Source organism: Dryobates pubescens, chromosome 10 (genome assembly GCF_014839835.1).
Source record: "Dryobates pubescens isolate bDryPub1 chromosome 10, bDryPub1.pri, whole genome shotgun sequence".
Classification (NCBI taxonomy): Eukaryota; Metazoa; Chordata; class Aves; order Piciformes; family Picidae; genus Dryobates; species Dryobates pubescens.
This window is the reverse complement of record NC_071621.1, coordinates 23353849-23498027: the sequence shown is the minus strand read 5'-3', so window position 1 is coordinate 23498027 and position 144179 is coordinate 23353849. Positions and strand designations below refer to the sequence as shown.

General features: G+C 42.9%; 1 protein-coding gene across 1 annotated transcript; it reads left to right on the top strand.

The window, feature by feature from the left end:
- The first annotated feature begins 39116 nt into the window (after window positions 1-39116).
- On the top strand, window positions 39117-120630 carry WASF3 (WASP family member 3). The gene is made up of 12 exons (XM_054164706.1): window positions 39117-39159; window positions 43292-43333; window positions 64935-65027; window positions 66081-66152; window positions 93328-93470; window positions 101824-101958; window positions 103594-103747; window positions 105976-106093; window positions 111966-112141; window positions 115714-115977; window positions 118449-118819; window positions 119911-120630. Exons 5-12 carry the CDS (start codon window positions 93338-93340, stop codon window positions 120066-120068), a joined length of 1509 nt encoding a protein of 502 aa, XP_054020681.1. The 5' UTR covers window positions 39117-39159; window positions 43292-43333; window positions 64935-65027; window positions 66081-66152; window positions 93328-93337; the 3' UTR covers window positions 120069-120630.
- Window positions 120631-144179: the final 23549 nt, after the last annotated feature.

The following is a 144179-nucleotide window of genomic DNA, read 5'->3' as shown; positions in this document are numbered from 1 at the left end:
GCCTTTTGATGTGAGATGCATTTGCCTGGTCATCGCCCTGACAGGCAAAGCCCCAAATCTTCAAAACCTGAGAAATCAGTACAAGAGCAAAGTGAGTGAGAAGAGACACCAAGCTAGCAGCATTAAAAGAGGGGAGAGGAGAGGCCAAGGTGTTAGAACCTCTGGGGTACCTCTTGCTGCTGCCATGGCTTCTACTGCCAGCACCAAGAGCTGGCAGTAGGCAGGAAGAGGCTCAGGAGCCGTAGCAAGAGTTGGCAAGAGCAGAAAGGAGAGCAGATGGAGGAAAGGACAAACATGAGCAGTGGGAGCATCCCAACTTGTGCAACCCACCATGCTACATGTGGTACCAGGTCCTGTTTCTTCCTTCTCTCCCCAGTATTTATTTCATGGGAATAAACAAATCAGCTCTTCTCAGCTCATGCAGAGGCCTTCTCAAAGACCCAGCAGCCAGTGCTGGGAGTCGTACTGGGGAAGCTATAGCTCTTGTGTCTATTCTGATGCATCAGTGCCACAGATGGGGCTGTCATCAAAAGCCTGGGCTGAGGCACAGACAAATGCTCATCTTGTCTGGGATGGAGCCTGTGAAGACTGGAGCACTGGAAAGGATTTTCCAAAGCATGTGGCACAAAGCTGACAGTTTTTGCATTTCCTGCTCCTGTCAGAAGGGACTTGGTGATAACCTCATTTGTTTGTCAGGTTTTGGAAGGGCAGCCAAATTGCTTGCCCTGCATGGGCGACATGCAGCCTCCCAGCACCTCACTCGGTCCTCTCCAGGGCCAATGGAGGAGGTGCCTGGTGTCGACATCCCACACCTCCTGCCTCCAGCCAGTCCAGACTGAGCATCTCATCAAGAAACCCAAATACATTCATCAGTGGGGTACAAGTGTACAGTACAGAGCACTGCAGCTAAATCCAGAGGAACAAACATGTCTGAGCCCTGAGCCCAGGACAACCTCCAAGGGCTTCTTTAGGTCATTTATGTGCCTTTCCAAATGTTTTGGAAAGTATATTTCCCCCAGCTGATTCAAACGAAGACTAGTGTCAATGTTTTTCCAAAAGCTTTCCAAGCAGGTTTTTGAGTGAGGCTGTATGGGCTGGGAGGGGGAATAACAAGTGTGCACAAAGGCCTTGGAGGGCAGAAAATTCTCTTCTGGGCCGCATTTGTTCCTCACCCTTTCCAGAAAGGGGGTGGGGGGTGGGAGTGGGGGTGTTGTTGTTTGGTTGGTTGTTTTGTTTTCCCCTGTGGTTGTCATTATTTTTGGTTGTTGAAATGTTTGTATCTGCCATTTATATAGAAGACCCCCCCCTAGTGTTTGTCCCAGCTGCCTTTCAACTCAAAATCAACAGAAATATTACGTACTGTATCAAGCACCCATCTACCACCTCGATGAACTCCCTCCTTTGAGTACTTTGCAATTGTCTCTGCTAGCATACTTGCACACACTGGGACTATTTGCAGCCTGTTTTCCCTCAGCAGCAGTGCCCTGATCGGCTGCACAAACACTGGTGCGGCACAAAGCAAGGCAAAAACCTAGAGTGCTATGAAAGACAAAGTGAAAACGGCAAATGGCTCTCCCTCGGTGGATCCAAATAAACCAAGCCTTATAAATATGCAGAGTAATAAAACGCTTAATGCAGTGTGATTAAAAAGTTATGGTTCCCCCAGCAACTCGAACTCGGCTGCATCATGCGTGCCAAGGGTCTGAGATGACTGCTTTGGCTGTGAAATTTATGCCTTCATCCGCCTCAGTTCGATGCAGCTGGGTTAGGGTTGCCATGGGAATGGGAGGTCAGGTTTTGCACTGGTGTGAACGAGGAGGAACAAGCCTGTGCCCTGCCTTCCTATGCTGTCTGGTGCCTTGCCAGCTGGTAGCTGTCTCCTTTGCCTGCCTGCTTTTGGCGTGGCAGCTGAAAGCATCTTTCTGGCTTTCAGTCCAGCCTGGCACCTGGAACAGGCATCCCTCCACCTGGCACCTCCATTTCAACTCCCCTTTCTTCGTCTTTCCCACAGCACTCACACTTCCTAAAATGTGCCTTTTGAGGGAGTGAGGGGAAGGTTTCTTCAGTCCTCAGTTCCTGCTGAAGCTTGGCATCTTGCCCCCAGTTTTCTCCTTAATCAGCCCAGGGTCAATCTTCTCACTCCTCTCACCTTCTTGCTTTTCTCTGTGTGCCCTTACTTGGTGTACAAGCATCTGCTGACAGTTTTTAGGTGAGGGCTCAGTGAATCATTTGTATAAAATACCTTTGATGAATGTCCTGCATACTTTGGTACTTCCAAAACCTGCAGGTGATCCCATGATCCCATTTGTTCTCTTGGGGTAATTCATGACTCTGGTCCCCAAACAGCAACAGGCCCTATGGCAGTCAAACACCAGTGAGTACAATGAAATACCCAGTTTGGGTTTTGCAGGTGAGCTTTGTGAGTAAAGCAGGTAAGGAACCCTGCGGACGGGGGCAAACTCAAAACGTGAATCAGGTAGGAATTCCGCAAGAGTAATTAGCCTTTAGGAGAGCTGAGCCAGGATATATGAGCTCTCTGTCACTCTGGGATTTTAATCAAGACAGAGTGTCTTTCTCACAGATTCATTTCTGCTCAGGCACAAATTGCCAGGCTGGATGCGGGAGTTCCTGTCTGGTTTTATGGCTGGTGTTACAGAGGAGGTCAGAGCAGCTGAAGGTAATGGCCCTCCTGGCCTTCCAATTTATGACTCTGTGAATCTCAAACTGTTCATTCACTTGTAACATGTGTAATTTATATGGAACAAAGTGTCACCCAGTCAGTGACCAGAAGCAATGCCACATGGCTGCTGCCACAGCCTGAAGCAGCCGGCCCTGGAAGAGACAGCTTGCTACAGACAGTGCCCGTCATGCCACGAGCAGCTCCCAGCACTTCAGCCCATTACAAGACCACTTTGGAGGAGTTGGTCACACAAAGAAATCTTAATTGTCCAGATGGTACTTCCAGGTGGGACATGGAGCTGGATGAAGAGATTGAGAGTACCCTCAGCAAGTTCACTGATGATACACAACTGGGGGGGTTGGCTAACACCCTGTCGGGCTGTGCAGCCACCCAGTGAAATCTGGACAGGCTGGAGAGCTGGGTGCAGGCAAACCTCATGAAATTCAATAAGGACAAGTGCAGGGTCCTGCATCTAGGGAGGAATAACAACAGGAACCAGCACAGGTTGGTGGCTGCCCTGCTGGAAAGCAGCTCCAGGGAGAAAGACCTTGGAATGCTGGTGGACAGCAAGTTCTCCATGGAACAACAATGTGCCCCTGTGGCCTAGAGAGCCAATGGTATCCTGGGGTGCATCAAGAAAGTGTGTCCAGCAGGTCTAGAGAAGTTCTTCTCCCCATCTATGCTGCCCTGGTGAGACCACACCTGGAATACTGCATCCAGTTTTGGGCTCCCCAGTTCAAGAGAGACAGAGATCTGCTGCAGAGAATCCAACAGAGAGCCACGAGGATGATTAGGGGACTTGAGCATCTCCCCTATGAAGAGGGACTGAGATCCCTGGGGCTGTTTAGTCCTGAGAAGAGAAAATTGAGAGGGGATCTCATCAATGTGATACTGTGATACTGTAATGTGTATAAATATCTGAGGGGTGGGTGTCAAGTGGAGGGGGCCAAGCTCTTTTTGGAGGTGCACAATAATAAGACAAGAAACAACAGGTTCAAACTTGAACATAGAAGATTTCACCTCAACATGAGGAGAAACGTCTTTACAGTGAGGGTGACAGAGCACTGGAACAGGCTGCCCAGAGAGGTTGTGGAATCTCCTCCTCTGGAGACTTTCAACACCTCCCCTCCCACTCCAGATGCATTCCTGTGTGGACTACCCTAAGTGATCCTCCTTTGGCAGCGGGGTTGGACTCGGTGATCTCTGGAGGTCCCTTCCAACCTCTAATGTGCTGTGATACTGTGACACTGTGACCTTCCATGAGGTACACTGAGAGTGTGACAGGACACTGTGAACAAAATGGTTGGTAATTTTGTTGCAGATATTTTTCCTCCCTCTCCATCACCACCACCTTCCCTAGCAGTAGATAGCTTTCTGTATCATCTGTTAAGCTTCCCCCCCCTGTACTTTCTGTGTTAAATTACAGCTTCAGCAGGACATGTTTACCTCTGCTTGCTGTACCACCCATTCAATTTCATAATCTCAGTTTTATTTTCAGCCATTTGATCTGTAGGTAACATCACTCAGAGGCTGTTACTCCAGAACAGCAAATACATCTCAGATTATTCCCACCCCCCACTTTGCCTTTTTACCTTTAATTTGAGTATGGTTAGAGATGTACCCTGTTAAACCAAATAGGTGAGAGGCTCTACTTAAATTCTGCCTGAAAAGCAGGCAGGGAATGGTTGGTGGCAAGGAGCCTTTCTCCTGCAGAACACACACAAAGGGAAACACTTAGAGGAATCTTGTAAATAACAAGAGGACACAGTCTCAGGCTGCGTCAGGGGAGGTTTAGGCTGGAGGTTAGGAGGAAGTTTTACACAGAGAGAGTGATTGCCCATTGGAATGGGCTGCCTGAGGAGGTGGTGGGGTCGCCGACGCTGGGGGTGTTCAGGGCGAGGCTTGACAGGATGCTTGGTTGTATGGTTTAGTTGATTAGGTGGTGTCGGATGATAGGTTGGACATGATGATCTCGAAGGTCTCTTCCAACCTGGTTAATTCTATTCTATTCTATTCTATTCTATTCTATTCTATTCTGTTCTGTTCTGTTCTGTTCTGTTCTGTTCTATTCTATTCTAAATAGACCTCACATGTATGGGAATCTATTTTGAAATTTGTTAGCTTTATTGCTGATTAGAGCAAGTTCATCAGTATTCTCACTGCCAAGATGACTCATGAGTTGGAACACATCTGCTATGAGGATAGGTTGAGGGAGCTGGAGTTGTTCAGCCTAGAGAGTAAGTTTAGACAGGATCTTAGGAAGAAGTTCTTCAGTACGAGGGTGGTGTGACTCTGGAATAGGCTGCCCAGGGAGGTTATGGATGTCTCCTCCCTTGGGGTGTTCAAGGCCAGGTTGGAGCAGCTGAGTCTAGCTGAGAGGTGTCCCTGCCCATGGTGGGGAGATTGGAGTAGATGACCTCTAAGGTCCCTTCCAACCTAAGACATTTTTGGTTCTGTGATGTAACTCAAGAAAATGAACAGCACTGGAGCACTCAGCCACTCTTCAGGTTGGGATTGGATGGCTGAAATATAAACCTGGCTTCGAGTGCATTCAGCATTTCCCCTTCACTGCTGCTGATCGTGGGTGGTCACACCAAGGTGATTTAGTCTGTGGGCAACATTTGCAGGAAAGAACTACTTAGAATCATAGGCATAGGAGCAGGCTGTGAAGTCTGGCACCAGCCAGCAGCACAGTTCAGAAGGAACAACTCCCAGGTCACATCTCAAAGGATGTGCCCAGTGCTGACAGGGTTTTCTGTGTGTTTCCTGCAGCTCTTAGAATCGGCTTGGCAAGTTTTGTTGCCAGATTCTTTCCTGAACAGACAGGTGGAAATCTACAAAGTCTGCTGTGATGGATCACAAGGGGGTAGAGCCAGGCTGCAAAATGGGGCTGCAGGTGGTGCAGCCTGCCTAACTCTTGCCCTCCTTGCTTCTGAGCTGCAGCCCTGCTTGTCATAAGAGCCAGCACCACCAGGCAGAGCAACTCTGCTGAGGAGAGATGTATGGAATTTGTAAGAGTTTAGGAAAAGTGGTGAAGCCAACACCTCCAGACATAGCACTCAGTCTGGATGGGCTAATGCTCACTTGTCCGATGGACAAATAGACCTGTGGCACCCACTCCCCTGACATCCCTCTCCCAAAAGAGGGCCTGCATGCCCCAGCATGGGCATGGCCAACATGGCTTCTGGGCAAAGGCATGTTTTTGGATTTGGTGTGTGAAGGACCATCTGGGAGCTCTGTCTCACTGATTCAAGTCCTTGGCAGCTGCAGGTAATCACTGCCTCCTAGTTCACTCATAAACTAACCAACCTTGTCATCACCTTCCTGCCCTCATCTTCTTCCATTAGTGGTTACAGCCTCTTCTGATTTTCAGTCCATCCTCATTTTTGACCCCCTCATTCTTGCGATAGTTTAGTTGTCATGTTTTCTGCCTGCTCCTCTGTCTACTCCCACAGGCAGGAGAGCAGCCAGCTCTTTGCTCGGCAGTTCCAAGCGCGGTGCGTTGGAGCAGCGAGAGCTGGGGAGCTCGGACTGGAGCGCCCAAGTGTAGTTCGGGATCGCACCATAAGAGGGAGATGACTCCCTGTGGATTTTCTGGGGGACCCGCAGCCCTGTCCTGGGCAGTGGGCGCCAGTGGAAAAGGTGGACCGTGATGGGCAGAGACGTCTGGCAGAGAAAACGAGAAAGGGACATCTCAGGATCCTACATCTCAGGAATGTGATGTCCTGCCTGTGGACGTATCCCAGGAGGTTGACAGTGGGTCTAGGTAAGGCTCCTACACCCAAAGGAGAATTTCAGGTATTCCAGGGTTTCATTCACCTCCAACCAAATTATTTTAAGCATTATTCTCTGTACAGCCACTTTCTAATGGCCCCACAGAAGGGGAAAAAATAATTGCCATAATACCAGCCTTTCTCCTCCAAGGAAGACCTTTCCCCAAGGTCTGAAGTGCATACTTGCACCTTTTGAACCATGTTTCTTGAACTTCAGCACAAGAAGAAGAATATCAGATCAACTGAAAAATATGTGCCAGGGCTGGTATTTTACATTGTCATCCTACTCTCTCAGGCAATGGCACCATGCTCCACAGTGTTCATTCCTGAAAGAGACTTAAATTCAGGGACAAGGTGTGAGACATTTTGAAAAGCCTTCATTAAAGTGCTGAGCTATTTCTCACCTCCTCCTCCTCCTCTCCCCATCACACTTTTTTAACCCCAAACATCTTTTTTCCTTCCAGTCTGCATTTATCTCCCAAGCTGCAGATGCTTTTGCCAAGATTCTGAAGCTGGAAAGGGTCTGAATTTTGCCAAGTTCAGGAGTTTCTGTGATGGGCTGAAAACAGACTGGACTGTCTGACACAGAGTGGGTACCTCTGCTTCCCCTGTGCCAGGGAGCTTGCAGAAAATGTTAACAGCCACAAAAAAACCCAACAACTTGCTTAAGCTTGCTGTTGTCTGCTTGACTCAGGGTGGTGTCCATGGCCTCCCAAGCCATGACAGAGATGGCAGAGGGAAGAAGGGCAGCCTGCTATGAGACTACAGTAGAAACCCTTCAGCATCTCTGCTGTGCAGGGGTTCAGGTCTGCCAGATCTTTGCAGGGAGAGAAAAGGGCAATGGGGACTTGAGATGCTAGAGAAACACAAGAGGCAGACTCCAAGCAAGAAAGTCTCTTGGCAGAGTAAAGCCAGCAGGCTAGTCTGTAGTGAGAGGGAAGCAGGGAAACACTCAAGGGTAGGACTGGGAGAAGAGGGTGAAGAAGGTCTCTGATAGGTTTGGTCTTCTCCATATTCCTGTTTCAAGGGAACTTATGTCAGTAAGTCTTGGACAGTGAGAAGCATAGCAGCAATAATGCTGCAGCCCTTCAGTTTAACACTGAGCACCAGGAGGAGAAGGAAGGATTCCTTCTTGCAGCTCTCAGAGTGCCACACTGAAGCACAAAGTGTACCACGGCTGGCAACAGTCTTGTTCAGGGTGACTGAGACAAACTCAGAGACTTCTTCCAGGGGCTTCATGTGACCCCTCAGTTCCTACATGACATAATGGAAGTGGCAGCAGGCAGAGACAAGAGGATGTCACACAAAGCACTTTACAACTCATCTGCTACACCTTAAAAAAGAACAGTAAAGAAAAACAGTAAATGAGGCTGCCCAGGGCAGCAGGACAGATGGAAATGACCAGCAGCAGCAGCAGCAGCAGCATGGCCTCATCTTTCTCTTTCCCTGAGGTGGGAATAAGATGAGTCTAATCTTTCCTGAAAGAGTCATCAGCTACAAGTATTCCTCAAGCTCTTTGGTTGTCAAAAGTGGTGATCTCTCAGGTAATATAAGTAGTTCAGCATTCATTGACTTGTCAGTCAAAGTAGACTTTTGCACCAGTTCTTCAGTGCTGCATCACCTCCCTTGCTTCTGTGAGAGCAGGACCCGAGCAGCTCCAGGGTGTGTGTAGGAACAACCACTCAACACACAGGACATCAGATAGGATGTCTGGAGCTGCAAAAGACTGACTAGCAGTTTCCTCTGTCTCTTTCTCAAGGCAGGAAACAGGAACTGTAACTGTATTTTGACAAAAAGAAAATAGAGATGTAAATGGAGATTCTAGGATTCAAGATTCAATTTAAGAATGATATTGAGACACTTGAACGTGTCCAGAGAAGGGCAACGAGGCTGCAGAGAGGCCTCGAGCACAAGCCCTTACGAGGAGAGGCTGAGGGAGCTGGGGTTGTTTAGCCTGGAGAAGAGGAGGCTCAGAGGAGACCTTATTGCTGTCTACAACTACCTGAAGGGTGGCAACCAGCACCGGAACAAGAGGACACAGTCTCAAGCTGTGCCAGGGGAGGTTTAGGCTCGAGGTGAGGAGAAAGTTCTTCACTGAGAGAGTTGTTAGCCATTGGAATGGGCTGCCCAGGGAAGTGGTGGAGTCACCGTCCCTGCAGGTGTTCAAGAGGGGATTGGACGTGGCACTTGGTGCCATGGTTTAGTAGTCATGAGGTCTTGGGTGACAGGTTGGACTTCATAATCTTTGAGGTCTTTTCCAACCTTATTGATTCTATGAAGACTGTCAAAGAGAAGAAACTTACCAGGACACTCCCATGTCCTTTGCAGAATGTACTGTTAATCTGTTGAGTTCATCAGATTGTTCTCCAGATGGTTGCTGTCCCTCTGCAGATCTCTTTCATCATGCTGGGAATAAATCAGGGAAGGAAAGACCGGAACTTGCTTTCCCTTTATGTCCAGAAAGTCTGATTTGTGAACACTTGTTGTATAGAGCTAAAAGCCTTCATCACCAAGGCAGCTCCATTTCTAGTATTTCACTAGACAAAGTGGCTGAGTGAGCAGCCTGCCAGAAGTTTCTGAAAAGGTAGTATCTGCCTAGGTCAGAATTCCTTTATGTTAGGCACTTTAGAAAAGCATAAAATTGTTTCTCTAAAGAGCATAAAATTGCTTTTCTCAAGAGCTGGTGGTTCTTCTAGGCAAGACAAAATGATGCAAGGAAAAATCCCCCTATCACAAACAGTGTTTCCAGACTTCCTTAGAGGTACTCCAGTACTGCTAGAGTCAGAGCACTGGATTCCCTTGGCTCCTCAGGGGAGCTCCTGGGGCAGATTGCAAGTTCTGCTCCTCCCAGGATATCTCAGAAATGAGTGGTGAAGTGGTCTCCAGTGGTTTGAGTGAATTTCCTTCTTTCCAGAAAGGAAAAACTAGCAACTGTACCCTCATTAGACAGTAGATACTTATGCAGAAGTAGGACACAGGACACAGGGATTTATTAGACCCATGGCTCACACCATTCCTCAATTTAGGGGACTGGAAAAATCTTGGCATGCTATGATCAGTTTACAAATCTTTAGCTCATAGTGACTTCACATTTTTATCCTGTTTCCACAGCCACCCAAGAAATTGAACACATTTTAATGCTGTGGAGTAAGAGCTTGTATCAGACGGGGTAGAATCTTCTCCTTTCTTCTTCTGTTTCTTTTTGTGTTCCTTTCTAAGATCCCTTCTCAAAAAAAGGGAATAAATGACATTAAAACACCCTAAACTTCCCCATATTAAGTGCTGTACTGATATTGAAGAAAAAGTTGCTCTTTAGGCTAAGGTATTTGTACTCAGCATACACATGAAGTGACAACACATGGATGTGTCCAAGGCGCTCAGTGGAGAAGCCAGGAGGATGTAGGCCACTGTCTGGGAGCTGGCAGCAGTGCTGTGTTTCTCTCTCAGAAACACCACTTCCAAGGCACAGGGCCAGGATAGAATTACTGACCCAAATCCTGGAGAGGACTGGCCCAGAGCAGCATGCTTAAGTGAGAGGTGGCAGAGTCTGCTTTGGTCAGGCAGTGCTCTGACTTTTGAAGAAAGTTGAATCATTTTGGTGGAGCAAACGAGGGTGACTGACTGACTCTTTGGTGCAGGCAGGCAGAGCATTCATGTAGAGCCCCAGCACTACCTTCTTCTGGCAAAAGAGGACCTCCCCCACACCCACAAGTATGAAAAAAATGCTGAAATTCAACATCCATTGCTTTTTGACATTGAACTTCTTATTAGATGTAGATTAACTTCCAGTGATATTTTGAGTGCAATGATATTAATTTTCTTTTAATGAAAGTATTTTCATTTTACCTTCTGGAGGAATATCCATTGGAATTATCTCTTCCCCTGGCAAAAAAATTAAGAAGAACATAAAAGAAAAGAGGAAAAGGTATAGTAACAAAGTTTTATCCAGAAATAAAAGGGAATGAGAAGTCACTACTTCTTGACCCAGCTGTAGTGTTCAAATCAAATTCTTCTTCCCAGCTGTGCCCTTGGCCAAATTAAGAAATGTTGGGAGTCTGTTAGCTGGACCAGAACTCCAGTGGAAACAATCATCTTTGCACTTGCATATGAACCATGGGGTGCACAGAGTCTTAAATCCACCCTCACCTCATCTGCCACTGCCATGCTGGTCCAAGTTCTTCTTTCATGTCATGGTCAAATGTCATTGGTCAGATTCAAAGGCTGTTGCTGAGAAAAACAAAGTACACCTCCTTCTGGGAGTGAAACATCTGCTTTGTCACACCCAGGAATTTGTCAGTTGTTTGATAGACCAAAGCTCCCCCTTAATATAAATGAGGATGCTGGGAGGAGTATTGAGCTGTTCTCAGTATCCGTGGAAAGCTCCATGCATCTGATCAGAAGCATCACTTCCAAACCTCACTTGTGATCCAAACCAAAACAATAGTGCAGACAAATCCCTTGCACCTGCCAAGCATTCAGCTTAGCTAACTTAATGTCTGCATTAAGAGGAGTAAAATTGTCCTCTCGAGTCAGAAACTTCCTCAACTGCCAACACAGAGCAGGCACCTTGATGAGGATCCAGGAGGATCCTTGTAGGGCAACAGCCAGGTGTGTCTCTGCATACCTCTGGGCCCAACGTGCTTTCAGCTCATCCTTTAGTGCACCCACAGTTTTCACCCAGAATACAACAAAGCTATATGTCTGCTGTGATGCAAGCTCAGAACTAAGCACACTTTTCAACCCTCCAGAGACACCATGCATGCCTTTGCAAGGCAACCATAGTCTTTCTGCATGAGCTGAGCTCCCCAGGATATTTCTCCTTGCTTTCATTCTCCTAATTTCCCATGGCAGAGGACATTACAGTATCACAGTATCACAGTATCACAGTAACTAAGGTTGGAAGAGACCCCAAGGATCATCAAGTCCAACCTGTTCCAACAGACCTCACAACTAGACCATGGCACCAAGTGCCACGTCCAATCTCCCCTTGAACACCTCCAGGGACGGCGACTCCACCACCTCCCTGGGCAGCACATTCCAATGACGAATGACTCGCTCGGTGAAGAACTTTTTCCTCACCTCGAGTCTAAACCTCCCCTGGCACAGCTTGAGACTGTGTCCCCTTGTTCTGGTGCTGGTTGCCTGGGAGAAGAGACCAACCCCCTCCTGTCTACAACCACCTTTCAGGTAGTTGTAGAGGGCAATGAGGTCACCTCTGATCCTTCTCTTCTCCAGGCTTCTTCCAAATGAAGCTGTCTGAGCCTTTCACAGCTCCAAATTGTGGCTGTGATCTAGACAATAGCTAGGTCCATATCTCCTGTGGATGCCATCAGCTTCTCTCAATGTTGTCTCTTTGGAGAGAGTCATAAAGATAAAACCTGCCCTCTGTGTCCCCAGAGAAACATCAAGAGATACTGTCCAGTCCCTGTGATGGCCATGTATCCCAGGCAGTCAGGTAGCCTCATGTTGAGGAGCAGGTCACAGGCTTTTGCAGTGACTCTACACAGCCATGCCTGGAGGAGCCATTGTCTGCCTGGAGCTTGTAGTTACTTGTTAGCTGTAACAGCAGCTGGCTACCAAAGTAACCACTACCATCACCGCCTGAGCTTTAACGTGCCTTTGTGAAATGCGTGCAGCACCTACTGTTGTGCAGCCTGCGCTACATTGCCGTGGCTGAGACAAAGGGACACCAAGTTGTTACTATCTGCGGAGTAAACTCTGCAGCACTGTTTTGCTGTGAAGCTATTGTATTCAACGTAATGCAAGGTGTTTGTCTCCACAGCAAGTGCACTGCAGAACTAGTCCCCAAAAGAGATTTCAGCTCAGTGACAGAGAAGTTGTTATTTAAATCTGAAGTTTTTATTTAAATCTTCTTGTAGACAAAGACAAAATAAGAAGACTCTCTGGAGTCCATTAACTGACAGCATTATGTGAGCTATAAGACTGCAGAAGATAAGTGCTGTCCAAGTTTTCTCAGCATTCCAGCCTCAGAGCACTGTCGTTCGGCTTTGGTTGAGAAAAAGCTGTCTTTCCAGGGTTGCTGTCTGTTAACAAAGCTTCTGCTACTGCACAAAATGGGGTGATCTAATTATGCATGCCTTTTGTTTGAAAGTTTGTATAACTAGCAAGTCAGAGCTTCTTTTCTGAGTGTTTGAATGGTATCTCTTTAGAGGTCAAAGGAGGAAATTCGAGATAATAGGGCAAAAAGCAAATCAGAATCAGCTGCTTTCAAGTGCATCCAGGGGTTACAGTAGCTCGAGCGTGATTTGGGAACTGAGGAACTTCTCAGCAGACTGAAAGTGATGTAGTAAAAGAGGCAAAGATATAGGAGGGAGCTTATGAATAGAAACAAAAGTGCTGCAGTGGCTGCTGATAATATCTTTGCAGAATTAGGACTTTATTCTTCCTGGTGCTCAAAAAGTTTGGTGGGTTTTTTGGTGTGTTTTTTCTTCTCTCTCCCCCCCCCCCCCCCCTTTTTTTTTTTCCCCTGGAGAAGCTGTTCTGTGTTCTGTGTATTTATCCACTTAAGGTTACAGCCCTACAGATCCCTCAAGCTGCATCAAGGACTGTAACATACCATACAGCCCATGTAGCCTCTTTCTTTATATAATATAGGAGTAAACATGGGAGTGCTTTTAAATTGCAGATGCAGTGTTCAAGCTAAGAGCTGGGAGGGAATTTCACAGCCATTAGCCAGCCTAGGGAAATCAAAGCAGTAAAACTTACCCAGGCACTCAGAGCCTGTAATTCTCCGAGCGGAGTGTCATCCAAGGGAATTTATACACATTTACCAGGGAGGGATCTATCAGTCAGGAAATTTATTGTGTCTTTTAAGCCCAGCCTTTTCAAAACATGATTACTTGTCTCTATCAACTGTGCAGAGAAATGGGGGACAGTTGCACAGCGCCACAGGAGCTCACCATTGTTGCAACAATGCTCTGCTCTCTGTCTGCCTGCTCGCCACTGTTCTGTCCTCCCTGAGGACAGTTATCTCCACCCTGCTTTTCCACATGCTCCAGCACTTCTCTGTGCTCTTGCATTAATCCCACTGGGTCAGGGGGAAATATTCCCTGCTTGCTTGGCCTATGAAGACTGACTTTAGAACATGGAAAACAGAGGGAGCTGAGGCCTGGATGCTTGACCCATTTCATACAGTCATTTTCAGCCAACATGACCTAGAGATTTCACCCTGAGGTGTCAGCCAAAGCCAACCCATGTTTATTCAACTGGGTTAATTCTGCTCCCTAGTGAAGCTTTCCAGCCACTGCCCATTGATAGTATTTGTTTTGCTTCATGATATCAGAGGAAAACAAGACCTGCAGAAGCTCTGTTGTGCTGATTGTGACATTTGCTGGAGGGAGAAGGACGGAAACATGGCAATATTTAAATGGGCATCTGAGCTGTAAGTATGCAGCAAACCACATGGGCTTCACACTTTTTTTTCCTGTGATCAGTTACAGGAAAAGTATATGACAACAACCCATCACCTTAACTTGTTGAGAGACCAGACTAAAGATGGTGTGGAGACACTTAAGATGGTTCTTAATTCCAGTCTGGCTCCTAACTATACTCCTGAGCATTTGCCTTTCTTACCACTGACTCCAGTCCTAAGGCCTATAAACTAGCTCCATGCTGGGGAAGAGGTCTCTGCTTCTGGACAGCAGAAGGTGACATCTTGATGATGGGAGGGTGTCTTCAGCCATTTCATCTGAGAGCAGAGATATGTCCTAGGTAAGAGAGTCTAAACAAACAGACACATTGTGTTGCAGGGCTGAGATTAAAACTGTATTCCTGCTTTGCAGCAATTTAGTTTGCAATCTTCTAACAGAAACCTGACCTTATCTCTTGGCTGGTAGATGAGGTTTTGTCTTACCAGCAGTGTCTCTGTTTACTCTTGAGGTGGGCTCAGATGATCCTGGCAAGGTGCTAATCTGCAGGTATAGAAAACAACAAAGAGAGGAGAGATGTGAGGGAGATTTCATCCTGGGATACAATCAGGCCCCTAAGGACTCACAAAATATCTGGAAAAGGCTATTCTTAGGGCTGGTATCTCCTAGTGCTGGTGGAAATCTGTCCTCAGTAAGTAGAACCAACATCTTTTCCAGACTCTCTTGTCCTCTATGGAGCTGAGATGTCTCTCACTGTTAATAGCAAACCTGAAGTACTGCCCCATGTAATCATGTCATGCCACTTGTTCAGTCATGCTCCCACAAGTCAGCAGCCCTGTGAAGCAAGGTCTTCCAAAAACTCTCCCACGTGCAACCCAATCCAAGCAACCTGAATGGTGCCATCTGGGAATCAGTCTGTTCCACCAAGAGTTCACATCTCATCTTAGATCTGCAGTCTGCATTTACATGGGAGATGGAAGTCGCATCTTGCTAGTCACTAGAAGGAGCCTGCATGTGACGAGTCACGCAAGGTCAAGTCAGCAATCATTCTGCAACCAGTGATTAACGTGTTGTTTGTACAGGTTCCATGATGGCTTCTGGGGTTCCATGCTGCCACTCACACCTTGCTAACTGAAGAAGGCTGGGCAATAGCTAGAATATAAGGGCTGCCAAAACAGATCCTGCTGCCCAGAGATGCCTCGTACCTACACAGCTGCAAGTGCCACAGACCCCTGAAAAATACAGGCACCGTTCCCTGAAGAAAACAATGTAGAAGTTCTATTTTGGGGTATGGCAGAAGCACAATAAAGCACACTGCATTTATTAAATGACTTTAAGATGCAAATATTTATAGTGAAAATAGAAAAATATCACACAGTCTCTTGTTACATTGCCATGAGATAAGGTCTGGATAAGACTTCTGCTAGATTTACTCCTGACCACACAAAACTTACTGACAGAGGCTACAGATTTCTTTAAGAAGAAATCAGAAAGCATTTTCTGTTAGCAGATTTTGTAAGCACTCCCACAAAGCACTCCCTCTTGCAGCAGTTGCTCTCTTTTGTGCAGTTGAACTGCTTGTCTTGGCAGACTGCGACTGCAGTGCATTTGGAAAAAGAAAGTTCAGCTCTGGTGATTTGGCTTTTTCCTCAAACAAACTTATTTCTATTTTTATTTAGGACTATATACAACGATGTGCCCACCAAGGCATTTGGAGAATTGTATAGTATTGATTAACACAACATCCCTCTCTCTGAACTGGAGTTATGGATTTGATGGGTGTGCTGTTCAGTGGATAAGGAACTGGCTGGATGATCTCATATGAAGGGTCAACGGCTTGCTGTCTAGATGGAGATGAGTGACAAGTGGCGTCCCCTCCAGGGTCTATACTGGGACCAGTGCTGTTTAGTATCTTCATCAACGATATAGACAGCAAGATTGAGTGTACCCTTGGCAACTTTACAGATGAGGACACAGTCTCAAGCTGCATCAGGGGAGGTTTAGGCTGGATGTTAGGATGAAGGTCTTCATAGAAAGAGTGATTGGCCTTTGGAATGGGCTGCCCAGGGAGGTGGTGGAGTCACCATCACTGGAGGTGTTTAGGAAGAGACTTGACGGGGTGCTTGATGCCATGGTTTAGTTGATTAGATGGTGTTGGATGGTAGGTTGGACTCAATGATCTCAAAGGTTTCTTCCAACCTGGTTAATTCTATTCTATTCTATTCTATTCTATTCTATTCTATTCTATTCTATTCTATTCTATTCTATTCTATTCTAAGATGCCAAGCTGAGTGGTGTGGATAACAAGACTGAAAGACAGGATGACATCCAGAGGGATCTGGACAGACTGGAGAGGTGGGATGAGGAGATCCTCATGAGGTTCAGTAAGGCAAAATGCAAGGTCCTGCACCTAGGTAGGGGCAACCACCAGTATCAATACAGGCTGAGAGATGATAAAATTTGGAGTAGCCCTGCAGAAAAGGACTTGGGAGTACCAGTGGGCGAGAAGACAGACATGAGCCAACAATATGAACTTGCAGACCAGAAGGCTAATTGCATCCTGGCCTGCACCAAAAGAAGCATGGCCAGCAGGTCAAGAGAGATGATTCTGACACTCTGTCCCAACTGAGATCTTATTTGAAGTACTGTGGCACTCTATGGGACCCCCAACACAATAAGAGACATAGACCTGCTGGAGCAGGTTCTGAGGAGGGCCACAAAGCTGATCTGCAAGATGGATTACCTCTCATATGAAGACAGACTGAAAGAATTGGGGCTGTTAAGCCTGAAGAGAAGGCTCCAGGGAGACCTCATAGCTACATTTCAATATCTGAAGTGGACCTACAGGAAGGCTGGGCAAGGACTGTTTAGAAGGGCTTGTAGTGATAGGATGGTGATAGTTTTAAACTGGAGTAGGGCAGAGTTAGGTTGGCCATAAAGAGGAAGTTCTTTACAAAGAGACTGGTAGAATACTGGAACAGGTTGCCCAGGGATGTGATTAAGGCCCTGTCCCTGGGGACATCCAAGATCAGACTTGATGTGGCCCTGGGCAGCCTGATTTAGTTGGAGGTGTCCCTGATCACTGCAGGGGGGTTGGGCAAGATGACCTTTGAGGATTCTTTCCAACCTGATGCAATTTGTGAATCTGTGAACTATGAACTACCTTCTAAGTATATCACCTCTGTGTTTAACAGCATTAGGGTCACATTAGCTTTACAAAACCTTACCAAAAGAGTTTTTGAAAAATAAATCCCAACTCACAGATGCTGTATCAACTTCACTGCCTAGTCTGAGTTCATTCCAGTTAAAGAAATAATCAGGACATAAGCCTTTATTTACCTGATGTTCAATTAAATATAGCTCCAGATTGGTATGAAAAAGGTGGATCATGTTTCTCTTTCATTAACTGAAGCAGAGACTACTAAGGTGGTCTCCCAGGAGCCCTGTTCTTTTTGATATGTATTACCAGAGTTAGAAAACCTTTCATCTGCTCAACAGAGGTCATGTTTAAGAGTACCAGCCATTAACTAACAGATTGGGTCAGTTCTCCATGAAGCAGAGGAGTGATCAAGTCTTCACAGCTTCCTCTTTGTCATCATCCTAAGAAGAAAGACATGGGATATAAAGCAGTGGAGTTCAGGCTATGGTATAAAGTGCATTTATAAATCCAGGGGATAAAATCATGTTTTAGGGTAAACCAGAGATTCTTCAAAAGAAGATGCAGCATATTGCCACAGCATGAGAGAATTTTGAGACACTGAATATTATTTCTCTAGGTGAAAGGTGTATCCCAGCTGGGGAAAAGAAGCAAACATACTGGAACACAGAAGAGACAAAGCTTAACCACTGGGGAACTGATACAACCCACAAATACAGGAATAATCTGGGATCCAAGGAGAGTGTCACAGATCCTGAGCAATTGCAAGTGGTCTGTGAATAACAGCTCTGCACCAGAGCTTTGTGTTCCCCCTTCCTCAGGAGTCCCTTGGTGACACTAACTGATATTTGTGGAAGCAGTCACTGACAGCAAAACTCAATCAGACCAATATTACAAATCAAAATAAATATATACAAAACCTGTGGATTTCACAGATCTGATTCTTACATGGATTTGATCAGTATCCTAATTAGAAGCAGACTTCAGCCTTTGGCATAAAGAAACAGCAAAGCTGTCTGCTTTGAATCCTGCATGCGTGATTCTATGCAGTGACTCTCTGTGCACACTCCCATCCCTCCTTAGAGGTAAGAGATGATGCATATCTTGTCTGGGAAAGCAGTAAAGTGCAAATTCTCCAGCAGAGAAATGGCCTATTGTTGAGCAAGGGTACGCTTTCCCTCTCCATTCAGGGCTGATAGAGATTACACACTCTTAGCCCAGCCTCAGATTGCTTTGGGTAAAGCCCACCCATTTAATCCAAATCATCTTCAGGCAGCCTTATCAGGAGAAAGATCAGAGGTCTGGAACGGAAAAGTGCATTTTGAAACACTAAATTGCAGGTCTCTGTTTTGCTCTCTTTCTTCTCTTTGTATCATTCCTTGAAAGATGGCATATGACAGGTCTGAGTCACTGCTGAACAGCTGAATTATAAAATTACTAATCTAAAGGCTAATTGCACTGAGAGCTTATTTTGTCAAATTGCATTAGACGCGCAGGCTTTATTTGTTGCCTGATACAAACAAGAATGATTTTTCCTGGCACTACCCACTCACACCTTGTACTTAACTGCCACTAGGGACTTTAAAAAAAAAAAAGAATAAAATAGCTGCAGTAATAAAATTTTAAATATTCCTCCTGTAATCTCTTGCTTGAGGGCCTAATGCCGCTAAACACAGAAGGCTTTGTAAAGCGCTGTGTGTAATGAAGGATGAGCTACAAGAGCAGCACTGAAGGAACAATGCCATTACCACACACTGCAAACTTCTGCAGAGTGATGTTTGGCAGTAAATTACAGCCTGTCTGCCTGCAACTTCCTTTCTGCAGCTGCGAGGTGTTTACTATCCGAGCATGCAACCTGAAATTAGAGGGCAGAGCGAAAGCTGGGAAATGTAAGGAAAATGCACGCACATCGTAAGGGCAGATACACTCTGTGCAGGGGATTGCTCTCATGTCCCCAGCAGCTCCCCTTTCTTCTTTCAAGAATTCCTCTCAAATGCACTTCTCCAAAGTGCTAGTTTGTCAGTGCCTCTTTTTTTTTCCTTCCCCAAAGGCAACCTAAACGTCTATACAGCAGCCAGATTAGGCTTCCTCTTCTCGAAGGGGTACTGTATCTCTCAGAGAGTTATTCTTCACCAATATCCTCTCCACTTAGTCTGTAGGCTGGTTTGCCTTTTCTCCTTGATGGACTTTCAAAGGCACTGAATTCCCATGGGAACTGCTGATATTGAGTGAGACTTGCAGGTAGCAGCTTTGGAAATTGAGTGGATTATCTTGATGATTATAGAAGGAAATTCTGGCACTTCCCTTTCTAAATTCATCCATTTCAGCAGAGATCTGGACATTCCTAAGGAAGTGCTCAAAGTGTTGAACTAATTGGCAAAAAAGCAACTCCAAGTAGAGGGGAGTAGAGGGAGGAGTATCCTCAGCAAGACTACTTCCATCTAGATGCTCAAATCCCTTTGAAACTCCAGGTGACTGGCCTCATTTTGTGGTGATGCTGCACCTGCTTTAAATTGCTCTCCTCAGGCAAAATGACCATAAAACCAGCAGAGTTAAGAGATGAGTCTGCCTCTGTGAGCAAGAAACCAGTATAACAGATCCTACACATCCAACAGCAGCTGGTGTTTTCTCCTGCTCTGTGATGTTTGGCTGAAGACTGTCTTAATGGAGTGCTACAGCCTCTTTGCCACAGTGCAGAAACAAAGATGCTGGGGATGACCTCGTGGTTCTGAGGATCTTATTCTGTCATACTCAGAAACATGGTGAGATGCACGTTAAAACACATAGTTTAGGGTTGCTAGGAGTTGGTGGGAAACATCTGCATACAGTGCAGAGCCTTGTGAAAGAGTAATGTTTCTTACAGGGATTAGAAATCCTTTATACCAGGGTGGTTATATAGAGCCTCAGTGAAGCTGCTGCTGCAGCTGAGTGGCTGTAATGGATGCTCTGTGACAGCTGAGCATCTCAGTCCCCCTCTTACTCACATTGCTTTGGGAGGATAGTGAGAAAGTTAGTACCTTCAGGTGTCTGGTGTGTATAGCTGTTAACAGAGAGAGAAATCAGAAACTGACTCAGTCCCCAAAGCATCAAGGATTTAATGAACCTGTTAAGCTCAAAATCTTGTTCTGGACAAAAAGGGAAGACACCTCATATGCAGAGCTAAGAACATGCTGTTAGTAAAATTAAAGTCTAAATTATCTAATTAAAGAATTCTTATTAATCCAGATTTAATTATTATAGGAAAAGAAAGGGGGAAAAAACAAAGACTACTACTATATATACAATTGTTACATCCAGCCCTAGTGTCTGCTTTTTTTTTCCAGCAACCCCTACCTCTGCCCTTCTGGATGCTCAGATTGATGGCTTCAGGCTGGGTGCATGGCAGGGGCACCAGCAACCCTGAGTCTCTCACCAGTTTGAAGGTTTCTTCCTCCTCCCTGCAGGATCTGGTTGGGACAATGTCTGTAAGCTTGCTAATGCAGTTCACACCTTAACTTGCCACTCTGCATTGCTAACAAATTTACATATCTATTTACTTAGATACTTGTCCCTTACTCTGCCTGCTGTCCCTGAAACATGCCTTGCCCAGCTCCCACATCTTAATTTCTTATTTGACCATTGGTGAATTGTTTACATCTCTGGGTTCTGTCTTGTCAGCTTCTGCTCTTTTTCTTATCACTGTACACCATGTGCTGTGCCCCAACATTCAAGGCTCCTGCCAGAATGCCCAGCCTGCCTTTCTACACCATCTAGCTGTTTCAGGCATGAAGGTTTCATTCTTCATGGAAGAGCTGTTTGTTGCTACCATCAGTGTAAACATTATGGTTATAGCACAAAAAGATAAGCAAAAGGAAAACAAATCAAGCATGGTCACCTGGTCATTTGAAAACCCACAGATAAAGCTAACCAGACCTAAAATAAAGCTCTAGGAAGGTTAAGACAAGTCCAAACAAAAGAAGCTTTATGAACCTCAGTCTTGAGACCTTGCAAACTCATCACTGCACATAAGGGTCTCTTGTGAGCTGCGGCATTGCTGTAGGTTACAGGGTTACTGCCCTGCTCCGGAAATGTTTACTTCTCTTAGGAAGGCTTAGTGCTTGTGCCTTGCTCTTCATCTTCAGTTTCATTGTGCTTTGTGACAAACAAGAAAGCTCTTAGCTCCTCAGCAAGTGGACACTCACTTCCTCCCACATCTGCTGCCTCCAACCTTACTGGAAAGGCATTTTTTTTCCCAGGCGCTCACTTCCTTGGCCATTCACCTTTTCACCCAGCTAGGCTCCATGCTGGCTCAGCTGTGCCTCCTTGCTGATGTCAGCCTCTGCTCCCTGTGGTGGCCCTGGATACATAAAATGTGTGCTGGAATGACTGCAGCTATTTCCATGTGAACTGCATCCACAGCCATCCCAAACCTGGGCTCCTTGGAGGGGTAGGCAGTAAAAAGAGCTCAGATTGCATGGGACATTGGAAGACTGTCTGTACTCCTTGCAGATGTATGGGATGGGGACTAGGTCGAAGGGGCTACAACATCAGGGTAGAAATGCCCTTACAGATTTTGGCTATGAGAAGTCAGAGAAGAAATTAGTTTCTTGAGCTATATCATCATGATCATGCTGTGTTGAGCTCTTCCCAGAAAAGAATAAAAGACCATTAGGACAAGCTAGGTGCACAGACATCTGTATCACACACACACATATCATAGAATCAACCAGGTTGGAAAAGACCTCAGAGATCATGAAGTCCAACCCATTACCTAATACCTAACACTTCATGACAACTAAACCATGGCACCAAGTGCTACATCCAATCCCCTCTTGAACACCTCCAGGGACAGAGACTCCACCACCTCCCTGGGCAGCCCATTCAAATGTTACTCTTTCTGTGAAGAACTTTCTCCTCACCTCAAGCCTAAACTTCCCCTGGCGCAGCTTGAGACTGTGTCCTCTTGTTCTGGTGCTGTTTGCCTGGGGGAAGACACCAACTCCCAGCTGTCTACAACCTCCTTTCAGGTAGTTGTAGAGAGCAATAATGTCTCCCCTGAGCCTTCTCTTCTCCAGGCTAAACAACCCCAGCTCCTTCAGCCTCTCCTCACAGTCGATGTCCTTCTTAAACTGAGGGGCCCAGAACTGGACACAATGCTCAAGGTGTGGCCTAACCAGTGCTGAGTACAGGGGCAGGTTCCCTGCTGCTGGCCACCCTATTCTTGATGCAGGCCAGGATGCCATTGGCCTTCTTGGCTACCTGGACACACTGCTGGCTCATGTTCAGCCAGCTGTCAACCAGTACAGAGGTCCCTCTCTGCCTGGCCACTCTCCAGCCACTCTGACCCCAATAACATATTAATAAGGAAGAAAGGAAGAATCTCATTATTAGACACTGAAGAACCTGGGAAACTGGTCTAAGACAAATATGTGCTAGTGATATACAGACTTGGATTAATAAAGTCCAAAGATGGAAAACTAAGAAGTGGACTAATTATTTAAGTGCTGAAGGACACTGTGGAAATGACAAGGGGAAAAAAAAGGCATATTTTTAATTAACAGGAAAAGCAGTTAAGGAACCCATATCAGAAAAGTTTATTATCTTCTTATCCATTGATTTGCATTTCTGAAGCAGCTGGTTCAAACATTTCTCAATGTTTGGATGTAGGAGTGGGGACAGCACCACTGGAGATCTCAAAGTGGAAATAAAAGTGTCTGGGAGGTCTAGACACAAGCAGAACTGTTAACAAAGAAGTAAAGGTGTATAAAAGAGGCTGAGAGAGCTCAGGTCAGAGTAGCTTTTCTACAACATCTACAGAAATGGCAGCAAAGGAGGTTAGAAAAATTCTGATCCAAATACAGCATTTAAAAATTCATGGGCTCTTTGGCACTGGATGAGAACAGACATTATGCAGGTGAAAAAAAAACCTTCAGGGAAACTCCAGGAATTTGTATTGGAGCTTAGAGTGTGATCTTTTATTCAAGTTACTTGTGGAACCCTGTCTCAGGAAAACCCAACACTCAGAGGGGCTGACTGAAACATAAGTATTTCCTCCTCTTAGCTGGTCATGTAATTCTTGGTGACAGAATAGGTTAAGCTTCACAAGAGTTGTGTTGGCAAAGCAGAAGCGGCGAAAAGCTGTGGGATCGCTCCAGGTTCTAGGAATTGGCAGGCAGCTGTCTTGTGCCTGAGAGCTGGACTTCCTCCTTAATACTTCATGCTGGGAATGTTGGAAATATGTTTTGGCAAAGATGGGTAGATGTACCTTGTGCTTCTGCTCACAGTGACCTGTGGCACAGCTGGGTCATATCTGCAGGGTAGGAAGGGAAGATCCATTCAGCCTTTCCTGAAGGATGCTGGCAGTGAGAGGGCACTTGGGCAGTAAGGAGGGAGGCATTCAGCTGAAGATAAAAATAGTTATTGAAGAGGAAGGCAATTATGAAGATAAAATGGTAGGACTGATCTGGGTCTGTGTTGTGCTGTCTTGGAAAACTTTCAAAGCCTTTTTAAGCAATTGTCATTTCTGCTGGCTATGAAAATGCCTTTTGAGAATCATCTCCCATTTGTACTTTTACAATTCATGCTTTTAATAGGAATAGTGTAGCTGCTGAAATTGCTGGCTTCCTTCACAGCCTGAGAGAATGGAGCTCGGATCAGGCAGCATGAATAGGCACCTTAGCATTATTCATGTCCTCTGTGTGTCAAACCCACCTTGAAGAGAAGCATTTTGGGGTGGAAAAGCAAGTTGGTTGCTGTTCCCATCCCTTGCCTTGCTTCTGACCAGGTATTACATGAATCTGAGTTGTTGTAGTAGCTCTGATCTTGATATTTGTTCAGAAGGAGTTTCCCATGGCAAATAAGTGAATTTCACAGTGATATGGTAAAGTTAGATGACTGTTATTCTTGACTGGGAGGAAGCCAGCAGCCATGACCACGAGGTGTGAGGCATTCTCGCTGGGAAAGCACCTATGTGTATGGTACACTTTACACAAGTTTCTGATCCTCTGAGGTGGGTGGAAATCCAGTTTGTGAGAGCTCCTCTGAATAAAGATAGATTTCAGCATGCAGTTTAGTACTTCTGTAAATGGAATTACAGCCATAACTACAGGTTTCATACTCTACTTTTTTTCTTGATGCTTTGCACTCCTTTGAATTTGGAAAGTTGTTTTCAGGAGTCACTACTACCTCTTGGAGCTGAGGAACTGAGTCATGCTCCAGCACCCTCCAGGCTGGGACCACAGCATGAGCACAGGGCTTCCCTGTGCTACAGCAGTCTCAGAGCATCGAGGTGACTCCTGAGACAGCTGAAAATACATCAGAGTGGGTCTGAGGCTGCTCTGCTCAACTTCATTTATCTTTTTAGGTATCTAGGCTCCTTCTACTCAGTGGAGAAAGAGTAGGATACTATGCTAGACCTCTGGTTTGGCTCAGTTACAGGAGATGCTGGTGTTTCTCCAGTCATAATAGCAGGATTCTAATCAGATATGCTAACCAACTGAGTTGCCTGCAATTGTGGTGTGAGCATCCTTCCTGTGCTCCCAGATGTGCTTTTGTGCCAAGCCCATCTTGAATAATGCAGACCTCTACACTCCATTAGCAGCCCTTTTAGCTCTTCAGTCTTCTCTTTTGAATGTGATAGATTTTTTATACTTCAATCATGGGTGTGTAATTCAGTGCATGTGTTTTGGGAGTGGGGAGTCTATGAGAATGCCAAGCAAATCAATAAAGGCTTAGCATATAATTATTCATTGTTGCAAAGCCATGAGGCATTTAGGTATGCCCTTTAGTAGGGAGGGGGGAAAAAAACCCACAACAAAAAAAAAAGCAGAAGGAAACTGTTATGTATGTGTGGCAGAACTTGATTTGAGAGGAAGAGTTTGCATCTGAATTTCATGAAGTCTATTAAAATTGTGGTCTTCTTTAGACTAATAGGATTATGCCATTCCCAAACTGATTGTTTCCAAGCAACAATGCAGATCCTAGTATGTGCTTGCTTATCTCTTTAGTTTGCTGCTAAGCCAGAGAAGCTTCCAAAGATAGCTGCAAAGCTGATGATATCAGGTGTTATACATAATTTCAAGACATTGTTTTGAAAAGATGGTCCTTTTTTTCCCTCTCTTTGGAAGCTGATTTAAAGAACCCATTAAGGCTCACGTGAGGCAAGTGGCATCTGCTTTTTAGTTTTTATTTTTAATAAAGGAAACGGCCTGCACTGACACATACACAGCAGGCTCCAAAATGTCATTTTCCTTTGGACACAAACACTTTACTGTGGTCAGGGGGAATTGCTCTCTCAAAGGAGCAGACCCTAAGTGGTGGCTATGAATAGAGGCACAGGTCTTCAGAAACTGTGGTTCAGCGAGGCTTTTCAAACATCCTCAGGCATGGGAGACTAAAAAGGCCAACTCTTCTCTGCTTTACTAATTGAAAGCTCCCTTCATGTATTATAAAGGAATGCACAGCTATATAGCCCTGTATACTAAATAATAAATGTCCAGTTGCAACTGACATTGCTGGTTTATATTCAGAACTGTCCACTCTGTGGGGAGGTTTTGAAAGGTGCAGTAAGAGGAGATTACACTATTTTCTCTCTTTCCTGGCTGCTTTTGGATTTGATGACATCACGGGATAAATATGATTTAGGAGTTAATGTTCACTGTTTCGGCATTCAAAACGGCTACCTGAAGATCTCTGTTGCTAAATGTCATTAATGCTTTTTCTTTAGAGGAAGAAAATTGTGCATTTATACCTAATTTAATATGAAGAAAGGGTTTTGCAGAGTTCTCTGATGGCTATATAAAGAATATAGTGCAGCTCTGTGTACATCTGTATTTCCACAGAAGGCAATTGATCACCTCAGAAGAGAAATACATCAGCTATTTAGTGGTGTAAAGTGGCAAAACACAAAGGGCTGGAAGTGAAAAATACTATTATTGGTGGGAATTTTAGAAGGAATTTATTGTGGCAGAATGTAATTACCCAACTGGATGGATTGCTGTGATTTATGTTTGTGTCCATGTAAACCGCTTTGAGATGATTAATAACCAGCTCAGTCCTTTATACTCATAACAACACTTCTGGCACAATAGCACTGTAATGATCTGTCACTCCAGCTATTGTTTTATTGGATATATAAGATCCCCTGCATTAGGCAAGTGTGGAGTCTTGGGGCTGGTGAGCAGGCAGATGAAGCTGCCTTACTATTTGCATTGTGGTATAACCAGAGATCTAATAAGGGCTCAGAGCCCTGGTGGGCTAGACGCTGATCAGTACTTGAAATGAAAGACGGCTTTCCATTTCAGAGTTCACAATTTAATTATGTGATGGGAATCAATAGATAGATAGAGGAGAGGGGGAGGGCTGCAACGTAGGAGTTCTTGCACTTCATCTAATAAACACCAGCCAGAGTCCATCATCTGTCTGCATCTCTTACAAGACCACTATTTGGTGGAATATTAAATTATCTTGTGTACAAGCTGAAGACAGATAATTTCTTCTCATTTGTGTTTTGGCAGCAGCCAAAGATCTACCAAGATTGTACTGTTCAGAGTTTGACCGCCCAGTGAGTTGCAGTCAAGGTTAGTAAAACATAAGAGTAATAGCCCCAAAAATATCATGTAGGATGTGATGGTATCCACCTTAGTTTGTCTCCCTGGATTTTTGAGGGAAGTAGGGCAGTGAGGAAAATGCAGTGAGGCTTAAATCCTTTTTATTCCCTGGTTGGCTTAATGGGGATTCACAATGACTAGTGAGAAAAATGTGGGAGAAATGATGCACCTGAGTGAGGACAGGGTGAAGAGGGAAGCAGAGACTGATGTAAGGAGAGGGCAGATGAGATGAATATGGAGAGGGAAGCTGAGATGAAGACTTTTGAGGAGTTTGTGAGAAGGCTATGAGCAGATACAGAGAGTGTTCTAAGAGAAATTAGCAGTGTAATGACACACAGTGTCTGATAGCCTTTGGAGGCTGTGTCTTGTACTTGTTTAAACCAGCCTGACTGCCCTGGCCCTGAGGCTGATGCTTCCCATGCTGAACAATAGGTCTCGACTATTATGAGGAAAAACCCTCGGTTTCCACCAGGACATTGAAATAAATTAGTGTTTGTCAGATAAAGAAACAAGATGGTAGAAGAATCGAGGGGGAGAAATGCTGTAAACTTTAGTTATTTTAAAAGATAAAATCAGCAAGGTCAAATGCAACTTTCCTAGCACTGGAAAGAAAAATCAGTGCTACTGAAAGGGACACCTGAATTTACACTAGTGTCACTTAGAAAAAATTGACTGATATTCTCCTCCTTGGGGAGATCATAGTTTTTAGTAACTAAGTGGTTGGAATGATCCAGAACTGTTTGCAATTTATACATGACTTTGGCTAATGTTTCCTCTCTTATCTGGGTACACATTGCTCTATTTGTCCTCCTTATTTTTTGTTCTTCACTTGTGCTGAGGTCTCCTCCTTCCTCTCCCACTGCAAAACTGCCGGGCTTCAAGAAACACAGCATTAAAGAAAACAAAAGGGAAGGGAAAACAAGAGCAAGAAAACTCACCACAATTCACACTGCCCATTTTAAAGGGCATGACAAGTGACGGAACACAAAGCAGAGTCCTGCCTACAAACCGCGTGTGCAGTGAATAACGATGCGTGTCGCCGAGCCTGCCGCCCCTTCCGGCGGGCAGTCCAGGGCTAGCGGCGAGCAGCTCAGGGCCGGGGCGGGCGGGCAGGCCCGGGCGGTCTCGCCGGGCCGGCAGGGAGTGGCAGCCACCCAGGGGCCGCCGTGCGGGGCCGCTTTGCTCTCTCCCGAGGCGGCAGCAGGGCCGGGCGTGCCCTGTCCATGGTGCTGAGCATCGGCGGCCCCGCTCCGCTCCGCGCCGGGCCCAGTCCCCAGCAGCGGCAGCGCTTTCCTTCAGGTGACGTAGGCTTGGTACTACCGTGTGCAACAGATGTTTGCCAGGCGGGATTTTCTTCTTTTAGCCCCCCTAAGAAGGCAGAGAGATTAATTAAAGCCAGAGTCTTCCTGTAGGTGAACAGCTCTTCACGTGTTCAGAGGGCTCTCCCACTCTTCCTCATCCTGCAGTCATCAGTTGCTTGCACAGGGCAGAGGATTAGGTCAACACTGGGAAGAGCTTCTGAATTGATTTGTTTATCTGTTTACTTTTCATTTTTAGGGTAACTGCAGAAATAATGAGAAACAGCAGGGCACAGGAAACTGATAGAGATTGATTGTTCCATATATTTGTCTGGTGATGACCTTTGGGGAAAGTGTGCATTTAATTTTTACTGATGTTGTAAAGGCACAGACAAAGTCCTGACCTTTCTGATCCGGGGTGACCACTATGAGCATCCCATGGAGAATTAATTACAATTGCCTGGAGCGGCTCCAAGAAGCATTCATTTCAGTGCTACAAATGTGGTAAAAGTGATCAGTATGCCTGGGAGAAGCCATTCCATGTGCCTGCTGTGATATCTAGGAGAAGCTCAGACTTGTCGGCTTGCTGTTTTGTTTTGCTGTTCATTAACAAGACTGAAGTAGGAGAGACAGCATTAGAACTGCAGGGCAAGCATTTCCCATCATTCTGCTCTCCACACAGATACTTTTCTATTAGATTAAGGCACAACAGATAGAACTAGATGGAACAAAAATCAGATGTCTCCCCAAGAGACAGGACATGGTGGAATTCTCTGACTGTACAAAGCACAGTGCAACAGATTCTTCTAGTTGTCTCACAGAAATGTAAAGTGGAAGTGAGCAGAAAGCTTCTTGCAAGAACCATGTACAAGGAAGTACTTAAAATTCAAGGTATGCTCTGATGCCATTGTACTTCAGCATCCAGCACAAAGCTGGAGCTGTCGGTCACATGGGAGTTGGCAGTCCTTTCCCTCAGAGATCAATCTAAAAATGGACAATCGCTTATTTGTACGAAGTTTAGGCAGAAGTATTTCATATAAGATATGATAATTGTGTCAGATACTCTGCCAAAAGGACTGGAACTGAATAAGGAAGTTCAAATAAAAGCTGTAAACCCGTCTAAATTTGTTTTGGAGAAGCATTTAATTGGGAATGATGATGAAAAAGCCAGAAATGTGGATTAACCTAAAATGGAAAGGGCAGCCAAGTTACAGCAGATGGCTTTTTCTTGTTCTTGTAGTGCCTTATAATGAGGAAAATATGCTATGTAATGACAGTTGTTTCTAAACTGACTTCTTTTTTTTCTGTCTTTTTTTTTTTTTCCCCCTTTATTTTTTTCTTTTTAGGGGGAGGTTTCCCATGAGGCACTGGTTGAAAAAGGACAATCAAAAGACATAGCTGCAGACAGCCTGTATTGAACTGTTTTTGTTCCGGAGTTCCGGTGCTCAGTTTGATGTGTGGCAGGAAAGACAACCATCTCCCACTCCAGCTAAAATCAAACAAGCAAATAGCCTCTGTTTCTCCCTTCTGCCTTGCCCCCCTGAGCATCTACACTGCATAAGGGCTTCTCTCCCACACAGCCTCAGCCCTTTCTGTGACTTCACTAAGATTTCTTTATTCTGACCGGTTTTTGTTCTGTCTTGCTGTGGTTTCTTGTATTTCCCTCCTGTATCAGTTGAGAATTCCTCCTCTAATGCTGTTATCCAAACCACAGATTTTCCTACAGCTGAAAAGATTCTGTTAAGATTTACTTAAAGTCTCCCCCTCATGCAAATGGGTTTTTTTTGTTCCGTTCTACCCAAAATGGGGCTCAGGGGAGGGAAGGGAGTGAAGGAAAACAGAAGACATGGCTCATTCTGTGTGACATGTGCTCGATTTCCCAGCAAGGCTTAATTACCGTTGGGAGTTTGCATTCCTGTTCCTTTTGACATTCCAAGCACTCGGAGTGCAGTGCCTATTCCGCTTGCAGCTTGCCTATTCCAATTTGCATGCACATGGATAAGATTTACTTGAGCATTGGGGCACTTGTACATGAATTGTATATGAGAACGGAAACTGTAGGCAACTTCCCTGAAGACTGGGGACATCTATGAAGCTTTCAGGCAGACCTAAGACCCACAGAAAATGATGCTTTTCATGCTTTTTTTCATCTAAGGTTTCACCCCACAAAGAAATGAGTGTACTGACTCAGAAAGTGTAGGTGGGACTTTCAAACCTCCACGTAGCTTAGCCAAAAAGTCCTAAGATAATGCAAGGGCAAGGGAGCTTTGCAGTCAGCGGGACTGAACTCATGACTGATATCTGAAGAGACTCATGCTTCATGCTTTGTGGGTACACAAGTGTAATTGAAGACAACAGGAGACTTAGGATATATAGTGTGCAAGATGGAAACCTAACACGGTGATTGCTCTTCAACTCTGCATAATGAAATGTGCATTGGGTTTTGAGGAAGAGCGTGATTTCCCTTGCTTTTGAACACAAAACACAGGTTCAGCCAAAAAGAAGAAAAGCTATATATATATATATATACAGCTTTATATATATATATCTATAGCTATAGATAAATATATGGCTTTTATATATATATATATATATATATATATATATATATATCTCTCACTATATCACTATATCACTATATCTATCTACCTACCTACCTATCTATCTATCTATCTAATTCTCATACTGAAGCTATACAGTTAAGGACAATTAAAGAACACGCTTCACAAAAGAAAAGCAATAAATGTAGCACTTCTGAACTTCATTACATAGGAAGATGGTTGTTTTCAAGATCAAAAGGCTGTCTGTTTATGAAAATGAAGGGGTTGTTTCCTGTTTTCAAGCTCTACACTCTGAACTGTCAGCTGGATCTCAGGTTTAGCTAATTTCAGTAACATTCCAGACTACGGGATAAGTCTGTCCTACTAGAAGAAGCAGTAAGAAGTTGCTGAAATTACTGTGATAATGAACCAGTTTAGCTTTATATTTATATGCTGGAAAAAAAAAAATCCCCCAGTGACATTAATTATGCATAAATCTTTGCCTTGTAAAATGGTCGGTTGATTTTTCAAATACCCATCTCATCTCTCTTTATTTTTAGAACGCTGGTCCTTCAAACAGGCAGCATTTCAGTTCTGTTAATAGTTTGATGAAGACCTAACTTTCATTCTGATTATTTTTCAAAATTAATTTCTAGCGGCCTTTTTTTGATCAAGCCACATTCATTCTTACTTCTGAAGCAGGAAACAACTTTGCTTTTAATCTTGGCCTCTTCTCCCAGGCAACCAGCACCAGAACAAGAGGACACAGTCTCAAACTGCACCAGGGGAGGTTTAGACTGGATGTTAGGAAGAAATTCTTCATAGAGAGAGTGGTTGCCCATTGAAATGGGCTGCCCAGGGAGGTGGTGGAGTGGCCATCATTGGAGGTGTTTAGGAGGAGACTTGATGGGATCCTTGGTTGCATGGTTTAGTTGATTAGGTGGTGTTGGATGATGGGTTGGATGCGATGATCTTGAAGGTCTCTTCCAACCTGGTCTGGTCTATTCTATTCTATTCTATTCTATTCTATTCTATTCTATTCTATTCTATTCTATTCTATTCTATCCTATCCTATCCTATCCTATCCTATCCTATCCTATCCTATCCTATCCTATCCTATCCTATCCTATTCCATTCTATCCTATTCCATTCTATTGTATTGGTCTTCATTCAGCTTTGCCCTATTCAGTGCATCTTTTTTCACCAGAGGGCTGCTCCAAGGAGGAGCTCACTCTATGGAGCTGGAGCTGCCAAAGCTGTTGGAAAAATACATTTAGAGCAATACAGCAGTTTGAGGGGGTAGGGGGGGGGGTTCAAAGCTGCCTGAAGACTACCAAAGTCCTTTTCTCTCATACCAGGTATCACTAGCCAGTCTTTACAGTGGTAGTATCATAATCCTGAGAAAGTCTAGGCAAGTTTTTGTGATATCATCTAACTCATTGTTCGGTTTCAGGCAAATATTTTCAGTGGATGCAATATTGCCAGATATATCACTGAGGGATACTGGGGAAGAATAGGGAAGTGGGAGGCTGGAGCATTAGAGGTGGAAGGAGGTCTTCCAGGCTGTGCATCACAGAAACACAGAATATATCTGGTTGGAAGAGACCTTCAAGATCATCCAATCCAACCTTTGACCCAGCACTGAAGCATCAACACTAAACCATGTCCTTAAGTGCCAGGTCCACATGCTGCTTGAACACTCCAAGATGGTGACTCCACCACTGCCCTGGCCAGACCATTCCCATGTTTGATAACCCTTTTAGTGATGAAGTATTTCCTAATATCCAGCCTAAAGATCCTGTGGTGCAGCTTGAAACCATTTCCTCTCTTGTCATCAAGGAGTAGAGGCTGGCCCCCTCCTCACTCCAGCCTCCCTTCAGGTAGTTGTAGAGAGCAATGAGGTCTCCTCTCAGCCTCCTCTTCACCAGACTAAACCACTCCAGCTCCCTCAGATGCTCCTCGTAGGTTATGTGCTCCAGGCCATTCAAGAGCCTTATTGCCCTTCTCTGGACACACTCCAGCACCTCAATATCCTTCCTACAGTGCAGGGCCCAGAAATGAACACAATACTCTAGGTGTGGCCTCAACAGTGCTGAGCACAGGGGGATAATCACCTACCTGTTCCTGGTGGCCCCAGTGTTTCTAATATGATGCTTTCCACTGGCTTTCTTGGCCACCTGGGCACACTGCTGATTCATATTTAGTCAACTGTCAAGCAACACCCCCAGGTCTGTCTCCAAGTCACAGCTTTCCAACCACACATCCCCAAGTCTGCAGCTTACCATGGAGTTGTTGTGACCCAAGTGGAGGACCTGACACTTGGCCTTGTTGAACTTCATACAATTAGCCTCGGTCCTTGGATCTAACCTGTCCAGATCCCATTGTAAAGCTTTCCTACTCTCTAGCACATTGGCACAGCCACCCAGGTTGGTGTCATCTGCATACTTGCTGCAAACTTACTGAAAAGCAATGTTGACCCTCAGTCACGTGAGCAAACACTCAAATACAAATTTCTGACTGAGGCTGAAAATCCACAGACCTTATATGAGTGAAAATCCAACTTTGGTATCCCTAGTGTCCAAAATGCCTGGCTTTCACTCACAAGTCTGAAACATCATTTTGTGTTGCTTGTGCAAATGAATTTTAAGGAAATGTTTAACTTTAGCTCCCTTGACAATCTTGGTGCAAACAGAAGTGTTTTACATTGCTATGTGGTATGTCTGAATGATATTCTTTTCAGAAGCTGGAGAAGATTGTTTGGAAATCAGTACTCAGAGAATAGTTAACAAAGGTTCACTATTGGCTGAGGCTCTCCAGGGATGTATCCTGAGTCTGGCAATGTTTTATATTTACTTCATTGGTTTTGATGATGAAGTGGAAAGTTTGTTTAGCACTTCTGCAGATGTCACAAACCTGTTGGAGAAGCAATCAACATGATCCTGACAAATGGGACAGCTGTCCAAAAAACCAGGATGAACTTCAAAGAGGAGAATGCAAGTTCTGCACTTAATCTGGAGAAATCAAGTGCAAAATCACAGAATGGGAAACAGCTGACTAAGAATGAGTTTTGCTGAAAGAGATGTTGAGGTTACAGTGACTCACAAGTGGAATATGTATCAACAATGTCACACTCTTGCAGTAAAAGCAAACATTTGGCTTCACTATTGAGTGCTGCACATCTAGTTCTGTGCAGTGAACTTCAGCAATTGTGGAGGTAATCCAAAACAAAGAAATGAAAATGACCAGGGAATTAGAAACCATGTCCTACCAGGCAAGAATGAAAGAGCCAGGGGTTTCATTGATTGAATGACTGCCTGGAGAGACGTGAGAATCTTTCAAATAATCACCCATTGTCATCTCTTCTCCATGTGAATTGTGATGAGAATGTGAGAAGAACGTGCTAGAATTACATTATGGAAGAGTTACACTAGGCATTAGTAAAAACTTTATGACAATAAACATCAGGCAAGAATATAGGAGGAAATGATGAATTCTCTGCTTTAGATTAAATACCTTATAATAATCAAACATACGTTAGTCCATGACTATCTCTCTCTCATTTATCTAGCCTTGGCACAGGAGGGTGGATCAAGAGACCTCTTGATGTCATTCTGGCCCCATTTTCTGTGTCTCTGTCACTACTTTCCCTATCTAACTTTAGTGTGAACTCTTCTATTTGCAGTTAATTTACAGATACCTTTGAAAGATGATCTCAAGAAAGATCTGTCTCACCTCATCATTTATTCTGGTGCACTTCTACTTTTGCCTCAATACCTTAATAAAAACTTCTTCCACTTTGGGACACCAGATGCCAAGTCCACCGGGTAAGCCTAACTTTTGTCTGTCAGCTAGGGTCAGAAAGTTAGAGAAGGCTTTTTCAATTGGAAAATATGTTCCTTGGCAAGGTGCTGGAAGGAATGGAGGTGGTCTCACTGGCCTTGTGTAATTCTCCTGTCATATAACAGGATATAATAGTGTACTTGTCACAGGACTCCTAAGAGAAGGCCTCATATATTGGGTTGGGGAAAATTCAGAAGCATTTCGTGCTGCTTGTGCAGTCTTATGGTCTTGAACAAGGTTGGGTTTTGCTCTGAAGGTCTGCACATCCATGTGTCATTCCAAGGATTTTTGTATCTAAGGCAAATCGCAGATCTTCAAATATAAGCCAAAGCCACATGACCGTCAGATAATATAATTTCATGTTCTGGTTGTGTCTAACTGTCCCTAAAGATATTAGTGGAATACAACACTGATGCATTCAATCTTTTATGTGCCTCTATGAACGAGAAGAGAGATTTCTAAAGGCACATACAGAAGCTAAATTATAACCTCTTGCTGAAACTCAGTGGGAAGGGGATGATTGCACTCAGTGTTGTTAAACTTGGCTCATGATATTGCAAGAGACAGACAAATCAGACAGATGGAACAAGGCTACCAATAACTGCTGGACATCAGGCAGGGAGCAAACACACAAGAATCTTTCAATATCCATGAGGAAGTAGCTAGGGACTTGCCAGATTTCAGCAGCATAAATCTTCTGACACTGAACAACATGTTGGTATTCCTTACTGTTTTATTCTTTTCCAGGAAAGATTATTTCTACCTGGTAAGAGGGTGTCCCCCCCGGCCCTGGATATTCCACCTCCATTATTACTGGTGGTCACACCACAAGGAGACACAGAAATTTAGGAAGGACCACTGGGTCTGTAAAAAGAATACTGCTATGGTGAATCCAGCCAGGAGAAATAAAATTTAGCTCATCCTTAGCTGATGGAAAAGTCTTCGGTATAGCACACTTTGAACTATTTCATACAGCCCTCTTTGCAAAAGCTCAGCTATCCTTGTGAGCTGACCTTCTCTTCATCTGGACTAGATACTCACCCTGTGGTTCTTGTTTCTAACCTTCATCCCCTTAGTCCTGGCTGTGCTCTGCATTGTACAGCTGTTAAAATAGGCAGTCTGTTACTAACTACAGCTTTCTGTATATGATTTTTTAATCTCTGCAGGAACTTGGAATCATGTCTTTTGCCTGTTTCTTTTCATAAAGGGAGCTTGTTCAACTAACAATGCTGAGAAATTATTAAGAGTCTCTGTCTACTCCTGCTGTCTCCAGTCTCCAGTCCCTGCTTCATAGGCTATCCTACCGCGCTGCCCTACCAAAACATCAGAGCCAGCATAGAAAAGCAGATGCTTTACATAGCAAACAGGTTTTATTACTTACAGTTAATAGACCTTACTATTAGCTGGCAGAATTACAACTCTTGTTTAGCTGATGAAAGTAGCTGTCTAGAAAACTTATTAGGCTTCCTTTTGTTCTTGTTTCACTTTTCTCATGATTGATTACACAATGCCTCTTTGAAATGATGCTGAATGTTTCTTCCAAGGATCTACTTGCATCTTGTTTTCATGTAGTTTGCTAGTCTTTTAGTATGCCAGCAAACCAGGGATATTAAAAGGAAAACAAAACACACACAAAAAAGGAAAATAGCTCACAGGATGTTAGGGGTTGGAAGGGACCTCCAAAGTGCACTGAGTCTAACCCTCCCTGCCAGAGCTGGACCATAGAATCTAGTGCAGGTCACACAGGAACGCATCCAGAATAGTCTCAAGAAAACAGTAATAGTATGGAAATATCAACACTATGGAAAACATGAACAGGATGAAAAATATGCAGCCTTATGAAGGCTAAACACTTTTTCACTAATGGAAAATAAACTCAATTAACAGATGTAATAATTCATAAAGCATCTTATGTTGTGCATTGCCTGTATTTTTCTAGCTGTCCTAAATCAATTACCTCAGCCAAGACATGGTTACCCTTTCACTGGGGTGCTGCTGTGGCTGGAGGGAAAGCAATTTATTTCAAATGCTGATTCAGCAAGAAGCTCTTCAGGGGACTACCAATGTCCCATTAATAATCAGAGATGCTGTAACGATTATCAGTGGCATTGTAAATCATTTGCACAACACTATTTATTTCAACATTATTCAGCAATTTACTGTTTCCTGAAAGACAGAAAGATTTCTGTATCATGAATTGTGCTCTTCAGCACTCAACAAGCACTATAACAGACTTTTACAATATTGCTGCTTCTTATGCTGTACCTCATTTCTGTGAAATGAACTATTAAAAAACCCAAACCAAAAGAGGTCTTTAGAAATTTGATTTAAGTCAGTGATATTATAAGCAGATATGAAGAAAATGTCATGCTCACTTCCAGTAACTCATCCAATAACCCTCCCTTTTGATTACCTCTCCAGCCTGATTCTGCCTTTGAGTTAAATTAACAGCAGGAAGATCAATCTTGGCCATCTCTTGGTGTGTCGGTTCAAAACTGTATCTACTTTCTTCAGACAACTTTTCTGAAGCATGTTTTCCCTTAAAAATAACAATGGTTTGGACAAAAGGTGATTCAATTATTCCTTGCAGATAATTTAACTGTCTTTTGGTTTATCTCCTAATGAAAACTCAGTACAGATTAAATGCAAATTGTTTGGAGATTTACCTTATTTGCCAATTCTAAGGGAAAGACGAAACAGCACAGCAGTACTAAAGCTCTGCTGAGTTCCTTTTATTATGAGATGTACATACTTTTAAAAATAGCATTAAAAATGTCATGAATACAGAGGAAGAAAAAGAAAGCTGAGAAGGTATCCATGAGCCTAGAAAATAACTGGAACAAAATAGATGTTCAGTAATACTTTGCATCACGGGGTACTTGCATTGATGTGGCAGAAAAAAATTACTTTTAGTGAAATGTCTGCTGGAAATTAATATTGTTTGAACCTAAAAATCCCATTTGCAGCATGAAAGAAAGCATCACTGAATGAGCATGAATGCATCTGTGTTTTAACAATGACAGGTCATTTTCCCTCCATTTCATTTTACAGTCTCTAAAAGGCTTCCTCTTTCTTGCTGCATATGTGTTGTAGGGAAAATACTTTCCTTTTGAATAGAGAACGACTTTTACCTCAAAACCTAGAGGTCATTTTCCTCTTTTGCCTTGGTGATCCCTTATGCTGAGCAACAGGACCACTGCTTCCTTCTCTTAGGGTCGTGTTACTTAATGTCTTCTTTTCTGTTTGCTTTGCTAGCGATCACGAAACTGTCATCATCTGCACTTGAAGCTGGCTTGCTGCCTTTTGCCACCTTGAGTGATTACGGCAGTGGCTCTCACCTGCCGCTTCTTACCATGACCAATGCTAGTATCTTAAATACAAGTATTTTTTCCTCAAATTAATAGCAATACTATTTTTTTTTCCCCCAAAAGGAGGCACTTTCGAGGCCATGCCCTTGCTATAAGGCAAAGTGCAGATAACTGCAGCCAGTGGTACAATTGGGTTTGAGCCGAGTAAATTTTCAGTTGCCAAAGATGATCGACTCGAGATGGCGTTCAATAGCCTCTACTTTCAGCTGTGATTATTTATTGAAGTGCCCTGGGCCATTAAAGTTCATTTGGCGATTGTCTTACTCCCCCTGCCCCCCTCCAAATCTCATTCACATGATAAAGTCCGACTTATTTTTCTCTAAAGGCTTTGCAGCCAGCAACAAAAGCCCCTGTTATAGGGATAACCACAAAGGGTGAAATCTCAAGCAAAGCTGGAAAGGGCACATTGTTCCGGCTGGGTCAGCAGCTGCAGCCCTCACAATGCACCCTGCCCAGCAGGGCAAAGGCCCCTGCGCCTGCCAGCCCCCTACCACTGCCCCAGAATCAAGCCCCAGCCACACTGCCAGCAACAGGGTGTGTGTCTGTACAAATACGAATCTCTCTAGGGCCCTGATGACCAGAAGCTGGGTTCAGTAGGAACTGGGTCGCGAGGGCAGGCAAAGGGCAGAGGTGATGGAGGACGTCTGTGGCAGTTAGGGCAGCCGCGCTGCGGGGGCCTCTTTGCAGGCTGAAGAGGGCCATGGGGGTGGGTAGGTGACAGCGCAGGCCCCACGAGCACCGCGGGTGAGCCGCAGGACACCTCTTGCTGGTGTGGGGGACTGGGCAGGAGCGTCCTGAGGGTGGGAAAGGGCCGGCAGGAGAGATGCCATAGGGCCATAGCCACTCACACTCTATCCCTCCACGTAAGGGGAAAGCGCAGACCCAAGGGAACGGGAATCCCTGCTCGGGAACCGGCACCCGGGGTCACGCTGCCGAGCTGTCTGTTGGGGAGCAGGGGTGAGGCCGGCCGGAGGGGCAGGGAGCAGATGTAGGAGAGGAAGGGACCAGTGTGGAACGGGGAGAAGAGGATGCGGCTTCCGAGGGGCACACAGATGTTGGGAGGATACAACCTCGGAACAGCTGGGCAGCAGCAGCCCCAGGGCAGCCTCCAAATCTCGGGTACCTCAGCGATCACAGCGAGAGAAGGGAGAGAGGCCTGGGCGGTCGGGGGAGGGGAAAGAAGAGACAGCCAAGCCGGTCATCAGGAAAAAACTCCCAACCCCCCCACGCCCGGCCTCTCGCAGACCCCAGGTAGTGGCCACTGATTGACATCTCCCCCGCCCTTCTGGCATTTTCATTGGATGCTTTTTACGCCCATCAGCAATGTGTGCCGCGACACCTTAGCTCCTATTGGTGATATTTTCCCCGCCTCTCTCGGCAAGGGCCAAAAGGGAAGCGAGGGGGCGTGGCTTCAGGCCAAAAGGGGCGGGGTGACGGTGGGGGGCGCGGAGGCTTAGCCCGCGAAGGCGGTCGGTGGCGGCTGAAGCGGTCAAGCGGCAGCGCGGGATGGGATGGAGCGCCGCGCTAGGTGGGTGCGGGGCCAGGGTTGGGGCCATGTCTCCCGCCTCCTTTAAAGGGTACAGTGGGGGTGCGAGAACGGGCGGCGGCGCTGCTCGGGGGTCCGCTTCTCCCCATCCCCCGCTGAGAGGGGCGCTGAGGGGGAAGCGGCCGCTTTTTAACGATGTCTTGCCGCCCGCGGGGATAATCCCGCTGTTGCTCGGAGGGAGCTCCCTTAGAGCTGTGGTTCCTCTCTCCTCACAGCCGTGGTGAGGGCAGTGATGGGTCTCTCGCTGTCCTCCGTCTCAGGCTGAGCTGCCAGTCCTGGGGCCCTCTCGCCTCAGCCGGGATGGGGAGGGGGGGGAAAGCTTTGTCTATAGTCCTCCTGCTGGTCTCGGCCCCTCACCAGTCCTCAGAGCCGCGTTCCCCTTCTTTTAGGTCTTGGTTCGAGGTTGTGGCACACTCCATGTGGGGTCAGGGAGGAGACCCCCGGACTTGAGGCTCTCGGGGCTGGACGTCGTGTTCCCGGCAGCCTGGTCGGAGCAGGGATGCGTGGGGACCGAGCCACGGGGAACACGGCGCCCAGCCCCGAGAGCCCTTTTCTCCAGCAGTGGCCCCCGCAGCAGCACCGCAGCGTGACACTGGCGAGTCGCTTCTGATGTCCAGTGATCTTTAAGTACTTAAGAATAATCGTCTTTAGCTTTGAAGGGTGCTGGGAGTCCTTGACAGCTCGGGAACTTTTAAACCCCTTTAATTTTATTTTATTTCTAGACGTGGATTTTTTTTTCCCTTCTCCCTCTCCCCTTACATCCCAAATTAATTGGTTTTTCCACTTATTTCTTAAGTGAATTTTGTCACTGCGAAGAAGCTGGGACTGACTGCAGCACATGAAGTCTGATTTGTTGCAACTGCTGAATGTCTAATTCTAGTTGAAAAACGGTTAAATGCTTTATTTATTCTTTCTCTTTTTGTGTCTGATACAGTTCAGCAATCGCTGCAGATAACTAACAAGAGGAACAGCTGAGTTTTAGGCTGAGCAACGATCTGTGAAGGGGGGCCAGTACTTGGGTGATAGATTATGGGATGCAGTTTTGAGATTCTTTGATAGAAAGTACTTCGAAGCGCAGATGATTTAGCTTGTGCATTGTTTGTGCAAGAATAGGAAAAAGCTGTCTAGCTGTGCTTCTTTATGCCTCATCTGTAAACTGCAGGGAATGCAGGGAAAGTATTCCTATTAGAAAAAGATGGGGGCAAATTGTGGAAGCGTTGATGAACTTCAAGGGACTTTAAATCTGGGAATAAGTAAAAGGGTGTTTTGTTTTGCCTTGCATATCATGCAAGACTGTTTTGGTTTGGTTCCCCCTCCCCTTTTTCTCTTAAAATCTTTACATAGAAAAGCCAAAGCCGATGAACTCTATAAAGGACATACTTTTTAAAAGTTTGCCTCATACAGCGTTTTCCATAGCAGCCAGCTGTGTGTGTGCTTGATGAAGCACATGAAGTAGTGGGGTAAGGCTGCAGTTCTTGCTCTCCAGGATGCTCTCCCAGACTCTGGTGATCTGTAGGTCAGATGCTAAGTTGTGTGGCAGCTAATACATGGAGGTTGACATGATACAGGATAATTATGTAGATCAATACCCAAGTTGGAAACTCGTTAAAGTTGTGAGTTACAATACTTATGGGGTTTAACCTGGAATCTTTACATTTGCATTTGATCTGCGGAACCAAGCTTTTTTAGGTGCTATCTTCAGTGACAGCTTACTTTTGCTTTTAAGTTCTCATCAGAAGAAAATATGCCAAGATGGAAGAACAGTGATCTGCCTACACCAAGATAAAGGCCCAGTAAGAATGTGACTTTCACTAAGTTCTGTTAGAAGAATGTTCTATCTGTAGCTCTTCAGTTGAGACCAGGACCAGACCATGTTGCCCTTGAGCAACGTAGAAGCTTGATTCATTTCCAGCTGAATTTGGGGGCAAACTTTTTGTATTGCTTGCTGGAGGATTAGTTTTGTGTTTGTATTTCTAGTGGCAGTGTGAATGTCGTTATTAGGCGGTGAACACAGAGGTTTTGTTGTGCATGAAATAATATACAATAGAGCCAGTTCCCTTTCTTCTCCCTTTCCATGGTTATTTTCTTCAAAAGATGAAAAAGAAAATTAGAAAACATTTTTTGATCAGATACCAAAACTATAGTTTTGATTATTGCATGGTCTCTGGTAATCTTCCTCTTTGTCTATAGAAGTAGTAAAAGGTGACTTTGTCAGAAATGGAATTGCTTGTGCTTTAGAAGGGGACTTCCATAGCAGGAATAAATTATTGAGGCTTCATGTTTGATTTATATGGTACAACACATGTGGCATTTAACAGTCAACAGCAGCATAAACCTGCTTTGCTTTTCAGTATGTGCCTCAAAGGATTATGGTTTTAGGAGTGGCAATATAAACTTCTCACAGACCAGCTGCTCTTTGGAGTGACTACTTTAGCTCAGGTTTATTTACTTCACTCTTCACTGAGAAGGTACATGCCATATATTTCTCTGAAACAAGAATGACAGTGTCTGCAGACAATATTACTGTATGGAGGAAAGGGGAGGGGAAAACCCCATCATGTGACAGATGATAGATATACTATTTTCAGGCTTCTTATATATAGTGATTAGCAGGACAGTATTTCTGAAAGCTAGGGACTTGGGTGCTGAATTCCAGAAGACCTCATGATAGCCGAATGTTTAAGTCACAATGTCAGTGTTACCTGGACAGCTCTCATGCCTTTGGAAGTCTTCCCTTTTTCATTAAACTTCCTGCATGGACAGTTAAATTTCTGGTATTATAATTGGAGAGGGGAAAGAGCCTTGAGAGAACTGCAGCAAGGACTTCTGATATTAAAAGATATACATGTGCAGTCAAGTCTTTGTTCTTTTAAGCCTTCCCATGGCACCATTTTCCATTGAGCTTCACTGACTGCTTTTAGTGAGGAATGAGCAAGAAATGTTGTGGTTAGTTGCAGTGTGCCCTTGCAGGCCTGTCTTTAAGTCGGTGCTTACTTGATAAGTTCTTGTATGTGAGCTGGAATCTGATACAGGTTATATAGTACATCGCTTCTTGGGCTTTTTAAGTCAATGATAATGTATTTCCCTCCCTCCCCCCGATTTGTATATGGCTCCAATTAAAATTTTTAGACTTCTTGTGGTGGTTGCTGTGTCTTCTTGTTGTTTAATTTTTTGCTTGCCTAAGGATGTTGAGCTACAGGCTGTGCCTCAGATGAACTGCGCTACTAGCCTCAGTTACTAACTAGGCTACGTGTGCCCAGTGGCTTATGATACTAAGTTTTACAAATGAGCTCAGCTCAGCAGCAGGAACATACTTTTTTTTCTTCTTTACTATAAAGACAGGGAGAAGTTTCTTTTATCAGGATCATTTCTTAGTTCTCTAATCTTAAAGCCATTGAGCGTATGAAGATCATTAATGGGATCAGGTTACAAAGACATGTCTTCCAGCATTACATGAAAGTGTACATTGCCTTCAGAAGCTTCTTTGTACAGGGAATGCTAGGAATCACAGACTGTAACTGCTTATTCTCTTACAAGAACAGCTAGAGGAGGAAGTAGAGGGTAAATATTAACTTCTTCATATGGAAGAGTTGCATAAAGAATACCTGTAATGCAAGAAAATCAGTTACTCAACTGAGAATTAAATTGAGGCATCTTGAGCCTTAGCTCTGTAGCACAACTGCTATAGTACTTACATTCTTTCCTGAGACCTTAGTCTGCTTTTAGAGGTAATAATGAAAATAACTTGAAGTTTCACCAGATTTGTTGCACTTGAACCTGTGGGTGCTTGCCTTCACCCTTGCTGTTGTTTAGATCCTACTGTTCACTGTTGTAAACACTGTTAAAATCTTGCACTGGGGTGTTGTTCAACTGGAAAAGCACAGTTGTTTTTCACTCCTCTTCTGGAAACATGGATAGCTGAAATATTTGTAGCTGCTAAATAGATGCCACTTCATTTTTATTTTTTGTTTTTAACTCTGCCAAAAGAGTAAACCAAATTTGGGAAGAAGTGAAGAAATTTGTGTTTAGAAACAAAGATCAAAATGGAAGTCTTTGTGCTCATTTTGGCTGTAAACTAGGAGCTTACCTTGTTCATTTTCTTTATTTTTGGCAGGTGAGATAGCTGGAGAAATTGTGTTGAAGGCTTGTTAATATGGTAAGCATTTGTTGGGGCTTGCTTGTTGTTTGTTTTTTTGTTTGTTTGTTTTAAAAAAACCCAATCCAAATTTATTTATGCTAGAAGTTTATAGGTGCTTGGAATGTCAATGCATGGTAAATTAGTTTTCCTCTTCACATACTGAACTATTCTGACACTATTAGTGTGTTTTGGGTCTGGAATTGATCACTGGATGTGTTTGGGTTGTTTTTTTGGAGGGGGAACTTCTCAATTTAGCTGAGTAAAAACAACATCCATTTTCCTAGACATTTGGTAGCCAAATGCAATGATGGGGACAATGTGTGTTTCTGTTAAGTGTGGAATATCTTTATACCCAATCTATTTAATAATTCATTTTTTGTACTCCTGCAACTCAATGGCATGCTTCAACACTGGGTTAATAACATTAATAACATGATTTAAAAGTACTAATGTAAATATATATGATATGTAAACATATTATGTATACTGTCTAAATTACTGCATATGAAATACTTAGGCAGGAGAAGTTTAGCAGTATTTGGGTTGAACCTGATTGATGTTTGTGTTAAACCCCGGCATCAATCTAAACCGAAAACAATGCAGCAAAATGTTTCCCCATCATTGGTACACTGTCAGACAGATTATACTTAATGTGTGGGTTTTCTTCTAAACATTAATAACTGCAAGCCTTGCAAGAGTGTTTTGGTAAAGTGTGCTGGAAAGAACTGACACAGGCTATTGAGTGCCGAGGTAGAGAATTGGCTAAGCATTAGTGAACACAATAACTAAAATAAGTGTTTTGGATGTGGCTGGCATACAGGTATTTTTGAATTAATCTTCCATTCAGTAGATACTCAGGTTTTCATGAAAGTCTTCAGAATATGATGCAACCTTTAAAATGCTGGTAAGTGACATAGATAAAGTATGTACAGATATCAGTGCTGAATTGAATCTGTTCAGCGTTCGCATTTTATAGACACTATAATTGATATAAATAGAAGTAGTCTAGGCTATGCTAAGGCAGTTGTAACTTCCATTAAGCTGTCAAAACCCGAATTTTTGCTTGACTTGCCTGTATTTTTCTCCAGGACAGGAAAAAATGAGATTATTATTTTTTTTTTTTTTTCAAATGTTGTGCCCAGAATTGCAGGCATATTTTTTTCTCTCTAGTTCCCTAACTGTTTCTTTGGTGTGAGCTTTTATTGCACATCTCTGTTGCTGCAATTTGCTCATTGTAGAAACCATGTAATAATTTTTTTGTGTGTGCTTTAAAAAAAAACCAAAAAACAGTCTTAAGCATTGTACATTTACAGAGCAGTATGTACAGATAAATTCACACTGCAAATTTTATTTCAGTATCACTTTTGAATGGCAGGCATTTTGGAGGTTTATGGATTAGTTATGTTTCTGTCTCTGCTGGTGGAAAAAGCATAGTTAGGTTTGTTTGACTGTTGAAATTATGCATTAATGTGGTTTTAGGGTTGTTTTTCAGGCCCTGGGTATACACTTACATTAGAGTTTTACTTATATATATACACACACACAATGGTGGTTCTTAGGCATTCTGTCAGCTTTGTGTTTGCTGATAGAGTTTCAAAACTGGAAAGGAAAGCTTAAATTATAAATAGTGAAAGTGCTGTTTAATTCATGATCTAAATGAAATGGATAGATTAAAAAGTTTTCAACTTTGAGGAAGGGCTTCTGGCAATTACAGTTTTTCAGATGTTTGAAGTTTTATGCAGAGGCCTATTGATACTTTTCAACAGATAAACAATGCTGAAATCCTTTGCTGTCCTTCACCCTCTCCTGACTTTTTTTGGTTTTGTTTAATATTTCCTTGAAAATGGCCCCTTGTAGCCTTTCTAAGGTAATGGTGCCTTGTTTTCAGGGGCCTAGCTTGTCTATGAGCACATGTTACTATTTTATGTAGATTTAAGCTGTTTGCTGAACAGTCAACAAAACAGAGTATTCTTTGTGCTGGAGTTGTGCTGGTAAGGTGTAGAGGATACTGCGTCTTGTTGAGCTCAAGTGCTCTGTTTGGATGGCCATGCTCAAAGGCTGCTATAGAGGTCTTCTTGTTGGGTTACCAGAGTGGAAGCCCTAATTTTTATGGGTATGCCTCTTAATACTGACCACTGTACTGTCTTACTGTTAATATATTATAGATTCTTCATTCAAGAAACACCTGTCTCCTTGTTAGGAATTGGGGTAATGCTATATTTCTATTGGAATGCTGTAACCTACTATTTCTGGTCGTATTTCTCTATGTTGTTCTTTGGTGTGTCAGCTTTTAGGTTGCTGGGTAATTGTTTGGATCCTAGCAGTAGCATTATGGATCAGTGTGCTTTCTTCATGACTTACTAAGTCTGTTCAATGTTCTTAATGTATTGGAAGATTATGAAGGCAGAAATTGTTGATGGAGTAAAATACAGCAACAATTTTGGGCTCCACGGTATAAGAAGGATACCAAAATATTGGAGTGTGTGTAAAGGAGGGCAGCAAAGATGGTGAAAGGACTGGAGGACATGACTTACAAGAGTGGCTGAGGACACTGCATTTGTTCAACCTGGAGAAGTGGGTACTTAGGGGTGACCTTATTGCTGTCTACAACTTCCTCATGGCAGGCAGCAGAAAGGGAGGTGCTGATCTCTTCTCTTTGATGTATGGTGATGGGGCATGAGGGATTGACTTTACTTGCATCAGGGGAAGTTCAGACTGCATATTGTGGAGATGTTCTTCATTAAGAGTTCTGATCAAACACTAGAATAAGATGGTTGGAGTTGAAGAAGCATTTGGACAATGCTCTTGATCATGTGATTTCACCTTTAGATGGCTGTGTGTAGAGTCAGGATTTGGACTTGATAATCTATCCAGGTCAGGATATTCTATGATAGCATGCAAGTTATAGTGCAATAGTATTTTAGAGGCCTTAGAAGCCTTGAGTTTCACCATCTGGTTAGAAGACAATGTGTGCAAAAGTATTTCCTTTTATTGATACATTCATAGAAACTCAAAGTATACAAAACACTTAATCAGTGAAGACTGAAAAACATGTGTAAGCTCCATGATGCCAAGGAAAAATGTTCATCAGCTGTAGACTTGATTTGTCCTAACAGAGCAGCAGGCAGCTGTGGGGACAAGACAGGGCTTGGGAAGCTTGTTTCAGTTTGAAACTTCAGACATCCTTTGGAAACATGTCTTTGAGGAGTTCTTCTGCTTCATTAAGTGTGAATGAAGAAATGAAGTTTGAACTTCTGAGTTGGAGGGGGAGCTTTAGTAGAAATGTGACTTTTTAGCTCTCTCTTCTACAGCAGTTAAAGTTGGTTGATGAGTTTTCTATAGAATGCTGAAATTGTCTGGAAATCCTATCAGCACAGGTTTATTGTGGAGTTATTTCCTGGCAAAGTCGTTTTTCTTCTTAAAGCTTTGCTGCTGCTTTGAGTGCTTAAACAGCTGCAGACATGGAGGAGATAACACATCATTTCAGATGAAGCCTGTGTTGTTTGCTTTATGCTGAATTTGAAGATGCTCTTATACACATTACTGGTTTTGTTTCTGGACAGTTTGAATATTGAAGTTCCTTTTTGACTGCCGGTTCAGGAGGGGCTGGAGTGGAACTGCAGTTAACCTTGAAGTCATATTTAAAGAGGATGTCTTGGTACAGTTATAGAAGTGGTTTGGTTACTGTTTCAGGCTGTCAGCCTGTGTAGGAGAGGGTATTTTGCCAGGGTTTGCTAAACAAGCAGATGTGCAAGCCATGTGCTTTCCATCCAACCTTCTTTTTGCAGAAAGAAACAGGAACTAGCATTTCAGCATCTTCCCCCCTCCCCTCCTCGCTTCCCCTGAGATGGAAGGGATTCTGTCTCCTTCAGCTCAGTCAGCTTGCTCAATTTTTCATATCTTTCAGGATTTGTACATCTTCACTGTAGGAATCACTTTTTATTTATAGCAAGTAAAGAGTTGTAGAGCTTGTGCCTGGCGAGTGTGAAATACCTGAATGTTGAAGTGATGAAGCACAAATGCCTTCAAGAGGAGTGTCTGAGAATGCACTGACGTCTTCCAGCCCTCAAATGAAATGTAGCTATTTGCCTCTGTCATCAAACACTGTTCATACTCTTGTAGACTATCTTGAATCTTCAAGCAGGGTGTGTAATTCTACCCAAGTACATAGATAAGATTAGGAGCAATACCTAGTTGTAGCTCAGGCTGGTAATGCTGTAAAGGCAGACCTTCCTGTCTAGCTGCTGAATTTGTGCTGGATTTGCACTGCTAATGACAGGAAAAGCTTCCATGTTGACAGACTAATAAGCGGTTGGGGTTTTTAACCTTAAGGGTTTTTATTAGCCTAAAATAGCTGCATCTGAAATACTAACTGTAAGATCACTGGGATTCTGAGCTTGCTTTTCTAAAATGTGCTGCAGAAGGTACATGCTGTGCAACAGTGTTGTTCTAATTGCCATGCTAACAATTCTGAGGTCCTCAAGGCTTGCATGGATCTGCAGCTTGCTCATGTGTTCGAGATTATATTCTTGGCTGAAGTGTTGTCTGACTATCTGGCTTGATGTTGGAGCAGGTTTATCAGCCTTCAGGGGTTTCTGTATCTTGCAGAGTGATGGCAAGGCTCTCTTCCATGGGATTAATAGCATTATTTGCACATAAACACTGCAAAGCAGCAAGTAGAACTCTGACTGGGAAAAATTCCAGAATTTCTGTTGTCTCTCATACTTCAAATCAACAAAATATTTTAAATTGATTAATGAATGGTCCAGGTACCATTTCTGTGAGTTATGAATGAAGGATGATGTAAAATATCATAGCAGGTTGAGCCCTTTTGTTAAAATTGTGGCTTTTTCAAATGTAAAGAAGTCAGTCTTGTGCAGTACATGGTCCAATTTGCATGTTCCTGTTGCCTGCTCCGTCTCTTGATCTGAAACTGTTGAGGCAGCAGTGAAATAAGCACATTTATTGGGCAGGTGATATTTATGCTGCTTGTGACAACAGCAGATGAAACCTCAAATGCATGTGCTTCTGTCCCTGTCCTATGTTTTAGTACATGTTAATGTATTTTGTGTGTTACTTCCTCAATTGAATTTTCTGTTCTGCTTCCTCCTGCTGCAAACTCTCTCCTATGGATTTCTTCTGAAGTTGTCTTTTACTTCCCTTTGAAAGTCTTTTATGTCTTAGTATTCCCTGGAAGAAAGAATTGCATTGTGATGATTAACTTCTGCTTCATGTAATTTCTGGGGAAACCCACAGATGCCTTTTTTTAGAGAGTGAAATGCTTGGAGATGTTAAAAAAAACCCAACAAACCCCAAAACCAAACCACAAGAAAAACCTTCATCACTGCCACATCTCCAAAGAAAGTTAAAACCAGAGGGAAGCAGATGCAAGATGGGAAATGTAAACCCTTGCCAAGTGTAAGCCCTTCTTCCCTCAACTGAGTGAACTGCCTACTATCAGATTTCTTCAAGCCACAGAACGTTATTTTTGGCAGGAACATCAAAAAGAGTATTCTGTCTTTTAAACAGTTGTTGTTTGGAAAACAAGCATATGGCTGGCATCATCATGGATTTCTCAAAGAGGGGAAAAAAGTGGTTTTATTTTTGAAACATGTAGCAAAACCGTGTTTTCAGCAGAACTGAATGCTAAATACTCTAGGAAGCTTAACTTTAATAGTGGGTCCTTACAGTTGGTTGTCAAGGTTAAAAGAACAAGTGCAGTTAGCCTTTAAGCTGCTAACTGCTAATCATAGTTTGACAAGAATTTTTCCTCAGCCAAGTTGCTGGGGTCCAGAGAAGAACACAAGCAGCCTGGAATAACTGGGGTTTTTCAATTTAAGTTTTTCAGAGCTAAACTTGAATGTTGAGATTCAGATACAAATAAAGCTTCATTGTATATTATGGTAACTGTGATGTTAACTGCAAGAGTTAAGGCTATAGAATCTCTCGTTTGAGTATCCTCACTCTTGTTCATCTTGGTAGAATTAGGGCTGTTAATGCCTTTTTGAAAATGAAGGATTAGAAAATAGCTTCAGGTAAGTTTTGTGCGTTGAAAGAATGACAATCTAAACAGTGAACATCTTTCATTTGTTGGTCAGAGATTACTTCCTTTATACCTCCTTACAGAACAATGAATAAAACATAGAACAGTTGCAGTTAGCCAAAGAAGTTCGTCTAGAATAGAATAGAATAAACCAGGTTGGAAGAGGCCTTCAAGATCATCACATCCAACCCATCATCCAACACCACCTAATCAACTCAACCATACAACCAAGCACCCTATCAAGTCTCCTCCTGAACACCTCCAGTGATGTTGACTCCACCACCTCCTCAGGCAGCCCGTTCGAATGGGCAATCACTCTCTCTGTGTAGAACTTCCTCCTAACCTCCAGCCTAAACCTCGGTTCATTCAGTTCCAGGGATAGGCTAAGAATGGAGAAAAATCATATGCTTTAGCACTGAGTGGGAAACACTGGAGTCATTTAACTGCAAGGGTAGAAAGTATGGATGCTGACTGGGCTTATTCCTCTAGATCTGTTTTAATTGAGGGTTATTGGAGGTTATATATGTTCAACCTGATGTTTTAGAGCTTAAAAGACATGGAGGAAAACTTGAAACAAAGTCTTGTTGGAAATGGAAAGCTTGAAGTACAAGTGTGCTGTTAGAAGTATATTTTTGAGTTCTCTAAATCCACTTTGAACAAAATACTATAATAAATGTAGGAAAGATAAGACTGTGGAAATAATGGGTTGGTTAATTGTGGATTAGTTAATTTGCATGATAGTAGTAGTGCTCTATAAAATACATTTTTCTTGCTCATTTCTGTAGGTCTATAATGAAGTACCGATCTTCTTTTCTGGTTCAAAGAATACAGAACTTGCTGATTTAAAACAAATTCTTGTTGAGTGTAACTTGGCCAAAGTGGGAAGTTTGAGTATTCAATTTTTCTTTAGACTTGAAGGAACTTTGGGTGATTCTTAATAGAAAAATATATGTCATAAGGAACAGCTGGCCCATGAGGATGCAGCAGCTACAGGTCCCACATCCTCCCCTTCCCTGTCAAACAAATAGTGTTAGTTGTGAACTACTGTATCTAAGGGTGAGGTTTACAGCAGTTTTATTCAGGAACAGATGATATTTTAAAAGCTTAGTAGAAAGTGAAGTTCTCTTACTTCAATAATGAGTATTCTCTGCTAGATAGAATCTTGGTAGTCAATAAGAGTCTTTGTAAGTCACTCAGCTGATTTAGTAGTAGTTTTCATCTACTCTAATACTGTTTGTTCCTAATGCACAGATACATAGAATTACATAGAATAAACTGCTTTATTATTTATAAACATAGATACACTGCTTTAGAGCTGGCTGTGCTTGGGGATGAAAATATTTGCTGTTGATAATACCACTTCCAACCATTAAATTGGTGTTTCTCTGTTATGCAGGAAAATGGCAAAGAATGTAAGTTGCAGATGAGCATGAAATCTGAAAACATGCCTTGTGTGTGTTCTTGTGCTAGTGTTTTAGTTCTGGCTAAGCCCTTTTGTTTTGCTTCTTTATTCTTCCAGAGTGCATCAGGTGCAGGATTTAATGGTAAACTTTTTTCTCATAAGACTGCTTATTATTTAATACAAACCTAGAACATAGTAGAGAAATGTTTCTCAGCTGTATTGTAACTCTGCAAGAACTAAGAAAGTCTGTCATAGTTTAGGCCTAGTTAATTGTATCTTAGTTTACTGGGCTTTGTTTAAAATGCTGCCATAATTCCCCCAGAGGGAAAGGAGGCTTGTGCTGGGGAGGGAAAGGTCTTATATCTGTGAGAACAGATATTATGTGAATTCCCTTTGCTGGTGCAGTATCACTTTGTGTAGTAATTGGAGTTTAAATTTCCCAAGAACAAAGTCCTAATTCTTGAGGCAAGCTCATTTTTTTCAAAGAGAATAGGGGAAGCAATAGTTCTGCTGGTAGCTGAAGGCTCACTGGCCTGTTGTCTAATATTTTATGTGATGTTCTGATACTTATTACATAAATGATCTTTCTTGTGTTCAGCCACAAACATTAGGAGACTGAAGCATCTCTCTTAGGAGGAGAGGCTGTAAGACCTGTGGCTTCTAGTCTTGGAAAGAGAAGACTGAGGGGGGAGCTATAAATGCATATAAATATAAGGGGTGGTGGTCATGAGAATGTGGCTGGGCTCTTCCCAGTGGTGGCCAGTGACAAGACAAAGGACAACAGCTACAAACTATAACACAGGCATTTCACTTGGACTTAAGCAAAAAGTTCTGTACTTTGAGGTTGCTACAGCACTGGAACAGGCTGCCTGTTTGTGGAGAGAGTGAGTTTGTGGAGTCTCCTTCTCTGGACACTTTCAAAGCCCACCTGGACACATCCTGTGAAACCTGATCTAGGTGTATCTGTGCTAGCAGGAGGTTTGGACTAGAAGATATCCAGAGGTCCTTTTCAGGCCCTACTATTCTGTGATTACTAGTTGCTAATTACTTGAGTAAAAGCAGGAGGAGTGACTGACCTGAAGTTATCACATGCTGGGAGGCTGATGGAAGAGAGGTTTTGAGGTAAAATTCCACTGAATTCAGTTATTGTTACTGTGACTTTCTTTTGGGGAAATGCCCTCTCCCTGTGACTGCCTACTTGGTCCTGATGGTTGATTTATTTATTCACTTTAATGTGGGATTGTCCTAGTAATATCTTAAGCTGTCCACTTTCAGGTTGCAAGATTCACTTCTGAAGTAGTAGTTTTGGTGCAGAACATTTAGTTATTTACATGTTACTGTTAAATAAAAACCTTTCTCAAGGGCAGGGCATCTCTGTACTATTGTCATGCTTGAAAACGAGATAACTGGAAGGCTTTGTTCCCTTTGGTTTCCTTCTGTATATGCCTGCAGCATGGTTAGCTCTCACTTCTTTGAAGTCAAGACTTCCAGAAAATAACAGAAAAACTCCCAAACCCCCAACCAAACAAGCCAGCACCCCCCACAAAACCCTCAAACATCAAGGACTGAATGAAACTTGCAGGTATTTAAATGCCAGTTTTACATTTCCATTGGTGTGAATGTCCCAGAAGTTTAAAGGTAACAAAGTTAAAACTTGCTCATTATCTGCAGTTCTGAGATGTGAGCTTGGATCTTTCAGGTGTGTCAAAAGAGGAGAAAATATCACTAGTGGAACCTGCTTTGAAAGATTGATTTTTCTGAAGTAGCCTTGCAAGGCAGGAGTAAACTGGTGAGACAGGAAGTGTGGTGCTAGTAGTTTATGGAAATGCCATTTTGTGCTGCTAGTTAATGGAAAATACTGCTATTTCTGCAGAGAGGAAGTGGTGAAGAATACAGGATCTTAAAAGTGTTGAGGGCAATGGCCTCTTTAAAAATAAATTATTCCCATCCTAATCTGCAACAGGAGTTTGCAGATTTAGTTGCAGCTAAAATAAGAAAGCCAGTATGCATTGGTACTGTGCTAGAAGAAAAATTACATTATGTGGGGTCAGGTGGTACCTTGAAGTGGTTCCTCATAACAGATGCTTTGGGGGGCAGAAAAGGACACAAAATAAATCACAATCACAGAATTGTCAGGGTTGAAAGGGACTTCAAAGATCACAGTACCAATCCGGTTGGAAGAGACCTCAAAGATCATCGAGTCCAACCTGTCACCACAGACCTCATGACTAGACCATGGCACCAAGTGCCACATCCAATCCCCTCTTGAACACCTCCAGGGACGGTGACTCCACCACCTCCCTGGGCAGCCTGTTCCAATGATGAATCATCCAGTTCCAACCCCTCTGCCATGGGCAGGGACACCTCACTCGCCACCCCCAAAAACCCTGAACGCCAAAGCAAACAAGATTCCATTCCTTCTTGGATTATCTGTTTTAGTTCATTGTACTGGATGTAGAATTTGCTGGAATGTTGTAACTTGTTACAACAGGAGTGGTCAGCTCATCACATGTTGGTCATGGAAGTCACCTACAGAGAGCTGCACAAGTGTTTCAAACTAAGGTCATTTAGAATAGAATAGAATAGACCAGGTTGGAAGAGACCTTCAAGACCATTGTGTCCAACCTATCATCCAACACCACCTAATCAACTAAACCATGCAACCAAGCACCCTATCAAGTCTCCTCCTGAACACCTCCAGTGATGGTGACTCCACCACCTCCCGGGCAGCCCATTCCAATGGGCAATCACTCTCTCTGTGTAAAACTTCTTCCTAACCTCCAGCCTAAACCTCCCCTGGCATAGCTTGAGACTGTGTCCTCTTGTTCTGGTGCTGGTTCCCTGGGAGAAGAGACCAACCTCTGCCTGTCTATAACCTCCCTTCAGGTAGTTGTAGAGAGCAATAAGGTCAGAAAAGGAAAGATAAGGCACTGAGTTCTCAATCTGTTGTGATTTTACTTGCTAGCTTCCATACATCTGTGGTGCATATGCTCATGTTCCTTGAGGAAAAGCTTACCAGGCTGCATATCAGTAGTTCTCAAACTTCTAGTCAAAACTTCTTTTTTTTTTTTTTGTAACAGTTTTTTACTCTACTTTTTTTTTTTTTTTTTCTTTTATTGCCAGCACCAAGCAGCTGTTAAATGAAGAGGGAAAGAGGAAGCAATGTGTCACAACTCTGAGGCTCTGGTCCTGTTCTCTGGGAAGTTGAGCCCCAAAGATAGTGCAGTTTCTGCTTACCTGTATGGAGGTGGGAAGAGGTGAATTTGAAGCTGTGCCAGATTCCCTGCTGTCCCTTCTTCTCCTCCCATCCAAGAGCAGGGTGGTCAGTAATAACCAGAATGTCTGGCTGCTTCCCATCCTGAGTGTAAGCCATGTATTGCTTTGGAGCTGTCAGCTGCTGCTGGGGCAGGCATGGTATTGCCTTGGGACATGCCATGCTTTTTTTTCTGTGATATGTGCCTCCACTCTATTGTCTTTTACACTATATAGACTAGTTTTTGCTTTCCAAATGAAAAAAAATCCCAAACCACTGCAGATCCCTTTGTGGCCCATGCCTTTCAGCAACCCACTGACACTGTTTCAAAACATTTAATTTCACCACCCCCAGGCAAGATATTTTGTATCATACATGATCTAAACCAGTATTTAATTTATAGATCCATAGAATGGCTTGGGTTGAAAAGGAACTTTAAAGATCATCTCTTTCTAACCCCTTTGCCCTGGGTATGACCACTTCCACTAGACCAGGTCACTCAAGACCTCATCCAACCTGGCCTTGAACACCTTGAGGGAGAGGGCATCCATGACCTCCCTGGGCAGCCTGTTTCAGTGTCTCACCACCTTTACTGTAGTCTTGAAAATCTCCATGGTTTCCTTTTTCAAAGTGGTCAGTAGAGGAATACAAAGGGAGCAGGACTTCCAAGTGTTGTTGAAATAGGTATTTTATGTCTATTGGAAGACTGAGGAAGGAACACAAGCAGAACACTGAGAGAATGGGATGGCATACTTGCAATCACATTCTTACAAACTGTTACGAAATCAGGAACGTGTGTATGTACACAGTACTGAATGTGGTAAGAAACCTGGGTTTTCTTGGATTTGGTTATCAGATCACTTCTCAGTGATGGCAAATGACAGCACAAGGGGCCATGGGTGGAAGTTGAGGCATAGGAAGTTCCATGTGAACATGACGTGACAGAAGACTGGAACAGGCTGCCCGGGGGGGTTGTGGAGTCTCCCGCTCTGGAGCTATTCAAGACCTGTCTGGATGCGTTCCTGTGTGATCTGCTGTAGGTAATCCTGCTCTGGCAGAGGGGTTGGACTAGATGATCTTTTGAGGTCCCATCCAACCCCTAACATTCTGTGATTATTTTTTTTTAATTATTATTTTTCATTGTTTCCAAATCTCTTCATGGAAATTGCTTTTGTAAGATGCTGTGTATGTGGCAGCTGTTTCCTCTCTCCCTGTAGAGAGCACTAAACGTGGCTGTGAAAATGCTACTGGAGTGATCTGAAGAGTAGGATTTATTGAATTTATGAGAATATTTAGTGGGAAAAGGCAAATCCTGTCTCTTCAGTTGGTATCAACTGATTGGTGTTGAGCCTAATGGCAGAGCAGTAGATAACCTATATGGGTTCTGTGATTAAGATAATTGAAGGTCATACTTTTCCTTACCCGTATTAAACAGCATGAAGTAGAAGAGGTTTTAAGTTTTCCTTTTATGAAAAGAGGTCTTAATTAAAATAATAAAAGTCTCATGGTACTAGCAGGCCTGGTGGCTTTAAGCCACTTCAACCTTCTTTTAAAGAACAAAAGTGGACTCTGTCACATACTTCTGGATTTCTGTGATTTGTTTGATCTCCCTAAACTGCTAAGCTGCTCTGCACTGAATGAGATTGGAGGTCACAGATCCATGCAAAACTGCTTTGGTTTAACTGGCTTGTAAGGAAAAATGTTAATAACAAAGACCCAAAAGAATCAAACAAACCTGCTTGTCTCATCTGGCCCTTTAAAAACAGGAGGAAGGGGGAATAAAAAAAGACCTTGAGAAACTGGGATAAACTTGAACAGTGTGGTTAATACTAGAGTATGCTAATATTTTTCAATAATAGATCTCCAGATGTGGTTTAAAATGGCATAATGAAGGAATATGGGAGTCTCACCTGTTAAATGCTTTCCTTTCTCTCTCTCTTTCTCCCTCTTCCTATGTCTTTATATAGTAGTGTCCTCAATTGAACCCCATAGATCTGTTTAATTCCATTGAGTTTTAATTTTGTAAGTGGTGGCACTTTAATGAGTAATCTGTAGGATACCTACATCGGTGTAAAAGGCATGTGAATGCTTTTTTGGGACTTTCAAATGGGGGAAAATTAGCACTTTTCACAAACCTCTTCCAATCTGTGTCCTCCTGAACCTTTATAGAGGTTTTGTTTCTAGAGAGAAATATGCATCTGTAGATAATGAAAGGCTTTATAGTGAGAACTGAACTGCATCTGTAAGTATGTACATATGGGAGAGAACTGTTTATAAGAATGGAATATTTCAGTTTGAAGGCACCTACAACAGCCCAACTAGTCCACCTGCCTGACCACTGCAGGACTGGCCAAAGGTTAAAGCATGTTGTTAAACATGTCCAAATCTCTTACGCTTGGAGTATCAACCTCCTCCAGGAAAACTGCTCCAGTTTGACCACCTTGCTAAACAAAAGCTTCATGATGTCCACTCTAAGTGTTCCCTGGTGCCACTGGATTCCAGGGAGATGAGATCAGCACATCCCTCCCTGTTTCCCATCCTCAGGAAGCTGTGGAGAGCAGTGGGGGCATCCCTCAGCCTCTTTTTTTTTCTTTTTCCCACCCCCCAGACTAGAAAAGCCTGAAGTCCTCAGCTGCTCCTGGAAAGACATTCCTTTCCAGCCCTTTCACCAGCTATGCTGCCCCTCTCGGATGTATTCAAGGACCTTTGCATCCTCCTTAAGTTGTCAGGCCCAGAACTGCACACAGTACTCAAGCTGAGGCTGCACCAATGATGAGCACAGTGGGACAGTCACCTCACTTGACTGACTGGTTATGCTCTCTCTGGTGCACCCCAGGATGTGGTTTGCCCTTTTGGATGCCAGGGCACACTGCTGACTCAGTGAGCCTGCTGTCAATCAGCACTCCAAGATCCCTTTCTACAGGGCTGCTCTTCAGCTGCTCCTCTCCCAGTTTATACTTGTGCCTGGCATTAGCCCACCCTAGATGCAGAATCCAGCATTTGGAATTGTTACATTTCATACCATTAATTATAGATTAGAAGTCTGGGTTCTCTAGATTCCCTCTTCAAGGCTTTCTGTCCCTCAAGAGTCAACAGCACCCTCCAGTTTATCATCAGCAAACTTGCTGATGGTGCATTCAATTCCTGCATCCAGATCATTGACAAGTACATTGAACAGAACCAGCCCTAGAACTAAGCCCTGAGGAACACCACCAGTGACCAGATGGTGCCAGCCAGATGCTGCTCCATTTGCTACAACCTTTAAAGCTCTGCCTTTTGTACAGTTCTTCACCCAATACTCCATGAACCTGCTTATCCTCTACTGGGTAACTTGTCTAGAAGGATGCCATAAGGGACAGTATCAAAAGCCTTACTGAAATGTAACGTAACTACATCCCTTGCCTTCTCTCACCAACCAGGCAAGTGACCTTATTACAGAAGGATGCCAAATCAGGTTCAATAGGACCTATCTTTCATGAACCCATGTTCACTCACTGTGCCTGATGATTGCATTATTCTTTAAATACCTTTCAGTAGTACCCAGTATAACCTTCATGATTTTTTCCAAGAACTGAGGTTCGACTAACAGGTCTGTAGCTCCCTGGGACTTTCCTCTTACACTACTTGTAAACTGGAATAACACTGGGCAGCTGCCACTTTCCAGGGACTTCCCCAAAATCCTCATAATTTTGGTAGATTATCAAAATGGATATGCCTTCACATCTACCAAGCTCCTTCGGAACTCAGGACTGAATCTTACCAGGTTCTTTGGGTTTATAAACATTCAGCTGGTCCTTTAAAATGTCTATGACCACAAATGGAAAGTCATTGTTCCCATGCTCATGGCCCTCCCACTTGAGACAGGGCAGCCTAAGGTCTGTCAGTGTTATTGAAGACTGAGTTAAAAACCCCTCATTGAATGCCTCCACTTTTTCTTCATCCCTATTAGTCAGATGATCATCTTCAACAAGTAGTGGTCCAACGTGTTTTTTAGACCTCCTCTTGCTGTTAATGTACTTTAAAAAGCCTTTTAATGGATTATAGAGCACTTTACAAAGGAAGCAATCTTCATATCTCAGGTTTCTAAGCAAAGGATGTGGCCTGTGGTGAGAACATGATTACTAGGTAGGTAAGATTGTTCCATGAGCCCAGGTCTATACCACAAAGCATCATTCTGTCTGCTGGAGTGAGCAATGTGCCTCCTATTCTCCAGACATTGAACATGAATGCTCTTCTGGTTTTCTTTTTCATTTTCAAACTATAGGGGAATTAGCTATAGAGTGATGAGAGTGGTTCCTTTTCATCTAGATCCATCATCTAGATCTTGCTTCTGGATGGGATGTGCTAGGGACAGCAGCTGCTTTCTTGATCCAGCCTGTGGCTATCTGCATCTGTGACCTCCCTGGGCAAGCTGTTCCAGTGTCTCTGTGCCCTCGCTGTAAAGAATTTTTTCCTAATATCTAGTCTAAATCTACCCTCCTCAAGCTTCAATCCATTCACTCTTGTCCTATCACTACAAGCCCTTGTAAAAAGTCTCTTCCTGGCTTTCTTGTAGGCTGTTTCCAGGTAGGCTGGAAGGCTATTCTAACGTCTCTCCAGAGATGACTTCAGGCTGAACAGCCCCAGCACTCATTCCCACAGGGAGATTCTCCTTCTCTCATCTTTGCTGGCCCCCTTCAGGACCTGCTCCAGCAGTTCTATGTCCCTCTTATGCTGGGAGTGCCAGAACTGGATGCAATACTCCAGGTGGGATCTCACAAGTGCAGAGTAAAGGGGGAGAATCACCTCCCTCATCTTGCTGATCATGCTTCTTTTGATGCATCCCAGAATATGTTTGGCCCTTTGGGCTGCAAGTGCATATTGCTGGCTCATGTTGAGGTTTTTTGTCAGCTGCCACCCCCAACTCTTCCTTTGTGAGACTGCATTTGAGCCAGATTATATTTGTGCTTGCAATTGCCCCCAACCCAGGTGCCTCCCTTCAGTCTCAGGGCTGACCCTTGAGGGATGTCATTTGTCTGTGGTCTCCTTTTGGACACTGAGCCATTGACAGCAGCTCTCTGTGTATGGCTGTCCATCCAATTCCTTATCCAGCAAGTGGACCACTCCTCAAGTTCATGCTTTTCCAATTGGGTGAGCAGGATGTAATGCAGGGCAGTGTCAAATGCTTTACACCAGTCTACGTAGATGACATCAGTTGCTCTTGCCTTGTCCAGTGATGCTGTAACTCCATCATAGAACGCCACTGAGTTTGTCAGGCATGATTTGCCCTTGACAAAGCCATGTTGGTTACCACCTCTTCTTAATTTTCCCAATGCCTTAGCAAAACCTTCAGGAAGATCTGCTTCATGATCTTGCCAGGCACAGGGCTGAGACTAACTGGCCTTTAGTTTCTGGGGTCTTCCTTGTTTCCATTTTGGAAGATGGGGGTTATGTTTCCTCTTTTCCAGACCACAGGGACATCACCATACTGCCATGATTACAGATTTAACCTCAGTGTTTAACCCTAAATTCCACCAGATTTTTAGGATTTTGCCATTCTCCAGTTTAGCTAGATCCCCTCTGTCCAGTACTGAGGGACTGCTATATTCAGTCAAGTAGTGAATAATTGTACTGCAATCCAGTGGGTGAAAGAGAGCAAGAGAGATACCAGGTATTCCACGACTGCTTGCATATTTTTCCTTCCTTATCTGCCTGTGCTTCTAAGAGAAACTCTCAAGAGCCTGAACTGTTCTGGAAGGAGGTGGTGGCAGATGATGCACTGGGTGCTGTGACCAAGTCAGACTGTCAGAGCAGTTTTCAGAAAGATTTGGAGTAGGTAACTGTCCCTGATAGGGTTGGCCAAAGGCAGATTGCACTCCATAATCCCAAGAACAGTTTGTATCCTATGTCTAAATTTCTGGATGTCTGTGGAGCCTCAACAGTTTGGGCTAGACAAGAGTGGTTGAATCTTCAATTAAAGATCGGTTGGAAAGCAGGAGCTGCTGTGTCTTCCTTTTTGCTGCTTCTGCTAGATGCCAAAGGTTAAGATTGACCTCTGGATCAGTCCTGGTTTAAAGATGAACGTCCCAGTTGCCATGATCAATCTCTTGAAAGCTGTTTAGGATGGGCTAGGGGGAGGCCCCAAAGTAAATGATACTATGGCTCTTTTACAGAAAGAGCTTCCTCTCCTGCTGTAGAAAGACCTAAACCCAGGTGGGATCTAACCACTGATCGATGTGTGGTTCTGTGCTGTGAAGACTCTAGAGACTGAGTTTTCCCTGATATGTGCTGTAGTTGTTTCCAAGATTCCAATTTCTTTCTTTTGAGATTTACAACAACATCTGGTTGGAAGAGACCTCAAAGGTCATCCGGTCCAACCCTTGACCGAGCACGGAAGGGTCAACATTCACCCAAGTCCCTGAGCACCACATCCACACACTACTTAAACACCTCCAGGGATGGTGACTCCACCACTGCCCTGGGCAGACCATTCACATGATTGATATCCCACTCTCTGAAGGAATATTTCCTACTATCCAGCCTAAACCATGGTGCAGCTTGAAACCATTTCCTCTAGTCCTGCCTCTTGTCATCAAGGAGAAGGGACTGGCCCCTTCCTCACTCCAGCCTTCCTTCAGGTAGTTGTGGAGAGTGTTGAGGTCTCCCCTTACTCTCCTCTTCTCCAGACTGAACAACCTCAGCTCCATCAGATGCTCATTGTAGGACATGGATTCCAGACCCTTCATGAGCCTCGTTTCCCTTCTCTGTACACGCTTCAGAACCTCAACATCCTTCCTATAGTGAGGGGCCCAGAACTGAACATAGTAGTTAAGATATGGCCTCACCAGTGCTGAGTACGGGGGCTTGATCACCTCCCTGTTCCTGCTGGCCCCAGTGTGTCTAATACAAGACAGGATGCCATTGGCTTTCTTTGGCACACTGCTGCCTCACATTTAATCAACCGTCAAGCAGAACCCCCAGGTCCCTCTCCAAGCTGCATCTTTCCAAACACATCATCAAGTCTATAGCTTATCATGGAGTTGTTGTGACTCAGGTGGAGGACCTAGGACTTGATCTTGTTGAACTTCATACAGTTAGCCTTGGCCCATGGGTCTAACCTGTCCAGATCCCACTGTAAAGCTTCTACCCTCTAGCAGATTGGCACAACTGCTCAGCTTGGTGTCATCTCCAGATTTACTGGGGGTGCACTCAATCTCCTCATCCAGATCACTGGTAAAGATATGAAAGAGGACAGGCCCTAGTATTGAACCCTGGGAGATGCTACTAGGGACTGGGCACCAGCCAGATTAAACTGCATTCGCCACCATTCTTTAGACCTGGCCATTCAGCCAGTTTTTAATGCAGTGCAGGCTGCATTTATCCAGGCCTTGTGCCATGAATTTCTGAAGGAGAATGCTGTGGCAGACAGTGCCAAAAGCTTTACTAAAGTCCAGGTAGACAATGTCTATAGCACTTCCCTCATCCAGTATGCACAAAGGGTGCACAAAGAAAGCTAACAAGGCGAATCAGCACTGAAGATTTAAACCACCTCCTATTTTTCTTAGTTATGCACTGATTATACAGTTCCCTTGCAATTCAAGCTGCAGTAGTAAGCTTTGTATCTCCATATATATAAAATCACATTTGAAACCCCTTCTCCATCCTCCTCCCTCCCTCCCCCCCAAAAGCAGACTTTAAAAAAAAATCCCCTTTTCCCCCTCACTATTCTGATGATGACCTACCATTTGGATACTTCTAATCCTCAATCTGTGTGAAAGTGATGTCTTGCAGTAAATCCTGCATGTTTATTTTTCCTGTGGATTTCTGAAGTAATCCTCTGGGTGCCGTATAGCTTGTTCTTCAAGTGGCACGCAGCCGATCTCCTCGTTCCTAGGAGTCCTGTCTAGAAGGTTTTAAAACATCCTTTTAAGCAAAATTCAGCTGGAGGTACTTTTCTGTCTAGAAGTCAGTGTTACACATTCTGCCTCTCAAGTCTTACCCTGTTAAAACTCTGCAGTGCTTTCTGTAATTTAGCCAGTGAAGGAGTCAAATGGGGCACTCGGCAGAGGCATCAGTGGTGTAGCTGGTAACGTGTAAGAATCTTTTTGTGATGGCTTTCACTGAGGTTTCATTCCTCTTGAGGAGAGGGAGAATCCATTCAAAAGCAAGTCTGTGTGTTCAGCTATGGCAGCAGAGAGATATTACTGGACAGTTAATGGTGTGCTGAAATATTTTCCTTTCTGTGTCTGATGTTGCGTTCATCTGTAAAATTTTGTCATCAGAACTGTGTGTCTTACACATACAAGAACATGTAGTGAGAGTCTCCAGCATTTCTCCCCAGGCCTAGCTAGGATCTTAGTATTTTACTTAAAAAAAAAAATAATCAGAAGAATGTGACTTGTAGATATAGAACTGCTTGCTGTTGGGCCACACCTTTGCATCTTTATTTAACCATGTAAGAATTTATGCTGACTGCATAGTCGATCTCCTTTCGCTGTGAAAGCTGTAAGAGAGTCCCCATCCTTGCTCTTCATGTGATAATTCTTGGCTTCCTTCCCATCTGTGTGTAGGTCACATAAACTGCTGACCTGAGTGGAGAGTTCTTTCATCATGGGATGAACTCGGTGATCTCATGCAGTGCAGCACTATAGATGTTGTGTTGATGTAACTGATGGAAGCAGTGAACTGCAGTGCATAGATGGGAACAATTAGCTAAAGTGGGGAAGTGAGAACCTCATAAAGTGTCTTTTGCTGCTGAGGCTAAGGTAATGTGTAAATACATCCTCAGCCCCTCTGAAAGTACTACAGGGTTTTGGTTCTATCTGAAGTTCCAGTCCCCTTGTACTAGGCTAGTGCTCTACGACATCTCTTCTGTCTTGTTTTTCAATCTACTACTAATGGCTCTGAAAGCACATTTACAGTTTCTTGAACTGCACATGTGCTTGAATAAATCACTGTTGGTTCAAATCACTTAGGTTAATAGGACCTTGTCTGACATAATTTTAGTCAAAATTATGAAGCTGTGTTTGGAAGGCACCTTGTTCCTCATGTAGTATGCTCATCCTGGTCATGAGGAGACCTCTGAATGTGAATGAACTTTATGTACCCAAGTACTTCATAATGTGCGACATCAGAACAGTTTCTTCTGTAAGCACAAAAGCATTCTAAGTGAGGATCAAGGCCTTGTCCAACTCGTAGATCTTGGTAGGAAGCTAACTAGAGGGCAATATTCTCATAGTATCACAGTATCAGTCAGGGTTGGAAGGGACCACAAGGATCATCTAGTTCCAACCCCCCTGCCATGGGCAGAGACACTCCACATTAGATCAGGCTGGCCAGAGTCTCATCCAGCCTGGTCTTAAACACCTGCAGGGATGGTGCCCCAACCACCTCCCTGGACAACCCATTCCAGGGCTTCACCACTCTAATGGTGAAGAACTTCCTCCTCACCTCCAGCCTGAATCTCCCCACCTCCAGCTTCATTCCATTCCCCCTAGTCCTATCACTACCTGAGATCCTGAGAAGTCCCTCCCCAGCCGTATATTTGGAATAGTTGGCCACTCCAGCAGTGCTTAACAGAATTCTTGTGATGGCACCATGATGTTAAAGCTCTGATATTTTGAGGAAGGGTGAAGGAAAATCAGAGTGATGACAGTGAACAGGACATGTTGTCTAGAGCACTGATGACTTGCCTTTGAGACAAATAAGTCGAGCAGTGACTTTAACAATGTCTTGATCTTATAGATGCCTTGGCTTTGTTATATATGCCCTTGAAATTTTTATTGTATGAAATGTCTAATCCAGTTCCATCAAGGGAATGCATAGTAGCAGCCTTTAAAAATATGGCTGTAATACTAGTCTCTTATGATCAAATGATCTAGTTTAGAGATCATCTCTGTATGGTACTTGCAGCATGGGCAGCCCTGTCTTAACCACAGAACCCTGGGGCAGTAATATTTCTGGGCCCCTCAGTTTAATAAAGATGTTGAGTTGCTGGAACATGTCCAGAGAAGGGCAACAAAGCTGGTGAGGGGTCTGGAGCACAAGCCCTGTCAGGAGCAGCTGAGGGAGCTGGGGTTGCTTAGCCTGGAGAGGAGGAGGCTCAGGGGAAACCTTATTGCCATCTACAACTACCTGAAGGGAGGTTGTAGCCAGGTGAGGGTTGGTCTCTTCTCCCGGGTGGGCAGCACCAGAACAAGAGGACACAGTCTCAAGCTGCACCAGAGGAGGTTTAGGCTGGATGTTAGGAAGAAATTCTTCACAGAAAGAGTGATTGGCCATTGGAATGTGCTGCCCAGGGAGGTGGTGGAATCACCATCACTGTAAGTGTTTAAAACAGAGACTGGATGAGGCACTTAGTGCCACGGTTTAGTTGATTAGATGGTTTTGGATAGGTTGGATTTGATGATCTCGGTGGTCTTTCCCAACCTGGTTAATTCTGGTTTTCATGGAAATAATACTTAAATTTTTTTATTCAAGAGTTTCTCATCACTTTTTTAGTGTTTGTTTTGTTTTTAGTGCATTTGTGTTTTGTAATATAGAATTTACTGTGAAGTGTCTTAGAGGGGCTCATACCTGGTGTTTTATCATGCTTTACTATAGGCCATTATGTTATCTTTCCCCATACCCGCAGTCTTTAAGTGATACCCACTTAAGTGGGTACCAACTTAAGTCTTTAAGTGATCTCCACTTCTTTGTGGAGATTTCCAATTAAAAATGGGCACTGATTGTAAAATAACATAAGCAGTTTTTTTAGCTTGAACGAAATTTAAGCTAAAGCCTGAAGTAACATTTCACTCCAAGCAATTAAAAGTAAGTCTAGATTCTACTTCTGTGTGCATGAATAAGATTCTTTTAACCAATCACTGAACCTGATTTTGAATGCACATCTTTAATTATTCTGTTTTTGAAAAGCCAAGTTGCAATTTCTGTTTGTTTGCAGGTAAAGCCACCTAAGTATGCAAGCAAGTTACAGAACAGCTTTCTTCTCGAAAGTGTAAACAGAAAGGACATTTTCTACTCTCTTTCTTAAATGGTAAGTTGTTCAAGGGAACTTTTACGTGAACATATCTGGTCACTTACTTTGCATTTGTGTGAATCTACTACAAATACCTCTGAAAACTCTGCTAAGTAGAGAGACTCTGCTGGTGTCTCTAGCAACCAGCACCAGAACAAGAGGACACAGTCACAAGCTGCACCAGGGGAAGTTTAGGCTGGAGGTGAGGAGAAAGTGCTTCACAGAGAGAGACATTTGTCATTGGAATGTGCTGCCCAGGGAGGTGTTGGAGTCACCGTCCCTGGAGGTGTTAAAGAGGGGATTGGACGTGGCACTTGATGCCATGGTCTAGTCATGAGGTCTGTGGTGACAGGTTGGACTTGATGATCTTTGAGGTCTCTTCCAACCTTGGTGATTCTGTGATACTGTGAAGTTCTTAAACTGAAGACCGACGACGAAGTTTGGAAACTATCCAGAAGGTTCTGAGTTAACGTTGGGATGGAGGTTTGTATTTTTGTGATGTTGAGGATGTACTGCATTAGGCCCTGAAACAAATGTCAAAAGCACTGCTAGTCCAGGACACTGGTATCATTTAAACATGAATTCTGTTGTGTAGAAAACAGAAATAAATGTACTTGATTCATGGATGTTCATGATGTAGTCCATTCGGAAATTTGCTTCTGTTAAATGTGTTTACCCTGTATAATCTGTGCCTTGCTGATGCCTTGTCTTACAGGTTTAAACTAAATCTGCTGAGGTTAAGTGTTTGACTGTTTACCTCAAAGTGCAATGGATAATAAAAGATTTGTATTTATTGATATTAAACTAGCTTTGTGGAGAAAAATAAAAATCTCACTGGCCCCCAGTCTGTCTCACCTGTAACATGCACACCACAGAGTTACAGGTGAGGAATAATATCTGTTGTGTTAGTGGAAGAGCATGAACGCAGCTCTGGTATACTCGCATCACTGTGTCACATAAATGTGGGCCACGCTGAGTGTTGCTAAAGAAGGACCATGGCTGAAGTGCAGGCAATTTTGTTACAATGATGAGCTCTGCTTGGATGCTACATTTTTATCTTGTTTATTTCAGGGGCCTGCAGCTTGTCAGCTTGTGCATTTGGGAACAGAAACCATTTGAACAGGGACGGAAGCTGGAGAGCAGGTTTGTTAGTCTTCTTTCTGAGAGGATGGGGTTAGAGGAAGCATTAGCTGTTTGCAGGAGACACCACTTTCTATCTGTACTGCACGCCACAGCGTCGCCTTTGCCAGAAGCCACAGCCAGCCTTGCTTCAAGGTCTAAGAAGAAAGCAAAATGTGCAGCAGTGCTTTAGGGTACTGTTGACTTTGCCTGTGTCCCAGAGCTGACTGGCTAGAATCCTGGCTATGATCCTTTGGCACACTTTGTCTCTTCAGCTGAAATTCACATATGTTTGTATTGATTTTGAGCTCTGATGCTTGATTGAGCATTGAAAAATGCTTGATGATGTTCAAGATGCTTATCAGCACATATTCTGAAAGAGACTGCACCCTAAGTTAGGAAAAACTCAAAGGAGTTCTGGAAAAACAGTATATATAGATGTATTTCCAGTGTCAAATAACAAACTCTCTTTTGAGGGATGGGGAATTGTGGTGCACAGAGAAATGCAAAAGTTATGGCAACAACCTCTGAATGAGAAGAATGAAAGAAAACCTTTTCTTTTCACCTTCTGCCCCTCCCAGACTTCACATTAAATGGTTAAGTAACCTGTGGGCTGTATATTGAAATTGTTTGGGAAAACTGATCACTTGCTATAAATATCAAAGGCAGAGAAAGCATGTCAGGGAAAGTAAGTAATCTGCAAAAACTTAGATAAACAAGAGGCTTCACTAGTAGGTTAGTAGATTAGCCTATTGTTTATTCATCTTAATTTATGTATTAACAGATGTCCTGTTGTCACATATGCACACACACACATGAATGTGTGCAGAAGTCTCTTAAGCAGCTGATTCATACTTAAAGTCACTCTAGTATCTGACTTGAGGACCCCTGCTGTCTTACTATCTGCCCCCAGATAGTAGCTTGTTTCACACACCTCTTCTGCTTTTGGGATTAATATAGTCACAGCTGTCATACTTTGGCTTCCATTGTTTCTTTTTCATGTTATAAGCTTAACAATTATTACAGCACTATTCTATTGCAGCTGCATTTCATGTTGCATGGAAACATCATTGCTTGCTTTTATTCATGGGAGATTGTAGAGATTACATAGGTTTAGGAATATTTGACCTGGGTTGCATAAAGCCTCAACAATTATTTTGATGTATTTGCTGTCATTACTCAGCACAGTATTATCAAATCATTTCTGTTTCTTTGTGCAGGTTAAGCACAACTTTCATGTAGAGTTTAACTGAAATGTGTCTAGTGCTTAACAGTCTGGAGTTTAGCATAGCTGAAGGATATTTAGAGACAGAATGCTGAACACACTTGAAAATCATCAGCCTTTGATTTGAAAAATAAATTAAACTAATTTTAGTGAACACAAAACATTCTAATGTTTGATTGTTTACTACTCATTCATGTATAACAAATGTTCTAACAGGATATACAATTTGGAAATGCTACCCAGTGACTAAAATGATAAGCTCATATTTAAAGTAAGGATTGATTTCTGTAGAAATGCCATCTCTTTGAATTACTGCTTCAAAAAAGTTTAACTTACTGGTCATAATTGCAAATTGAACTGGCTTAATTTGCCTGTTTTGCATGTGTAGTAAGGCATTTTCATTTTAAGACACTGAGTTTGTTGTTTGGGTTATAGCTGTACCTTGTGTTTTAGAATAGAATAGAATTAACCAGGTTAGAAAAGACCTTCGTGATCATCGAGTCCCACCTATCACCCAACACTATCTAATCAACTAAACCATGGCACCAAGCACCCCATCCAGTCTCTTCTTAAACACCTCCAGTGATGGTGACTCCACCACCTCCCTGGGCAGTCCATTCCAATGGCCAATCACTCTTTCTATGAAGAACTTTTTCCTAACACCCAGCCTAAACCTCCCCTGGTGCAGCTTGAGACTGTGTCCTCTTGTTCTGGTGCTGGCCACCCAGGAGAAGAGACCAATCCCCACCTGGCTACAACCTTCCTTTCAGGTAGTTGTAGAGAGCAATAAGGTCTCCTCTGAGCCTCCTCTTCTCCAGGCTAAGCAACCCCAGCTCCCTCAGCCTCTCTTCATAGGGCTTGTGCTCCAAACCCCTCACCAGCTTTGTTGCCCTTCTCTGGACATGTTCCAGCAAGTCAGCATCTTTCTTAAACTGAGGGGCCCAGAACTGGACACAGGACTCAAGGTGTGGCCTAACCAGCGCAGAGTACAGGGACAGAATGACCTCCTTGCTCCTCCTGGCCACACTGTTCCTGATACAGGCCAGGATTTCTTTCTTCTCTGCATTTCCTCGTGTGTTTTGTTAATATAAACACACCCCCAAAATTATCAAGGTGCTCAAAATTGATGTTTGCTGATTACTTAACATGCCACCCTCTGTTAAGTGATCCTGCAATACTACAATGCAGAAAGGTCTCCCACAATACTGAAGAACATGTAGCCAGAAAGGACATACCAGATGCACGGCTTGAAAAAGGACCATGATACTGACCAGCCTCAGATGTCAATTCAATAGACCAGCTGAACTCCTTCACAATTACTTGTATGTGATGACAACAACACATATTTGTAGTTAGTTTGACATAAAAAATTACTGTGTGTTCAGTTATATGTTTTGGAGGAAGATGTTAACATTGTGTTTGATTGCCATGTGGATGAGATTTTTCAAGCCTGTAGAAATACTTCTAGTATGGAAGAAACTTGGATATTTTTAGTCAGGGTTAAACCTAATGTATTTGCAAAGACTTTTGCCTGTACTACCTGACTCTTCAGCCACATAACCCCTTTGTAGCTGGCAAATTGTAGAATGATTTAGTAACTTAATTTACTGATATAAACCAAAGTACTAAGAAAAATCTCTTCCAAATTTACTTCAGAAAGCTACAGCCTGCATTTTCCCTGACGGAAAGAAGCTTTTCAGAATAGGAGAGAGTGAATTCGAAATGGAGGTTGGGCAGGAAAGAACAGTAGTCTTCTGGAGATTGGTGGAAGTTTTTTGGACTACACAGTCAGGCAAAAGCTGGTCAGTAATTACATAGCAGTGGATGTGAGAGAAGTGGAACAGTGTTTCCCAAACAATCTGGCCTGTGAGAGAGGAGAAAGTATCCCAGATTCCCTGCATTACAAATCATAAAGCCAAAATGAGGTGGAACTTGTTTTGGTGGAGACTGGCTTAAAGCTGACAGAGAAGTCTAATCACAGATTCTAATCTTAGAAGGTGATTGTGTTTCCTAAGAGCTTTTCCTCTTTTCTGTCTGATTTTGGTATCAGAAGAGGCTGAACATTTGGACTCAATCGTTGCCCGTCTTGTGTTAACCTATTCAGTGTGCACTTAATTACAGTTTAGACTTCAGTGCACGGAGTTGAGGGACTTGCTGTTTTCAAATTGCAGACTGACAAAATGGGTTTGTCAATACACAAGGAGGAATAATTTGGCAAAATTGACATCCGAGTTGTGAGAGCCTTAAGCATGCTCATCGCGTTTTTAAGGTAGTGATATAAATGCATGCAGAAACATTCTGCATTATCACTGCCTGAGACTGGGGAATCCAGGGCTACTTCAGTACTGCAAATAAATGCAGTCATTGGCCTCTTTGACATTTTTCTGTGATTGGCATCACAGTAACTTCCCTTCAGAATTATGCAGCTAGTGTGTGTGGATCTGCTTGAGGGTGAGGTTTGATTCTTGCTTGCCTGTGCAATGATTAACTAAATCAGTTTCTAAATTTAACAGTGTAGTTTAATTACTTCTTGAGCTGTGTAGCTTAGTCTCTAGTGGCTTGATTTTTATTTTTTTTTTCAATAAATGTGACTTGTAGTCTCTGTAGATTACATTGGCTATTTTAAAGTATAGTTAAGAGCAACATAAGTATAGACAGCTTTGCTGCATAATTCGGTGGGGCATATAAAACAGGCATGTAATCAGAGATAACTTTAAATCACGATCTCATTAAGGTTGGAAAAGACATCCAAGATCATGATGGTCTTCCAGGAGCAGAGTCAATGTGTTTGTGACTACCAGTCACAGTGTATCTGTCAGCAAATATGCTGTTGCACAAGTTTTGCTCAGTTTAATGTGATTCCTACAGCCTCAGTGAGATAACATTCTGGAGCCTCATCACTGAGGTGGCAAGAGCAGTCCTCTTTGCGTAGCAGCCAGGTGGTTACAGCCATACTAGAGAAATCTGTTTCTCTTGGATTGAAAGATCTCATCAGTTCAATGGGTTTTAAGGGACTTACATTTCATGGAACATTTTATCATCAGGATAACATCAACAGCAGTGCTAGGATGGAGGCAAGGTTTCAGTAAGCTCACTCCAGAATTCTGCATCCTTCTTTGTTTCTGTTATTTAAAGCAAAACCAAACATTCTGGACATGAATTATTTTTTCCCTCTGTTATTTTTCACCTCAGGTTTTTTAGGTTTCACAATTACTTACTGGTGTTAGGAATGAACATTTACTTCAAGGCAACTTAATGACAGATCAGCACTTTGCATATTTTGGTTCAATATGCAAAATATTGAGCCCAGAGAGTGGTGGTGAATGGTGCCACATCCAGCTGGCGGCCAGTCACTAGTGGTGTGCTCCAAGGATCAGTGCTGGGCCACATGTTCTTTAACATCTTTCTTGATGATCTGGATGAGGGCATTGAGTCCATCATCAGTAAATTTGCGGACGACACCAAGCTGGGGACAGGAGTTGATCTGCTGGAGGGTAGAGAGGCTCTGCAGAGGGACCTCGACAGGCTGGGCAGATGGGCAGAGTCCAACGGCATGAGATTTAACACATCCAAGTGCCGGGTTCTGCACATTGGCCACAGCAACCCCATGCAGAGCTACAGGCTGGGGTCAGAGTGGCTGGAGAGCAGCCAGGCGGAGAGGGACCTGGGGGTACTGGTCGATGGTAGGCTGAACATGAGCCTGCAGTGTGCCCAGGCAGCCAAGAGGGCCAATGGCATCCTGGCCTGCATCAGGAACAGTGTGGCCAGCAGGAGCAGCGAGGTCATTGTGCCCCTGTACACTGCCCTGGTTAGGCTGCACCTCGAGTACTGTGTCCAGTTCTGGGCCCCTCAGTTTAGGAAGGATGTTGACTTGCTGGAGCGAGTCCAGAGAAGGGCAATGAAGTTGGTGAGGGATTTGGAATACAAGCCCTATGAGGAGAGATTGAGGGAGCTGGGGTTGCTTAGCCTGGAGAAGAGGAGACTCAGGGGAGACGTTATTGCTCTCTACAACTACCTGAAGGGAGGTTGTAGACAGGCAGAGGTTGGTCTCTTCTGCCAGGCAGCCAGCACCAAAACAAGAGGACACAGTCTCAGGCTGTGCCAGGGGATGTTTAGGCTGGAGGTTAGGAAGAAGTTCTATACAGAGAGAGTGATTGCCTATTGGAATGGGCTGCCTGGGGAGGTGGTGGAGTCACCATCATTGGAGGTGTTGAGGAGGAGACTTGATGGGGTGCTTGGTGCCATGGGTTAGTTGTTTAGGTGGTTTGGATTGGTTGATAGGTTGGATGCGATGATCTTGAAGGTCTCTTCCAACCTGGTCTGGTCTATTCTATTCTATGTTTTGAAGAAAACTCATGGCACACTTCAGGACTCACTCCTTGTGGAATGGTGTGTGGAAGATAATATTTTTATTTTTTTTTTTTAGAAACAGATGTCAAAATTAATTTCGAACTGCTTTAAATTCACAAAAGACTGCAGTGATCATCAGGGTTTAGATGGTTGCCCTTTCCTCTTTAACTTCAGGAATAAACTTAAAGCCTGTCGTATCATTGCAGCCATGCTTCTTGTTGTAAATAAAACATTAACTTGTAAAGTTTTCTCTCTTTTATGGGAAGTTTGTCTGTTTATAGGATTAAATAGACTGCCCTTAAATTCCATTCATCTGATTGCAGCTACATAGTTTCTTCATCGAGCTGCCTCAGTTATGCGTTAACACAGTTTAAAAGTAGGTGTTAATGACTCCTTGTACTTCAAAAAATCCCAACAAAACACTCAGAATCTTTGTGGACAGCTGCCTGATCTGTGGCCTGACAGCATTTAGTTAGCTAGGCACTGTTTTCCCCATGGCTTGAGAATAAGCTGCCTTTAGTCCTGAGGATTTGTGGAAAGAGTTTCTATGTCTGAGGAGCTTTCATATTCAGATCCTGTCTGAGGATCTGAGGAGCTTTCATATTCAAACAAAAACACAGTACTTGAAGAAGGTATTTTGTCCCAGTGGTGGGTGTGGATTTAGGAATGTCGGTGGGGAGTGGATAGGAAAAGAGGAGAAACTACCTTGTTCTATTCTTGTAGTTAATGGACTCCTTTTGAGAGTAAGAAACAGTTTTTAGAATCTATGACTAGTAAACAGTCCTAATATTAAAAAAAGAGAAAAAAGTTAAGAACAATTTTTTTTTTTTTGGCCAAATAGATCTTGTAGGCAAACATTGGAACATAAAACTGTGGGAGGGAAAGGGTACTTGGAAATGTTAGTTTATACCTCTTGCCTTAGGTACCAATGCCTCCAAATCTTGAACCAGCTAGTAACTTCTAAAGTAGTAGTGAGACGTGACATTGCTGAAAGTGAGGTGTGCAAAGCAGAGTCCAAGCTGCTAAACTCTCTCTGGTAGAGGAAGGCAGCTGTAGGATGCATGAAGGACACAAGCCTTCCTTGCTGTTTTGGCAACTGGAGTAGAGATTATGCAGAAGGCAGTGGTGCTTGAAGTACAGCAGAAGAGGGAGCGCTGCCAGTAGGGCTCCTTAAAGGAGAAAATGTTTGGACTATTAATCTAACAAGGACAAGACATCTTAGCAATATAAGAAACCTGAGTATCAAACTGATCAGCTTCTTCAAGTGTTTGGTTACTGCATTTTGATAGGTGTTTCTCTCTGAAATTATGAAATATTAGTGATTAGTTCAACAAGCAAGCTATTAATACACTGTTTGTGGTTAAAGTAATGGGGGGGAAAAAAGCTAAGAAATGTTCTGTTCTCGATGGATTGTAAGAATTAAGACTTTTTAGATCCAAAGTTAGAGAAAAGGTTCCTCTGATTTTTTAAAAATTATTTTGTAATTGTTTTTTTCCTTTTTTTTTTGGTTATTTTAGTGGTTTGTCCTTGCTTACTCTCTTAGGAAAGTAAAAGAAGGACCTTCACAATGTACCTGAAGCTAAAGGCAGTTGCTTTTCTTGAGCTGTGATGGTACTTTTCATCATAGTGTTGTTCTTGAGAAGGTGATACCAATTTTTTTGCTGAGTTTCCATCCACACTCTTCTTTCAGAGCACTGCCTATTTACTTAAAAATTGTCCTTTAGTACTTACTGCTTTTAAAATTAATTTGATCTTAAATATTTATGGGTATGTGCTTTTATTTATTTAGTTAGTTATTTTAGCAAGCCACAGAAATCAGTGTGTACCAAATTAGCATTTACCCAAACCATCTTTTTATGGAAAAGGTGGAAATGATGCAGACATGAGCTGTTCCTGTGGCTGACAAGGTAAGCAGGCTTTGTAATGCATGCATGAAATGCAACGTGCTGCGGTCCTTGCGATGTGATGGATACTTCTGTGAGTCTGAGGAGTAAATATTTAAGAAATACCTATTTTCTTATAAGAAATGTGTAAGAAATACATATTTTCTTCTGTTACATAAGATTTTTGTTGAATTCTTCAGAGTTCAGTGGGACTGCTGTGTGATTTTGAGAAACTGACGGCAGAAGGTTACAGGAAATTGCAACAGGTCTGAGCTCTTTAATGTCTGTATTCTTACCAGTAAGATGGACTAGGGCTAGAGAGCATAATTTAGGAGGAGCACCTGAGGATACTCTGTTTATTCAGCTTGGAAAAGAGGGTTTTGAGGGGTGACCTCATTACTGTTGGCAAATTCTCATGGTGGATCATAGAAAGGGAGGTGCTGATCTCTCTGGTGTCCAGTGATGGGGCATGAGGGGCAGACTTAAGGCTGCATCTGGTTGAGTTTGGACTGGATATTAGGATTGGGTGTGCTCTCTACATTGAGAGCCTGGTCAAGCACTGGAACAAGCTCCCCAGGGAAGTGGCTCCAAGCCAGGGGTTTCAAGAAGTGTCTGGACAGCACTCTTAAGTGCAATTTCTTGTAGAAAGTAGTTACTAATCTTTCAGGTCCAATTACCACTCAGTCATTTGTATTTGGCTTGCTATTCCTCTACACAACTAAACGCTGTGACAGGTCTTTTGAATGCCTCTGTCTTGTTTCAGGATGAAATGGGAGATTAGTTTGAATTGCTGTTTTGTGTGGGTTTGTTTTCTTTTTCTTTTGTGCAGATTGAGCACTCTCACTGTCACTTGAATGGTCTCAGCTATAAGGGCAGTAATTCCATAAACTGCTTTAACTTCCCTCTGGATTAAGTTTCTGCTCACTTCCAATCTGATTCCAGCCCTGGAAGCAGCTCAGCCAGGAGCAGCAGCTATAATAGCAGAAATGTTGAAATGGAATGGGGAAAGGAATCAGTTTAATTAAATCAAGGAGTGGTTGGCTTACAGCTGTCTTTAAAAGCACAGCTCATAAGTGGAGTGGATCCTAAGGCAATAAGTGGGTTTTGTTTCTGAGAAGGAAACATAATTCATCTTATAGTTGAAGCATTTGTTGCTAAGTAATGGTGTGATCTATGTCCAATTTCTGGTCCTTCTATGGGCCGTGTGTGCTGGCCAGCATCATCAAGTAGCTTTGTGCCTCTCAGCTGTATAATTGAGAAGCTGCTTCTTGCCTTTCTCAGGTCTGGAGAGTAAATTTAATGTTCAAGTGTACAGATACTGTAGTAACACAGGTATTGTGTAACCCTACTGTAACAGTCTTTCTGATGCTACTTCACAGTTTCAACCTTGCTAGGTTTAGGCAGTCCATGTCTCCTTCAGTGGATTTTAGTTGACTGTATTGCAAGGAATTTGGTATGTAGTTGATGGGCAGCTAGTGAGGAAGGTGAGATCTTTCCCCAAGTATTGGGTGTGTGAGTGCATTCTACAGAAAGAGGACAGATGAAGTTCTGACTGCTTGTGTACAGTGTTTTTTATTTCCTCCTTTCCCATGGAGCCTTTATTTGTAAACATTGGAGAGAGCTGTAAGTAAAAAAACCCACAGCTGTGCAGCAGATTTTAAGCCTTAGGATGAATTTACTTTTTCTTTAACCAGTATTTGCCTCTCCCACCTCATCCTCATAAATGAAACCCAAAATAATTCTCTTACAGTCTTTATGTAATGAATTAGAACATGCTGAGACAACAGGTGTTTTGAGGTGCTATCAGTTTGATTTGGATTCAGGACTATATTTAGGATGAAAATTCCCCATTTGTAAAGTACATGAACTCTTTCCAATGAGTCTAAAACCCAAAGGTGCTCTCTAGAAACATACCTGACGGTGTTCAGCATCTAATATGCCATGAGACCTGGTGAGAGCTAGTTTGGAACAAATATCCCTGCTTCCCTACCGAAAACTCCTCTGAGATGAATACAGTATCCTTGTCACTGGCTAACTTGCTCTGCAGGTCTTTCTGCTTCCTAATGCAGTCTTTAACCTTAGTTACTGTTTTCCTAAACTTAGTTTCTGTTTTCCTAATTACTTTTGAAGTATCTGAACATCCCCAGAGGTCCACAAGTGGAAAACCTCTGATGGATAGTGCTGCTCTTTCTTGTAGGCTCTATGTATTTTTTTCATTACACTGTGTAAAACTATTGTACTATTTTCCCCCACCTCACCTACACCTGACATTGACTAGAAGAGAATTATGGAGATAGCTGTAAGTCAGTATGATCTTTCCAAATTGTCAATGTTAGGTTCCAAAATGTCACCCCCTTAAGCTATGTTTACATTTTCAAGACATATGTCATGAAGACAGACAGAGTTGTACTTAGAAAAGGGTCCATGAAGGGTATTTGTATGCACTGATTTGAAATGCTGGAAGAAAGCAGACGTAAAAATTAAGTATTATCATTGCTAGCCTCTGCATCCCCAGTAATTGTAAGTAAGAGTTGATTATTTTAGCATAAGTTGCTTAAGCTTCTATTTAGGGATGTGATTGTATGTGTAAGAATGCCTTTGTTGTTGTTGTTTTTGTTGGGTTTTTTGTTTCCCCCTTGAAGCTGGTTTCTGGAGCACTTCACCCCTGCCAGCTCCATGGAGATGTGTTGGTACCATGCCAGATTTCATGGAGCACAACTTTTTCAGCATTCAGGTCTTGAAAAGGGATTTTAAGAGAAGGCTAACTGCTGTATTCAGTCTGAGACTCACTATGGTTTTATAGTAGCTCATTTGTCTCATAATAGGAGTTACTACATGGCTAACAAGGAAATCTCTTTAATGCTGCAAATAAGGTTTTGTAAACCAACATTACTGTATCAAAACTCGGTACTTTTACTAGTGCCTGATGCTGGTTTTAGGCTGTATTTAATGCCCCAACCCCTCCTCCAAAAGAGAGAGAGAGGGAAAAAAAGGGAAAAACTGAGACAAAGATTATACACTGAATTATGAGGAAGTTATTAATGGTGGGCAGAACTTGGACATCTGAATTTGTAACATTAGTAAAAGGGAGGATCTGTCACAAAAGAGCCGGAATCCCCAAGGGAAACTGTTCTATGTCTGGGGAGATGTAGCTGCTTTCAGTCTTGATGCGCTTCATATATTAATAAGATATTGGATAGAGCCAGTGTATTCAGATTTTCCTTTGTACTACAGTTATTTCTCTTGGTATTCCATTCCTTTTGAATGGTATAAATAGGTATGTCCATCTAACTTAATTAAAAAAAAAGAAAGTGCTCTCAGCATTAATAAGGTCAGGAAAAGGAGTATAATCCATCTTTGGTGTTTGTTGGACACTGTGGTACTTCCTTGTGATTCAAGAGCCCCTGTACCTCTGATAACTGGATGTCTGCTGTGCCATGTGCAACTATTAGTATTTTATGAACTGGAAAATTATGAATTGCTAATTTCTTGTGCATCAGACATGAGTGGTTTCTGTGATTAACTTGATGTTAACCCATGTGGAAGAGAGAGAAGAAGATTACCTGGTAGAGAGAAATTGGATCATTAGTGCTCAAGCTATCATCCACAGGCAGATAACATGTAGGAAAGATATAAAAAGCATCTCCACCCTTGGAAAACCTCTCTTTGGGTCTCAGTGCTCCTTGGGCGCTAGAGCGAAATAACCACGAGGCAAGAAGCTGCAGAATACTTGGCTGCATTAATGTGGAGCCTTAAAAGCTTGTGCTTTGTTGTGGGTTTTTTGTAGGGTGGTGGGTGATTTTTTTAGTTTACTTATTATTTTGGGGGTTTTCAGTACTTTCTTGTGTGTTGCACTCTGTCACTCATAGTATCTGTCCTGATTTATGCACCAGTCCTGGATTGCATGGCACTTTGTGATAACACTGTAGGTACAGCAGCCACGAGAAGATGGACTTCGTGGGAACAGATGGCATACTTGGCTCAGGATGAAAATAGTTGGGAATCTTTCTGTTAATTCACTTAGACTCAGCTGTTGGACCCAAACACAAAATATTTTGTTCAGTTTTTCTTTAAAATGCATCCAAAATAAATCTGTTATTGTTTTATTTCCCCCACATAGACCAGCTGTCATTTCTAGGTTGCAGTGTTGGTAGCAGCGTCATAATCGGGAGAATTAGGGAAATCTTGAGTTTCTTGCTGAAATTTCATGACAATGGTGAGAAGCTCCACCTTAAGGAATTTTAGGGATTCTGATTTGATTTGTATTAAGTGAAAATCTTCATGGACTGTAACTGCATGTTCCTTTAAACAGTTGAAGTTGCTCAGCTGCTAGGTATTTTAAGGATTGTGATAAACCGTAGTAGCCTGATACAAACCATGATTGCACTTATTTCCTGGTGGGAAAGTCTGCCCTATCTGGTAATGACTAGGAGTGGAGGCAGGCAAAGATTAGTGCAGAATTGTTATGGTACAGAACGTTTGTCCTATGTAATATGTAAGTAAATTTGCTGACAACACCAAGCTGGGGGCAGGAGTTGATCTGCTGGAGGGTAGAGAGGCTCTGCAGAGGGACCTCGACAGGCTGGACAGATGGGCAGAGTCCAATGGAATGAGATTTAACACATTCAAGTGCCGGGTTCTGCACATTGGCCACAACAAGCCCATGCAGAGCTACAGGCTGGGGTCAGAGTGGCTGGAGAGCGGCCAGGCAGAGAGGGACCTGGGGATACTGGTCGATGGTAGGCTGAACATGAGCCTGCAGTGTGCCCCTGTACACTGCCCTGGTTAGGCTGCACCTTGAGTACTGTGTCCAGTTCTGGGCCCCTCAGTTTAGGAAGGATGTTGACTTGCTGGAGCGTGTCCAGAGAAGGACAATGAAGTTGGTGAGGGGTTTGGAACACAGGCCCTAAGAGGAGAGGCTGAGGGAGCTGGGGTTGCTTAGCCTGGAGAAGAGGAGACTCAGGGGAGACCTTATTGCTCTCTACAACTACCTTAAGGGAGGTTGTAGACAGGTGGGGGTTGGTCTCTTCTCCCAGGCAACCAGCACCAGAACAAGAAGACACAGTCTCAAGCTGCACCAGGGGAGGTTTAGGCTGGATGTTAGGAGGAAGTTCTACACAGAGTGTTTTGCCATTGGAATGGGCTGCCTGGGGAGATGGTGTAATCACCGTCATTGGAGGTGTTGAGGAGGAGACTTGATGGGGTGCTTGGTGCCATGGTTTAGTTGATTAGGTGGTGTTGGAAGATAGGTTGAAGGCAATGATCACTAAGGTCTCTTCCAACCTGCTCTGCTCTATTCTATTCTGTTCTGTTCTATTCTATTCTAATTGCTTTCTTCCATAGTCATGTTACATTTGTAATAACTGTGTCTATATCTGTCTCTATATAGGTGTGCATTGTGCATTATTTTTTGGAGATTTTTAGTATGGAAAAGAACTATAAGAAAACTTCACACTTCCCTGTGACATCTTAGAATTTGATTTAACTGAACTGTAAGAGAATGTAACACTTCCCTGTGACATTTTTGATAACTGCTGTGGGGAAAAAGAGTTGAAGAACAATTTATTTTATTTTCTTTAATAATGTTGTTCCCAAAGGATTTTAATGGTAAACATTAAGTAAGGGAAATAAGAAACACTGTGTATTGCATAAAATGGGTATTGTTTGGCATGAAGTGGATACTTCGTTCCTTTTGTACTTTTCCCTCCAATGTAGGGTTAATTTGAGTTTTGAAAAAACAAATTACTGAATTTGCTTCTAGTTTAGCTTGAGGTCATTTGAGGATCTGAACAGCATTTTCTCAGTGCAGGCTGGCTCCTGAGGCCTTGCTGGGTGGGTGGCCATTGTCACATGGGCTGTGACCCAGACAGTTATTTTGAGCACTTTAAATCCACTAAGGCTCTGTTAGATGGGATCAATGTAAGTCAGCAAGACCTAGCTGGAACTTAACATTTTCTTTAAACAACCAAGACATTTGCTTCTGATAGTGCTTGTTTGTGAAGGAGGAAGGCTGGGACAAATGTGCTCTAAATGGTCTGCAGGAGCTATTTGTATTTATGCATCATGTGTCTAAATGTTAAGAAAAGGCTTGTTTGTACTTGCAGACTTTGCTACTGGAACAACTTGTAACAGAGTATTAAAATTTTCTAAAGCAGCATTGCAATCTCATATGGTAATGATTCTGTGTTACAGAATTATTCTCTTTCTGTAATGTAGATAGGAATTTCCATAAGTCACACTAAGGTATTAGAAGAATTTATGTTGGATATCCAAAGCTGATTTAAAGCACACACTTGCAAGTTGCATAAGGCCATCATTCGTGAGACCATATTGAAAGGAATGCACTTAAAAGAGTCTCTTAGTAGGTTTTTATAGTAAATTGGGAAATGAAAAGGAGCTCTGTGCACTCCTATATTAATTGTTGCATGAAGGAGGAGTTTGTGTTTCTACTGATGTGTTTTTGGACTGTAGTCCAAAATGGTCCTGGAATAGTCGGGTGGTGATCAAGAAACTTCCTTTCAGTGGGTAATGCCCTGGTGTGGTTAGAATAGAATAGAATAGAATTAACCAGGTTGGAAAAGACCTTTGAGATCATCAGTTGATTGTTGGTCAAGTAATACTACTTATTAAATAGCAGTTCTTTTATTTTTGTCACTTTGTTGTTTTATTGCCCAGTACCATTACTATGCCAGAAAAATTAAGAGGCACTAGATAGGTGGGAATCACTAGTGTTAGAACTACACAGCAAAATGTTTGAACCATGGGCTACCTTAATGACAGATTAATCTTGACTGTATCATGGGAACACTTCTGGTTGGCCTGTAGACATTTTGTTGATGTCAGGGTTGATATCTGAGGTTTGGCTATGTAGAATGAGAACTGTCTATCTGTGTAACCAACTCTGTGCTCAAATCTGGTGAGATCTGAGCCTGATGACATCTGGAAGCATTTTGACCTGCTAGGGGAGGGCTGTTTCTGACCTAATTAGCTTGGCATTGTAACTAGCTCTGTTGCTTTGATTTTTCTCCTTTTGACCTTACCCAGTTCATATTTCTCACTGAATGTTACCATTTAAGTGCTTAAACAGTATTGTATTTTACAGGATGTCAGATTTCTAGTCAACAGTTTAGTACTTTTAAATTTTCATTCAAGTAATTGTTGGTTAGTCAAAGTAGAAAGAGCTGAATCATTCAGCTGCTGTATGGTTAGTACTTGTCAAGATGATACAAAAGCAGAGGATGATCAATCTAAGTCTTTTCTTTTTTGCTGTAGGACAAAGTGCTGCTTCCTTCTTTTTCTTAACTCTGTGCTGAGTTCCTTCTTGTTCTGACTGGCTGCTTCTTTTCAAGAAATGGTATTTTAAAGAGTAAATGTTATTTAAGAGGTAGGCTGTGTACTGTAGTAAGATCTTTCTCTTTCCATTTCTTTCTTTCAACTTTGCTTATAAACAAAAATGCTGCCACTATTTCTGTATATGCACAAGGGAAATATTTTGGAGTTGCTGTGCAAAACTCTTTGAATAGAATTTAAACAAGCTCAATAGCTTCTGTCTTTTCAGCAAAGACAAACAAAACTAAAGGGAAACAAATGGTGATTTAGTTCTGTTTGCTTGAATAGGATAAAGGATGATAATAAATTCTGGGAGTATAATACAGATTTCAAGAAAGGTCACATGAAAGAAAAATGTGTTTTCAGTGCAATGTAACTACTTCCTTTTTTTGAACAAGTCCATTCTTATGAGAGCAAAAACTAAACAAATGCTCTTACTTGATTTGCAAAGACGTTTTTCTTATGTATACACACAACACATCATATTATATTTGGTGTTAGTCTAGTAGTATTAGGTTGAAATAGTAAAATTGATAGTGGCAGTAAGGTTTCTGTTGTTTTTTTAATGTATAGCTGCAGTGGAACAGATGTTCAAAACAGTATGGAATATTCCTTCTTCCCTATCTCGCCATCCCTTTCACACTGAGCCATCTGGAAGGGCCTATGAGCAGGATGAGCAGCCATCACACTAAGAACAAGATTAGCATGTCAGCACTTTGGTTAAACTGGTCACTGTTCATTCAGTGGAAAGCAACAATGTGAGTTGTTGTCACTGAGTTTGTGGCTTTGTTGTCCACATGGATATGGAAAGAAGACAGAAGAGAAAATGTGATTTATTTTCAACAATTAAATTAATGGTTGTCAGTCTGTGCTTGGACCCACATGGGCACAAATCAGCCATTACCCTTAAGCACAGTGTCAGGTAATACTGTTCTGTTAAACCAGGTTTAAATCTACTTCTTTGGGTAAAAGCTTCTGTATGCATTTTTGCAAAGATTTTCAGTCCACACTCTTCTTGTAAATTTTTTTTTTACCTTGATGTTTTTTATAGCAATAATATCCCACATGTGGGTGTCTTCTTGTTTAATCAGTTGGATGTCTTTATTACCCTTTAGCCTTATTTCTCTTGAGAGAAAGCATGGTTAGTGTTTTGGCTTAATGAACAAAATTGGTTAGACAAAGGTGGGCTTATGATCTAGAAACAAGAGCCTCCAGTCATGCATGAAGGTGTCCTGGATCATCTGTATTCTGAAACAGGATGAGTAGAAAAGGATGGGTGGATCCAGTGCTGGCAGGGTGATTGAATTCAATACAGCAAGCTATTCTGTTGTGCAGTCTGTGAACCTATATTAGATTTAAAGTAAGCAAACCCCTTCTAAAATAGATATGTTGGTAACATCAACTCATTTACTGGCAAAGTTGTTTGCATATTGAGCAGTGTGACAAAATGCTGTGAAAGTAAATTGCAAAATCTATTCATTTGGATGATGAGAAAACTTAATACAGGGAAAAAAGTTATATTCCATAGATATATTCTCTATCCCTTAGACATGGCTTAGTAGAGCCTGAAAAGAACTATAGTGGTATATCTAGAAATGGAGATAAAATAATGCAGTAACATTATTTGGGCTATGGATTGTGTACTTAATTCACTAGCAGAGGGCAAAAAGTATCTTTATTTCTTCCTTTAATAATGGTGAAGACATTTAATTGGATGGTGTATCTATGCCTAACCCCTTAATTTGGAGCAGATGATGAAGCCTTGTTATCTCTCTGCACTTCATAATTCTAAGATTATGAAATTTATTTATTTAGAGAAAATAAATGTGCTGGGATTGTAGTTTTGGAATATTTGATTTCCATTGGGAAGGAAAAAATGAAAGCAATGTCTTTAAAGCAGTCTCTCAGTCTTGTTCATTGAGACACTCTTATTAGGCAATGTACTGTAGACACCAGTACTTAAGTGGAAGTTGATGAGGCCTTGGACACTATGACACTGTGGCAGATACATAAGTATCCTCTTGAACCATAGTCAACAGGAAATGCAAAGGTGGGGTTGTAGATATTTGGGTTTTACCTTTGTTCCTCCAGCAAGTTTTAGGGAAAATCAGGCAGATTCCTCACTTGTCTTCAGAGTTGTTTATAGCATTTAAAAAACATTTCTGTATTAAAGTCTATACTTACATGGAAAGAAAATTTCAGGTTAAATCATTCTCAGGACTTCCCCCCTCCCTTCTGCATTAGTGAATGTCATCTTGTGCATGCTTGCTTAGAATTAATGTTAGTGTGAAATTATGAGAACTAAATTTAAGGTAATGGTAAATGCTCAGTCCTGTGCCATTTACTTTTGTGTAATTATTGTTCTTTTTTTTTTAATTAAAGGAAATTTCTCAATGTGTTCACCTTTTGATGTTTCACTAAACTTTTTGTGCTGCAGGGCCACCCTGTTAGCTGCTGACTCAATTTTCATTTGACTCTTTAAAGGGTTTTTTTGAAGATGTGGAGGAAACATAGATCCCTAAAATAAATTTAGGTTGTAAGTAAACAAAACCAAGCATCATCATCTCCCCTGTTGTCCTTTCTCTTGTCATTGCTTAATGTCTTGATTTCCTTCATAATGTCACTGGACCATAAAATCTGCCCTGAAGAGCTCAGCACAGACCAAAAAAAAAAGAAAAAGGCAAAAAAGCCAAATAAAGAAAAGAAAATAACGCTGCGAGTTGGTGAAGCTTCAGAAATAGCTCATTGCAACAGACATTAAAGGTCTCTATTAAAGAAGCAAAATTGCTTCAGGGATTTCTCTGCTCATTTGATCATCACTAATACTTAGTATGGTGTGGGAGGAAGATCAGAAGTAGTGGTCTAATGTGAAGAGGAATGAAATCTGTTTTCTTTCCAGCCTTGACTGTCATGCCTTTCATGTAGATCTGGCAATTGGGAAGAAGATCTGTGGAAATGATGTTGATACAATTTCCTTTAATATTAAATTTTAGCTATTCTTTTGAGGTGGACATTTTCTTTACCTGTATTACTGTTGAAAGATGTGGTTTGCTGGGGCTAAGAAAAAATGGCTCTTGGTTTTTAATGATAGACTTTGTGCATACGTCTAACAAAAGTCTGCCCTTGCTTCGGGAAACTCAGAATCAAAGTCAAAAGAGTTGCATAAAAAGCAAGGGAAACATGAAGAAAAATTATCTTAACTAAGGTGACACTGTCCCTTGGGATTGGGATAGCTCTAATGGAAGTGAAGTACTTAGTGCAATTGTGATCCTTACTGAAACTTTATTTTGTTTTATATTTGTTGCATAATAACGTGGCTGAGAGGGGACTTGCATACTTGACAGAACTAGATACAACTAGAAGATGATATACAAAACTAGTCTTGTTTTGATGCTTTTTGATAAATATCAAATAATTCTGGGGCATTGCTGCAGTGTTATGATGGCTAAATATTTTCTATTCTTTTGCAGTGTCCAAAATGTTGATTCAAACTCTGGTTAGAATGAAGCCAGTTTCAAAAAATGCAAACTTAAAAAAATGAACCTCTGAACTTCAAGAAGTTCAGAATCATGAGTCATTAGAATCATTCAGAATCATTAGACAAATCATGAACTTAAACCAATGATTTCTTGACTATATTCTCATCCCAGTTTGTTTGTTTTTAACTTGTCATTAGAATAGAATAGAATAGAATAACCAGGTTGGAAAAGACCTTTGAGATCAGGGTCCAACCTATCATCCAACACTATCTAATCAACTAAACCATGGCACCAAGCACCCCATGCAGTCTCTTCCTAAACACCTCCAGTGATGGTGTTTCCACCATCTCCCTGGGCAGCCCATTCCAATGGTCAATCACTTATTCTATGAAGAACTTCTTCCTAACATCCAGCCTAAACCTCCCCTGGTGCAGCCTGAGACTGTGTCCTCTTGTTCTGATGCTGGCCACCCAGGAGAAGAGACCAACCCCCACCTGGCTGCAGCCTCCCTTCAGGTAGCTGTAGACAGCAATAAGGTCTCCTCTGAGCCTCCTCCTCTCCAGGCTAAACCACCCCAGCTCCCTCAGTCTCTCCTCACAGGGCTTGTGCTCCAAACCCCTCCCCAGCTTTGTTGCCCTTCTCTGGACATGTTCAGCAAGTCAACATCTTTCCTAAACTGAGGGGCCCAGAACTGGACACAGTACTCAAGGTGTGGCCTAACCAGTGCTGAGTACAGGAGCAGAATGACCTCCCTGCTCCTGCTGGCCACACTGTTCCTGATACAGGCCAGGATGCTATTGGCCAACAACATTCACAGATAAGTAGGGAAGATTCACAAAATTTAGGTTCCCAGTACTTCAGGACAACGAGGATGTGCATTAAAGGCATGTCTATCCTTTCCTTCCCTTGAGGTAAGAGACAAGCAGTGTCTACTATACATAAAGCCCTTTCTTTGTGTAGTGAAGGATTAGGGGCCTTTGGAGGACAAGGAGATCTGTGATAGTAGTGACTTTGTGGAAAAAAATGGGGATGGAGAACATTTCCAAATCTAGTGTTTTCAGGTCTTTCATCTTCTTGATTTCTGTTTTTGTTCCCTATTTAGTAAGAAGGTAGAATGATAGCAGACCCTCTAGAGCTACAGAGTTTAATAGGAAGCTGGGCAACGTTACCAAATTGGGTGCCATTCAGAGATGGAATTCAATGTTGAACATTCTGTGTTGAATTAAGTGTTAGGACATTAGGCATGGGGAAATTTAACTGTCTGCAGCATTGAAGCATTGAAATGCCCTAGGTGTAGATAGAGACTATGTGATTAGGAGATAGTGAATTACAGGGCTAGAAGTGAGGAAGCCAACAATATTTCTCTGGTTTCAGTGAGGTGAAATTTGGTTCTAGTTTCAGACACCTAGATGTAGATGTGTTCATAGCAGAGCTTACACATGAGGTATTAGAGCTTGCCATGTCATTCTTTTTTCTGATTCAGCTACTCCCTGGGCTTCTGCTGAGCTGTTGAGAGACGTGGACACTGAGCTCATATATATGTAGTCATACAAATTTACATGTTTAATTTTGAATGGGGTCCCATCTGTTACATACTGACAAGCTGCATATTCAAACTCTCTCTTGTTTTAATTCTCCACAGAAGGAGCATTCTAGTAGTTTCTTTTTATAGAAGTCTGCAGGATTCATCAATGAAAAGCTCTGATGCTCCCTGAAAATAACATATTCAGGGAGAATTTAGGATGAATGTATGGAAAGCTCTTTTTCATGGTAAAACTGTTCAGCTTTGTGCTATTTTACTAGAGGATATAGGAAGAAACCTCTTAAGAGTTTAAAAAAGGGACTGAACGATGCCTTTAGTGAAAATGTAATAAGGAAACATTGACAAGTAGAGAGGATATATCATGAATTTGCATTCATTTCCATGGCATTAATGAATATACAAAGAACTTGTATGTGGCTGCATTGAATATTGTTAGTGTAAATTACGGTGCCTTTTTGGGATGTAAAAGAGCAAAAGGCAAGCTTGGGGAAGAGATGGTGCTTTGAGTTTTTGCCAGTTGCCCAAATACTTGAAAGCCCAGCTTGTCTCTTACAATAGCCATGCTCTGCTGTTGTTTGGAAAGACTGTACACGGTTTGTCCTCTTTCATGTTTGTTACTCTACATCTGCTTTCTGCATGCTTTTAAATAAATAAATAAATAACTGACTTGCCAGGGCAATGTCAAACTCCTTACATGCAGTTTAACAGCTGCTGTCCAAAGGAAGGTGGTCTGAGCTGACCTGGAGCACTAGTCCCACAACTGTAGGGGGAGCATGAAAAGAAAAGCAAAACCACTTTGCCTATCTCTCTGTACCCTGCTTGCCACTACAGCAATAGCTACCGAGATAGCTGCCTTCTAATTTTCAAACAAAAGGCAATTATGCAAGTTGTTAGGGGACCCAATGAGGGAAGGAAGGAAAAAGGAGGTGAGAGTGCTGAGGAATCAGCATACCTAATGTGAATTTTTTTAAGGGGCCAATCTAAGCTTATTCAAGCTTCTAATGTCCTGTTCTTTCAGAATGTGTGTGGAAATGGAGTTAGGTCAGCTGTGCCGTTGCTGATGCCTGTAGGGTTTGGAGAGCAGTGTCTGTCTGTGCTCCAGTCACAGCTCAGTCTAGCCAGATGTTGTGTCCGATGCATGTCCAGTGAGGCACGCATGAATTTAGTGAGATGTTAAGTGACACCTCACCCTCAACTTTCCTTCTATCCCCTTCAGCTCTTGTTTCTTTTTTTCTGGTCTGATGCTAACATCTCAGATTTCTAGTGCAGCTAGTTATATACATGCAGTATAGCATCTTTCTGGATCCTTCATCTCTTGTGGCAGATGCAGCTGATGGTTTAAAAACAGTTGTGTTGGACATAGGTAGCTCTGCATATGAAATAGAGCTGGACCTATTTATCCTGGTTGTAAGTCTATGGCTGTGTTGCATACTTAGTTGGGGTTAAAATGGATCAGAAGATGATGAAGTAGATTAGTCCCAGTCTTCTGAACTGATGCAGTTCTTGATAATAATAATAATAGTACTATGCCATATGTCTTCCACTTAATTAGAGATGGAAGGGAAGAGAAATTACTTCTGTGTTTTAAAACAGTGTGATTTACCAAATGCCAATGTGTTTAATACACTGACAGAATATCACAATGAATATCTTATCTAGTAATAAATTGGGGCTGAAGTGTGACTTGAAACAGGTGGAAGATGAATGTGTGTGTAACATACCCCTCAGCCTGGATGAGCCTGAGGAAGCCCTTGTAATTCACAATATCACAGTATATTAGAGCTTAGAAGGGACCTCAAGAGATCATAGGGTCCAACCCCCCTGCCAAAGCAGGATCACTTAAGGTAGTCCTCACAGGAACACATCCAGGTGGGTGAAATGCATCCGGTTGAGGTGAAATCTTCTATGTTCCAGTTGGAACCTGTTGTTTCTTGTCTTATTACTGTGCACCACTGAAAAGAGCTTGCTCCCCTTCCACTTGACACTCACCCCTTAGATATTTATACACATTGATGAGATCCCCTCTCAGTCTTCTCAAGACTAAATAGCCCCAGAGATCTCAGTCTCTCTTCACAGGGGATATGCTCAAGTCCCCTAATCATCCCCGTGGCTCTCCATTGGATTCTCTCCAGCAGGTTTCTGTCTTTCTTGAACTGGGGAGCCCCAAACTTGACATTATTCCAGGTGTGGTCTCACCAGGGCAGAGTAGATGGGGAGAGGAACTTCCCTAGACTTGCTGGACACACCCTTCTTGATGCATCCTAGGATACTATTTGCTCTCTTGGCAATAAGGGCACATTGTTGTTCCATGGAGAACTTGCTGTCCACCGGCACTCCAAGGTCTTTCTCCCTGGAGCTGCTTTGCAGCAGGGCAGCCCCTAACCTACACTGGTTCCTGTTGTTATTCCTCCCTAGATGCAGGACCCTGCACTTACCCTTATTGAACTTCATGAGGTTTGCCTGCACCCAGCTCTCCAGCCTGTCCAGATTTCACCGGGTGGCTGCACAGACTGACAGGGTGTTAGCCAACCCCCCCAGTTGTGTATCGTCAGCAAACTTGCTGAGGGTACTCTCAATTTCCTCATCCAGGTCGTTGATAAAGATATTGAACAAAACTGGACCCAGTACGGATCCCTGGGGAACACCACCGGCCACAGGCCTCCAAGTTGACTCTGTGCCACTGCTGACCACACTCTGAACTTTTTTGTTGAGCCAGTTTTCAATCCACCTCACAGACCAGCCTTCTATGCCACATTTCCTGAGCCTCTCTGTGAGGATGTTATGTGAGACAGTATCAAAGGGTTTGCTTAAGTCAAGATATGTGACATCCACTGCTCTTTCCTCATATACTCATTTGGTCATAATTTCATAGAAGGCTATCAGATTAGTCAGACAGGATCTCCCCTTGGTAAATCCATGTTGGCTACTCCTGATGACCTTCCTGTCTTCCATGTGGTTAGAGATGACCTCCAGGATGAGCTGCTCCATCATCTTTGCAGGGATGGAGGTGAGGCTGACTGGTCTGTAGTTGTCTGGGTCCTCTTTCTTGCCTTTTTTTGAAGACTGGAGTGGCATTTGCTTTCTTCCAGTCATCAGGCACCTCTCATCTCTGTGACTTTTCAAAGATGGTGGAGAGAGGTTCAGCAACAGCATCAGCCAGCTCTCTTTCTTGTTTAACCTCCTGTTATGTATATTTTGGGAAAAAAAAAACAGTCTCACTTCTCATGAAATTTGTTAGAGAGTAAATTAATCTGAGTTGTGTTTGGCAAAGAGTGCTAGTGCCTTAGTGACAAGGACACACAGTAATAAGAGCTTTTTTACTCACTAATGGTTTAGTTATTTACTTGTTCAGCTACAGCAAAAGTTTCATGTGAAAGTTTTAAATGAGATGAAACTTCTGATTGCAATTGCAGGTGCTGGTGTTGGTTGGGTGTGTTGGTTTTGGTTTTGTTGGTGTGGGGTTGTGGTTTTTTTGGGTGGGTTTTTTGTTTGGGGGTTTTTTGGTTTGGTTTTTTCCTCTCTCTCTCTGATCAGGAGCAGCCTATGCGTTGCCTAATCTGTTGCATATATTTAGTAATCAGTGTTCAGTTTGCCTCCTGGAATTAAACTTCACGCTGAAACCCAGTGGATACATTATAATTTAAATAATGCATTCAAAAATGAAAGTTGCTTCCTTCCCCACTCCATCACTGCTGTGTGCTTTAGACTGCTTTGTAAGAAACAGGATGTCTTGAGTCAGTCTCTCTGCTGGCTCTCGAATGTGTTAGACCATTTCAGAAAGAGTTGATGAGAAAATGAAAAACACAAACTGCAGTTGTATGTTTTCCTCAAATTAGCTTTTGTAGGTGAGGAAAAACATGATGTGGAGAGGGGACTTTATTAGTGCTCCTGGTGAAAGGCATTTTGATGATACTCAGTGTGGTATATGTTTCAAGAGGCAGCAGGCAATTAGTTGGGCAGTGTGCAGCCAGCTTCCAACTGGCCCCAGTGCCTTGTCTAAGGTAGTGGGGAAAAAGGTCAGGTAAATAGCAAAGGAGAAAAAGGGGCCCAGCTCTGGCAATGCTAGACAGAAAGCCATGGGAAACCAGGCTTTATTTTGCTGGTCTTCTGATAATTTACTTCTTACTAATTATGTTAATGAACATTTTGTTGCACAATGAAACAATTTCTCATAATTACTTTTGTTTCACAGTTGCATGCACTAGCCTGTTTGCAGAGTGGTGTTGCCAGTTGCTGCTCTTCAGTAATTATGAATTTCTGGTTTTCACCTGGTTTTGGTCAAGTTCACAAAACTGACTGCACATATAACAGAAACAAGAAGCTTTTTTGTCTACTATAAAATCACAGAATTGTCAAGGTTGGAAGGGACCCCAAGGGTCATCCAGTTCCAAACCCCCTGCCATGGGCAGGGACACCTCACACTAGATCAGGTTGCTCAGAGCCACATCCAGCCTGGCCTTAAAACCTCCCTGGGCAACCTGTTCCAGTGACTCACCACCCTCATGGTGCAGAACTTCTTCCTGACATCCAATCTGAATCTACCCACTTACAGTTTTGCTCCATTCCCCCTGGTTTTATTGCTACCTAACATTCTAAAAAGTCCCTCACCAGTTTCCTTATAGGCCCCCTTAAGATACTGGAAGACCCCAATAAGGTTGTCTTGGAGCCTTCTCCTCTCCAGACTGAATAGTCCCAACCCTCTCAGTCTATCTCCATAGTAGAGGTGCTCCAGCCCTCTGATCATCCTCATGACCCTTCTTTGGACATGTTCTAGCATGTCCATATCCTCCTTGTAATAGGGCTTCAGAACTGAATACACTACTCCATGTGGGATCTCATGAGAGTGGTGTAGAGGGGGAGAATCACCACTCTCTCGACTTGATGGCCACACTTCTCTTGATGCAGCCTGGGATGTAATTGGCTTTCTGGGCTGCAAGTGCACACTAGTGGCTCATAGAATACATAGAATAAACCAGGTTGGAAGAGACCTTCAAGATCATCGCGTCCAACCCATCAACCAATCCAACACCACCTAAACAACTAACCCATGAGCTTCTCATCCACCAGCACCCGCAAGTCCTTTTCTTCAGGGCTGCTCTCAAGCCAGTCACTGCCCAGGTTATATTGGTGCTTGGGATTGCTCTGACCCATATGCAGGACCTTGCACTTGGTCTTGTTGAACCTCATGAGGCTGGCTTGTGCCCACCTCTCTAGCCTGTCAAGGTCCCTCTGGATGCCATCCCTTCCCTCCAGTGTGTCTGCTGCACCACACAGCTTGCTGTCATCAGCAGACCTGCTGAGGGTGCACTCAGTGCCACTGTGTCGCCAACAAAGATGTTAAACAAGACTGGTCCCAGGACTGATCCCTGAGGGACTCCACTCCCTCACCTATGATGCTCTTCCCTCACCTACGATGTGTTGTTTAAAATTTAACAAACTCACCTGGCCTTAAATTCTGACATATTGAAATAAATTGTCTCATGCTAAGAAATACACAAAATATAATTCAAGACTACCGCTTACAAGCCATGAGCCTGTTTCTTCTTGATCTGTTAAGAAATAATTGTGCAGTTAAGTACTTTGCTTTGTGCTAATTACTTAAGTTGTTAATTTTGTGCAAACATTCTTGAGAAGAAAAGATTTTAAACCTCTGGGAGGGGAGGAGGGAGGAAAGCCATTAAAAAAAATTACTATGCAACATTTAAAGAGCAAAAAGGTCTTTTTAATTTACTAATGTGATTTTAATTACAGAAACTGAAAGGTTACTTTAATTGCTTTAGTGCAATGAAGAAGAAAATTTCAGCTAAGTCTTTCCCAAATAAGCTTATGTCCTTGATAACACTGTGACTTCTCGTTCCAGAAAATTGTGGTGCCACGAGGTCTTTAGACAGGGTATTAGTCATAATTAATGCAGAAACATTGAATTGGTAGTGTTGTAAAAAGCAAATCAAATTGGCTCACAATTGTGTTGGTGCAATTCTGAAGAAAACTGATTAAGAGTTTTTATTTTATCTGCCCCCTTTCCCTCCTCCCCTCCCCACCCCCCCGTTTTGGGGGACTTAGCAGCTCTGAGAACAAGGATGCCCCTCTGCAGGACAGTGTTTTCTGTGCCATTGTGCCCTTATGTGGCACTTAGAGCTGTCTTTTTGTATTTATTCTCAAAAAAACTCAGTTCTGACAACCTTTTTTTCTTCTTGGGTAACTTTCTGTCGCAGTTCGGGCTGGGTGCCCTCTGCTGTGTTCATACGAGGGGTACTTCCTGTGCCCAAAAGTCCAGCCGAGAGGGGTGGACAGAGGAACCCAGGTATTTCATCCCATAATTCCCTGCACCACTATAAGATCTCGTCGTGGGGTCTGGCACTTTCTCTTTCTTCCTCCTCCATCAGCTGGTAACTTGGGAGAGATGTCTCCCAGCCTTGGGCCTGGCTAGGCCCCAGCCTGGGGGGATGGGCAGTCTCAGGTCTGGCCAGCTGAGACTACCCTAGCAGTGGAGCTGGAGGGGGGGTGGGAAGAAGGAGCCCTGGGGATCTTGGGTGTATCCTCAGGTGGGGATGGTTGTGCTTTTGGGATCTCTTTTTGCGCTTCTGCCTCTCTGTGAACACTCACCGCTTTCCATTTAAACTTTCCATCACTTTTGCAATCTGAGTCGTTATTTTTGCCCGTGGTGGGGAGGGGGTCTGCCTCAACCTATCACACTGTCTTCCCTCCTCAGGCACGTTCCCAAAATCTCTTCAATAGGTGTTCTTACTTCACTCAGGTTGTCATTCAGCACCACCTGTGGAAAACCATTTTTCCCCCCCCTCATGTTGCAGCTTCTTCCCTATTCTCACCCAGCCTATTTCCGTGAGGCCCTTGCTCTTGTCTGTCAGATGAGTTTATGATTTTGACTGAGAGCTGTCAGAGCAAGGGCAGATCAGTATCTGAGGCAGTCAGAGGGCTGTAGTGTGCGGACAGTGCGTCAGCAGCTCGCTTGCCAAGGCAGCAAGCCAGCTTGTTCCAGACAGTGATTTTGTTTTCTTTTTTTTCTGCCACTCCTGTGGGGACTGCCAGTTTTTTATAGATGCAAATGTGTGCTGCTGAAGTCCAGTGATTCTGGTCTGTAGTACAAGCCTGTGCATACAGTGACTGATACCGAATCCAAGGCAAAAAGTGTTACGTTACCTACACGGGCTGTATTCCCTGAGCTTATCTGCAGTGCTCTTCTTATCTTCTGATTTGAGTGCACACCTCCAGGGTCTCAGTAGGAGTCATACCCTCTCCGAAGCAAGTGCTTTAAAAGAAGAAATGTGAGGTATATTTTGTAGGAAAAAAAATGCATGTGTGCTATGCAGTTTCATAGCTCTTCGTCTTGTCTTTGTAAAGATAATGCATATTTTTCTGTGCTTTCCAGGTTGTGAGCCATGCCTTTGGTGAAAAGGAATATTGAACCACGGCATCTCTGCCGAGGAGCTCTGCCAGAGGGAATTACCAGTGAGCTGGAATGTGTAACAAATAGTACCCTTGCTGCTATCATACGCCAGCTAAGCAGCTTAAGTAAGTATCTGTAGTTTCCTGCAAGTATTTGATTCCTGATGGAAAAGTGAGTAAGTGAAACACTTGCTTTAAAAAGACAAATTACAATGCAGGATATTGTCTCTTATGTGTAATAATATGTTGCTGCTTTGTTGTTTTATGCTGAAGTTTATACAAGAAGAGCTTGTCAAATATTCACAGGGGTGAAAACGAAAAGAAGAAAAACCCCACTGACAAAAAAATCCCAACAACCCCCCACAAAATCAAAACCAAACAAAACCCCCACAAAGAACACCCCCACAAAGAAACACCAAACCAAGAAACCCCAAAAAAGACAAGACCCACACAAAAAAAAAATCAAACCCAAAACCAAACTCAAAATCTCAACACACTCCAAAAACAAACAACGGAAAAGCTATAACATAAAAACCCAGGAATTTAGAATAGAATAGACCAGACCAGGTTGGAAGAGACCTTCAAGATCATTGTGTCCTACCCATCATCCAACACCATCTAATCAACTAAACCATGGCACCAAGCACCCCATCAAGTCTCCTCCTAAACACCTCTAGTGATGGTGACTCCACCACCTCCTCGGGCAGCCCATTCCAATGGCCAATCACTCTCTCTATGACGACCTTCTTCCTAACATCCAACCTAAACCTCCCCTGGTGCAGCTTGAGACTGTGTCCTCTTGTTCTGGTGCTGGTTGCCTGGGAGAAGAGACCAGCCCCCGCCTGTCTACAGCCTCCCTTCAGGTGGTTGTAGAGAGCAATAAGGTCATAGAATCATAGAATCATGGCCCTGAGCCTCCTCTTCTCCAGGCTAAGCAACCCCAGCTCCCTCAGCCTCTCCTCATGGGGCTTGTGCTCCAAACCCCTCACCAGCTTTGTTGCCCTTATTTTTCTAAGATGAGGAAAAACTGGTGCAAGAACCAAGACTAGCACTTGAATTATCCTTGGCTTTGACTTGTACAAGATGAAGCCAGCAAACTCTTCTGCCTCAAGGCATCAAATGACACATCTGACTGAAACTTCAGTTTGTCTTAATGTGATAATACTTTAAAAAACTTTTCTTTTATGTATATATACATATGTGATCAATTAGTTTGAATGAAATGAATCATAAATCACTGTTGAGGCAAGCTAGTGTCAGCTGTGTACAGAGTAGCCCACACAGTACACCTGTCCATTGCCACCACAAACAGCAGTTCTAGAAAAGTGCCTGGGTTGCTTGCAAGAAGAATACCTCTTAATGAATGAGGGAAGAGATTTCTTCAGAGAATGTTTAACAATCAGCAGCTGTGATTTGTGCTGATAACTCTGGTCCTAGAAAAGAAATGTCGGTTTCATCAGTTTCTTCACTTTGTAAATGGGGATTGTTTGAAGCAAGAAAATCTGTGTGGAGTTTGTGTCCCAGTAAGGTCAGGGTTCAGTTTGACAGGAGATACCCTATGCTCAGGGCAGGAGTAGAAGAAACTTGGTATGTTCCACTTTCTAACAGTCAGTGATTTGGGGATTTTCTGAGATGGAGGTCTGTCTGAATCATCCTATGTAAGGAGCATTTCTAAACCTATCATACCTAGAATCGCTTAGACGGTTGAATTACACTTCTTCCTTGCCCAGTGACCTGCAGGAGAATGTCCCACAACAGAAACTGATTTGTTTCTTCTTTTTGATACCTTCTGGTTCCTGAATTAAGAAAAATGATGAAAATTGATTTACTCTCCAGTATTTCTTTAATTGTCAGTGATTTTATTTGTCCTGGTGATAACTTCTCCAGGTTGGAGTGTTCTTATCTCTTCATACTCTTTTTTGATAGAAACTGGTTTGTGTTTCTTGTCATTGTTATTTTTGCTTTGGCTGTGTCAGACTATGTTGGGATGTTTTTAATGTGGAGTGTTGAGAAATTCAGATCATAATCAAAACAGACTTCTTCTGTTTCATCATTAGTTCCCCAAGAATTCATAAAATTTTAATTGCTGCTAAACATTGAGTTGATATTTTGAGTGAGGCTTCCAAGTCATTCTTTGATCTTTCTTGCACAGCAGCTGCCAAGTTAGTTCCTAATGTTATTTATGGTTCATTTCTGCTTGTATTGTCATTGAGTTTCATTTGCAGTTTGATCAGGCAGTTGCTCAGTGTTGATGTCCTTAAGTTTTGGAAAAATTGAAAAGAATGCCTAATGTCCTAAATGCATTCAAGGGTGTCTGATAAGGCCTCGTTTTGGTATTGTACAACATCTGCCAAAGCATGGGCAATACGCTTTTCACTTGTCTGACTTGCTGGCAACGCCTGGCTTTCATTTCTCCAGATTTGGTCTTGGGTCTAATCTTTTTGTTACGTTTTGTATTCAGGGCCTCTTATAATTATTGCTGTGGAACTGGCTGCTATATCCTGCAATTTTCCCTTAACAGATTTCTCGGGTCATCAGAAGTCTGTAGGCAGCCCTGAAATACTTCATTAGTGTCAAGTTAGAAATGTATGCAAATAAATGATGTGTCCTTTGTTTCAACAGATGAATACATGGCATTTAATGAGTGAAGCCTACCACCAGGCTCCTCCATCGTCTAAAATCTGTCATGTTTTCAGAAGCTTTTTTTCTGTAGACAGTGTGTGTTTTGACTGTGTTTCAAGCCAACTGGGAGAAAGAAAATGATCATAGAAAAATTCTGTGCTGGAGCTGATGTAGTATGTCCTGCTGACAGCATCAGAGCTTGTTGGTGTTGCCACAGCTTGAAGGATGGAGAAAGCAAGTACAAGTCTGTCTTGCAGGCAGACTGGTTTGTAATGTTGCACTGTGAGTTTGTGAATCTAAAATACTGGCAGATCTGTTGCATACAAATTTGACTTGCTTCTGCCTCTGTGCTTTTCAGGAGACATGATCAGGTTTCTGTCCAAGGGGAATGTGCTCTCAGTGGAGCTCTTTTTCTATTATGTTTTCAGATTTGGATTTGTTTGCAGCCAGCTGGCTTGGAGCTCAGGCAGAGCAAGAAACTTTCTGTATGAAACTGCTCACATATATATAAGGCAAAAACTTGACTTGGGCATTCAAATCCACTTGGGAGCAGAGAGTCTGTTATGGGGAGGGTTGGGAACATTTGCACCCCTACAGTGATGCTTTACCTAAAAAACTTATTCATGGAGAAACAGCTTTGAAGAAAGCTTCTACAAATACTCCCTTACTTTTGGCAGTGGAGTTTGGTCTGATGGCTGCTGGTGGGGAAAAGAAAAAAAGCTGCTCTCTGCAACAGGATTTGTTGTACCACGCTTTTCTTACTGAGTTTTGCATGTGTGTGTATATGAGGAAGAAAAAAATAAATTTCATCAGATTGTTTTTGAAGACTAAATATTAAAACCTGTATTGAGATTCTCTTAATTAACTTTCAGTCAGCACATTTAACATTTCAAGTTGCATTGCCAATGCTTTCTGTGGGTATTCAATTGCTTTTCGATCTTTATATGTTTGGCTTCTCCACTCATTCAGATAGCATCTCAGCCTGACAGTATTCCTACATGGATACAAACTGTCTGTATATGGCTGCAGAGCTATTTCTTTGACCAATATACAAGTGATACCAAACATGAAATGGGGGAAATGTGATCTGTGGGAACCCAGAAGACTTTTTCTTGCTTGCAAAGAGCAATGCCCATCTGCTTGTGTCCTAGTATTTTCTTGAGTAGATTTGCCAGTAGTTTGTCAGTTTCACTACTTTGCTTGCAGGCCTGAGCATGGTGCATGTAGCTTTGTGTGACCTCTTTATCACTGCTAAATCAAATTGAGTTGGGGAATTCCCTAATTTTTGGGAATTAGGTATCTGGAGGTATGGGGAAACAGATAAAAATCAGGACTTGGTCAGTAATAGACTACCACTTTTGCCTTTTTGAAACAAACAAAAAACCCAACCCCAAGACTCCAAACCAAAGCAAAACCAAACCAACCAACCAAACAAAACAAAATCAAACAAAACCCCGCACCATTCCCCGCTCCCCCCATCAAAACAAACCAAAACCAGGCCAGAGGGCAACTATGTTTCTAATGCAAATTAGTCTGGTTACAAATGGGTGGGCTGAGTCGCTCTCTTCTACTCCATGTTGTGATAAAATGGTCATGGCATGGGTGAATTCCAGTTTACAAAACACCAGCTGGTTCTGCAGGACATTTCAGTCCTTACCTAGGACTGTGAGGAGGGCATTAGTGCAGCACTGGCTCCCCTGGGGGCAGCCAGCTCTAGTGTCATCTTTCTTCCAGTGTCTTGCAGAATGGACACCTGAATGCCAGGTGATGACATTGCTCTACCTTTTCTCTTTGATAGTGCATGCTTATGGTGTGAAAAATTGTAACCCTTTTAATGTACTGTAAATACTTCTATTAATTTTAATGTGTTTTCCCATGCGCTTGTGATGGGGAAGAAGAAATGCATAGGGAAGCTGTACTTTTGGACTCAAATCTGTGACAGGAAACTAGCCAAAAGTAATAAAACACTGTTGGGTTTCTGGTGTTCAGTTAAGCCAGCACCATTGTTGAATTACTTTTCTGTTCCAACACTGAGCACTTTTGCTCAGTGGAAGACACCTCTGGGGCAACAGGTTCAATGTGTTAATGCTCACCTTTTTATGCAGTATGTGGAAATAAACTGTAATTAACTCAGGTGGTGTCTGGTCTCTGCTAGAGACATTCTAAACTGATCTGGCAAGGTGATGTTTTATGTAATTACTGTAGGATTTGGGTAGAGAGATAATTTCAATTTGTGAAATACTGGTCTCCAGTGCTTGGAGCATCGTGAGCAGTAAGACTTGATTATGAGTGATCAAATACACAGCTCCACGAAGGTGGCCTGGGGAAGTGGAAAGAGACACTTCATAGAATGGTCTAGGCTGGAAGAGGCCTCCAAAGGTCTTACAGTCCAACCCTCTCTGTAGTAAACAAACATTTCATAGAATGGTCTGGGCTGGAAGGGACCTCCAAAGGTCTTACAGTCCAGCCCTCTCAGTAGTAAACAGAGTTCAATGAAGCCTCTTGCCTACAGTGATTTGGTAAGGCAACATTGTGACTAAATTTCCTCTCAACTATTTCTGTGGTTGGAGGGAGCCTTAGAAGGAAAGACTGCATAACTGTGTGTTGTTGTTGTTGTTGTTGGTTGGTTGGGGTTTTATTAACAAATCTTTAGGTTTCCCATATGTTGTGAAGTACCTCCTGTTTTTAAGCAACTGACTTAGGGTACCAAAATCAGCTCTGAAGTTGAAAAGTACATGCTTGTAACTTCAGATATTTGTGTTTTGCTTGTTTCTGTATTGTTTAAAAGTCCAGTGAAAAAGATGTTAGCATAGAAAACACAAGAGACATATTCCTTAACTTATAAAACTTACTGCATCATGTTAATCCGAATAACATGTTCCAATATTGCTTTACCATCTCACTGTTTTTACTGACAGGAGATCGATAGCCTGTCTTTCACTAGTTTAGAGTAGCAAGTGCTTTAAAATAACAACAATAATAAATAGATTTCCATATTAAAAGAAGTATGTTCCCACAAATCAACTTTATGACTTTTTCGGCTCCTGAAAGATAACTGACAAGCACCTGTCTGCTTGACTTCATTAGAGGTGATGTGTTTAATCCTAGAATGCAGCAATCTTTGCTCAGCAGGCTGATTTCAATATATTAACATAAACTAACATCCATTAAAATGTATTGATGTTTTGAGCTCTGAATACCAGTGGCTGGAGAAGGTAATACCTGCTTTATTTAGCTGTAAGAGTTGAGAAGCGTATTTGTTCCATAGCTTGGAATAGCCTCTTCATTTGCAGCAACTAAATCAAATGGAGATTATAATTGAATCTCAACTGTCTGCTGGGAAGCACATAGAGAACACTCTTTAGTGTGAAGGTGAATCTGAGAGCCCTGGCACAGATTGCCTAGAGAAGTTGTGGAGCCTCCATCTTTGGAAGTATTCAAAGTGTAACTGAGCACAGTCCCGGGCAACCTGCTCTATCTGACCATGCTTTGAGCAGTGAGTTGGACTAGATGATTTTCACCCTCAACTCTTCTCTGGTTGTGTGACTTCTGTTTTGGAGGGGGAGAAAATGTGGAGCAGGTAGGCAGCATGCCTTGCCTGTCCACTTTTTACATACATATGAAAGCAGAGTTTGGGTACACCAAAACTTCGTAACATTTTTGGGTTAACTATTGGCTAGTCATACATGTGGTGAAGAAATCTATTACTGCTTAAGTCTTCTACTCAAAGCAAGGCAGTCAAATTATATAAATAGAATATTATTTGTAATTCACAAACAGTGCTTTCAGATATTGTTTTAGTGGTGGTGTTCTCTTCCCCACTCACCCCCTCAAGTAAATGATCCAAGGAGGAGTCAGATCCTGTTGAATTCCTAAGTGTGGCTGGTTTTTTCCTGGAATTATGGTCTCCAGATGTTCACAGGATGGACTCTCGACTGAAGTTTTCACAGTATCACTAAGGTTGGAAGAGACCTCGAGGATCATCGAGTCCAACCTGTCTCCACAGACCTCATGACTAGACCATGGCACCAAGTGCCACGTCCAATCTCCTCTTGAACACCTCCAGGGACGGTGACTCCACTACCTCCCTGGGCAGCACATTCCAATGACGAACAACTCACTCAGTGAAGAACTTCCTCCTCACCTCGAGTCTAAACCTCCCCTGGCGCAGCTTGAGACTGTGTCCCCTTGTTCTGGTGCTGGTTGCCTGGGAGAAGACACCAACCCCTTCCTGGCCACAGCCATCTTTCAGGTGGTTGTAGAGGGCAATGAGGTCACCCCTGAGCCTTCTCTTCTCCAGGCTGAACAATCCCAGCTCCCTCTGCCTCTCCTCATAGGGCTTGTGCTCAAGGCCTCTCCCCAGCCTTGTTGCCCTTCTCTGGACACGTTCAAATGTCTCGATGTCCTTCTTAAACTGAGGGGCCCAGAACTGGACACAGTACTCAAGGTGCAGCCTAACCAATGCAGAGTACAGGGGCACAATGACTTCCCTGCTCCTGCTACATCCTCCTACATCTGTACTTGTAAATTACATTTGGTTGCAGGACCCAACTTAGAATGACAACAATTTCTTTTGATTTGGAACTTAATACATACTCTGTATTACTCCAGCTATTAGGCAAAGCTTTGCTTTCCCCTCCCCTTCATTTAATCTCTTCAGTCTCCTCGTGATACAGGTCATGACAGGATCAGTTTTATTCACAAACAGGGTTTTAACATTTGCTTTTTCTCAAAAAGCATGGTTAAATTCAGGAGGCAGAATTTTGCTTTTCACACATGGAAGTGATGGAATGGGGTTATCTTGAGAAGAGTGCTGGCAGCAGGAATTGGAGGTAGAGATTTTAAACAAAGCAGTGATATCTGGGTAGGAGGGACAGAGATAAGTAGGTGTGGTACTATCAGCTGAGGGAGTAGGAGCAAAGAATTAGGGTAGAATCTGAAGATTCTAGGGAAAATTCTGGGGTGGAAGCGTTAATTTTGGAGATTTTGATCTGGAATGCTCAACCAGTCCAGACTGGGGCAGAAGAGGAGTCAAGCTGGATGAATTTGCCCAATATTTTGGAGGTTGGGAGGTCTAGGCAAGGAATGGGCATGCATGAGGATCTGTGTGCCAAGAGGATGTAGCATCCGTGTCCGCTGTATCTCTTCTAGGGTAGGGTCTCAGACAGAGATCCAAGGTGGACTATCCACTGTCATAGTGACTGATAAAATACAGCAGCTTGAAAGAGAGGCTGAAAATATTGTGCTGTAGCACGTCCAGACTGGCCATGGGTAAATGCCTCACTGCTGCCATTAATCATCTCTCAAAAGTTTCCAGTGACAGCAACATGTGTACAGTGAGCATTTGTAGAAGTGGGCGGGATGACTTGCATGAGGATCCTGGGTTTTATCTGTTTTACTTTGCCTTCATTTTGATGTTGGCTTGTGCTTATGCTTATAATTAAATCTTAATGACTATGAATCACAAGAGTTTAGATTTCAAAGTTTACTTTGGAAGCTTTTACAGACAGCAGTAACTTTCATGGGCTTTTATTTTCATCACCGAGGCAGGTTTCAGTGATCGCTTATGTGTCACTTGGCAGTAGTTCAGCTACGTAAGGATTAAAATTTGAAAGTCTCCCAGTTTTTTTTATAGGTAGACAACTAACCAGGATGTCCAGGAGAACAGAATTCAGGCAGCATTTATGGTGTATTTTGAGATTTTTGTGCAGACCTGTTTGCCCAAAATTTTGTTGAATGGCAAACCATTGTTCTAATCCTGCAGCTACTGTGTTTTATTACAGCTTCATGATATTGAAGCCATTTGTCTTCTGTAAGTCTTTAGTGAAGGGTTTTCCCTGTCTATTTTCCTACACAGGCAAACATGCTGAAGACATATTTGGTGAATTGTTTAATGAGGCCAACAGCTTCTACATCAGAGCAAATTCCCTTCAAGACAGAATTGATCGCCTTGCTGTCAAAGTTACCCAGCTGGATTCAACAGTAGAAGAGGGTAGGTAATTGCATGGAAGCAGTGAGCCAGAAATGATGTTGACAAGACCACAGCATTTAATTACACAACTACCTCTGTCTTTTCAAAGTGATCCTGAACTGATATTTCATCTTGTTTTCACAGTGAGGCAAGCTGGGAAAAGCCATGTTAGCAGACCGAGACAAAATATTCTAGCGTTGTGTAACTGTCTTCATTTTTGAGTTAGTGTTACTTCAAGAAGTCTCTGTAGTAATGGAGCCATTAAGATGCCTTTTTCACAGGGAAAACTTAGTTTGTGAGTGTAATGAATCAGAAGTGAGTAAATCTAGACCTTACTGGAAGTAAGTCACAATATTGGAAAAAACCTGAAGCAGTAGATCTATTTATTTCTCTATCTCAGGGTAGAGTGGTCATAAACTACGCTAGTAGTGTCTGTTCTGCAGTCATCTTTATTCTCAGATTAATCTACCTCTGTGTGCATCAACTGGGTGAAATCCTCTATGGAGTTCTGCTCTCTAGAAACAGTATTTCCTTTAAAATACTGATATATTCTCATGTGTTCAGTTATTTGCTCCATAAATGCACACCAAAACCAACAGATCTAAGTAACATACTGCTTGAAGGTGCATATTTAAATGAGAAGGTAAAACCTCTTTCTCTGTCTAGCTCTAGAAGCTGTAACATGTATGTTTGCTTCCACATTCAGTTACATCTGATCCAGTGACTGCAGATGCTCCCTGCTTAGATGATTCCTGACATCTGGATCAAGTGCAAAAATGGGGGGGTGCCATTGTTGATAAGCTGCTGAAGATCTCAGTGCAGTCAAAAACATGTATTTCAGGTTGCCTAGGAGTGGAAGATTATATGGAGAGCTTACTATCATTTCTTAATTGTTATTGGCATTATCTGGATATTTTTTTAGCATTGGTCACTCCATTTATGTTAAGGGTGAAGGAAAGCCTTGCTAAAAGTGACAGGAACAATTGAAAAACAACTGAAATCTTTCATTTGAAATGAAAGACTGAGAAGACAGTTTTGTTTCCCCCAGAGGTGGACACGAAGAGATAAACTAGAAGTATGTTACTGGGCTGTATAATGGCAGTTAAGTATTTCTCTAGAGAGAGATAAGGAAAGGTTAAGATCAAGTGATATTCAACTATATGGAAAGGTTTTGGAGGTGAAAAGCTGTAAAAGATGTGGAACACTCACAGGAGGTTTTGGAGGCTGTAATTTAAACTTAGATTGGGATTGAATGTGTATGTAATTGTAGCACATGCTGCATCAGAGAAACAGCAGACCTTGTGATTTGGGCTCAAAGCAGCCTTTCTACTTTTAGAAGTCCACATTAAGCACCATAAAAAGAGATCATTGGACATCTGCATGTGATGGGATTCTTGCATTATCTTCCAAGACATAGTTTGTTGTCCCATGATTTTAAGTGAGATTCTGTACCAAGTGAGACTTAACTGATTTATTATGGTAATTCTTGCATGCCTTTGTGCTTAAATATATGGGTTGTCTGCTGAAGAAAAAGCTTCCAATTTTCCTTCTGTATTTTGGGGGAAATATTTTAAATAGATATTGTGTAAAATTGAGCTTGTTTATCCACTTATGCTAATTTCAGAGCTGTGATAACTGTATTTTTGTTTCTGTCAGTATCATTACAAGATATCAACATGAAAAAAGCATTCAAGAGCTCCACAATTCAAGATCAGCAGGTAGTTTCAAAGAACAGCATTCCTAACCCAGTGGCTGATATTTATAATCAGAGTGACAAACCACCACCTCTGAATATTCTTTCACCTTATAGGTATGGAAACATTGCTTACATTCTTGTACTTTCCTCTTTGCCTCCTCTATGCAGAGAATAACTACAACAGAAGGGAAAAGCTGTATTGGTTATTGAGATTTGTTTTTGCAGGGACTTCCCTGTCTATGGAGACAAAAATTGCTGCTGCCAGACTTAAAAGTTGTAAGCTGTACTTGACAAAAGTTGTCATAATTCAGCCAAAGTCATTATAATTCAGCAAAAGTGTTATTTGGCAGCACAGGATCAGAGAGCAAGGGCAACTGATTATGTAAAAAGGGAAAAGAAAATTAATATACTAAATTGCTCTCTTTAGTTCACTTATCCAGAAAGTTGGATTTGTTGCTTTTGCCTTCCCTCTATTCTCCCTCTTACCCACAACACACACAGGTGTGCACACACAATCTTTTCTTTTCCTGGTTACTTACTGGTGAATAAAAGTTCAACAAGCAGGATTTAGTTTCCTGTTTCTTTTGTCCTTGTTCCTTTAGGTTTATTATTGTTTGTGAAAATAATGCAATACAGCTGTCTGAAGGGTTGTGGACAGCACGTTTTTTACTGTGTCCTTCAACTCTTGAGAGGTACTAGATCATGAAGCATCTGTGTGAAGCAGGAGCTCAATCTGCAGTAAATTGGTGGAAATTGTTTTAGGAGTGACACAGAAGAGCATTTGCAGTGTATTTCATTTTTAAGAGCTTTTTTCTTGGAAGGTAAAATTGTTGAATTTGTAGCTGAAGGACATGGATTTTGCTGCTGCTGCTGCAGACAATTTTGTGGTGCTTTGTTTATAGGATCCAGTCAGTAAGAGTTGCTATTGATCAGTTGTTCTGCACAGCTGTGTTCCAATATGGATCTGGATGATAGTGTCAGTGACCTTTATTGTTATTCCTGTTTTGTTAAGGGTACTTTAGGGATATTTACTTAATTATATTTCTGGGTAAGTCTTTTACATCTGCTGAATTTGAATTGTTTGTATTTGCCTTAGACAAAGGTTAAATGAACTTCAAATTGTAGTCAACCACAGCTGGAGGGGTGGAAGAGTGTCCTGAGTACCCCATGCAGTAGGTTAGACATTTGCAGTGAAGAGATCTAGCACACAATGTCAGGGTTTTGTGGCTGTACAACCAGACAGCATACCAGATCTCCTCTGTACCCTGTTCCAGTGGTTTCAAGGTTTCCATGTGCTGGATCTCAATCACTTTTGATGTTGCTGATAGAAACTGGCACTCAGCTGTCATTAAATTTTCCCCAGGAAGGAATTAAGAACCCATAGCCAAAAGGGATTCTGAGAAGGACACCAGTTTAGCAAGTGAGACTCGGGTTGCTCTTAACACTGTTGGCACCATGTTGGCTTCCTCTACATCCATTGCTTTCCAGAAGTTTAAAATGGAATGGAATGGAATGGAATAGAATAGAATAGACCAGGTTGGAAGAGATCTTCTAGATCATAGTGTCCAACCTATCATCCAACACCACCTAATCAACTAATCCATGCAACCAAGCATCCTGTCAAGTCCCCTCCTGAACACCCCCAGCAATGGTGTTCCAGAAGCTTTCCTATTTTCAGGCCATGGGGTCAAACCAGGGTTTGATAGCTTGCTTTTTCTTTTGTGGATTCTTAGTTTGAGTGTCTGTGGCTCCTGCTGACTATTGAAGGTGTCAAGCTCAGATCAGCTCTGTCTCAAATCCTCCTAGAATAGTCTGGTAGGATTCAAATTCTTTCCTAGCCCTTCCCCTAGTTGGAAGAGTCCTGCTGAGAGTTGTGCCTGTCTTGTACTCCCTGTCACAAGGGCAAAGGTACTAAGACCTGCTTTGTTCCTAAACTCATCTGGATTGAGCCAAATACTCCTTTTCCAGTTATTTTTGAGATGGTTGAGTTCCATTCTTATGCTTCACTATTCTCTAAACATCCTGTCTTGGCTCTGATCTTGCAGCTTCAATGAGTTTCACTCTGGTGAGCTGGCTGATGTGGAAGCCTAGCCAATTCCTGCTAAGCTCTGATGAGGCCTGGGAGTGTCTCCCAAAGTCTGTGGATTCTACTCCTTCCCCCTGAGATTCTTGGCAAAAATCAAGCCAATTGTAAGCTGTAACTACCAAGGATGGCATTTGATGCACTTGGCATCATATATTGCAATAAAGCTGAAACTTGGATGATTGTCAAAAGTGAGTTTTCTTAGTTTGAAAAATACTGGTTCATATTTTCTTAGCTTTTCTTCTGCTGTTATTTCCAGGGATGATAAGAAAGATGGATTGAAGTTCTATACTGATCCTTCCTATTTCTTTGATCTTTGGAAAGAAAAAATGTTACAAGATACTGAAGATAAGAGAAAAGAAAAGAGAAGACAAAAGGTAAAAGCAGAAACACAATAGCAAATGTATGTATTACAGGTTGGTGTATGGGTATCCAGGCATAAGATTTGCTAGGTCACACTTACTCTGTGTGCGTGGAAACAATTATTCCTCTTTATACGTGTCTGTAGCATCAGCTGCTTCAGTTTTTATAGCTCATACTGACTATCTCAAGAAGTTGGCAAATTGATTTTTAGGAGGCCTGTTAGTTATCTTCCAAGACACTTTCTTTAATCCTGTGCCAGTATCTGCTTATTAGTATTCAGCAAAATGTCCCCGTTGTGCTTTGGAGGAAGACACCATGATTTAAGAGGGAAGGGGGGAGAAAAAAGGAGTTTGTGTTATGGCTTCCTTCATTTTCCTAAGTTCTTTATCCAGCAAGATCAGCTCCTGTAGCAAAACACAAAAAAATACTTTCTTGGATTTTTTTTTTCTTCCTAATGCCTTGATAGTAACTCTTCACTTAACTATGCCTGTTACAAGTTAGTAAGATTATAACACACAGCAAAATTACTGCAACAAGTTCAGCAACAAGAGAAGATTAATTTTAGGAGTAATTTTCTTAGAGGAAACAAAGTTTAAAACCAACTAAAAAAGGGCTTTTTCATAGAAAAATGCCTTCAGTCCTACTAGAATGTCTTCAGCAGTTGGATCCAAGATGTGTGTTGTGATGCAATCAAGATTTTCTTCATGGATTTTAATTCTGAAGGAAGAAAGCAGTTCCTATTTTTGCAGCTTCTTTGTGGTCATTTTTTAAATGTCAGATCTGAGGGCTTTAGGATATTTTGAGAATAATTGTGAAAAGAAACCCCACAACATCAACAAAAAAAAAATCAACAAAAACCCCCCAAAACTTTGAAACAGTGACTGCCTCTCTTACCTGGCAAGAAGGTGCCCTTTTAGATGGGTTCAGTGAGAGGTAAGAGATTTAAAAGGAATACAAACGAGACACAGAGTGCTCAGAGGAAATAGAAGGAAGCTACTTATTTATCTTTTATATTAGCATACCTATACATAGAATCATAGACTTATAAGGTTGGAAAAGACCTTTATAGATCATTGAGTCCAACACTAACCCAGCTACCTTGACCACTAAACTATATCCTGAAGAGCCACATATACCTCCAGGTATGGCAGCTAACACCTCCCTGGGCAGCCTGTTCCAACAAGTTTCCACTCTTTCAATAAAGAAATTTTTCCTCATGTCCAATCTAAACCTCCCCTGGCACAACTTAAGCCCATTTCCTCTTGTCCTATTGCTAGTTACTTGGGAGAAGAAACCAACACTGGCCTCACTACAGCCTCCTTTCTGGTGGTTGTAGAGAGCAGTAAGATACACGTGTATGTATAAGCAGGTAGCATAATATATTAGCATACATACACATGTAATATATGAGTACCATAATGCCTAATAAGTGAATATACATGCTAAAGTATATCTGTGTATGTACATCCTGTGTATGATGTGTGTATATTTATCCTAATATGCATTGTACCTGCTAAGAAATCAAATTGTAGATCCTGACTGGGAAGTCTACTTTCACAAAATTCTGTTGATTCCTTTGTTCCTGTTGCTAACCAAAACTTTCTGATTACCACATTTTTAAACAAACCTTAAAGACTTGGTTTAACTAAAGTTTTTGGTGAATTAATAGTTTTCATAGAATGGCTTAGGTTGGAAGGGACCTTAGAGATCATCTGCTCCAATATCCCTGCCATGGGCAGGATGCCTCTCAGCTAGACTTGGCTGCTCCAGGCCTCATCCAGCCTGGCCCTGAACAACCCCAGGGAGGAGGCATCCACAGTCACCCTGGGCAGCCTATTCCAGAGTCTCACCACACTCAGACTGAAGAACTTCTTCCTAAGATCCAGTCCAAACCTACTCTCCCTCAGCTTAAGACCATTTCCCCTTTTTCTATTGCTTAGTCACCCTTATAAAAAGTCCCTCTCCAGCCTTCCTGCAGGATTTCTTCAGCTATTGGATGGCAGCTATAAGGTCCCCCCCGGAGTATTCTCTTCTCCAGGCTGAACAGCCCCAGCTCCCTCAGCCTGTCCTCACAGAAGAGGTGTTCCAGCCCTTGGATCATCTTTGTGACCCTCCTCTGGACTAGGTCAAATAGCTCTGTGTTTTTTTTTATGATGGGGACACCAGAACTGGACACAGTATTCGAGTTTAAAAGTTCTGAAAGAAACAATCAGGTCTTCCAGTTAGGAGTGTGACTCCAAAATGCCTTCTGTTTTGAGAGGCATCTCAGTATTGAATATTAGAGTTGAAAGAGCTTGAGTAAATATTTTCAGCAGAAGCTATCATCTAAAGCAAAGTACTGGAAAATACTCACAGGGTTACTTGTATGATAGTATGCAAATGTATATGCAAGGTTATAATCCAGCTATATTCTCAGTGTGATAAGGCACAGAGCTTGTTATGAGACTAGGAACAATTAAAGCAGCTCTGATTCTCTGGTTTAGTTGTTGGGTTTTAGAATTGAATTCATTATTTCTTTATGAAAAATACACAGGGATAATTGCACCCTTTGGGTTTTTGCCTCCCACCTTTTCCCCCTTCAAATTTAGATCTTTTTTTGGTAGAGAAAGGGATAAAATGAAACTGTCAACTGCTATGAAAAAAAAAAAAAGAAAATAAAATTCTGATTTAATGTTAAAAAGGAAAAAAAAAAGCAAAATCTTTTTAAAAGTAGAAAAGAATATTGCTTTATAAATTTTTTTTTGGGAATGTTTTAGGGAGATTTTTAGGAATCCACTTTATATATAAAATTTAATTGTAGTTTATATTTTAGGCAACACTTCTCACTTATTTCCACCCATGGTATACTGATTGTAGATTTTGTCTCATTGCAGTCCACAAAGCCAGACGTAAAATAAGCTGAGTTCCAATCCTGTGGAATTATAGCCATACATAAACAAAAAAAATAGTACCTTTTGATTACTTCTACCTCAAGTGCTACTTGACCTGATTAAACAGATAGTAAGTATGAGGAAAGCAGCATGGATTTCAGTTTGCATGGACAGCTGTCACTTTGACAGGAGAAAAAAATCTGACTTTTGGTTTTCCAGAAGCTGGTGTGACAAATGAGCTTTGTATCATCTGGAACCTTTAGAGAGCTGGAGGTTGGGTGAGATGTCTCACAGGCACTGTTCATTACACAGGCTGCTTAACAGATTCTGCTTTTCTTTTGTTCTTGCCTTTATGCTAGCATTTGCCAGGAATTAATGCAGGGCATCTATAAACAATGTCGTGCCTGAAGTTGTGTTTTAAATCTAAGTGAGAATTCTTTATGCAATTTGAACTCTACAGAAGCACAAAACTTGGAAGGTGTTGAGAAACTGTGCAGCTGAAATAGATGTGTATTGTTTAGCAAATGATGAACTAGACATCCAAATGCAGTGCTGCTAAGCTAACTAAGTCTAGCTGGGTTTTAGCCTCTATTTTTCATGCAGTCAGTGAAGCCTGAGAGTACTCCTTGCACCAGGGAATTAGTTTTCTGATGTTATTTTGCTAATTTGCCTTAAATGCTTGAGCTGTTGCAGCAGCAGGTTTGTGAGGAGTTTCATTTTCTTGCCTTCAAATGCCCCATTTATTGTCTCTGTATTCAGTTAACTGCAGAGATTCAACACAGGCTTTCTCTAGTTTGGCTTTCAAGCGAACTTTTGCTCTGAAGAGAACTTACTTTAATTATTTAAGTTACAAAACTGTGCCAAATCCTCTCTTGCTGTTTGGTGGGGTTGGCTTGGTTGGTTGGGGTTTTTTGTGGGGTTGTTTTTGGTGGGTTTTGTTTGGCTGTTTGGGGTTTTGTTTGGGGGTTTTGGGTTGGTTTGTTGTTGTTTAGTTGGTTTGGTTTTAGTTTGTTTCTGGGGGGCAAGTGGTTTCTGCCAAACTCCCAGTAGATCAGCACCTGAGAGTTAAAGTTAATATTGACTTATGCATATACCAGTAATAGTCTGAATTGAATGACTGTAGTAGAGAAAAGGAAGGTTATTGTTTTACTTTATTGTTCTCAGTTTTTATTCTGATGAATGCTTGTTTAAGTAGCTGGAAATCTTTATATTTGGAGGGCATTACTTTAACAAAATCATTCTCCATTTCTGGTGATTGATAGGATCTGAAGTCAGGGCTCTAGGCTCATGGTTCCAGTGTTTTGAAAATATTGCAAGTACTTACTGAAGCTACTTTCTGTTACTAGCTCCTGCTCTTTATTAAGATGCCTGAAATATAATTTCCTAACTCTTGATGCAAATATCAGAATTAACTTAACTCTGTTTGAGGGCTGAAATGTGTCTGTGTTTGCTGGAATAATTTCTTGCCAACAGCTGAATGATGTACCTGTTTTCTGGCTTAACCCACAGCATCCACTTGTCTGCCACAGCTTCTATTACACTCATTTAAAGGATGTAACTCTCCTTAATATTGCTGGGCTTACCTAAGAAATATTTCTAACTAGTTATTTTGAAAGGTTTCAGCTCCCTTAGAACTCTTGTCATCGTCCTAAGGCACTGTAACTAGGGTTGTCACCATTGTTTGTCAAGGTAATTAAAGCATTACTGCTCTATTTGAGGTATATGTAGTTAGAGGTATATATAGTTTTGTCAGCTGCTAGTAATTGGCCTGCCCCACTGTTTTTGAAGAAATAAAGTGGTTTAGAGACATCTATGATGTACCCTTTTGGTGAGACTGGCTTTCTAGCTATCTACCTTTACTTTGGAGGTAGAGAATCAGCAATAAAATGTTTGCATATCAGCATTTTACAGACCTCTTCTGTAAGTACAAATGATTATGACCACATTCATGGAATATCAATATAATTATTTAACAAGGAACTGTTCTTCTAGCAGCCCAAAGTACAGTATGGATTTATTAATAAGTAAAACATATTTAACCTTTCTTAATTAGTGTGCTAAGATGTGGGCTCTAGAGGGAATCAGAAAAAAAAATCCAATACCTTCATAAATGCTGAAAAAAAGGAGCAGCACAAATCTCCTCCTTGGTTTGGATTGAGCAGACCTTATTTTTTCCCCTACTGAAGCAGCAATATAGTTTTTCTATTCATACCAAGTAGTCAAAAGTAGGTGAGAGAGGTCAGAGAGGTGTGGAAGCGTTGAGCTCACTGTTAGGAAATCTTACTGATGGATAAACACTGACAGTGATTTGGTCTGATATGATATAGAAAGATTTAAAAACCTAAACAGGCTGATTTGTCATGAAGCTGTCAAGCTCTAATATATTACTGGCCTGAATATTACTGACACATTCCAAGAGGATTAGTGTCAATCATTTTTATGTAAGATAATGGGAAACAATGATGAGGGAAAACTAGGAAGAATTTCGGTACTTAGTTCAAAGAAGGTGGAAGAAACTCAAACAAACAAAAAATGCTTTCATATAAACTATGAAACAGGGAAGGGTTTCAAAATTTTCCACGTTTCACCAAGGCCTCAAGTGATTGTGACCTTAACAGGTAACCAAAATAACCCTGAGCCAATCCAACACAAGACAGATTTGCAGGAGAAGGAAATTACAGGTGTCACGGGTCAGTCTAAATAAAGGGCATGTGATGTCAGAAGAATTTAAACTTTGTGGTGTTTAAAATCAGTCACATTTCTGATTGAGAAGAACAGCAGTGCCATATCACAGCAGCATGTGCATCCTCCAGGAGGAGGGCAAAGAAGCAGTCATACTACTAATGAGGTTGATAGCATAAGGAGATATTTTCAGTGCAGAGAAATTGTGTGAAGACCTGGCTTCATCTGTAAATCTGGTCTTATTTTCGTGCACTCTAACTGCGTGTTAACCAGCTTTTTCCCTTTCCCTGTTTTTCTCTCTTTGCATGCTTTATTTCTTCCCTTGGAACATTAGGAGCAAAAGCGTATAGATGGCACCACCCGTGAGGTGAAAAAGGTTAGAAAAGCCAGGAACAGACGCCAGGAGTGGAATATGATGGCATATGACAAAGAGCTTAGACCTGACAACAGGTTGTCTCAAAGTGTGTACCACGGAGCGTCTTCCGAGGGATCACTGTCCCCAGATACTAGGTCTGTTCACAGCAACTTTGTTTGTTATACCACACTTGTGTTTTCAGACATGCTAAGTAGGATTAGGTGGGGTTGCAGGCGGGGAGTAGTTAGAATAGACGAAACGTATGATGCATGTTCTAAAGCGCTTCTCAGTATTTAAAGCACAACTAGCAGGCTCTGTAATGTTTGGTTTTCCTTCCTCAGCTTCAGATGAGCGTTTTCCTGTCATAACATTATGCACTGTAGTGAGATGCTTGCTGCATTTGATCGTGAGTAGTTGTAGTTACAAAAGCATTTCACACGGAATCACACAGAAACCTTCAAGTTGGAAAAGACCCTCAGGATCACCAAGTCCAACCAATAGCCCTACCCTACAAGGTTCACCCCTAAACCACATCCCCAAGCACCACATCCAGGGCTGGTGACTCAACCACCTCCCTGGGCAGCACATTCCAATGCCTGACCACTCCTTCTGTGAAAATTTTTTCCTGATGTCCAGTCTGAACCTGCCCAGTTGCAGCTTGAGGCCATTCCCTCTTGTTCTATCACTAATTACCCAGAAGAAGAGACCAGCACCAGCCTGTCCACAATGTCCTTTCAGGTAGTTGTAAGAGAATGATGAGGTCTCCCTCTTTTTTAAACTAACCATCCCCAGCTCCTTCAGTCACTCTTCATAAGATTTATTCTCCAGGCCTTTCCCCAGCTCCATTGCCCTCCCCTGCACTTGCTCCAGCACCTCCACATCTCTCCTGTATTGAGGTGCCCAAAACTGGACACAATACTCAAGGTGTGGCCTCACCAGAGCGGAGTACAAGGGGACAATCACCTCCCTACTGCTGCTGGACACAGCAGTTCTAATACAAGCCAGGATGCCATTGGCTTTCTTGGCCACGTGGGCACACTGCTTGCTCATATTCATTTGCTTGTCAATTAGAACACCCAGGTCCCTTTCTGCCAGACAGCTTTCCAGCCACACTTCCTTAAGCCTGTAGTGTTGCTTGGGGTTGTTGTGACCCAAGTGCAGGACCAGGCATTTGGCCTTATTGGTGTCATCTGCAAACTTACTGATGACACACTGCCTTCATCAAGATCATCAATAAAGATTTAAGTCTGCCTCTACAAGGTACCGTCAGTACCCCTTCCTTTGTGTCTAGATTGTCATGTTATGAGGCTGATAGATTAAATATTTTCCTGTGATCTGCTCAGTTGAGCATACTTTTGCCTCTAACAGAATGCTTGAATGGGAGAACAGTTCAGCTTTATGGATGTCTAAAAAGCAAGCTATGAAACCAGATGCAACGCTATCACTTGTCACAGCAGAACTCCCTGCTTAGGGACACGCAGCAGAATTCATCCTCGTTGACTGAGATTCCCTTTGAACTCAGTGAGAGTTGCCTTCTCCTGCTGTGCAGAGAAGTCTGAATTTTGTTTTTTTCACTAGAGGATTTTCCCACTTTATTTCTTCTGTTGGGGTTAATTTCAAGCAGTAATGTTAGGAATAGAATCTACTGGAAAAAGTATGTGACGAGTTAGCGTTTCAGTTGTTGAGTGGCCAGGCTGAGGAAGCAGCAACCACAGCAGATGTGCAGACTCATACTTTTAGTCTGCTGTCTAATGGAGTTGAATTAAAATAACTACAAAAAAAGAAAAGAAGAAAAATCTGGTCAGACCTTTGTATATTTAATGTTTTGGTGTTTGTGAAGAATACTAATCTTGTAATTGAAACAAAAAATAGGAAGAAAGTTGCTACTTCTGCTTCAATAATATATATTCAGACCTCTTTACACTGAAACATTTTAATTACCAATTCTTTTTCCCCCTCCACGTTGTCTAATTAAAACCATTGCCTTCTATTTGTCAGTCTGTAATGTTTGACTAAAGCTATCCCTTACACAGATTAATGTGGTAGAGTGACATTGGTGTTCAGCTAGCAAGTGCAAGATAGGGAATTTTTTCATCATGAATTTGTTTCACATGTTTCAAATCTTTCCCTAGCTTTAACACCTTTTTTTTTCTGCCCCCCCCCCCCAGGATTCCCAGGTTGAAGTAATTATATTAAAGTGATTTGTTTTTACCTCCCAGCAGCTTCACCGTGTGTTGGACTGTTTGCAGACCCTCAGAATGTTTGCAGTCTGTAGGATTTTATTATTAATGTTTTGGTTTTTTTAAGTGGAAATGGTAGGGTGCATCATGATGTTGGACACTGATGTTGTGGTACGATATAACTTGAAGAGTTAATTTTGTGAGTGGTAATGAGGTGCAAAGAAGACTCTTTGGGTTTTATCTTAGGACAGTCTTAGCAGTAGGAACTAAGCTATAAAATAACCCCATACATGTGGAAAAAATTACTGGTTTAAAAGACTTATTTGTGCTGACAGCTACTGCCTCAGCAGTGTTTTACAAATAAGGTCCCAAAGAAGTTGTTTTGGCTATGTGGTGATTCTTATTTAATGCTGAAGTAAAACAACCCAAACCCTCGTGTGTCTTCTTTGCTGATTTAAAGACTAGTGCATTAAATTTTCACATCCAAGTGTCCAGGCTGTGGCAATTTATAATGTATTTGTTATACCTGTTGTACTTCAGAGAGAGAAACACAAGCTGAATCCAAACAGAAACCAGCAAATTAATGTGAGAAAAGTAAGAACAAGAAAAGAAGAGTGGGAGAGGAGGAAAATGGGCATTGAGTTCATGAGTGACGCAAAGAAAATGGAACAGGCAGGAAGCATTAAAGAGGACAAAATGCCCAAAGGGTTTGTTATTTTGTTTTACTCAAAGCCCTGGCTTTTTGTTGCTTACCTTGCTTCCAGTCTTACAGATAAGTGCATCAGTTTACTGTGTTCACTAAAAGCCAGGCTGTACCATTGCTCATTACTAAACCAACCATTTGCAGTAATGGGATGAAGAGATCCTTTTGCTCCCTCTCTTGGGCCTATTTGACAGAGCATCCTCGACTTTGTATCTTTATGAACTCTCTGCTCAACTAATATTTGCATTTCCCAGTTTCTCTAAGCCTTTCCAGCAAAATTAATTGTGCAAGCAATCAAAAGCATTTCCTAACGTTTGAAATGGGCTTTCTCTGCTTTGGTGAAATACATTCTGCGAGTGCTTGCAATATTGCTTTCCCTTTTCTGCTGCCACTGTTACCTTAAGGTGAGCCTGATTAAGTAGTATAATTTCCAACTGTCAAAGTCATTGGCAGAAACAATGTGCCTCCTTATGGCTAGTAAAATATTCTAAAGTCTGGTGAAAGGTCTTACACTTTTTTTGTAGGATGTTTTGCATGCAGCTAATATACTGAAATATGGAAAGTGCTCTGTTATATTGACTTTTAGACTAATTTATTTTCAAGTTGTGTTAAGCTGAACCATGATTTTGTTTCTTTGTTTGGTTGGTTTGTTGTGTTGTGTTTGTTCTTGATTTTTTTGTTTTTTCCTGTGGACTTGCAAGTGAATGGTGCTTGGTAAGCAGGGAGTCCTGTTGCAAGAATAATTCTGACTGCATTCCTTTTAGCTTTTCTTTGTGACCTTTTAAATCATACCTTGTTTCGCTCACATAATCTGTTCTTCTGCATCCATTTGCTTTGACTGTAGGTCTCATGCATCTGATGTTACAGACTATTCTTATCCTGCTACTCCGAATCATTCCCTCCATCAGCAGATAGCAATGCCTTCATATGGAACAGGAGATGGTCCACAGTACATGGCAGCATCCCAAAGCCATGAGCATGAATACAGACCACCTTCCACCACTGTACGACATGCTACTCTAAACAGACCTCAGCAACCACCTCCACCTCCACCCCAGCCTGCAGATGGCCAACATAGCTCAGTACCTGTGGTACCAGCAGAATATGGGTAAAACTCCTGGTGTCTTCTAGTCAATTCTGGACAAAACTAGAGGGATGCATGTCTTCCATAACCACCATGACATCTGATGCATGCACACTGAAAGACCCCAAATAGATTAGTTATCTGTCTGGGGAGGACAGAAAAGAAATTGGCATAATTTCTGTGTGTGAGGTGAATTTAAGTAAAAGCAGAAATAATGAACTGTGTACTGAATGTGGTGAAATCAATCTGCTTGCAAAGTATCGAGTTCCTAATGTAGTATTAAGGAAGAGATAATTTTCCTTTGAAGTGGAAAATGGTTCCAGCATAGTTTGTGTAGTATCTTAAACTTCAGGAAATGTGCAGAAAAAGTGCCGCTGAATGTGATTAATGTGGCAGTCTGGGTTGCATCCCTGAAATGTTTCTTTCAAGGAGTTTATGACAGAATTGGAAGGCATCTCCTCAGACACAGAATCAAGTCTCCTGCTGCCACAGAAAGCTCTGTAATCCAAGCTATGAATTTTTCAAACTCCCACGTAGATATTTTGACTGAATGCATTCTGAAGGAAGACTTGCTCCCTAGTGCTGGCTGTTGAATAGCAAGAAAACATCTGTTTTCTCACCAGTCTGTGCCTGCTTGTTCTTTTGCTTAAATATCTTAACCTGCCAAGGTGTAACCCTGGGAAAGCTGTAATCATTGCTGCTGCAGTTGTTTTAAACTAAGCAAGCCAAGGTTTTTCAGCTTGACTTGATGCATCCTGGGAACGCATTTGTGCGATTCGTGACTTTTTATGCTGTAGTTATGCTACGATTGACTGCTCCAACCTGAACTTTCTCTGTTACTTCCAGTTTGTAACAGAAAGACTTGTGCTTAGTCCCCAGGTACATGACCGCTGCCAGCGTTATCACAATTGTCATACATTCAAGAATCATAGAATGCAATAGGTTGGAAGGAACCTCTACAATTCATCTAGTCCAACCTCCCTGCAGTAAGCAGGGGCATCCCTAACTAGATCAGGTTGTTCAGAGCCCCAACAAGCCTGACCTTGAATATCTCCAGAGATGGGGCCTCCACCACAACCTTCCTAGGCAACCTGTTCCAGTGTTCCACCCACCTTCATAGTAAAGAACCTGTTCCTATTGTCCAATCTAAATCTACCTTCTCTAGTTTAAAACCACTGTCCCTTGTCCCAGTCCTACATGCCTTTTTAATCCCTCCCCAGCTGTCTTGTAGGCCCCCCTTCAGGTACTGGAAGGCCACTATTAGGTCTTCCCAGAGCTTTCTCTTCTCCAGGCTGATGAGATCCAACTCTCTCAGTCTGTCTTTGTAGGAGAGGTGTTTCAACCCTATGATCATCTTTGTGGCCCTCCTCCGGAACCTCTCCATCAGGTCCATCCTTCTTGTGCTGAGGGCCCCAGAGCTGGACCAGATCACAGTAGAGTGGCAGAATCACTACTCTTAATCTGCAGGCCACTCTTCTGATGCAGTCCAGGTCACAATTTGCCTTCTGGAATGCAAGTGCACATTGCTGGCTCACATCCAGCTTCTCATCCACTGCTGACAGTGATTTTCATCTACCATTGACAGTGATGACATTCAGTGATAAGTTGACATATATCACTGAATGTCATCAGTAACTTTGCTTCAATCTTGTCTCCTATATCTAGTACTTTACCTACTTCATAACTCTTAATTCCCATTTTTTTCTGCTTAAAAATTCTTTTAATGGCATTTTAACAAAGAGATCAGCTCTTCTCTGTTCCTCCTCTTGAATGAATAATTGGAATGAATCAGTTTAATTACATAATATTTAAATCAATAAACTTGACTAAAGTCAAGGGAGGCCCAGGGATGTGGTTGAGGTCCCATTCCTAGAGACAAGCCAGATCACACTCAATGTGGCTCTGGGCGGCCTGATCTAGTTGGAGGTGTCCCTGCTCACCGCAGGGGAGTTGACAAGATTAACCTTTGAGGGTGCCCTCCAACCCAATGCAATCTGTGAATCTGTAAAGAACCACATGAAATGTATGACAGACCTTTGGGTAAACCTTGCCATTCATACTTTCCATTGTGCTTCATGCCTCTATCTTTTATTGTTTATTAATGTTGGCTCTAATGCTTGGTCTTCTGTGGAAGTTATAGGCTTAGTCTACAGGTTTGGTCCCTTCTTCAGAGGCATTGTGCTTCATGTTCTCACAGAGCAGATGTATGGCAACAAGCATAGCTTTATGCCTAGCTAGGCAGGACTGTTAAGTTAAAAATCTCATGCTGGAGAGCTGGAAGAACACTGTCTTTAACTTTGTCATAGGCTTTAAATCTCAATGTATTATCAATATTTGCCAGTTCACGTGTTTATAATCACTTTCATGTTTAGCTCAGCAGTTCAAATTCCTTTGAATCTGGTTTTAGCTGAGGTTGGATGAGAGCAGTTTAAGGGGTGGTGATTCTCTAAGCCCTGACTTCAATACATGAAATGTTTTTGTTTTGTTTTATATAGGATGCTTCCAGCTCAGATGGTGGATTATTACAATCCTGCAGGTCCTCCCCCTCCTCCTCCTCCCCCTATGATTCCTTCAGCACAAACTGCATTTGTTAGTCCCCTTCAGCTTCCCGTGCCACCTTCCCATTCTGGACTGGTGACGGGCTCAACATACGCAGCTACACATCCTCCTCCTTCTAGTGGGCTTGTTGTCACTGCTCCTCCTCCTCCCGGCCCACCTCCTCCCCCTCCAGGCCCTCCTGCTGCAGGTTCATCCCTCTCTTCCTCCCCAATGCATGCTCCCCCAGCTACAGAGGCAAAACGCCACGAACCCGCGCAGCCGCCAATAAGCGACGCACGGAGCGATCTTCTTGCTGCCATTCGGATGGGTAAGTCAGCACTGACTTCTGGTTGCTTTTGGTTGATTGGTTGGTTTGCAGTGAAAGCAGTGTGTCTTCCAGTGATCTGAGTTCATGGCTTCTGTTCCCAGCTTGGCAGAATATCATTGAGAGACTAGTTAGGCACAGGTACCATGCACCTCTTCTAACATTTGTCAGCTCTGACTGGGATCTCTATCTAATACCTAAGGATGTACAGCTTTGTCCCACATATTCTACTGTTTGGGTGGACATAATCAAATTAAAACAGTACTTGTGCTCATGATGTAAAGTGGCCAGTAAATATACTTGGGGTTTTGCTTCTGGTCAGAGTTCTCCCACACTAGGCTTCAGGTCTTCAGAACAAGAGGACACAGTCTCAAGCTGCACCAGGGGAGGTTTAGGGTGGATGTTAGGAAGAAGTTCTTTGTAGAAGGAATGATTGGCCATTGGAATGGGAGGGAGGGAGGTGGTCGAGTCACCATCACTGGAGGTGTTTAGGAAGAGGCTGGATGGGGCACTTGGTGCCATGGTTTAGTTGATTAGATAGTGTTGGATGAGAGGTTGGAGTTGATGATCTCAAAGGTCTTTTCCAACCTGGTCTGGTCTATTCTATTCTATTCCTATTCTATTCTATTCTATTCCTATTCTATTCTATTCTATTCCTATTCTATGCTGTTCTACAGTGCTGGGTGATAGGTTGGACTCGATGATCTCAAAGGTCTTGTCCAACCTAGTTAATTCTGTTCTATTTGTGTTCATCTCTGGATTTTTACCAATGAGTAATGGCTGTTCCTGACTTTGCTTAGAGTACGGAGCTGTAGGTCAGTGGTATTTCCAAATACAATTATGGAAACTTTCCTCTTCAGATGAAAAGGACCTGTACTGTCTTGAATATTTAGTTTTAACACGTTGTTGGCAGTTTGAGAAGCCTACAAGCCTTCGATCTCTGCCAACAGATTCCAATCTAGTCTAAGTCAGTGATTTCCCCTTTTCCCTTCTTCCTGAGCATACTGTTGGAACACAAAAAGCTCACCAATGTCAATATGAAATTTAAAATCCCTTCTGCGGAGCACTTTGTCTGAGAGTGATTGTCTCTGCAGGAATCCAGCTGAAGAAGGTGCAGGAGCAACGTGAGCAAGAAGCGAAGCGGGAACCCGTTGGAAACGATGTGGCAACCATCCTCTCAAGACGCATTGCGGTGGAATACAGCGACTCCGACGACGATTCGGAGTTTGATGAGAACGACTGGTCGGATTGAGGCCGGAGCCAGCTCGGTGCCAAGCCAGGGCTTGGCTCCAGCGGTTACTTTCTTAGCACGCTGTAAAGCAGGGCGTTGACACGCATTACGGCTAGCGATCAAAGTGCTAAAATTGAATTGGTGTTATTCAGAATGCCGTAGCTTAGCAACTCTGGTAACAATGATGTGACGATGCTTCATGCAGCACAGAAACTTGTCTTACTTTCAGTATTTACTGCATAATACTCAAGTGCCACTAAATGTAGCAAATCACGTGCTGCGTGCAAAATATGCTGCAGTTGTTGCACTGTTACAGAACCAGCATTTTAAGTTTATTTTCCTGATCTGGAAGGGGTCAAGAAAAAAATAATATGGTTGTTTATTTGTTTGTTTTTAATTGACTTTACATCTTACTCTTTTAATGATGTAAGCAGCTTAGGTACTTGTGAATTGGTCTGGTTGTTAGTCTTTGAGGGCAGACTGAAACGTTGAGTTCCCTAAATATGACTTCTAGGTTTTTTGATTAGTTACTAATTATGTCCACCCTAGTCTATTTATAATCACTTCTGGGCTTAGGTGTTTGTTGGGGAGGTGTTTTTTTTTTTTGCATACAGAATTGATTTTTATATGATCTTTCTTTTTATCTTAAAAAAACATAGCAGATGAGGGAAGGTGTGTTTTGAGGAGCGAATCCACACGCTCCAGAACGGACGCTTTGTGAGCAAAGTGGCTGAGTGTGCAGCAGTACCAGCTGTGGGTCGATGGCTGCTTGTTGGGTAGAGTACTGGGTGGGGGTGGAGCAGGCGGGTAGTGGATGCACATCCCCGTTACAAATGGTGGATAAAATACTTGCAGAGCCTTTCCGTTCTACAACACTGACCAACTAGATGCAAAGACGTCAGGACAGATGTGGTGGAAGCCATACAGCTGTTGCAGTGTGGAGATGTTACTGTGTTATGACTAAGGATTGGAACAGTCGAGATCTAGTGATCAGATACATTTCACAAGTATTAAACATGGTCTCTATGCCTGTTAGGTATAAATGTCTGTAAATAAGTTTTTGTTGATGACTTGTACATGTGTAGTCACGGCAGGTAGTTTTCAGTTTCCTGTAGCACATTTACTCAAAACTGCTCTTACTTTGAATGTATTTTTTTTCCTGGTGCATCTCATTGATAGAAGACTGGCAGTTCAAACAGTTTTAATGGCTGTTTAGGTCCCATGCCATAAATACACACACTTGTTTGCTCCTTCCCTAGGAACAGTTGCTGCCATACAGTCTACTTTGGCTCTGTTTTCTTCAAACCCAATTCCTTTTTCTGCAGTACAGTAGTAAAATTTGTTGGAGTGTTTCCCTCTTTGATTATTTTTTTTTCCATCTTTTTTTTTTTTTCTCCTTTTCTTTTTTTTCCTTTTCTCTGAGCTGAGTCAGGCTGCTGCTTTACCTAATGAGGCTTTCCAAGATGTATTTATAGCAGGGGATGAGTTCTTTTCCTTACAGTTTCAGTTCTTTGTAACTGAAGTCTATGTAATTCCAGGTCTAACATTTGGTAAAGTCCCTTTGTTCTGTGAGGCTCTGTCTGTTCTTTAAAAGAAAGAAAGAGGAAAAAAAAACACCCAAGTAAATAAGTATGTAAAATAAAGAGAGATCTGGAAGATAATTATCTAACCTGTGTTGACACAATTAACAGTTTTAGTCCTGAGGATGTAACAGTCTAACACAATGTTTGCATGCGAACTATTGGCTACTGCATTGCTGTTAAATCTGTGTGTGGTTTTTCCATCTGTGGTGGTTTTCTTTATGGTTGGGTGGTATCATACCTCCTCCATGTCAGTGCTAAAATTTGTCACATAAGGAAAGACTGATTGCTGCATCATGGTGAGCAGCTATAGCTCTTGGTAATTGGTGGAGATGAAGGTACTCAAATCCTTTTCAGTTGGAGCTGAGCTTCTCTTAGCCTTAAAAGACAGAGCTGAAGTCTGATTTTATTTTGTGTCCTGGAATCTGAGGTCTGTGTGCCCACCACAGAGGACAGGATGTAGGCCATAGCTTTGATGGTGGTTTTGATCCCTGGATAAGAGATGGTTTGTTTTGATCATCACGGTGTTTGCACAGTGGTTTGCAAAGTGATTCTTTGGACGGGCAGGCTAAAAGCACAGCTGGGACTGCAGTGTTAGGTCTCTGTGTAAGCAGGGAGGATGCTCTCACTGCTCTTTTGATACGTGCTGAAATGAAATACCTCAGCAGAAAATTCTTTCCAATCTACTGGCATTTGATATGACAGAAGATATATTTTGTGAGCACAGAAGTGGGATGTGTCTGGATTTTTGTAATTTGTGTTGATTTTACATAATGAGCATCAAACAAGCAATCAGTCATGGCCAGCTAAGATAGTGTAGGTTTTTCAGTCGTGGTAGCCAACCTGTTTTTCTGAACCTGCAATGTTGTCATTTTCCTTTTGGTATTTTATCAATAAAATGTGAATTGAATTTAGTGATGTAAACTAACATTATTCTAAGCTGGTTTTATCAGTTCTATCCTACTTTAAGTAACAAATATGAATAAAATCTCACTTTTGAGCCTGGCTGTCTTTCCTTAAGATTAGTTTGTAAGGGTTTGCTGTTAATCTTTATCCATTATTTATAAATAGTGGAAAAGAAAATGTAAGGCTTCCAAATGCTGTCTGTGATCCCAGGAACCCTGATTTTGCTAAGATGGATGGTGGAGTCTACAGAACCAGACTCCTTTGAGGTGCTGCTGCTGCTCCTCCTAACATGCATACTTTACAGTATCACAGTATCACTAAGGTTGGAAGAGACCCCAAGGATCATCGAGTCCAACCTGTCTCCACAGAAACTAGACCATGGCACCAAGTGCCGCGTCCAATCTTCTCTTGAACACCTCCAGGGACAGTGACTCCACCACCTCCCTGGGCAGCACATTCCAATGATGAACGACTCGCTCAGTAAAGAACTTTCTCCTCATCTCGAGTCTAAACCTCCCCTGGCACAGCTTGAGACTGTGTCCTCTTGTTCTGGTGCTGGTTGCCTGGGAGAAGAGACCAACCCCTTCCTGGATACAACCACCTTTCAGGTAGTTGTAGAGAGCAATGAGGTCACCCCTGAGCCTTCTGTTCTCCAGGCTAAACAATCCCAGCTCCCTCAGCCTCTCCTCACAGGGCTGTGCTCAAGGCCTCTCCCCAGCCTTGTTGCCCTTCTCTGGACACCTTCAAGTGTCTCGATGTCCTTCTTAAACTGAGGGGCCCAGAACTGGACACAGTACTCAAGGTGTGGCCTAACCAATGCAGAGTACAGGGGCACAATGACTTCCCTGCTCCTGCTGGCCACTCTATTCCGAATGCAGGCCAGGATGCCATTGGCCTTCTTGGCCACCTGGGCACACTGCTGGCTCATGTTTAGGCGGCTGTCAATCAGTACCCCCAGGTCCCTCTCTGTCTGGGAGCTCTCCAGCCACTCTGACCCCAGCCAAGAGTTCTTTTGCAACCTTGATTTAAGCTGAAGTTCTTGACTGGTGCAAACAGGTATTCATTTCCCTGCAGGCAGCTTTACTTTGTCTTCAGTGAAATGCATTAAACAGCAGCTTTGCTTCCAGGAAGCACAGGACAATGTATGAGGTGTATTAGCAAGTCTCCTCCTCTGCTTCTTTTAATGCCTCTTTGTAGGTTAATGACACCAAGCACAATAGTGTCAAATGCAAACCTCTGGTCTGCCTACTAGAAAAATATTCTTCATTTAATCTTTTAGTTGTAATGAGGATAAAGCCTGGTCTGGTAACACAGGAGGGGCTGCTTTTTTGTTTTAAACTGGGAAGAACTCACATAAAGCATTTCACTGGGATGAACTTACATGAACCATTTGTGTAATACAGTAGCCTAATTGTAAATTAAACAGATTTGTTTATGCATCTTAGATGTAGTTGTTTCCTGGGAAAATAAATTAATCTGTACCCTGTTCAGCTGTGCCAATTCCAGTCCCTCTGGTTCTTACTTCACTGAAATTTGCCATCCTTGATTCGAACTTAATTCAGGTAATTTAGAGCAGAGACATCGATTTACACAGAAACTGAAAACACAAGCCTGCAAGTCTTCTTTTCCAAGGCTGTCTTGGTGTAAAGCATTTCAAACTGCTCATTTATCATTTGGGGTTGGAGGTGGGACTGATGAGCACTTGGCAGGCTGCCTCTACAGCTTTTATGGCCGTCTTTGGAATGTTAAAAATATTTCCACGTGACTAAACTGACTCCAGTTGGATATTGAGATATTTCTGATTTTCTCTGTACTGAGATGAACTAAATGAAGAAGAAGAAAAACCTTCCTTGTGAGAGAAGTGCATGCTGTGCAGAATGAGCTCCAAATGGAGCGTGTTTGCAGTGCGCAGATGGGAGGAAGGGAAATGGCTGCTTGGGAAATTGTTTCCCGTGATGTTTTTTGCAGGTATGTTGTCTCTCACGTGCCAGGCCTTGTTTTAATCACGAATAGGGTGTTCCCTTCCACTTGAAACGACACATCTAAGGGTACAGCAAATGTGTAATGTCTGAAAGTGTAAAATCTCACTGGAAACCAAGCTGAGGATCAGCCTGATGATAATGAAAATTTCACTAGAATCTTGTGGCAGCTGGAAGCTGAAGTTGCACAAATTCAATCTTGAGCTGAAGTACTATTTCCTAGCAGTGGTGTAAAATAAATATTAGAACAGCTTACCCAAAAATGGCTTTGGCAGTGTTGGTTTTGCACACTCCCCCCTCTCCACCCCCCCCCCCCTCCTTTTTTTTCTTTTTAAGGTGACCTTACACTTTTAATTCTTGGAAAAAAACACCAACAAACAAATAAAGGGAAATCTAACCTGCTGTGAGCTGTTGTGGAGCAAGGTTCTTATCCAGTGGCAGCAGCCAGCCAGAATTGTTAATTCTGAGTCTGAGTCATCCCTCTCGTGAGTGTGTACAGACATGCACAGACACACACAGGCACATAGACACAGAGGTCCAAGGACTTGGGGCATCTTGAGGTGGTTCAGGTACTTAAGCATTGTCAGTGTGCTCAGTGTGCTTCAGCCTGGAGAAGAAAAGACTCCAGGGAGACCTAATAGCAGCCTTACAGTACCCGAAGGAGGCCTTCAAGAAGGCTGGAAAGGGACTCTTTACAAAGGCCTGTAGTGATAATACAAGGGGCAAAGGTTTTAAACTGGAGAAGAGTAGATTTAGGTTGGATGTTAGGAGGAAGTTCTTTAGTGTGAGGGTAATGGCTCCATTACATTTCTGTTACTGGAACAGGTTGCCCAGGGAGGTAGTTGAGGCCCCATCCTTGGCAATATCCACGGTCAGGCTTGACAGGGCTGTGGGCAGCCTGATCTAATGGAGGATATTCACTACAGGAGCATTGGACGAGATGGCCTTTGGAGGTCTCTTCCAACCAAAACCAGTCTCTAATTCTGTATACAAGGAATGAGCAGAAATTATAATCCCTTCTGGAGTCCCTCAGGCCCTGGTGTCTGCCATAGAATAGCCAGGAGTGACTTGAGATTGTCCCTGAACACCTTTCCCTGATTCCTTAGACTTTAATGGAGGAGTGGGAACTCAGGGAGGACTGCAGACCATTGTCTTCCATTAAAGAGGTAAAGGGAACAATTGAGAGCACTGAAAATAGCATCCTAAAGTACAACATGGAGAAGGAATTTACTATTTTGCTTTCTGTGCTAATAGGTAGAGACAAAGAATGCTTTTGTGTGTGTGCTGTCAAGTACCTGCAGGTTTCTCACCTGTGGGTGCACACCTAGGTGTGGTAAGCAGCAGTCTCAACAGTCTGTGCTGGACTGGGCTTTTTTTTCCCCAGCTAAGTAAGAAAACAAGTAGCCCCTAAGAGATTCTTAGCTAAATATAGTAGTGTCTTTGGAGATTAGTTCTTAGGGCTGCAGATAAGTTCTTATCTGATTAGCCAGAGCAGGGAGTACTTCTGTGCTTTTCTCTTGGTGAGGGGTCACGTGCAGAGTGCTTTGGAGATTAGAGCTGAGGGCAACTGTTTCTGAGATGCCTCAACAGCTTGTCTTAGATGTGTGGCCTTTCCAAGGCAGAGTTTTTAGTTGCTCATGTGCTGTCACACCATGTGAAAACTATCTGCTCTGCTCAGTGGTCACTCACATGGCCAGTGCAGGGCAGGTCAAAAGAAGGAGGAGAGGTCTGGGAGTCTGATGATTGTCCTGATGCTGGTTAGTTTGGGGCAGTCTGTTCCATCTGGTTTTGACAGCAACTCTAAACAGAAGTCCCTACCAGCTGTACCAAAGATGACAGCAGAACTCATCTGTTTTCTCTGTGCTTGAAAATCAGGCTCCCTCTTGATATCTGCCAGTGCTGGTGAATTCCTTATTCAGTTTTCTGAGTAACCCTGCTGTTAGTGTTTTATTTCTCTGGTGAATTTTATCTTTTTAGTCCCTTATCAGTTACCTTTCTCTGACATGCTGAATGGCTTGTGCCCATGGCTCATCACCTTTCATAAACTGGATGCAGTTGCCAGCTTTGCTCTTTGAAGTCAGTGGCCTGGTACTCATTGTCACCTGAAGCCTGTCCCTCTAAATTCTTCTTTCATGAGTATGTTACTAGCCAAGGATCTTCCTATTCCCTTCTTCAGCAGGACTGAGGATCAGTTGGTGAGCTGTGGCTTCTTTCCCTCGCATAGATAAGTGGATGCCACAAGGAGTGCCACTTTAGGGCATGGGGCCTTGCTCCTCCATAAGGAGGACAATGGTCATAGCAGGATTGTTTATCATGGCCTTAGCTTAGTGATGAAATGTGGATCTTTCTGAAGTTAGTGCTCATTCCAGCCATGTGAAGCCTCACCTTAACTTTGGTTGGGGCACTCTTTCAGATTTGTTTGCACTAATTTTCACCGGTCTGGCTTTGTGGTGCCTTCAGCTGCACCTGGATTAGTTTGGTTTCCTATTCCATTTGGGTTTCCTTCCAAATTTAGCATTCTTCCTAAAACTTTCTCGTGGGCTGCGTTCACACAGCCGGCTAAACCACTTCTGATTGCCATGGTGTAGCAAATACTACTTCTGTGTTTGAGGAAGCAGGAGTTTTTGGGGGGTGTTTCACAGTCTCAGAATGACAACCAGAGCAATGCTTTCTAGACTGTCTGTAAAAGTTTCCCCGGAGATTTATTTCTGTGATTTCTCTTTCTGGCACATTTTTGCTTTAACAAAGGTTTAAGGCAGTCAGTGAACTTTTTGGGGTTGTTGTGAAGGGCTCTTGCGTAGATTCACCAGAGTATTTTGATCTGTGCCAAGGATCTGATCTGGCCTGTATTAGGAATAGTGTGGCCAGCAGGAGCAGGGAGGTCATTGTGCCCCTGTACTCTGCATTGGTTAGGCCACACCTTGAGTACTGTGTCCAGTTCTGGGCCCCTCAGTTTAAGAAGGACATTGAGACACTTGAACGTGTCCAGAGAAGGGCAACAAGGCTGGGGAGAGGCCTTGAGCACAAGCCCTATGAGGAGAGGCTGAGGGAGCTGGGATTGTTTAGCCTGGAGAAGAGAAGGCTCAGGGGTGACCTCATTGCTCTCTACAACTACCTGAAAGGTGGTTGTAGCCAGGAAGGGGTTGGTCTCTTCTCCCAGGCAACCAGCACCAGAACAAGGGGACACAGTCTCAAGCTGTGCCAGGGGAGGTTTAGACTCAAGGTGAGGAAAAAGTTCTTCACTGAGCGAGTCATTCGTCATTGGAATGGGCTGCCCAGGGAGGTGGTGGAGTCACCATCCCTGGAGGTGTTCAAGGGGAGATTGGACATGGCACTTGGTTGGGACAGGTTGGACTCGATGATCCTTGGGGTCTCTTCCAACCTTGGTTATACTGTGATACTGTGATACTGTAACATTAAGGTAACATCTTGCAGCACTGTGTTGCAGTGCAGGTGTTGAAATACTGACTGAAAACCTGATTTTCCTCTCTGCAAAATACAGTAGTGGGCAGAGCTCAATGTGTGACCTTGGTCTTCAGCTGAGCTGATTGGATCTTGATTAAATGTCAACGATTCCTAGGGCACTGGAGTTTACTTTAAAATATATGGAGCCTGCTGGCTCGCTGCTTCTCCCAGCAACCACTTACTGCCATAACTGCTGAAAGCCTCTGTTGTGACTTTTCACCAATCTCTTAAGGGAGATAAGCAGGAGAGCTGCCTTGTACCCAACTGATCTCTATCAGGCAAACTATTACCTGTAAAATAAAAATCACAAATAATGTATGTATTAAAAAAAAAAATATATCATCAGTGTTTTCTTTCAAGTCCCTGGTGACTGGGAAGTCACCCTTGGCTTTTTGAATTATTCAAGAGCCATCTTCGTTCTTTAAGTAGACATGGCCTGTCGAGGAAACTGAATTTAGGTCTACCACATGCTTTAAGTAAAGGACCATAGAATCATAGAATCAATAAGGATGGAAAGACCTCAAAGATCATCAAGTCCAACCTGTCACCCACCACCTCATGACTACTACACCATGGCTTCAGGTGCCACGTTCAATCCCTTTTTGAACACTTCCAGGGACGGTGACTCCACCACCTCCCTGGGCAGCACATTCCAATGGCTAACAGCTCTCTCTGTGAAGAACTTTCTCCTCACCTCAAGCCTAAACTTCCCCTGGCACAGTTTCAGACTGTGTCCTCTTGTTCTGGTGCTGGTTGCCTCGGGGAAGAGACCAACCCCCTCCTGGCTACAACCTCCCTTCAGGTAGTAGTAGAGAGCAATAAGGTCTCCCCTGAGCCTCCTCAGATGCTCCATTCTTCTCCTGTGGTGCCCCCTCCTGACCTGTATCCCTTGCTATGTTTATAGAATTTACATGAATTATTTATATGGTTTGATAGATTTGCTGAAAGAGATAATAAATCCTCACTTGAGGGGTTTTCAGACATAGATAAAATACACCAAATTGTGAGGCAGCTGCTGCCAACTACAGTTGTTTGAGGTAAGTGACATGGGAGCTGTCTAGCTGTAAGATTGGTCCTTTCTTACTCTGTTAGCAGAGAGAAAGCAATTAAGCGCAGGATGCCTCTCTTAAATGGAGAGAGTAACACCACAGATCTGTGGCATTCTTCTGTCTCTTACATATGATGTAGGACAATGACAGTCTTTAGCAGAGATGGGGAAGAAAGAAGAGAAAGGCCAGGATTTTTTCCTGTTCTAAACAATAGAAGATGATGTTTTGGTGAGTAATTGGTGATAATTTGTTCTTTTCTATCTGCATACTGGAACACCCTCTGAAAGGTGAGGCTGAGTTTTAGCCTTCTCCCTGAAGATCACCTTCCCCATTTTATTCCCTTCACCTTATCAGCTGCCTTGTGTAATGATCTTTCTCTTCGATTCAGCCGTCTGCCTACTTCAGCTTTTGTTTCCTTCGCTGAGCAGATGAGACATGAGAGGAGAAACAGCACTGGCAGTGTTGCTGGCCTTGATACTTGATTAGGATGAACAGACTTAGGTTGGCATTTAAATAGTAAATGGGTCTTTTTTGAAATGCATGAGTGCAGGAATTATTAAAGGGGTCTGGTGAACTGGGAATGTTTTCTGCTCAGGAAACAAAGCATGAATGTGCAGGGTGGTAGGAGATTTAAGGAGTACATGAGTCTAGAATGCTTTTAAAGGCTTCCAGGTGTGAGCTTTGCACAACTACTGTAATTACCAGCCCGCTGCAGGTATTGCTTCTCTCTGGGCTTTGGGCAGCAACCATTTATTTCTTGCCTATCTGTGTGAATGCCAGCAGGCATCCCACTGCTGTAAAAAGGATGTAGGGGGAAAAAAAAAAAGGTGTTGGCTTAGGAAGCAAAAATGAAATTAAATGGAGAGGAAGTGGAGTGACAAGAACAAAGTTTCCCCCTGAGAACATCAGCAGTCTTGGCAGGACAGAATTGAAGATACTGGAGGCACCATTAATTTTTCAGCACTGAAGTTGAAGAAAATGACACAGAACTTGAAAGTTCTAGGCCACAGGATCACAGGATGTTAGGGGTTGGAGATCACCGAGTCCAACCCCCCCGCCAGAGCAGGACCATAGAATCCAGTGCAAGTCACACAGGAATGCATCCAGAAGGGTCTTGAAAGTCTCCAGAGAAGGAGACTCCACAGCCTCACTTAAGATATGTGATGGCATGGGGTCTCACCTCATCATACTTAGTGCCACAATTTTTTTCCATTGGATGCCTAAACTAGAGCGATAAAGGCAAGGAGGGTCCCTGGTAGTGTTACTTTGCTTCCACTGGGATTGCCTTGGGATCTATGGATGATGAGTCCTCTGCCTGGAACAGGCGAAACTGCAGCCTAAAGGGCAGTGGTGTCAAGCAGAAGCAGACCTCAAAGGGAGTCTTGTGGAATAGGGAACATGAAGTGCTGGCCAGGTTTCAGGAGTTCTGCTTCATGCAAGCTATGTGGCTGCAAGCTAAACCTGGAGGTTTTGTGCTGAGCTGTGTCTGGGAGCTATTGAATTCGCATGCTGCTCCATGGCAGGAAGTAAAGCATGGCCAGTGGGAATGAGCCTATTTGCTTCAGAAGTACTTCTGATTCAAACTAAAATACTGCTACAGACAATGTCTAAACGCTGGCTGTGATCTACACGTGACTGCCAAACCGCTCTGTTTTCACAGCTGTTTTCCCTTCCCTGCCATATTCAGTCACTGCTGTCCGCCACTGTTGTCATCCTTTAGCATCACACACTGCTCAGCTTGGGAGAGGAAAACACCCCTAGCTGATGCGCTGAACGTCTGGCAAAGTGTTGGCAGCTGCTGCAGAAGCATTGCTAGTGAGGGAAGGTTTTGGAAAGCAATGTGGTGCAGCAGGTCTCCCACACAGCGTGTGTGGCAGGCTAAACAGACGCCTTCTCTGGAGCTCATCCTAGCAAACGAGCCAAGGAGGATTAACCAGAGAGTAAAAATCTATCAGATGGCAGCTGCACTGCAGTATTTGATTAAATTACAAGGCCAGATAATGCAGGAAGCATGAAAATATTTCAACAGTTTCTTCAGCCCTGCCCAGCTAGATGCTGTTTTATTGGAAAGGGGACCCCTGGCATTGGGCTTCTACAATGCTGCAGTGGTGGAAGGAGAGCTTCGGGAGGACCCTGGCAGTTTTTGCTCTGCTTGAAGCTGCTTAGTATCTGAGAAATCAATAAATTTGAGGTTCTTTCAATTCCTTGTGGAACCATATTAAAATGTTAGCTTGAGAGAAGGGAAGCGTGAGGAGAAGGCTTCCTTTGGCAGTGATGAACCCGTACTAAGCTTCTGTCATCATCTCGTATCTGAAGCTTTAGGCTCCCGTGCGAGGAAAATGAGGAGCTGCTGTCAGGTTTCTGTCCCCCTGCAAACACCAGGTGAGAGGGACTCCCTTTCTGTAGAAAGACACTGACCTCCAGTGGCCAAATGGGGCAATCATGAGTTCTGATGAGACCAGCCGTATGAGAAACCAGGAGAAACCAGACAGGGGATTAAGGAGCAAATTCACACATTTCACTATTCTCCAAACTCTCGTTGCCTTCATCTTTCCATACAGCCACAGAGCAAATATTCCTGTGTATCTGGATGAAATTCCAGCGTCTTTAGGATTGCAGGTTCCTAATGAAACAATTCATCTTCAACTTCTTTCCCCTTAAAGAGTGCATTTTCTGTGGAGGCACTGCCCTGCACAAACAAGCACTCCAAAATAAGAGAAACCCAGCTAATGAGAGGTGATCTATTGTGAACTCTGCTCTACTAATGTGATAGCTCCAGGAAGCCAAAGAGCCTGGGAACTGTCCTCTGCAGATCTTTCAGCTGTTTGCTCTTCTCTCAGTAACTGTTACCTCAATTAAATGAGGCATACAGCAAAATCTTCTGGGGGCTCACTCAGAGTCCCCCAGTCCTTGATAAAGTTAGAACAAGGCAGAGATGTTCTTAAATGTAAAACTGCCACGAAGCGAAAAGCAGTGAAGCAAAAAGATGTGACAGCTGAGGAAGTTACTGCAGCTCTGCTGAGCTCCTGCCTATAAATGTCCTCACAAGTCCTCTGAGCCTGCCCTAGTTGTGAGGTGATGTGACTTTGCACAAATTAAGAGGAGGCCTCAAGGGAAGTTGGGAGATGAGAGTGAATTACAGAAGCTTAATGTTGCATGTTTTAAGCTTTTTATTCACAGAAACATAAAAGACTTGAGGTGGGAGGGGACCTCTGGAGGTCATCTGGTCCAATTCCCCTTCTCAGGCAGAGCTACCTAGAGCTGGTTTCCCAGAACAGTGTACAAACAACTTTTGAGTACTGCCAGGGATAGAGACTCCACAGATTCCTGTGCCAGTGCTCTGTCCCCCTCAGGGTGGAAGACTATTTCCTGATGTTCAGAGGGAAATTCTGTGTCAGGTTGCATCTATTGCCTTCGGCTGTGTGCTTGAGCCCTGGGGATGCAAAGCAGCTCTGCTCACCAGCTGTGTTGCTGTGAGTGTGAGGCCTGAGTTAAAGCTGGGGAGCCTGTGCCTGGCTTCATCAGTGGACTGTGGCCAAGCCAAAGATGAAACTAGAAAACCTTGGTTGTTCCTATCCAGCCTTGCTTAGGAGATGTGCTTTGAATTTCACTTCAAGAGGTTTTCTAGTGCCCATCAGCAGCCTAATTAGAAATAATCTGAGGGTCTTGCTGAGTTTGAAGTTATTTTTTCAAGGAAGAGGAGAGAGTTTTATGGCTGCCTTTTCTAAAAGGACTGGAGGGGGAGAGTGAGGTTTTGTCAGTTTTCCCCCCCCTTTGTTCTATGAACAAACACAGGTTAGGATGGGGAGGTAGTCATCTCCTAACCAAGAGGGCAAGTATGATCAGCAGCAAAAGCTGATGCTGTTTCCTTAGACTTCAGAACCTGTTTGTGTGGTGGAAATGAATTTTAGAGGCAAGCCTTTCCCCTGCTCTTTTGTAGGATCACAAAGTAATTGAGGCAGGAGCAAACCTCAGAAGATCTGTGGTCCAACGTCCTGCTCACTACAGGGTCAGCTCTGAGATCAGACCAAACTGCTGCGGGTGGTCCCTGGTGCTTCTAGGAAGATTTTTTTTCCCCAGTGTGTGACAACTATCTTCAAGATGGGGCTAAGCTTTCCCCTCCCAAATTGCAATGACTGATGATGTGGGTCCCACTACTTCCTCCGCCATTACTCAGAAGAAAGCAAATCTTTCATGGTCACTAAGGCAAGAGCACGTAGGAAATGCCCTCACTGTGGTAGAGGGAGAGCTGCTGGCAGTGCTGACTATCTGTGCTCTCCAGGTGTGCTGTCAGGGCAGAAGTTAGCTGGTGTGTTGTGCGGAAGACCTTAGCATGTTCATGCTGCTGCTTTGCTTTCTGTCTGTCTCTTTTGGCACGTCTCCAGATATTTGATGGTTTTGAACAGTTGGTAGATGGAAGACAGCAGCATCTTCCCCTGTCATCCTCTGGTGAAAAGGAGGGGGATCATTCTTCCCCTGGGACAGTGATGGTGAGTGATGCTTTTGCAGCATTGCTGTGTACACCACACCTTCTCTCGTAAGAAACCCATCCAGCATTTTCCTTAGGACGTTTGATGATGTGCCTGCAGCTGTTAATGTGCAAAGACCCAACTGGATTTCATGAGGTATGTTACTATCTGGAACTTGCCAATATATCAGCCTGCTGCTGTGAAAATAGCTCAACTCTTGAATGACAACTAATCTATATTGTGAAATAGATGATAGAGTCTTTAATTTACATAGAGATGAAGCCTGCTTGCAGGGAGTGGAAATCGATAGTGGCTTTTATATCATCCTCTGGGTGGAATATTAAATCTGAAACTCCACAATATCTAAACTGCATCAAGAGATTACAAGCCAACAGTCCCAATGGCATCAAAAGGATCCCTTTCTCCTTTCTTAATCATCTTGGTATAGCTGCAGTTTCCAGATGGAGTTTCTGTTCTTTCAGAACAAGAAATGTGTTATCATTTTATTAGCATTGGAGGTTATGGCCAGAAGTTTGCTGTGCCAGGTGATGCATAAACACAGAAAGAGAGGTGGTCCCTGCTGTCTAACCTGGATCTGAGGGGTGTGTGGAGTTACATAACCTTAGCTCGCTCTTATTTCAGAGCTCACCTATGAGCAGAGAGATTTGCTGCAGACCAAACTGTCCTCAATGGTGTAATGATACCAAGAGTGGAGTGGCATCAGATTAAACTAAGTCAGCTCAGCAAAGATCAGGTTGGCAGGGCATTCCTGCAATGCATGCTGTGATTCCTTGTCCAGCTTGCCATAGGGTTACCACAACATCTGTCAGCACTGTGTCTCATAAAGGCATTGCTGCCACATGATTTGGTGGTTCTTTGAGCTGCCAGGAGCCATGTAACAGTCTGTTCTGTTCCTCAGGCTCTATTTTTCTACAGCTTGCTTTGATCTTGAATAGATGGGAAAGATGACATTGAAAGAAAACATTTCCATCAGAACAATGTCTCTAGAGGCTTGTCACAACATGAAATACAATGAAAATTGATTGAATGCCCATAGCTGGTACATAAAATGTTAATGCTGTGCAGTTCATGGCAATTCAGAATAGCAGAGCACAGCCAACACGATGTGCTGGAGTACCAACACTCCCTGGCCAGATCTCTGCAGCTTCTGCAAGTCCAAGTTGCAGTGCTGTGTCTCCTCCCTGCTTCCCCACCCCTAATGCTTTCTCTTATTCTGTATGATGAATACAGTTATTAGTCCAGGATTAACTTCATTGAGAGCCTTTACATTACTTTTTCCTCCTCTGGTTTACTTTGAGTCTGTTGGAAATCTGTTATACGAAGAGGCAAGAAGAACCAGCAGGTGCAAGAGGGCTGAAGTAGGGGCAGGAGGATGACAAAACTGCAGGAGGGAAAGGAGAATAGATGCGTGATATGATTGGTCATCCAAGGAGATATGGGGAACATCTAGGCAAGGGGGATACAGCTGGGAATGGAGCATTCTGAGGAGTTTGAAAGGATGGAGCTGGGATAGCTGGTACCAAAAGTAGAGGAACCCGGTACAAACAGTCCACTGAAGGATAATCCATAAGTGGGGCAAGCATGGTTTGGAGAAGACAGCCAAAGTGTGTGAGGGAAATGGGCAAGGGCATCTGTACCTCCTAGACAAATCTTTGCTGTGCCTTGAAGTGGAACCCCAGAGCCCATCTACTGCTGGGAAAGGTCTTGGGAAACAGAGGCAGAGCTCATTTCTCTGTATCTTGCTTGTATTAGAGATGGGTTGCTATGTGTGTCCCCTAAAGAGCAGTGAGTCCAACTGGTCTCACCTGTGGGATGGTAGTGCTGGGTGTGTGATGAAATGTTGAAGGGCTTTTCAGGTGTGTGTGTGGGGGGGAGGCTGTTCCAATAGCTTGAAAAATTACCTTTCCCAGAGTACAAATAATGGTCTATAAGCAAATTGCTCCAAACTGTGACTTTGCTAGAATAAAGTTTTCTTGGAATGTCTTGGGGAATAGCAAAATGAAAGTGCTGAGTCAGCTGGGTTAATAACCTGCTGTAATGCAGCTTTTATGTTTACGGCAGATCCATGCACAGGCAGGCTCTACCTTCTGTAAAACTCTGCCTCTACTGCAGCATTTAAAACCTCTCTCTACTTCACATTCTTCATTTCTTACTCTGTCATGGGTAAGGCTTTTGGTTTCTGCAGTTGTGCCCTAGCTTGGCAAATAAAATACAGGAGAAAGCTTTAGATACTGCAAATTCCATTAAATAGATTGATGTTTTAGAGAAAAGAGAGCAGATTCTGATATTACTTTTAAAAGAAGATGCAGCCCATTTAATTAGTTATTTCAATGAATTCTTTCTTTCAAGGCAATTTGCTTCGTTTTATCCATGGATAATTCTATTGAAGTGCCTGGAGTCTGTGAATTGTACAATTATCAGATCTTCCTATCTCTGCAGATCTCCAGCCAAAACAAATTCCAAGGTTGACATTTTAATTTGTGTTTGCATTTCAGCTCTGCCAGATGACTGCAGTTTCTCGAAGTGAATGAGACAAAACCTTATGTGAACAGGTGGCAAAAAATACAGGAGACAGGTTCCTTTTTCATCATCTGGTTCCTAAATCACCTCCTCAGCAGTGACTCTCTTTTAGGACCTGACCTGTATTGGCTTTGCTGCGCGATCACAGAATGTCAGGGGTTGGAAGGCACCTTGAAAGATCATCTAGTCCGACCCCCCCTGCCAGAGCAGGATCATCTAGACCAGATCACACAGGAACATATCCAGGCAGGTTTTGAATATCTCCGGACAGGAAGACTCCACAACCCCCCTGGACAACACGTTCCAGTGTTCTGTCACCCTCACAGTGAAAAAAAAAAATCTCCCCATGTTTCCATGGAACTTCCTATGCCTCAGCTTCCACCCATTGCCCCTTGTCCTGTCATTGGGCATCACTGAGAAGAGCCTGGCTCCATCCTCTTGGCACTCACCCTTTACATATTTATAAACATTAATGAGGTCACCCCTCAGTCTCCTCCTCTCCAGGCTCCCTCAGTCTCTCCTTGTAAGGAAGATGTTCCACTCCCTTAATAATTTTTGTGGCTCTGTGCTGGACTCTTTTGAGCGGTTCTCGCTCCATCTTGAACTGGGGGGCCCAGAACTGGACACAATATTCCAGATGCAGCCTCCCCAGGGCAGAGTAGAGGGGGAGGAGAAGCTTTCTCTACTTACTAACCACACCCCTTCTAACACACCCCACTCCTAGTGAAGATCCTCACTTTTTGAGGAGAGGCTGCCCTGTGCTTGGTGCCAGGTGAACACATGTAGATGTCTACCACATAAGGTGTTTTTGACATCTCCACAGTAATGTACTGATTCTTCCTGGCCCACTAGGAATTTCTAATAATTCAGGATCAATCCAAGAGTGGATCTGAAGAAACTCTGGTTGGAAATTTCACTTGTGTGACTACTGAAGGTTTGATGTTTCAGCCATGGAAGCATGGCTTAAGAATAGACATGGACAAAACTGAAGGCAAGAATAATCTGAAGTGGTAAGTTTGCAGGTGACACCATGCTGGGTGGCTGTGTCAATGTGCTACAGAGTAGGGAAGCTTTACAATGGGATCTGGACAGGTTAGACCAATGGGCCAAAGCTAATTGTATAAAGCTCAACAAGGCCAGGTGCCAGGTCTTCCACTTGGGTCACAACAACCCCTTGGTAAGATGCAGACTTGGGGATATGCTTGGAAAGCTGCAACTTGGAGACAGACCTGGGAGTTCTGGTTGGCAGTCAACTAAATATGAGTCAGCAGTGTGTGCCCAGGTGGCCAAGAAAGCAAATGGCATCCTGGCTTGTATTAGAAACACTGTGGCCAGGAGGAACAGGGAGGTGATTATTCCCTTGTACTCATCACTGGTGAGGACACGCCTTGAGTACTGTGTTGATTTCTGGGCCCCTCACTATAGAAAGGATATTGAGGTTCTGGTCTGTGTCCAGAGAAGGGCAATGTGGCTCATGGAGCACATGACCTATGAGGAGCATCTGACAGAGCTGGGCTTGTTCAGTCTGGAGGACAGGAGGCTGAAGGGAGACCTCATTGCTCTCTACAACTACCTGAAGAGAGGGTGGAATGAGGAGGGGGGCAGCCTCTACTCCTTGATGACAAGAGGCAGGACTAGAGGAAATGGTTTCAAGCTGCACCATGGAAGGTTTAGGCTGGATATTAGGAAATATTTGTCCACTGAAAGGGTTATCAAACATTGGAATGCTCTGCCCAGGATGGTGGTGGAGTCACCATCTCTGGAGGTGTTCAAACTGTGTGTGGACATGGTGCTTAGGGTCATGGTCCAGTGATGGGTTGAGGGTTGGACTGGATGATCTTTGAGGTCTCTTCCAACCACATATATTCTGTGATTCTGTGGTACAGCATATTCTATACTACTACAGCAAAGACCTGAAAAGCTTTTAGCATTCAGCATCCACTGAGAAGGCTCCTGAAAAAAATCTGATTTAATTAGTACCTTATGGAAGTGTTTGTGATCATCTGAGCACTGAGCTGTTGCTGTGTTATTATTAACTCACTGGTAAAGGACATGGCATTGCAAAGCTGTCTGGTCTCTGAAGACAGATGATTTGTTATGATATTGGTGATGCAAATATGCAACAAAGTCAAAAGAGTGACTCAGCACTGGCTCTGGTACAAGTTACTGCTCTGGGTAGCAGTGCTGGCAAAGCTTGATGATGAAGGAGCATGGAAACCTAACCCCTGTCTCGCTACTGTGCCTATCAAAGGGGAGGTGTGCATTCAGCAGGGAGCTCCCCAGACTCCCCAGACCTTTTGTTAGATGATTAAAAGGTTCCCTGCTGTAACAACTGCTAGTTCCTTCAGTACTCCAGGATGAATCTCATCAGGCCCCATGAAGTAATGAACATTCAACTGATACCACTGGACCTACAGAACTTATCATCAATGCACTACAGATGGTTGTGCATTGATGATAACCTTTTGACAGAGGTGGTGGAGGACCCTACAAAGAGAGAGGAACTGCTGGACCTTGTGCTAATGAGTAAAGGAGGTCTGGTCAGGAAAGTGAATGTTGGAGACAGTCTGGGATGCAGTGACCGTGAGATGGTGGGGTTGAGGATGATGCAAAGAAGTATCAGAGTAGTAAGTAGGATTTCAACCCTGGACTTTGAGAGCCAACTTTGATGTCTTCAGGGACATCCTTGGAAGAATTCCATGGCTTAAGGGCTTTAGAAGATAGAGTGGGTGAAGAGAGCTGTTAATATTCAAGCACCACCTCCTCCAAGCTCAAGATTGGTACATTCCCATGAGTAAGAAATCAAGCAGGGGAATCAAGAGACCTGCAAAGATGAGCAAGGAGCTTCTGGGAAAACTCAAATGGAAGAAGGAAGTCCACAATGGACTGGCCATTTGGTAGGAATATAGGGACATTGCCAGAGTATGTAGGGATGCTACAAAGAAAGCTGAGACTCTCTTCAAATTAAACCTGGCAAAGGATGTAAAAAAATAACAAGAGAGGCTTTTTCAAGTACATCAGCAGGAAAACAAATGCCAGGCGAAATGTGGACCCACTGCTGAATGAGGTGGGTGACCTGGTGTCAGAGGATACAGAGAAGGTGGAAGCTTTGCTTCACTCTTTATTGCCAAGGCCAACCCTCAGTCCCTGGAGGTAAGACAGCAAGTCTGGAGGAAGGCAGAGTAGGATCAAGTTAGAGATCAATTTAATAAACTGGATATAGAATAGAATAGAATAGAATAGAATAGAATAGAATAGAATAGAATAGAATAGAATAGAATTAACCAGGTTGGAAGTGACCTTTGAGATCATCAAGTCCAACCTATCATTCAACACTATCTAGTCCAGGAGTCCTGATGGGATACACCCATGAGTGCTGGCAGAAATCATTGCTGGGCTATTCTCCATCAACTTTGAAAGGTTCTAGAGAACAGGCAAGGTGCCTGAGGAGTGGAAGAAAGACAATGTCACTCTAGCCTTCAGAAAAGGCAAGAAGAAAGGCCCAGAAAACTACAAGCCAGACAGCCTCACCTCAGTCCCTGGAAAGATGATGTTCTGGGCATCATCTGTGGAGGAAATGAAGGTTGTCAGAAGTAGTTAACATGGGTTCACCAAGGGGAAGTTATGCTTGACTAATATGATAGCCTTCCACAAGGGCATGACTGGATGGATAGGTGAAAGGAGGGCAGTGGACACTGTCTACTTTACCTTCAGCAAGGGATTCAATACCATCTCTCACAGCATCTTCATACACAGGTACTTCTCGGAGCTCCTTTTGGCCATTTTGGCTGGCTGACTGCTTCTCATGCTCCACAAAGGTGGCCTTCAAGCCCCACATCTGGGGAGAGGGAGCTTTCTAGACTCCCAGAGGGAAGCCCCTAGGGGTTGCTGCTTTTCCTCTGTAGCACTGAGCAAAACCCATTGCCAGGGATCCTTTAGACCCTTTCAGCTTGATTTTTGCTTCGTCTTAGGGATTATGCAAATGTGCTTGCTACTATTTCTGGTACATCTGGATCTCCACATGCCAGTCTCCTTTCTGGAACAGACTCCACACAGACACATCCATTTCCACACAAACATGGAAAGTGATGTGAGCACATTTCCCTCAAGTCTCACTTTCTGTATTCTCCCAGGGATTTCCCTCCTTCCCAAAGCAAAAGAGGTTTGATGGTGAGCAGAGTAACCCAGGTCAGAAACCCTAGGTTTCAGTGGCAGAGAGGTTTTTCCTTTTCTACATAAAAAGTCAAGGAAAAATATTTTCCTTTTAAGGAAAAACTTGGCAGAATTTATAACCCACATTATCCTAAGGACAAGATTCCCCTCGTCCTCCCTCCTTCCCAGGCTGAGATGTGAACCTCTCCAGTGGTTGCTGAGAGTTTAGAGTAGAGCAACTTCTGTTATGTTTCAGCCTGGGCTAACAGCTGTTAATATTGAGGGTTTCCAGTGACCAACAGCAAACAAAGTGGGGAAATGTTTTTCTCCCAGTCTGACTGAGATGGAAGCTGTGAGGTGAGTGGATTTTGGCTGGGCAGGATGGTGGTGGGCTTGTCGTACTCAGTCTGGGCAGATTACATGAGGGTAGTGTAACACTGGAACAGGTTGCCCAGGGGGGTAGTTGAGGCCCTGTCCCTGGAGATATTCAAAGTGAGGCTCACCAAGGCTCTGGGCAAGCTGGTCTAGTTGAGGATGCCCCTGTTCACTGTGGATGGGATTGGACTAGATGACCTTTGGAGATCCCTTCCAGCCCAGACAATTTACAATTCCATTACTCTGTGACTTCTATCAGATATTTTGGAGTGTGAATAACTTCAAAAAATGCACATAATGTAAGTCAGGAACAATTCCTAGATGCTGATTCAAGGCTTCTAATGAAACTTAACAGGACAAAAGCCTAGAATCAGATACAAAAGCAGCTTGAACTCTCAGCAAGTGGCTTATACAAGCACCTGGGACAGTGACAAATGAGGTGGTACTTCACTTGCCCAGGCAGTTTGATCCATTGTCAGGCTAGAGCAGGGATGAGGAATTTCTATAAACTGGATGTGTAGTATTTTATTCCATTATTGCAGCAAGGTTATATTATATTTAGAGAGATTATGCCAAAGATAATATGGCAAATAGGATTAAGGAACATACAAAATTTAGCAAAACACCAGCTGTCACTGAAAATGATTGTTGTATAAACATTAGTCCCACTACCAGAGGGATGTGACATCATCCAGAGGAACCTGGACAAGCTGGACATGAGCAAATAGTGTGCACTTCCAGCCCAGAAGGCCAATCACATCCTAGGCTGCATCAAAAGAAGCATGTCCAGCAGATGCAGAGAGGTGATTCTGCCACTTTGCTCTGCTCTGGTGAGACCTCACCTGGAGTGCTGTGTGCAGGTCTGAAGCCCTCAACATAGGAAGGAGATGGACCTGATGGAGCAGGTCCAGAGGAGGGCCGTGAAAATGATCAGGGGTTTGGAGTACCTCTGCTGTGAAGACTGAGGGAGCTGGGGTTGTTGAGCCTGGAGAAGGCTCTGGGGAGACCTAATAGCATCCTTCAGTACCTAAACAGGGCCACAAAAAGAAGGATGGAGAGAGACTGTTTACAAAAGCCTGCAGTGATAGGACAAGGGGCAATAGCTTCAAACTAGGGAGGAGTAGATTTATATTGGATGTTAGGAGCAAGTTCTTTACTCTGAGGGTGGTGGAGCACTGGAACAGGTTGCCCAGGGAGGTGGCTGGGGCCCCATCCCTAGAGATATACAAAGTGAGGCTTGACAGGACTCTGGGCAACCTGATCTAGTTGAGGGTGCCCCTGCTGACTGCAGAGGGGGTTGGACTAGATGACCTCTGGAGATCCCTTCCAAGCCAGACCATTTTATGACTGGCAGTGGTAGTGGTGGCTGGATTTTTTTCCCTCCTGTTTTGGTTTTTCCCTGTGGCTTCAGTGGTTTTGAATGTTGGTAGCCCTGAAGCCTGGAACATTCCCTCCATCCAGAAATTGTGCAAGCTTCTCCTTGTGCCTCAGTCCTAGGGAGGACTTTAAGTTACTCATGTGACTGCTCCCAGCTCTTTCCCAGGCTGTGCCTTATGTCAGAGCAGTTCTGGGTCAGTCACCACCAACTAGACTGATGGATCTGATGATTGTGATTAATCTTTATATTTCTTAATTTTCCCAAGCACAGGTTATCTATGATTCTAAGGAGAAGATGAGGGTATGCTGTGCCAAGTGCCCTGCAAACACAGTGTCCTGCCTTAACTCTTTCAGATGCTGATGTGTCCCTGGGGATGTGAAACACATGTACAGCTTGGGCTGGAGCTGAGTGACTGTGAGCCATCCAGTTTCACGCAGGACATGCTCATAATGTTACTGGGAGATTTTTCCTGCTCAGGCTCCAAATACTAGTAGTGCCTCATGCCATAACTCTGCTATTTCTGCCATTCCAGTCTGTTTCTTGAGGAAAACAACACACAGGCGAGAACTTTTCCTTCTAAACACAATTTCTGCCTCTGATATGACACAAACACAGCGTGGGCCAAGGAAGACCTTGGTCTAATTTTCTTTCCAAATCCATGCCCCAAGGCACATTTTTCTGTACTGTTTGCAGTTGCAAGATGTCTCACATTTTCTGTGCACCCAATGTTATGAATAAAAGGGGAAATACTTAAAAAGCATGAAGGGCATAATGTAAAAAACAGAAAAAAATGCCTGGGGGCCCATCCTTTCTCTGCCCTCCCCCAAAATGCAGACACCGGAGTTGTTTTTAGCATTTAAGGGGGCTGATACCAAGAGGTATCCAGTCTGTAACTGTGGAGGATGTGCCCCATGGCTCTGCTGTTACCATGGTCATTGATTCCTGTAATTTAATACCAGAAATGGCCACTAGATCATCAAGGCAGAGAACAAATATTCTGTGAGCTTTTAAAATGTTACCAGTATTTATTCCTCTGCTCGGTCCAGGAGCTTGTGTTTGATGTCAGGAGATGGAGCTCCCCCATGGAAGCTTGAGGCCATTGTTGGTACTTGCAAGCATTGCTAACACCTTTGTGAAGGCATGGAAATCAAAAGGTGGGAACTGGGAATAGATGGGTGTAAAAAGTGGAAGGACTGTCAGGCTTAGAAGGTCATTGAGTTGAAGTCCAGCTGATTAGTGAAGGACAAAAATTATTCTTCGTAGGCTGACACTGGGGCAAATACTGGCTAACTGTCCTGGTTTGTTATCAGTAACCTGAATGAGAGCATAAGATCTGTGTAAGCTCACAAATGACACCAAACTGGGAGGAGGAATGGGTGAGCTGAAGGGCAGGGCTGTTGCTCACAGGGATGTTGGTAAACTGGAGCAGTGGATCGACAGAAACCTCATGAAGTTCACCAAAGATAAATGCAAACTTCTACACCTGGGATGGAATAAATCCACACATCAGTCCAGGCTGGAAAGGTCCTGGTGGGCAGAGTTGAATGTGAGGCAACAGTGGCCTACTGAAGTGATACAACATAGAGGATGGCATTAGCAGGAGCACAGCCAGCAGTGATTCTTCTTCTTGTCATAGCAGGTGAATTAAATACTGCATCTAATCCAAGATACTGTGTGATGCTGACAGCAGCATTTTTCAGAGGCTGATATTTGGACAGAGTTTGATCTCTGCTTCCTCTTTTTGAATTACTGCTCTGCCAAGGGCTAAACCTTCTGGACCATGGAATGTGTTTCCAACTCAGGATTACCAGGGCACTGTGGGACAGCGTGGGTATAACTTGCAAAAACAACCCCAAAGCAAACCAGCCCTCTTGTTTTATACCTCAGTCTTTCATGGACTCATGGGTAAGATGGTTGGACACCCACAGATTATATCTCATTCTCTTTGAGGGCCATAGGATAATTCAGGTTGGAAGGGACCTCAGGTGTAGTCCAACCTCTGTCTCAAAGCAAGGCCAGACCAGGCTACTCAGGGCTTTGTCCAGGGGAATCCTGAAAATCTCCAACCTCTTTGGCCAGCCTATTCCACTGCCTGACTATCGTGATGGGCAAATAATTTCTTCTTCTACCCAGTGTCAACCTCACTTGTTTCACTTCTGCTTATTTTTTCTCATCCTTTCATCATAGATCACCTTGAAGATCCCAGATCTCTTGTCTTCATAACCTCTCCATAGGCAC

Bases quoted from the DNA above. Each gene is read 5' to 3' on its own strand.
- WASF3 (XM_054164706.1), top strand. From the start codon at position 93,338: ATGCCTTTGGTGAAAAGGAATATTGAACCACGGCATCTCTGCCGAGGA. The intron at 106,094-111,965 runs GTAAAAGCAGAA...TTGGAACATTAG, and splicing joins AAGAAAAGAGAAGACAAAAG to GAGCAAAAGCGTATAGATGG. The intron at 118,820-119,910 runs GTAAGTCAGCAC...TTGTCTCTGCAG, and splicing joins TCTTGCTGCCATTCGGATGG to GAATCCAGCTGAAGAAGGTG.